The sequence below is a fragment of the Neopsephotus bourkii genome, unplaced genomic scaffold, assembly GCF_033783945.1.
Source record: "Neopsephotus bourkii isolate Nb327-2 ecotype Australia unplaced genomic scaffold, CSIRO-AGI_Nbou_v1 NB_1234, whole genome shotgun sequence".
Lineage (NCBI taxonomy): Eukaryota > Metazoa > Chordata > Aves > Psittaciformes > Psittacidae > Neopsephotus > Neopsephotus bourkii.
This window is the reverse complement of record NW_026901719.1, coordinates 5,261,558-5,366,327: the sequence shown is the minus strand read 5'-3', so window position 1 is coordinate 5,366,327 and position 104,770 is coordinate 5,261,558. Positions and strand designations below refer to the sequence as shown.

Below are 104,770 nucleotides of genomic sequence, written 5' to 3'. Positions count from 1 at the left end.
ATTATTCTACCTCGAATAAATTAGAACCACCGAGAGTGGTGGTAACAGTACTTCCTTCTCTATTAGTTTATAAATCTGTAAAGACAGAAATTGTTTCAGCTGTGAAGTTTTTAAAACTACAAATTCAACCAACAACTGTAATTTTCTCTTGTGAACAATGTATGTGTTATTCAACATAAATTTTCTATAATTATTCTTTATTACTTGCCTTACATTAACTGAATAATTCCTCAGACAGTCTTTGTTATATTCTTCAGTTATTTAACCGTTAGGTTAAGAAATTATGGGGTTGTGTTTTTTTTTTTAATTTTTCTTCATTACACTGATAATTTTGAACTGAAAGCATCTCTGATGAATACAAAATTATATGTGTAGCTATTGTTAATGATCAGGCAGTTGCTCAGAAGATAACAAGTAGCTTGATAAGAGGTTTTGGCTGCAACACTTATAGAATGACTACTGTTGGCAGCAACATTAACCTAGAATACAAGAAAATCAGAAAATTCATCAGATAGGAATTCTTACCATGCAAATGCAACTTTTTTTCTTCCCAGCATCAGCATTCTGGAAGGTTTTCTTCAAAGAGGTGAGAGGTGAAAATCTTGAGAGGCAAGATTTTCAGTATCTGAAAGGGATTTCTGATGGAAACTGCAGCTACATCGTCCTGGTAACATCTGAGCGTAGTTTTCAAAGGCAGGACTTTTGAGTACCATTTCTGTTTTGACTTTCAGGTTGAAAGTGGTGAGAGAAATGCAGACTTCCAAAAAGAATGAGAGCAAAATAATTTCTTATCAAAAACTCACAACAACATTCATTTCCTCTGTCCAGACTAAATTAGAAGAAAAAGCTCCTCCTTTGATGAAAGGGCATGGGCAATGAAGAATGCCAGTGGCCAGTTTCTTTGATAAGCAAAGGTTTGTTTGGCTGCATAAAGGAAGGCTATTCATACAGGGTTCTGTAATTTAAGGACTTAAAATATCGTATGCAATAACATGCAATTGTATTTTCTTTCTTAAAGTTTATTATTTCAGAGTGTTACTTCTGAGAAAACATTTTATTTTTTATTAAATCTTGATAGAAAGATTGCTGTTACAACCTAAAGCAAATGCTGGGTAGTATAGTTTTGTCTGGCTTCTCTGCTTTCAGTGTTTTGTTGGAACTGTCACTATGCAGGGGTTCAGTTGTAAGAAGAAAGAATGTATTGTCATACCTTCAGGGCACTAGAAATCATGGCTAGGTTTCTTCTCTGATCTAGGCAGTGATAGAGTGTCATTGAGTTTGTACTCTGATGAATTCAAGCAACGAGCTGCTCTGTTCTGAGTGCTCACTTCCTCCTTACTTCTTTTTCTGTTTTGCCCTGTTTTCACATCTATCGTAGTCTACAGTACTGTGTCGCATTGTGCCAGATGAGCTCAAGTTGGTGTCTTGCCAATGCCAAAAGGCATTGACTCAAAAAGACCTATGAGAATGCTGAAATGAAACTTCTGGATTATATTTTCTTCTTGATTCCTGTTTTAAAGTATACACTATTGTGTTTTTCTTCATCACATACTCAAACTAACACAGCCCCACGTAACAATAAACAATACTGAACTGCCAGCCTTTAAGTTTTACTGTTTGCTTAGGAAGCGTGCAAGAGCTAATGCAAAAGCATATTAATTCATTCTATTACCAATGCGTGACAAATAACAGATGTTCCAATAACAATGGTTCAGGAAGAGGCAAGATACATTTTCTGTGTGGCAGCCACTTTTGACTATGTCAAACAAAGCCATAAGATAGCTTTAGCCAATATGTCATGCAGGCTTCTTAGAAGATTATGCAGCTGCCCGACCCCATTCTTTCAGAAATCTTTTCCACAGATTTTATTACACTCTGATGTGGTTACACTATGCCACTGAGAGCCACTGACACAAGGAGCCTGGGGATGTCCTTTGTGTTATGGGGAATTATGTGCAGCCAGACTTACTGCAGAACCTTTGCTGGCTCCAGCACTGTAAGCATAGAAGCAGTGTAAAACTCTGCTTTCCCACACACTGTCCTGCATTGAAACTATTCAGCTGGATCCAAAGACCTGACCCTAAGAGATAAAAGGTTATCCTGTAATAAGCCAGACATGAGTAATGATGTTGGAGCTCCTCACGCCTGTCTGATCTGCAGAAATGTTATTTGCTGCAGTGCTTTCTAATGGTATTGAAACAAGCTCCATAGGATGACACTGGGAGGACCTGCAGTAGAGTTGCAGGAGGAAGCCAAGATGGTAGTATGAAATACAGTAAGCACCTTACTCTGTAAGTATACAGCTTCCCTGAAGATATGTCCTTGTCAGCATTCCTACTGTTGGATCCTTCCTTACAGTTATAAGATCACATGATTATGATTTTGCAGGGTAAACCTCAGGGATTCTTTTAAAAGTTTCTTAAATTTCTTAACAAGAAGAGCAAGTCAATTATTACTATGTATATAGGACTGGTTTAACTACTGACCACTTGGCAATAAGTTTGCTTTACTTCCAATGAGTTTTATTTCCCTATTGTTTTTCTTCATCATTCATGGGTAATATCAAACTAAAAATACTTCTTTTTTTCCCCATATGTTTTGTTCAAAAGAAAAGTGGCATTTTTTGATGGGAAAGAGACCATAGTTTTCTGATTGTAGGTAATATTTCTAGTCAAATTGTATGTTGTCAGTAGCATTAGCTTTAGGCATGCTTCTGTTAGTGAGCCTCACTTCTACCTTTATAATAATTCATGGAGACTAAGAGATAGTGCATGTGTTATTGGCAGACTAGCCCTATTTGTATGACATACACCATGCATGGCATATTTCATTGCCTGGGTTTTATGCTGCCTGTCTGAACGGTGACCACAAGTAATGCATTTACAGTATATTCTTTTGTAGAACACAACTGTTCAGAGCTCTATGTACAAACTGTTTAGGAGTTAAGTGTCTTGTAAATGTTCTTGTCCACTCTTGGAAGAGTTCCCACCTCCAATGTATTAGCGAAATGCACACATTTATTTGCAGATCAGTCTCTGGACTGGTTTTATCAATTCTAAAATCCAGCTGAATCAATGAAATGTTTTCAGCTGGATTTCTGTGAAGCCCACAATCACTTTCCCTGTGTGCATTGAATGTTTAATCAGTAAACACTGAGATAAAATATTTAACTACAAACAAAAATCTATCATCGCTGCTATGTCATAAACACATAGGGAAATTCCTATTTAATTTTCTGAAATTGCTTGCTTACAGCACTAAATATGTGGGATTAAATTGGCTTTAAGAAAATGCAAACTGAGAAGCAATAAGATGCTTTTGGCCCCATGCTGCTTCTGTAGGCTTTGCAAAGATACTATCATACAGCATTTCAGTCATGGCAGGAATGAACTGGAAGTTGCTTGAGAAAAGGTGGTGGGTAGGTAAAAGGTTGCTATAAAACCTTAAACCACCCCTAAGGTTATACTGCTTGAAAGCAGCTTGAAAGCTGCTTGAAATAACAAATGTTTAAATCAAGTAATGCAACTGTGGAGTAAATACAAAAGTGCTGTCTAACAAGACAAGGAGATAAAAAGACAAAAAAAAGATGAGGTACCTCTGAATGAAAGAGAAGCAGTGGCTATCTATATGGCCTTTCCTTAATCCTTACATCCCTTCTGCAGCTTCAAGCCCAAGTCATCTCTCCCATTCCCCCTCTGAACATCCCATTGTCTCAGTTCCATTCTCTTTCTTCTGTGTGATTATCATTTAACATCTTCACTGACTGGAGGCCTCCTTCTTTAATGCTCCCCCAACTATCTCCCCTCTGACAGCTTGATTTTCCATTTGCCACATGTTACTCCAGCCCTGATTCTGTCTATAGCACCTTGATTCACCTTATGGTCTTTCATTCATCTTAACATTATCTGTTATTTAGAAATCAGTGCAGCTTTCTCTCTTTCTATTCAAGCTGCACAGTCAATTGCCCAGCCTGTTCTGAGTGAAGCACTGTTTGTTCTCAGATCTTTTTCCTTTCCTCTTCTTTTTTAATCCAGACTGTTTGATACTAGTAATTTCCATCCCTTCCTGCTGTGAGTCCTTTGTATGATGCTCATTCTATCAATTTCTGATTTCTCTGCTGTTTGCAACCTCTTTCTCTTGCTCTGCCTACACTGTTGCTGACTTCTTGACTGAATTTGTTTTCAAAATGCAGACTGCTGTTTGGGTTTGAACTGTGCGACAGAGATCATGTTGAAGAGCTAGCATCTATTTTTTAGAAACCAGCCTTTCCAGTGCACACTACTTTCAAACCATCTTTGTCTCAATACCTGGGGGCCCACCCCTCCAAAATGAGTTACAGGCTCGCAACAGTGCACTCAGAAAACTGAGTTTCTACCTAGAGAATTTGATTCAAATACTGAAAATAAAAGGGAGCAGCAACACATCAACAGTGTTGCTCCTGCTTTACAGTGGCTGAGCTGAGAGTTTAATTCAGAATGTGTAAAACCTATTCCAGCTTATTAATCATGGAAATACTGTGATTCGTACTGTCATCACCCTGGTCCTCCTAGGACCAAACCAAGCCTGGGCTGATGTGGATATTTCCTCAGCTTCTGCCCTAGTTACCGGGTGCCACAATTAGGGTGCTACCAATTCTGATGGCAGTTGTATTGCAGACCTTACTGTGAAGTGCGAGCAACCAGTAGAAACTGGTTCAAGGGCACTAAACCAGGCTGCTATTATTTCAGCTGTCCAGGAAACTAGTGTGATTGTATGTAACAATATGGTCAGTGCCCTTAGTGGCAACTGTCTTCAGTTTTCCCAACTTTTTTCCATTTTTTCTTTCAGTGAGAAGTACATCACAAACATGCAGAGGTATGAACACAAATGCTAATGTGTGGTAAGCAATGCTTCTGGTATGCAAGTTGGCTCATTTTAAAAGACTTGATTTTCTGTTCTGTTGCACTGGAGAAGTAAATCCTTGAGAATGGAAATCTTAAAAATGTACCCAGACTTAGTAGTCACTTTCTAGAATCTTGGCCACATCTTTATATGATGCATGAAATGCTTATTCACTGTAAAAACCTCTTTTTTCCTAAAACAGACTAACCTTCAGCATGAATCCAGGTTTTACACTAAAATCTTTAATGACCTCAAGGGAGATAACGCATTAACAATGGATTGTATGAAAGTATATAACCTGCTATTTATAAGCTGCTAATAATCCCCAGCTTTCAAATAGATGCCACAGCTGGCAAACTGAACGTAATTAAGTAGGGAGTCATAATTCCATAAAAGGTCTTTCTCAGTCATATCACCACAGTCATTTCTGTTCATGAGATGTAATGAACAGAAAGGTTAACAAATATATTTGCTAATTAAGTCCTCAGCTAAATCAAAACACAGATGCCTTCTTCTTCCTTTCCTTCCTCCTGACTGCGAAGGAATGCCTTGATAAGAAATTGTCATATTTTTTACTTAAATAACATGTTTTTACTGACAAAACAAAGTCAGTCAGATACTAATAACTCTGCAAAGTGTTTCTGCATTTGTTAGTGAGGGTGAAGTCAAGATGAGGAGGTGGGAGAGGTGTTGGGAAAGGCAGGAGGTAGGACAAATGCAGGTTGTGAATTCAGTGTCAAACTGGTAATGAACGTGGTAATCGGCTCTGACAGGGAAAACGTATTTCTAACTGGCTTTCCAAGCTTCAGTCTTGATCTTGGCAGACAGACAGAGAAAAGGCTAGTGAACAATCCTGTAGGCAAAACCATAACTATTTACAATCTGAGAAGAGATGGGCAGTGTGGAAGGTGGAAAGAGGCCATTTGAGGCCATACCTTTAACTGAGAATCCCTGTCTTTAAGCATACATTTGGCTTATTTCTAAATCTATCCTAGCAAGGTTGATTTCTAAACTACTATGCTCACTGTCAATATTTTTAAGCACTATTTTCTACTTTTCTGACTCCTTTTATTGTAATTTTTACTTTAAAAATGAGATTGATAATGCGATACCTAGATAACATCATCACGTTTCAGTGATCTTAGTGACACATGCGTATGTAAGAAGTGCTGGTCTGTTACTAGAATAAAATATAAAATCTGGAATGACTCGGACCAATACATACAATTTTTAGAATCTGCTCTAAAACATTATTTAGAAGAATGTGGTGTGCATGAATAAAGACCTTTTCAGTAAGTTAATCATCAGCCACAAAGCAGTGTTATTCATTCAAAGCTTTTTATTCATTAACGTGCTATGGACCAAAGAAAGAGAGAAGAAATTAGGCAGCATAATACTAACAGGTTTCAAGTTACTTATATAGTTTTTGTAGTGTCTATTTTATCCTGTTACACTCTATACACTGCCTGTCCAGGTGCTGTGAACAATCCTATTTATTAATACATTCCTTCTTCAACATGGCTGCGGAGCAAGCAGGCTGTACCTAGGCTGCGTCCCTATGCTGCCTATATAGTATGTTGGGTTATATTAGGCAAGAAGCAGCCCCACAGTGTGACTGCTTCTCAGGTGGCTGTCTGTGGTGGTATCTTTTTCTGTATGGACTGTGGAGAGAGGAAGAGATGACTATCCAAATGCCTAAAGCAAGTGACTCAAGCTAGGTGGGGTTGAATTCCTGAATTCCTCCCCTCATAGCAGCACCTAGTTCAATGGATGAGCAGCCCTGAAAGCTTGTTACAGTCCAAATCAGAGAAAACTTCTAAATTCCATTTGATTGCTACATCCTGATGCTTCAAGACAAAATAACTTTTACAAGATGCACTATGTCTTACACCATACAAGTATGGAAAAATTGCAAAATGCCTTAACAAGGGAAACCTCTTGCTTCATTCTATGGATAAGAAACTGGGGCAAAGAAACTGTTTTCCTACCTTGACAGATCCAGTTCTGTCACTGTTCTTTAGGCTATGTCACTTTATTCTGCTATTACTTTAACATGTGATATGCCATGCCATATAGGGGTAGGATGTTTCCCACTGACATCAGTGTAGCCAGGTCGTGTTTGTGATGAATGAAGATGGAATAAAGGAGTCCTTTATATTTTCATACTGATAACAGCCTTATTACTCATGCATAATTTGGCTCTGTTTCCATGTGAATACCATATTCAGGGCTTACTGTACGGACTGCATTTCATTTGGACCTACGATTTTCTGGTATCGGGTCTAACTGTCTCACTTCAGTGTTAGATTTCATAGGACGGCATTCCAAAGCCTGGGATGCATCAGCAGAAATTTTTAATTTCGGATGCCCAACTGACATCTGTTGTAAGCTGTTCTTAAGACAGATGACTTTCCTTATGGCTGGAGAACAGCAAGCTTTTATCAGCAATAAGCTTGCCACAGTTTCTTGTCAACGATACATCAAGGTCAAACATTTGGAGCGGTTGGACAGGAGACAGCCCATTTCAAAGCTCCTTTGTTCATAAGCGCCCATGGCCAAAGCTGTAAGCTTCCTAGACTGCAAAGAAAATTAGATTTATGGAGTTTTAAACATGAAAAGGTATTTCAGCAAATGCTGTAGAAAAGCAGAACAGCTATGCAAATATTAAAGCACTTTTATTCTTTAAGATAATATTTATCCCCCACCCTCCCCCACCTCCCAGCTTAAAATTGACAATATCTCTTTAACATTCCTCTCCAACAATAAAACACCTCGTTCTTACATGGTTTGTATGCAGCTGTAGAGGAAGCTTCCCCACACCGTCTGCTGCATGATATTAATGGCCCTGGAAACCAAACTCCTTATGCTGCAGAACAAATACAGCAAAGATTATAAAAACCCCAACAACCAAAAGACACAATTTAGAACATTCCTGGAAATATCGTGGATCTGTCCTGGAGATTGTAAGTAGGTCCTGGTCAAGACTTGGTATTCAACCTATAGTGCTATATAAACACTCTGGTCAGTGGTTAGCTAAACAGACATTGGATTGTATCCAGGCCGTTTCCCATCTGCTGTATCCTGCTTCCACTCATGCACACAGTATTTTCAAAGACAGAACTAACCCCTGCTGTTTTTTCTGGGATGCCTAATTTAAAACTTCCACACTGGGCTCAACTGCTTGACAGCCTCTCAGGTGAGAGTAACAGCATGTGTTATTGCCATATGCCAGCCTGGACATTGTGCGTGAGCCCTTCTGCAGTGGCAGTGCTGGGCATGTGCAGAGAAAGACTCCAAGGCTGTTTTGTGTAAAAATCAGAGCTAGTTCTGGAGTCTGCCTGACCCCACCGTAAGTAAAGTCCTAATTGTGAGCTCCACTGGCCTAAGCATCTCCTTAGGGCTGTAGGTCCCTTTCTGAGACCACCTCACACAGACAAGGTCCAGCACAGCTGGCTATCCATCCCCATGGTCTCACATCCTAGGCCTATATGGAACTGCCAAACCACTTGTTTTCACTGCAAGCTCTGATTTATACATCTGACAATGCCATTTAAGTGTCCTTTGCTGCAGCTACATCCTATATATTTCACAGCTTTCTACAGCCACTAAGAATCATTATTTTTATCTAAACTGATGATAGTTCAGGTCAGCGGAAGTTAACCAAATACTTATCAAATCAGTGTGTCTACAGAAACCTATGGCAGAATAAAAGAGGCTTATTTTGCATTTCAAAGCACCCTTTTGATCTAGATGAATGCCTTCAATTAGGGGTCATTTTTTCAAGTTATTTGCTTATTTATAATTAATAATATATTTTTTAAACCCTCATGACCATTAATTTTTTTATTCTTTATGTTCTTTTACATGAGAGTATGATAAGTTTGGGTTCATTACTCCTTAATCAGCTACATTCACTATCTAGATTTTTTTTCCCCTGTCACTGTGATAAACTAAGCTCACCACCTGGACTCCTGGTTTGGCTGCAACCGTAACATCTTCAGGAGCACTGCACAGCTATAATAGCTCATGCAAATAATCTGCCTTGCACTTGCATTTGACTTAGTACTGATCATGAGAAATGGAGTATCACATTCAGTATCACATTTAATGTCACTTTGTTAAATGATGCGGTTTAATTTTTACACAATCATTCACACATGCTAAAAGTGAGCCGCTCTAACGAACCCTGTAAGTGAAAGCTGCGATGTTTTCTTTCACAACGGCTTTTGGCATTTTCATGTCAAGATAAATAATAAACGGTAAAAAAATAGTGCAGTTTCCAGTTAGGTAAAGTCAGGAGTGAACAATAGGTTTCTGCACGTTTATGAAAATATACTACTTGGTAATATGCTGAAGTTTTCACAACTATTACAGCAGTATTTTAACTTTTGGTTCAGTTACATTTAGTTGCAGTTAAAGCCGTATGCAGAGGCCAGTTAGGTTAACAACTGAAGTGCTCTCCTTAGGGAGTAACTTCCTATGGTTTGAAGATAAATGATGCAAAGATAACCAGAGCCTTCATATATGACAAAATAATAACTTATCTGCACAGGTCCTGTAAATGAAGCAGTGAATTTTGTCTAGCTGTGAAAAGCATACTAGACAAGCTGCGTTTTGCCCATTTTTCCCTTCAGTGCTGCAGCACGTTGAGCTTTGCAAGCACCTCACAGAGCATTTACAGGGAATTACTTCTATCATCTAATAAAGAGCGGTAAACAGCCACAGTGGAGGGAAAAAAAAGGAGCTTGTCGGTATAACCAGTGGTAAGTACCCAGGAATTCGTGGTTCATAACGCACGTTCATAATCTTTCTTTGTTGATTTTATAGCGATGATAGAGACACAGGTGGTTTGGCCTAGTTTCTGCTAGCTATTCAAATAGCTGCAGGAATGAAAACAAAGCCAATGGGCAAAACACTGTAAAAATGGATTGATTAATTTTTTTTAGCAATTGCATCTGTGGAATCACCTTGTGCTGAAGGGGGAATGTGGAAACAGGGGGAAAGTTCTGACTTCACATCCAGACTAACTTAAAGTAAGATCAGGCCTGATCCTTAAACAGGGAGAGGGACATGACTCCAAGGCCTGAATGCCCTGAACTGCCATCTAGAAGTACAAGCTCGTATTGCCTGTCTGATCTTACTACATTGGATGTTTCTCCCCATGATGTAACATTGTTAGTTTTATTTGCAGGTCAGCTCTATAAACGTGTCAAGATAAAAAATAGGTTTTGTAAATGAACAAACCACCTTTCTCCATCATGCTCCCTGATTTTGTCCCGTTTCTAACTGTCTTGCCATTTCTTTGCAAGGAGAAAAAGAGAACAGTTGTACACAGCTGTGGCAGTTGGCCAAGATAATTACAGTCCCCTCACCTGGTGCTTCTTCATCGCCTCCTGAACTTCTATACACTGCTGCTACCACCACTCCACATCTAGACACAGATAGCATTTTCCTTGTAAAATAAACCCTCCTTTTTCTTGCTCTAGGTAAGGCAGCAATGCTCACTTCTGCTGCTTCCAGACCTAAGGCCCAGTGCAGGAGGAGATTACATGTATTCTGCTAGACTTTTCTAAAACAGCTTGTATAACACTATTATGCTCAGACAAGGTTAGATGTATTTTTATGTCAAATAAAACTCACTCGAAAAAGCCTCATATTCCACTTTAATTCTTAAGTCAAAAAGAAAATAAATGCAAGGAAAGGAGTCAATCTGGCTTGATTTGTTGCCCATATATAAGCATCTGGTGTGATAGAAAATGCCCTCAGGTACCTTGCCTAGTATCCAGCTGCTGGTCCAGAATGTCTTTGATCTCCTATAGGGACTTATTCACATCTGCCAGCCCTATGTGCAGGTCTTAGAAACCCTAAGACCTAAACCAACATGAGTTTCAAAATGTTGTTCCAAGTCAGTTTATTAACTGAAGAACACCTTAGGATATCTCAGACCACAACAGATGCTTATCTGGGTAACTGAATCAAATTCAGTAGGCTTGGAGGAATTTACACTTTAAAAAATGATATCTGGTAATATGTTAATAGAGATCCTCACTGAGCTGTGAAAAAGATACAGAGACTTTTGTAATACAATAGCAAGTAGAAAGGATGACATTTAACAAAAAAAAAAAGGAAAAAAAATACTTTTTTGGTTGAAATATTCCTTTCAAGGGAAAGGAAAAAGGAAGTATTACCATGTGTTTTCGCAACTGTTAGAAGTGGCAGTAACATAGTGCTCAGCCACTACTATATCTGCAAAGAACTAAAAAGAGGTAGCTTTAATCAGAAATTTAGAGAATAAGATACATAATTGGTTAAAAACACCCAGTTCTATTTCCACAATACTGGAGCCTTAAACATCAAAGTTAACCCCAGACCCACATCTGTCTGAGTGACTGCTGTTTAGACATCATGAATGTTGTGGATTCTCCTAGCTTACCACTGTAAGATTAAAATCAAACCTTAAATTGTGTTTCGTTGGGTAGTTCACATCAAAAGCTCATAAAAATCTTAAATATTGAAGTGAGTTGAATGCATCCACTAAAGATGTTGAGCTTTTTTCTTTTTTTTTTTTTTTTTTCCCAGCGTCCTGATTCGAACTGGTATGGTTAGAGGAAGAATTATATTAAGCCTTCTTTATAAAGTTACCAGCAGTAAGATTCATAGATACAGTATTTCTCTTCAAATCTTACCCTGAAATTATATTAGTGATTAAGGCAGCATCACTCAAAATGCCATTAAGACATCCCTGATTTTAGTCTAGACTACAGAACATACTTAATTGGAATAAGGGATAACATTTTCAAAATTAACCGAAAAGCCTCAGGACCCTCCTAGAAGCTTTAATGCTTCATTAAAAACAGGAACCAAAACCGAACCCCAAACTGTTGGCTCTGCATTTAACATGAGTAAGAGGGGAAAAAAGGAAAAAAAGTGCCATCACATGCAAGTATTCAGAAAATTGCATCGCTGCCTCTCTCGGAAATGCTGCCAATGTGTCCGATCTGTGCTTTGTGCCTTTTTCTCATGGTAATCTTTTATCTGGGAACAAAGCCATGTTTGCTGAAACAGCTCTGCTTGTATAAAATAACAGCTTGTTCAATAAGCCACAAAGGACAATTTAGTTCTCAGCACAAATAACCTGGCTGACTCTAGATGAGCCTCCTCTAGGAACAGAGCAATAAGGCTTCATTCTCAAATGAAGCTAAACAACCTGGTTATACCATGCTAACTAACACTGTGACAGGTAGCATCTGGATACGAAAGTAAACTCATACAGAATATGTGTATATAGCCAGAATATGTGCCCAGCTCTGGGCTGGTCTGTGTATACAAATCAAAGGTTGTTATATGTAACATCACTTTAATGTCATTTGAAGATCTGCCTAAGTTCTTCACACAGGGCTGGCCTTAGCACCCACAGAGGTGGTTCAACTTATCTTGACTATGGTATCCCATGTCAAATATTCCACTACAAACCAAACTAACATAAGTCCATAGCTCTGTAAGAGAAGAATTACATAGGAACTAAGACCAGAGAAAGGCATTTGCTCCTCTAAAAAAGGCAGTCATTGTGTACCTCAGTCACATTAAAATGAACTTAGCCTAAAACAAACTTACTTCAGAATAGTGCATAGGTGTCTGTCTGGATGTACTTCTACTGTAACTCAAACTATTACTGTGATAAACTGATAAATAAGGGAACGTAAAGTGATAGTTATTATTAATTTGAGGGGGTAGTCAGATATTGAAAAGGATAATGGTACCTTGGGGTATCTTGCCAGTACCCAGAGAGAATATGAATTACACATGAAGGGTATAAGAATATTTGAGAGAATATAGTAATTGCCACAAATAAGGAATTATGTCACCCTTACCTTATTTTTAAAAACAGATTCAAGCACATTAACAATCAAACAATGAATTTATTGCAGGACACATTTATCACACATCGAAAACAATACTTATTGTTTGGTTGATTAAATAGAGAAAAGAAAACAAAACAAAACCACAATACATTATTCAAAGTGTTCTATATATTCGTTAGCTGACATTTTCAAAATGAAGCTTTCTTTTTTTTGCCTTTTTTTTTCTTTAAAAAAAATCCAAAACCCCACGATCATGAACAATGCATAGTGGGAACAAAGGGTCTAGAAATCTAACATTCCACAGCTGTGAGTCAGTGAGAAAAATAAGGCTATGTAGAGGAAAAAAAAACCCACAGTGAATTTCAAAACAATACATATTCCACTGACAGGCTTCAGATAAGATCATCTGACCATATGAAATATAAAAGCAAAGTTACGTACGGAAAAAAGGAATTTAAAATATTAACAAACAACTTGGGAAAGAAGAAACTAGATTATTTCTCTAGTGATAGCTTAGAAATACCATCCAAACTTTCAAACTAATATCAAATGAAGGTCAACTATACTATGGTGCTGTAAAAACTAACATGAACATGTAGAGGTGGGAAATATCGAAGTCCATTTTGCTAAATAAGCTACAACTACCCATACCACTTATTCAGCACATATTTATGAGTGGAATGACAAAGTGTAACAAAAACCAAAAGTTTGACCACCAGTCACTGAACGATTCAGTGAAGGGCTGGAAAACATATCTGCATGCTCTGAAATGTTAATTACAAGTTCTTTTCACACTTCATGCCGATGTAAATGGAATGAATGGAACTGCAGTGTCATATCCTGCTCTTTGTTCCCGTCCTTTCACGCTAGGTCAGCACTGTGAAGGCTTCATAAAGCTGCCATAAACAGGTTCTTCGCTGCCCTTAAGTCGCTGCCATCTGCTCTTCACATGATCGTACTGGATGAGTCCAAGGAACACCAAAGAGTCACAGAGCTGCTGTTTTCTGGCAGTCCCTAGTACAATGCTTCCCATATGCTGCATTAGTGCAAGATATGTATTGCAGGTAACTCTGCCACATTAAGTAACTAATCTATAGGTACTGTTCAGAATCAAGAGAGTATAAAATAATTGCAAATGTTGGATTATACCCGAGTTAGATTCAGCTTCCTTACTCACAAGGTCACAAGAACAAAGCTGAGGCAAGACTAGTTGTAGAAACCAGTTTGAATGCAGGTGTATAGAATATATAAATAACTATTTCTAGATTTTAATTTACATCTTTTTAAAGGAGCTGAATACAGATGATGCTACAAAAACCTTTATAACCCTTCTTCATCTGCCACAAATGATATCCAGATACAAATTAAGATCTTACAGAGAGAAGACATAGAATTTATTTAGAAAAATATTTGCTACAGGTAATCCTTTGCTGTTGTGTAAAATATATAAGAAACTATTGGGAGAACTTGAATTGTTGATATTCTAAACTGAACAAAAATATACCCTTATTTCAAGAAAGCTGAAATGCCCTGATTGCCATGGGGACATCTGTCCTGGAAACATTACTTTTCAGTATACTCTAACTAGTCTCACTCATACCAGTTATCATTCAGAACAGCACAAACAGCAGCATTCAGAGAGTGATGGATTCTAAGGTTGACCTCTTTTAGTTGCCCTGGAAAATCTGTGTTTATTATACTTGTAGCTGAGGCCTCACAGAAAGCAAGAAACATATTTTAAACACCAGCTGAACAAAACTCATGCAGCTGTGGTTACATTATGTCCATCACTTAATAAATAAGTTAGCTATGGGAGAAAAACATAGATGCCATTTTAACATCCAAAGAAAGCCATGGAATTTATAGAGAGAAGACAAAGAAAAAAAACACCCTACACTGCACATTATAGAGGACTGCTGTTAAGTTATGCCTGAAAAAAGCAGCAATCCAGACTGTGGTTGTGTAGGTATCTATTATATGCATGTGTGAATGTGTACACACACATACACATAAACACAGAATCATCATCACTGAAAAAATGACTCAATACAGTTTTCTGTTTCATTCTAGATAAAAAGGATAATAAGTTAACAGACTTTCCACCATGGCTCATAAATTTGAACTGACAAATCTGCAAGTTCACCTATACCTTTTCTAGCGAAGTCTCATTTCACTTGTACAGAGGCAAGATGGTTTTCATTTCCTAAGTTAGCAAAGAGTGTGCAACATCCCACATGCTAAGAATTTTACCATTTTCATTTCATATCATGCATTATCAAAACATGCTGCAGAAGTCTTTGCTGATATAAAAAAAAATCTCATAAAAAAACAAGTCAGAACAATGACTGCTTATAATCATGAAATTCTTCTGGCAATTTTCAAGTAAAATATACATATAATAGTTCCCAATGTTAGACATTATTTTTTCCATCTGATACAGATTTAAAGTGAATAGTATATACATAAATAGTAGTATCCATCCAATCTTTAGAGTGTTCTGTTTTATACTCAGTCAATATGCCCTATAATTATATTGATGGATTCTGTATTAAAGAATGCAGAATCTTTCTGAAGGGCTAATTACAATGAGATGTGGAAAAACTCCATTTTAATGAAAGGCTTCCTTCCATTTTTTTCAAAAACATAAATAAACATTGCAAATACTCCAAAGTAAAAATCTAACACACAAAACCCATTGTGTCCTTCCGTGTTCTCTCTTGCTAAACAAACGGGAACCCAGCAAAACTGCTCCCAGTAGCTGTATGTATGGTACGTGCTTATCAGAATGTAATACATATGCTAGGCTTCCAGGAGAATGAAATGCATCCACTGAAAAACTGTTTCTTCAGACTGGTCCAACTTAACTATTACCTTTGCCCAGAGGTAATCTAAAGTGTGCTGGGTCACCATTCATACCCAGTTTGTTTAAAGTCTTGATTCAAAGCACCTGTACATATGTAAATCAACCCTTATTTAGTAGAACTCCAGCACATGGAGAAATGGACTCAGGAATTATTGTAAAGAACTTCCAGTACTCTGTCTCACACATAAGATAACCAGGGTCATTACAGTGTATTACTGTGTTTTACTAAAACCATGACCAATGTCTTCTCTACCCATTTTGATTATGAGGTGAAAAACACAGACTTCAAGTTCTACTTAGTAGAACTGTGGCTTTCAGTGACTGTGTAAATTAAAAGAGACTGGATTTAGTTCCCTTTAATAAAACATCCTGTTTTGGTAGCACATTAAATAACCAGGAACAACCTGCCAGCCTTATTGTAGCAGATTAACTCCTATAAGTTAATTCAGAAACTTTGTTTTTAAACCCCTTGCCTGCATCTCCAGGTGGGCTTCTATGCCAAAGGATTCTCCTAGGCAGCTGTAGCCATCATAAATAAAGATATAAAGCATCAAATTTTAAATGTTTTCCGCAGAATATTTTAGAAATCACCATAGATGCATTTGTGGTTGTTTTAGATAGTAAGACAGCACTGATACATAAATAGCCGTTTTGAAAAGTAAATACCCTGTCTTACTAAATTGCATTAAAACTCCTAAGTGTGAAATAATTTTGTGCAGTGTAGACTGGACAAGACACTGAAATAGAGAAAAGTGGCACAGAACCATGGGAAAAAAAAAGAGCTCAGGTTAGTAAACAGCCATGTAGGTGAGTGAGCAGGCTTCTGGAACATAGCCTCAGAGCCAGGTGCTCCTATTCCTCCTGTCCATAGAGAGATAGCAGAGTAGCCCATCAGAACTGCTACCCTGAAACCCCTGTATGTTTCGGACTGATGATGAGTTAAACTTTCAGGGTGTCTCTGAAAGAAAGAGAAGCCTGCTGGCAGTTTCTGATAGTTTGTGTTTCCTTTCTTGCACTTTGTGTGACTTTTAACAGTCCCCAAAGGGACCAACTCATGCTGGATTGGCTGGAGAATTTACTCTAAATGGGATTTATGCTGACATGCCTGGGTTGAAATGACTGAAAATGAGAGGCATTGGCCTGCCACCTCACAGAGGTGAACTCCAAGAGGACCACCTGGCTTGTGACAGCACTGGACTGGTAAATAAAGTAACACAACAACAAACAAACTTGCTCTCTCACTACTGCTTGTATCATCTCGAGAAAAGAATACATCTTCAGTGTGAAGGCTACTGTGAAAAAATACAGTAGCACATCAGCAGGCAAATGCAAACATGGTTACGAACCCATGCTGCAGCAGCAGGAACTGGGTGCAGCCCCACATTTAGAATTATCCAAGCTTTTACCTCTGGTGGCAAGAGCATCTATATAAGCTGGTCATGAATGCTCCAGTACTCCCTGCAGGCCAGTATTCATGAGCTTAGTTTCCACTTCAGTTCCTGATGGAAAGGCCATTTCTGTAAAGAACTTTGAGCTGCAGTGGCTTCTATAAGGAGAACTGTACAAGGCAGAAGTTGCAGGGTATTTTTCAAAATGTTGCTATTTCAAATATTTAGGCACCCACACTAAGGTTCTTTTGCCTTTTTTTTTTTTTAATATTTGAATATATTGAGGCAAGCTCTGATTGTACCTGATCTATATAAACAAGAAAATATATCACAGGAGGACACAACAGTCAATATATAATTCTATTGGGTACAAAATATTTCAGACTTTAGAGCTTCAAAGTATGCCAGACACTTCAGTCAGCAAAATACTGACTGTTCTACCACTGTTCACTTAAGAAGGATATGGTCTGTATTCATTTCAAAAACAAAGCTAAACGTTTAAATAGTTCAATTCACAATCATGTTCTTCCTCTAAAAAACTGTGGCCCAAGACCAGCTTCAGCTAGACATCTTTGTTAGCTATCTTTGAACAGAATGAACCCTAACAAAGTAAAACAATCCTCTGAAAGACAGAAAACCATCAGTGAGTTACTGTACATATTACATGCATAGCATCAGGAGACAGACACCATAAAAACAACACGGTTCACTTTTAACTGTAAACAGGTCTAGTTTAATATTAACAGTATTATTTTTCTGAGTAAACAACACAAACATTTATCACTTATGAATAACTGTGGACAGAATACTTCAGCACTCAGAAACTAAATTCCAATTATTTTGTAGCTATTGCTGACAAATATTGCCTTTAAAAAGTCTTCAGCTGCATATGATATTATACAACTGAATTTGTAAGAAACACAGTCATGTGGGCTTTGTTACCCTCCCACCTGCTTTATTCTTAACAGATGCTGACACTTCTCATCTACATCCTGAGGACAACATGCTTCCAGTCATTTTGCCCAGCTGCAAAGGAAAGATACTAACCCATACGGACTTTCCTCATTACCACATGGTAAGCAACTAGTGAGCTTTTCACCATTTTGAGACCAGACTCTGGGGCTTCTCAGAGTCCAGTCTGGTTAAATATCAGATAGAAAAAACCCAAAACAAGACACTCAAGACTATGCTGACTGAGAAGCGATCAGAGCTCACACTGATTTTCTGACAATTATTCAACCTGTAAAGTAAAACCTAAGTGTTTTTTAATCCCACTTTACAAATGTTTGAGGCCAAGTAATTCCCTCACTTTGAGATCTGAATTAATTCTCAGGCTTTTTCCTGTGAATCTTTACAATGCAATCTCTCTAAGATTAGCACAGTGCTTAAAATGGTACATAAAAAGGTTCATACTTCTTTCTATTAGATTTCCCATGACCACAGGCACAAGATTGTACAGTTTTAAATTAAATCAGCAGCCACCACTCACTGTTCTTTCAGTGTCATTTTAAGGGAATTATTTCAGTCTCAGCACTGAACAAGTTTTAAAAGGCAATGGATTCATTATTTCTGTGTACTTCGAGAATTGATGGAAATGTATCCAATGTTCTATCGTGCTGTCACCATCCAAAGTCCCAGTGCAACATTGGCAGCCAAAAGTGCACTACCAGCAAGCAAAATTAAAAAGCCAATAAGCTCTCTGTTTTGTTTCTCTACAATCAGGGAGCTCAGAGTGGCTTCCAGGAATGAATTTAATATCCACTGACCATCCAAAGCAAAGCAGGGTACAGCATTGATAACTGCTAGTGCTCCAGACAATGAAATGAGGCACCTGTTTGACTTCAGTTAAGGTTCACAAATAATTTTCAATAAAATGTTAAAAAAAATAAATAATACAAAACACAGTTTATATTTCTAATATGCAGAAACATCTCAAGAGTTATATTTCTTAGCTGCCATTCTGTTTCACAGAAATTATATAATGAGTTTTACCCCATAATACACCTAGCTCAGAGAATTGCCTTTACAGATTCATTTATTTTTAAGCACTGGGTTTGGATACTTAAAACAACCTGCAGTCTTTATGACTCAGATGAAAGCAGGAGACAGCAAAGCCACATTTAACATTGCCCATCTTCCTCCCTTGTTTTGTGTGGTTTTGGAGGAAGGTTATAGCTCTGACACCACGCCTGAAGTAAGAAGGTATTCTAAACCTATGACCTAAGTATGAAATAATGATTAGAGATATTTTCCAAAACACTCCCTCGCTGGAGTAAGTAAGTACCTAGAATGTAACTGGAAATCTGGCCTCTCTCTCCTACTTACCTGTTAGCCATAAAAGTTGAGTGGATTTCTGTACGTGCATGTGCACGTGACAGTAAGGCAAGGGTAGAATATTTCCATTATTGGTAAAAGCTTGCTAACTGTAATACTCACCTCCATCCTATTACAGCCGGACAAGAAGACATAAGACACAGAAAGCAGCTGGGTCAGCATGAACCTTGGTGTGTTTCCAGAAAAGGGGAGCATCTGTAGCATCTTAACTCCAGTTTTACAGACTACATTGAACTACACTGTTCAACTGTTCTATAGCCACTCATAAACATTCCCATTTCTAAAGCTAAGGGTTCTTAGATTAGCCATATTCAAGCCTACTGATCTTTATGCATATATGTATCATCTTGTTCATTAATAAGCATGTTTTAACTGAATTATGATTCTGATTCTTTTCTGTTGAACAAACAAAACCAAAATAACCATACACTGTTATTTAGTTCAGTATAATGACTCAAAAAAATTATAAAGATCCAACATACCAAAGCTAGCAATAACATCTCATTTATCCTGCTGTAAATTCAGGCTTACTTTGACTTTCTTGTTAGAGCTGTAAAGACTCACCCTCAAGAAAAGAGTCAAAGTATGACCAAAAATATCCTACTAAGCAAAAGAAAGTGAGACATTTCATATTGAGCTTGGCACACAGACAATAATCAATGCAGAGAAGGGATAAAGATGTCCAAACTCTACAGAAATGTTTCAGACATCCTGTCTAAAATGATATCCAACTGAAATTTTGCTGGTTCACCAAATTCTAAACAGTGCTCTTCTTGCCTTAAAAGAACAAACATACTTCAAAGGATACTTGCAAAATGTCTCTATCACCACAGGCAGATCGATGCTTAGGAAGTTTTGTCGTGGTACAAAACTGCTGAGACTTACTGAAATGGAAATACAAAGATACAAAAAACATGAACAGTCATTCCAGGATTATAAATTATGAATTTTAGATTATAATTTTGCAGAAAAATCAGATCTGAAATGACATTTCTTCAAGGATGAATAACCAACCTAAGTATATTTCTTAAACATGGTCACTATCACAAAGACACTCCACAAAACACAATTAGCATGATTTCAGTGAAAGTAGATCTAAGACATGCATTTTCAGAGGCAACCAGACATCTGCAGTCATAAAGACCACATTGTGTAATTCAAGTCCTTTTCAAAGAAAAAACGTATATAGATTATAGCTACCAGACTTTTCCGAACATATGCAGTCCACATGTATACATTCATACTGTGGGTGCACACATGTACTTTCTCGGAGGGCCAGAAAATTTTCTTGCAATACCTACAAAAGACCCCTTGACGTGAGGCTGAGCTCATGGTGTAGAAGAGTGGGGGCAGATAGGGTGCAGAATTCTGCAGTCACTCTCAGAAAGTGACAGCTAGGAGATCATGTGGCTGCCCCATCCCCGGCAGTGTTCAAGGCCAGCCTGAATGGGGCTTGAAGCAACATGGTCTACTGGAAGGTGTCCCTGCCCATGGCAAGGGGCTTGGAACTAGATGATCTTTAAGGTCCCTTCCAGACCAAATCATCCTATGATGCACAGCTGCACTATACAACACCAGTTAGGCAGCACGTAAGTTGCTTCTTTTTCTGTCTTCAGATGAGTGACTGTTATAACGACCTGTTAGAGAGCAGTGTAGGGGAGAGGGACCTGGGAGTCCTAGTGGACGACAGGGTGACCATGAGCCGACACTGTGCCCTTGTGGCCAAGAAGGCCAATGGCATCCTGGGGTGTATTAGAAGGGGGGTGGTTAGTAGGTCGAGAGAGGTCCTCCTTCCCCTCTACTCTGCCCTGGTGAGACCGCATCTGGAATATTGTGTCCAGTTCTGGGCCCCTCAGTTTAAGGACAGGGACCTGCTGGAGAGAGTCCAGCGCAGGGCAACTAAGATGATTAAGGGAGTGGAGCATCTCCCTTATGAGGAAAGACTGAGGGAGCGGGGTCTCTATAGTTTGGACAAGAGGAGATTGAGGGGTGACCTTATTAGTGTATATAAATATATAAAGGGGGAGTGTCACGAGGATGGAGCCAGGCTCTTCTCAGTGGCAAACAATGATAGGACAAGGGGAAATGGGTACAAACTGGAACACAAGAGGTTCCACTTAAACTTGAGAAGAAACTCCTTCTCAGTGAGGGTGATGGAACACTGGAACAGGCTGCCCAGGGAGCTTGTGGAGTCTCCTTCTCTGGAGACATTCAAAACCTGCCTGGACACGTTCCTGTGTAACCTTGTCTAGGTGTTCCTGCTCCGGCAGGGGGATTGGACTAGATGATCTTTTGAGGTCCCTTCCAATCTCTAACATACTGTGATACTGTGATACTGTGACTGTGACTCCAAGATAGAGCTTAGTAATAACAGGCTGTGAGATAGGACTCAGCATCTTTCATATAAATACTAACTGGAAAATTGCAGCACATGACCTTTGAAACACTTCTTTAGTACTGTAACTTCTTTGAAGCTTCAGCTGACTGTATGTCAAATGTTTAAGAGAGACTCCTCAAAGAAAACTGAGGTAGCTTGAGGCCTCCTGGAGTGCACTCTCTTAGTACGGGGATGCTCCATCTGTGTTGTCTCATAAAAAGTCTTGACACAGTCTTTCAATGTAAACAGCAGACTCTGCCAGCCTCAGGGATCATTTGAAAACCTTAATTCTGTGACAGCTGTAAGAAAGACATCTTTCCTTCTAGAAGGCTCCACTCATAGTATAGCAGAGTCTTATCCCCAAAAGGAAGAGGTATCGATAAATTAAGGCAGAATTAGAAAATCACCTTGTTGATATCTTGCACGGTATCAACAATAGTCACTCTGTCCCTAAAGAAAAGCTTTGGATGCAAATTGAGGCCAGGAGCAACAGCCTGAATTTACCCTAATAGCCTGGGGACAGGTTTTAGGAAAAGAAATACCGTCTCCACAGATATATGCGAGAGTTCAAATCCCACTCAATACAAACATCCCTTGGAAAAGGAACAATTTCTCAAGGAGAAATTGTAAAACCATAGGCTAAGAGAATACTGGGAAACTCAGAGCACTAGTAACATACCAAAAGTGCTCTTAAGTATATCTTAGCTAAGAGCGAGAACCAGATTCCTTCAGGTTCAATAAACAATTCAAGGATATCAGAACAAAGATGAGGAGAAAGTAATTCCAAAGGTGCTACTGGCAGAGAACTGGTCCATTCAGTCAAATAAGCACATTTTCGTCTGATAATAAAGCCCTTTGTGGTGAGTCCAACCAGCGAGCACACCATAGGATGGAGATATTTGGAAAGCAAGAAGTCCCAAAAAAAGAATGGTTTGGTGTGGCAACAAGCAGAGAACTTTCCAACACCAAACTTGCCATAGCTATGCCGAGAAAACTTGAAAGTCATGTTCCCTCATTTACCTTAGCTAAGAAAGACCTTTGATTTAGGGGAACTGAGAGAAAATAAGTCTGTTGGCCTACTAAGTGAAGAACATAATAGACAGAAATCCTGGATACTATCCAGTTCAAAAAGTCAGAGGCATCCAAGTCAAATGACATCCAAAGAAAACAACTCATCAAGCTGAAGGCTGGTATCAGAACATCTGATCAGACCTCTTGTTCAAGAGCCAAAATAGCAAAATGGCTGAGGCAGCCACTGTATTCAAAGGCTTCAAAAGACAGTATACTGTAATGTCAAAGCTTGACTGCCTCTTGACAAATACCTAATGGCCACTTACAAGTTACCATCCTGAACCTGAATGGATTGAGATTCCTACATTGAGAATGGATCACTCATCTTCTTCCCTTTTTGTTGTCACTGACAGCTGCTAGACGTGGATCTAAACTCCAGACCTTGCTGCCGAAGCAGTACCCAAAACCCAAAAGAACTCTTCAGGAAGATACTGAACTGAGCTCTAGACATTGTAATATGAGACAATGAATGAATTTAGTGGCTGTAATGGATCAAACCTAATGACAGCAGGTAAATCTGCCCTTCAACAAATAACGCAAGGATTACAGAAATTATATTCTCCAGCCTTGTCTTCAAAAGACACTGCTGGGAAGAGGTGAACAGCAATGAGGCTGGGTGAAACAAAATAGTCATCGTTTTCCCACTCCAATTAAGCAATTCTTTGACCTGGAATTAACATTTCTTTTGTCAGCTAATACTAGATAGTGTTCACAAATATTGAGAAGAATGCACAAGGGACACAACTTTAATTAGAAGTGATTTGGAGACTAGGTTGACTGAAGAGCTTTTCAAAACTTCTTCATGGGGTAAAAGCATGGATGCTATGGAGGAGAGGGACAGTATGGCATGAGGTTATTTCTGTGTAGTCTCCAGAACATGCAATCCTTTAAATACAGGTTGAAAGCAAAGCAGGATCATCTTCAGCAATAAGGGAAAACAAGCATGGAAATACTGAGAAACCACACTGTGGCAGACAGACCCTACATCAGGGTTAAGGCTGTTAGTGACCAAAAACCTCCTCAAAGCTAGGAAGCGGGTTTTTTTTCTTTTTCTTTTTTTTTTTTTTTAGAAGATCTGGATACAACAGAAGTAGGAGACTTGTCCAGTTTGGGGATATTAACTTCTAAGTAAGTTCCATCTTCTTTTCATGAAGGAAATGTAGGTTTTGATCCTTGATGGGCAATGCAGATACAGGAACTATCAGGGATATGATCTTCCCTCAAACAGTGTAAATTCCAAATGCGAATGTCAGTCACCGTATTCTTCCTAACCGACAAGGCCCAGAGAAGGATGCCATAATTTTGCAACACCAGAAATTACATGAAGGAATAAATCCCCTCACAAAATAAAGAAGAAACACTGCAGTGTTGAATGGCAATAATGACAGGGCTGTCCATTTCAATCTTACATGTCACCTGTCCAACACAGGGAAAGCCTCTAGAGCATAACGGGCCTGCAGTAAAAGTCTAAAAGTCTTGAATTAAACCTACAGTATGAGTTTACATTTGATTACATTGGTACTTTTTTACAGAGAGAAGGCTATTAGAATGGATTAATGTGTCCGTCCTAAACAACATGTATTCCTAATCATTCCTTGTTTTAGTTTTGGCCAAATCTCCAGCAGTGTTTTTTGGGTTTTTTTGTGTGTGTTTTCTTTTGTTTGTTTTTTGTGGTTGTGTTTTGTTTTGCTTTTTTGAAATACTGCGCCTGGAAGCTAGTTTCAAATGAAAAAATATGAAATAATTACTTCTCCATATAGCAGGACTATCATGACAACAGTACAAACCTAAGTAGAAAATAATACATGCAATAATCTTAGAATGTTTTTCAAACATTACTGTAGTGACATTTCTAGAGAAAGTAAAGTCATGGTACACACTAGTCCAACTCCCATATTAGGCTGTGTGTTAAATGTAGCACCACTCTAAAATCTAATGTTTCCTGCGGGTAGAAAGATCACATTAAAGCATAAAATATTTCACTAAAACATATTCCTGTTTCAAAATTCATGCAGTAAAGGAAGAAATTACTTTCACTAAAATGCATTCACTGTTTCAAAAATCACATACACAATAGAGGAAGAAATTATTTTTGTTTCTTAACTGTAATAAAAATGGTTACCACATTCTGATCAGTCACATTTGGGGGAAAAAGAAAAAACAAAACACCAAACCTGACGGTCCAAAGCCAGTGTTGTACACTGCAAAGTTAAGTCTGAAATATTTAGAAGCTGTTTCATTGGAATACATGGGACTTTATGATAGTACAGTAGACTACCTGCTGCCTGAGCCAGGATCCTATTATTTTAGCTTTGTTTCTTTTCTAAGATGAACACAGGGCATAGGTTGCGTTCACAGCAAAGTTCGCAATGAAGTCAAGCTTCTAGCTTTGAAATTAACACATCCAATGTGCAATTCCCAGGGTATAGTAAGTCACTTCAGAATTATATTCCTGCAAATATATTGTAATTGCATTTTCACACAGTAGCTTCTTAAAGTAAAACTTTAAAAATTCAGATCAAATAACATTTTTTTCTGAGTTCTGAAAGACTTACAGGTTCAACTGTTTTGCAGAATTACTGTTCAACAGGAAACACTGACTAAAACTCCATCCCTCCAGCATATTGGAAAAGAGAACAGTATCAGTTGCTCCAGAGTACCTAAAGTTTGTATTGTTAGACCAAGGAAGGGTACTTATAATAATTATCAAACTCTATTCTTAAAATTTGTTGCTGCATTTGGAATAGATGCCACCAAATAGAATCATGGAATCATAGAATAGTTAGGGTTGGAAAGGACCTTACGATCATCTAGTTCCAACCCCCCTGCCATGGGCAGGAACACCTCACACTAAACCATGTTACCCAAGGCTCTGTCCAACCTGGCCTTGAACACCACCACGGATGGAGCATTCACAACTTCCTTGGGCAACCCATTCCAGTGCCTCACCACCCTTACAGTAAATAACTTCCTCCTTATATCCAATCTAAACTTCCCCTTTTTAAGTTTTAACCCATTACCCTTGTCCTATCACTACAGTCATAGAACAGAATAGTTAGGGTAAAGATATAATATAATATAAAAATATAGAACTGTGTGTTAATGATACACAGGTGAACAACATTTTCCTACTAAATGGCAAGAGAGCAGAAATAACAAGTGATCATATTTTGGGCTTAAAAATATGACCAGCACAGAAAGATGACTGACAGATTAACTGATCATATGTTTATGCAATAATGCTAATGGATTTACACTACCAGATTGCATTACTGTTTCAAAACCACTTTTGTACTTAAGTCAGAAAAATACCATGCCTTGTTAAGGAAGTACTTCAAGATGTCGGAAGCAAAATCTCCCCCTGCATTATAGCTGTCTGTGAGGAACAGACAGGTTCCTCACAGGAAGGGACAACAGTTTAATGCTTCATGCTTTTTTAAGCCCATCTGAAGCTAATTTTCAACACGCCACTCAAGCTACGAAGTAGGGATGTTGACATGTTTGTCCTTTCTCCCCATGCTTGCTCCAAGAGCAGAATTACTTTTTACTCTACCTGGCTCAAGAATATAAGCTTGCCTAAAGGAGAGACATAGTCTATTTCAAAGTCAGTCAGAAACTAAACTGTAACATGTTACTTAATTTAGAGTATTCAAAAAATAATCAGGAAAAAAATATGTTGCGACTGTACTTGTGGCTTGGTAGTTATGGGAATCTGTCACAGACACTTGGGATATTAGGTGTGATGTAAGCAGTCATGCTAATATTCCAGGCAAAGTGTTATGAGTAAGATGCCCTAGAGATTTTACAGTATCATTCTGAGAAGTTTATGTGTTAGGAAAATGTATGTGACTGGTTCCCATGACTAACCTGAGTGAGATCTGTTATAGAAATAGCCCTTTCATACTCTTCTGACCCCCCACCCCCCAAACAGACCAATCATCTCACATATGGTTTCTATTACCTTTGTAACTCACTGCACTGTGCACATTTCATTTTAGGCCTGAGCAGTCCATGTCTCTCCACTGGCTGACAAGAAATGGATTCTACATTAAACAAGTTAATCAACAAGCGCTCCAAAGCCTTGTACAAGCAGCCAGGCAAAGTAAACCACAATACAAATCTTTTTTTGTTGAACCGATTTTAATGAATAATACCAACCTGTATACTGAAGATGCATGGGGTGTCCTACATACAGCATATCAATATGGGGTGGATGTTTTACCCTGATTAGCCTCGTTTGGTTCTCTAAAGAAGGAGTCACACAGAAACTAGGAACAAAGTCTTTCTGGCAGTCCACGTTGGCTCGACAAACTTTGCTGGCTTCAATAACTTTTCGTGCTGGCAGACAGGCATACTGAAAAGGGCATTTAAAAAGGTTATAAAATGTAAAGGTATTTTCCAACAGATCAAAATAAAAGGTACCACATATTCCTTTTTAAAGCAAAGGAAGTGCCTCACTGATACCCTACCAGCCCATTAAGAGCTGAAATCTTTTTTTCTTTTTTTTGGTTTTGTCAAATCCTTCAGAACCTCTACCTGACACATACTCAACCTGTCATTCCATTGTTGGTGGAATGTGAAAAAGAGGTTGTGCACATGTACCAGAGTAAAAGCTGTTTTTAAAAATGTACACACATGCACTACAAAAAAATCAAGGCATCTAAACACAAGTCTGATTTTTAATGAACAGAGTCAGCATCAACGTACGAGTGACTAACTCTTCAAAAAGTTTTAGTCTTCATTGATTTAAAACCTTATTTGGCTGACAAAAACCTTATGTTCAGCAAACAAATCTACCAGCTGCAGGGCAGCTAAGAAACCATTCTCAACTGTTTCACTCGGCAGGCTGAAAGACCAAATCTTTCTTGCTCCCCACAGGCCAAAAGAGAGTACAGCAGAAAGGAACAGGAAATTGGTTTCCTCCCTCATGTCTCTTGTAAAAGCTCAGTGACAGTTTTCCTTTTGTTCTTAAACACAAGCAAGGAAAGTTCTTCATCTACTGTTTGCCTTAGGGGAAAAAAAAAAAAAAAAAGGATTTTCTTCCTTTTTAGCCCGATAGTTACACTCCCTATAGATGCACGGGTGTCAGACACTCTCCATTAACTTTAATACAAGCTCTGTCTATTCTAATGAGGGGAAGAGGGCACACTTTCAAATACTGCTGTATAGCACTGCAAAGACTGTTTAAAATAATTGTTCAAAACCCCACAGCCTGTCTTAAGGACACTTGGAAGTCATAGGCTTCTGGATGCTTTTATTTCTTTCTGTTCCTAAGAAGCCGTCATGAGCTTAAGAATGTCAAAACTCAGTGGGTTAGTGATTTATCAAATCTTGCTGAACTCCAGGATGTTACCAGCCATGGATATATTTCAAATGAACTGCTGCTCTAGGCTCAATTCTTAGTGGCTAAACACAACAAAACCACCCTGGAGTTGGAAGTTTACCAACACAGAAACTGTAAACACAGCAGATGTAGGAACTGACTTATTTCCCTTTCTTTAGGTATTTATCACAAATCTTCAGAACAATGATGAACTGGTATGTGTAGAAAAGTTTACACAGTTGATACTTATGCTTTTTCTTATAAAGAGAACTGTCAGAAAGATTCCATCACTGTCAATCTGGATCATGTACTTTAATAAACTTTTCTGCATCTTGAAGAGAGTAAGTCAAAATTCTGCTGACAAACTTTATAGGGTTCCACATGTTACAAGAAAATCAACATGGGGAAAAAGGAATCAAATAGAGGCTCTGATTTGAGAAACTGGGCAATACCTAGTATCTTCTCTTCCATGCTTTTAGTTTTATCCCAGTGACCAGACCTGCTGGCTTCAGATAACTGAACACATAATCCAGTGCTTTGCTTTGCCTGTAGTGCTTAGCACCTTTAAGACTGAAGCATCAAAATAAGCAATTTCACTTTGTTCTCAAAAGTTGTTTTACTCACTAATATTCTGCATTCAGTGGCGAAAATGAGAGAGAGGTCTTTCTGCCTAAAAGAATGAGGGGTACAAGACCTTTTCTGATTCTTCCAGAGAATTCCTGAATGGTCATGGGAAAAATAATTTCTAATATTTTGGCTTTTTAAAGCTCTAGATGGGGAGAATAACATACACATACACACACACCCTTACAAAACTACAAAACTGCAGATACTCTTAAATACGTAAGTATGCTGCATAAATGTTGGTAAATATTACTAATTTAATTAATTTCAGATTAAAACAAAATAAAAATTAGCAGTTTATGTAACTTACCAGTTGGCTGTCCAAGTTATTGCTATATGAAAAGCAAATGTCTGTGAGGCTGTTGTTACTACAACATTCAACTGTGCCATCGAGTCTTCTATAGACTAAAGAACACAAAGAGCAAATGATGAATATTCTAGTAACTTCCTGAAAATAAATCAGTCTGTATCAAGTAAAACAATCATTCTGTGGCCCTAAAGAATCACAGCAATTCACACAGCCTAGCTGTGGTTCAGTCATTAACTAAGAATAAGCTTCACCACTTACATGTATGAATGTCACCTGATTTCACCATGTCACATACTGATTTTTTCATCTTAATAAATTCCCTTGAGATACTGGGGATGTACCACTGCGGTGTTCTGAGCATGACAAGTTACAAAATACTTCAAACTGTTGCCCTCAACTTGCATTAAGGTCTCATTAAGGTAATCTGTCAGCTGCTACTGTACCGATTTCACTGGCTGGCTGTGGAAACGACCAACACTCAAAATGTCCTTATTAAAAACATTAAAGCCTTTACAAGATTCAAATTCTGAAAGCTTTCTAAGTCTTGAATGCTGCAGCAGTGAGTAACTCATGTCTTAAACCATGATTTAACTAGTACAGTACAGAATCTGTGAAGAGATTTTCTTAAGTAAATTTAACCTAACTTCATCTACAACAGCTTTTAAAGAAACACACACAAAAAGCTCACTGTAACAATCTGTGTCACAGCAACACTGCAGTACACTACTGTGAAATAGATAAGCCTGCGATACTGGTTGCTGATTTATCACTGCATAACCTGCAGGCCACTAACATGGAAATTTATGCCTGGGACTTAAGAGGTGCAAGCCCTGTACCATAGAATCCTCTTACTCAGAGAATCATAAAATCATAGAATAGTTAGGGTTGGAAAGGACCTTACGATAATCTAGTTCTAATCCCCCTGCCATGGGTAGCAACACCTCACACTAAACAGTGTCACCTAAGGCTCTGTCCAACCTGGCCTTGAACACAGCCAGGGATGGAGCGTTCATAACTTCCCTGGGCAACCCATTCCAGCGCCTCACCACCCTTACAGTAAAGAACTTCCTCCTTGTATCTAACTTAAACTCCCCTTCTGAAGTTACCCCTTGCCCTATCACTACAGTCCCTAATGAAGAGTCCATCCCAACATCCCTATATGCCCCCTCATAGGCTGTTATGAGGTCTCCAGGCAGCCTTCTCCAGGCTGAACAGCCCCAGCTTTCTCAGCCTATCTTCATACAGGAGCTGCTCCAGTCCCCTGATCATCCCTGTGGCCCTCCTATGGACTTGTTCCAACAGTTCCATGTCCTTTTTATGTTGAGGACACCAGAACTGCACACAATACTCCAAGTGAGGTCTCATGAGAGCAGAATAAAGGGGCAGGATCACCTCCTTCAACCTGCTGGTCACGCTCCTTTTGATGCAGCCCAGGATACGGTTGGCTTTCTGGGCTGCAAGCGCACACTGAAGCTGGCTCATGTTCATTTTCTCATCAACCAACACCCCCAAGTCCTTCTCCACAGGGCTGCTCTGAATCTCTTCTCTGCCCAGCCTGTAGCTGTGCCTGGGATTGCTCCGACCCAGGTGTAGGACCTTGCGCTTGTCATGGTTAAACTTCATGAGGTTGGCATCAGCCCACCTCACAAGCATGTCAAGGTCCCTCTGGATGGCATTCCTTTCCTCCAGTGTATCAACCGAACCACTCAGCTTTGGTGTCATCACCAAACTTGCTGAGGGCGCACTCAATCCCACTGTCCATGTCAGCGACAAAGATGTTGAACAAGACCGGTCCCAACAGTGATCCCTGAGGGACACCACTAGTTACTGGTCTCCAGCTGGACACTGAGCCATTGACCACAACTATTTGTGTGCGGCCATCCAGCCAGTTCTTTACCCACCATGTGGTCCACCCATCAAATTGATGTCTCCCCAATTTAGAGACAAGGATGTCGTGTGGGACAGTGTCGAACGCTTTACACAAGTCCAGGTAGATGACAGCAACTGCTCTACCCCTGTCCATCAGTTCTGTAGCCCCATCACAGAAGGCCACCAAATGGGTCAGGCAGGATTTCCCCTTAGTGAAGCCATGCTGGCTGTCACCAAGCACCTTGTTGTTTATCATGTGCCTTAGCATGCCCTCCAGGAGAATCTGCTCCAAGATTTCACTAGGCACAGAGGTGAGACTGACTGGTCTGTAGTTCCCTGAGTCATCCATTTTCCCCTTCTTGAAAATGGGGGTTATATTTCCCTTTTTCCAGTCGTTGGGAACTTCACCTGACTGCCATGATTTCTCAAATATGATGGACCGTGGCTTAGTAACCTTCAGGACCTGCGGATGGATTTCATCAGGTCCCATGGACTTGATGGGTTCTTAAGATGGTCTCAAACCAGATCCTGTCATACAGTGGGCCCAAGGTCTTCATTCTCACAGTCCCTGTGTCTGTCTTCCAAGACTTGGGTGGTGCGGTCAGAGCCTTTGCCAGTGAAGACTGAGGCAAAGAAGTCATTCAGAACCTCATCCTTCTCCAAATCCAGGGTAGCCAGTTCTGCTGATAGCTTCTGGAAAGGGCCTATGTTGTCCCTCGTCTCCTAACCTGGTCCCTAGCTTCCTGAACAACATCTCTGTATTCTTCCCAAGCCTCCTGTCCTTGCTTCCATCTTTTATGAGCTTCTTTTTTCACTCTAAGTTACCTCAGCAGCTCCTTATCCATCCAAGGAGGTCTCCTGGCCCTCCTGCTGCACTTCCTTCTAGTCAGAACACAACACTCCTGAGCTTGTAGCAGGTGATCCTTGAATATCAATCAACAGTGTGGGGCACCCCTGCCCTCTAGAGCTATATCCCATGGAACCTTACTAAGTAGGTTCCTGAAGAGGCCAAAGTCTGCTCTCTTCAAGTCCAGGGCAGTGAGCTTGCTGCACGCTTTTCTCACTGTCCTGAGGATCTTGAACTCGACCATCTCATGATTGCTGCAACCAAGGCTGCCCTGGAGCATCACATTTCCAATCAGCCCTTCCTTGTTGGTGAGCACGAGGTCAAGCATGGCACCTCTGCTTGTTGGCTCCTCTATTACTTGCAGAAGGAAGTTGTCTTCCCCATAATCGAGGAACCTCCTGGATTGTTTGTGCCGGGCCATAACATCATTCCAACAGATATCAGGGTGGTTGAAGTCCTCCCTGAGAACAAGGACCTGTGAGCATGAGGCTGTTTCTATCTGTCTGTAGAGCACTTCATCCAGATTCCTCTTGATGAGGCGGTCTGTAACAGATCCCCACAGTAATGTCCCCCATCACTGTTCTCCCTTTAACTCTGACCTCTGACCCATAAACTCCCTGTTGACTGCTCACCTGTCCCCAGACAGAGTTCCATGCTCTCCAGCCTATCCCTAACATAAATAGCAATTCCCCCTCCCTGTCTGCCAGGCCTCTCTTTTCTAAAGAGCCTGTAACCTTCCATTCCAACACTCCAGTCACAGGAGCCATCCCACCATGTTTCTAGGATACCAGTTATATTATATCCCCGTAGACATGCACACATCTCTAATTCCTCTTGTTTCTTCCCCATGCTACGGGTGTTTGTATAGAGGCATCTGAGCCGAGCTCCAAGTGAAGCCAGCTCATTGGCTGGAGCGGTTGGGAGTATCTGTACATCGCTCTGAGTATATATTATAGGTGCTGGCAACTGACTGGGACTGTTGGGATGGAATGATGTCCCCCTCCCCCAACACATCTAGCTTAAAGCTGCACTGACCAGCCTGGCAAGCTTCCTACCAAAACCGCTCAGGAGCTCCACCAGCCTCCTGTAGACCTGGCCTCCCACATAGAGTCCCTTGTTCTGAATACCCAAACTCTTGACTTCGGCACCACTGTTCTAATCATTTATTAACCTTGCCAATCCTCCTAACCTTTTTAAGGTCCTCCCCTTTATCCTGGAGAATTGATGAAAAGACTATCTGAGCTCCAGAGCACCTAACCACCTCTCCCAGGGCTCTGTAGTCCTTACTGTTCTCCAGGCTACTATCTATATCACTAGCACCCACATGGATGACTGGTAGGTTAAGTCAGTGGGACTTACTAGACCAGGCAGCCTATCTGCAACATCCCTGATCTGAGCTTCTAGTAGGCAACACACCTCCCTTGAGAAAATACGTGGTTTTGAATAGTGAATGACCATGAAACTAGTTTCCTTATGAATGACATTGAAAACACTTTTTTTTTAATTTCAAGAAGGTCCTTGGGGCAGTGTTTTCTGTCTAGCTTCATATTCAAATAGTTTACTCTCCATTTGTTTTCTGGTCAAGTAGATAGGGTCCATTTGCTAGATATATTTTTACTGATATTCAGTATTTATGTCAAGTTGTGAACTGTCAAGATTTTGACAAATGACAGCTGCTGGAGACTGAACAGAGTTCACTTAATTTAGGATGAATATTTCTCACTGCTGGAGGCTTTATGTCTCTGAAAACACAGACAGACTGGTCTGATTAGAATGCAGCAGTGGGACAATGGGCTGCTAACACAATACAGCAATCAAGCTTGCAAGCAGTATCGAGTCTCCAGTATTAAGTTTCGAGTATTTCAACCTAACAAGACTAGTTCAGTTGCAGAATATACAGTTTTATTATTCATAACTCTGAAATTGCATTTCAGAGAAATGCAGAATCAGAGCATATATACCTACAGCATCTAAGAATTGATTCTTCCTTGCCAAACCTGCCCAGCTGAAAGCATGTGTCAAAGTTGCCCTCCTCTTCAGAAGGATAATCCAAACTGCTAGCTCTCCAAAAGCAGGATCTTACCCATACTTCACTAGTTTCCTGTTTAAATATTTATTTTTATCTTGTTTAAATATTCCAGTTGTAAGATTACTTTCCTTACATACTAGAAAGAAACAGAAATTACCTTTTTGGTCTCACAATGTAACCATAATGAATCAAAAAACATGGGTAGTCAAGCTGCCTGACCCCCTATTTATTTACTTCAGTAGGATGAAACAAATGCAGTGACAATTTTAAAGCTCTGAATAGCATCATATAGATTTTGCTCAGTACAAACCAGACCTTACTATTTTCCTGAGCAATGCAAAGTTTGAAGCCAAGGCCAACCATCAGCCACTTAGGACTCCCAAAAATTTCGCCCTATTTTCTCGGTAGCTCCTCACCTCTCCATGGATGCTTTAATGAAACAAACTTTAGACAGCTTTAGGGCACGTCACAAGACATTCAGCAAATTTAACTTGACTGTTCTTTTTTGTTCTACTAAATTTTTGTTTATAGTTCTAGTTTAGTTCAGTTCAGGTTTTTTTTTGTTTCTAAGGGCTGAACTGTTACAGAAACAAGCACTCTAATGTATAAATGAAAACAGAAGGAAACAGACTGACTCGCAGAAGCAACATGTGCAATCCAGGCAAAACTAAGTTTATGGGCAAAGACACTGTGAGATTGAAGAAGCACATGAAAATTAAAACCCTCATAGTGAGACAGATCAGAGTAAGTGGCCATAATAAAGCACATCATTGGGTTAAGCCATACAATTTGTAATGTCACGCTGATCAAAGCAGTAAGGTAATATGTGGAATTTACATCTGTAAAAGATCGCTGAGTTGATCCATATACCTGAACTAAAAATAGAGGAGATAATTCTATTACTGCTAATAACCAAGCTATGCAGTATCTCGAAGAGGCAAATTTCATTATTTATGTCATAAAGGATGTTTGTATAGGGTGACGTGGAAGACTAGAGAAATTCTTCTGTCTTCTACCTACTTCTTCCTCACTTTCAGGTTTCACAAAATAGAATGGCATATTGCTAAATGCTTAAGAGAGGATAGCAGACTCAGCTTAGGAGAAATCTGTCCTCACCAACATATCCTACATTCAAAACAGTTATCAAGACATTATAAAATTACAATATAAAATAATGAAGAGAGCACCTAAAGTCATACCTCTAGCTGGAAAGCTTAATTGCTGTAGGGTGGCTGCACTTACACAGTAGCCAACCTGTGACTTCTCTGAAATGTCTCCCAGACAGGAATTCCAGTCTTCCACATTATAAACTGGGCAGTCTTGCAGATTAGTGACAAGGTCTCCCACAAAAAGACCTCTTGGTCCATTGGCAGGAGAATCCTGAGAAGAAAGTCAAGTCGGTCATATTATTACAGTTAAAACAACAAGAATTTTTTTACAGTTCTGCCAAATAGCCATGAAATCTTTAGGTTAAGATACTATGTCCAGAGAAAGAGAGTATCTCAGGCTCCACTAGAACTGATTACTTCAACTTATGATAGAGCATTTCAAAACCAATATCCTCTACAAATAGCTTTTTTAGTCCAAAGAAAAAGAAAAGGGCTAGTCTCCACGTGTTCCAGGGACTGATTCAAACTTCAGAAATTATTTTCATACAAGTTAATACACTGTGGTTTTTCCTACCATTTTAAGTTCAAGTAGCTTAAATTAATACACTGAATCTTTCAACACAGCAGGTTGAACCTATACTTTCAAGGGTATAAAGCATAATAAATACCACTCTATCCTGAGTCATAGCAGTTCATTTTGAGATCCAAGGAAGACTGAATACTTTCAGCTGTGCTGTTTTTGATTAAGTCAGAAAAAAATCAGTCCTTTCCAGAATCGCAGCAGCCTCTCTCTACTTTGCTTTCAGCTGACCAAACAAGCAAGTAAATCAGCTCAAAATAATCTTTAACATTAAAACCAGATAGTAATAATTAGAGTGATAATGTAGTTTCCAGTAGATTTACTGGTGCAATATTGAAAAGAAGTTAAAACAAACAAAACTGAAATAAGCCTGCAAACTCATGTCAAATGTCTAAACAGATTTTTAGTATGACGAATAGTCTATAATTATTCACACCATGTTCCTTCATTTATTAATACTAAACACATGTGACTGAGAAGGAAACGTCAAGCAGATAAAGAGCGCAATATATTAGACTCCGCAGAGTGCTGCACTGACCAAATCTGATTGTGATAATAAGAGACACAGGTACTCTCAGGTCACAAAGCACGCAATATGAAAACAGTAAATATTTTTTCTTACCTCTGCAACCTCAGTAACAAGTGCCCCAACACCCGTGTAATAGAAAGGGAAAAGAATGGCTGGCAGCAGAAACAGAACCATGAAACTTGCAACACCAAGAACAAAATTATGCCACACTCCTAAAAAGAAGGAAAAAAAAATTAAGTAAACAATAATAACAGAAAGGTGTCTTTGAAATGCAAGTTTCTACAGTCACCTTCTAATCAACCTTCCTGAAATGATGAAAAGTTAATTCTTGAACAGAGACATGAAAGAATATGTATGTTACTTTACAAACTTAAGTTTCTATGATGGCACTTTGTAGGGAAGTTTTAGAGAAGCCTCTGAGCCCCTGAGAATTAAACTGTCAGAAAAGAAGTTAAGTTTATTTTTAAGGTGTCATTCTACTATATTGATATTTCATCATGTCACTACTTTTCTAAGTATGTAGTAGGTAGAGTATCCAGAAGAAAAACTGGGCTTCTGAATCAGTACTTCAACTACAGTTTCGATCTACAGTTTCTATCTACAGATCTATCATAGATATTAAAACATTAGTAGAATGAAATGTATTACTTGTCACCTCCTACCACAATAAACTGTTACATTTAAGAATCTTAATAACTGGTCATACATGTGAATAAATACTGTTTGTCCTGGTCTGCAAGATGTCTGAAATTTAGCTGCAACTCAGTATTTTTCACAGTTATCTCCATTGTACCAATGAAAATAATTACATGTGTACGTGCCAAACAAGTTTAGAAAGTTATTTGAAAAAAGGCTTCTTTTACAAGAAAATCTGGACTTAAAACCACATCAAGAAACTGAGTTGTGCAATCAGCATTTCCCAACACATTATTCTGGGCAACATATTTGCAACTGCAATTTTTAAAGGACACTGCTCTCCATAGGAAGAAATGAACCAGTATCATAAGACATGCTTGGCTTCCTTCAACATCCAGTACTATACAGATTTTCTCATTTATTTTGTGTTCTTGGTCAGACATTTCTTATGACCACTGCAGGAAAAGTTTTCAGTGTCGAAGACTCCTTATTTCCTTTTTATAATGCTTCATCATGTTAAGAGGGGTTTGAGTCAGTTCTATATTTACAGTGCAGTTACAAGACAGGAATAGTAAATATAATAATAATATAAATATAAATAGAATAATATAAATGTAAATATAGTAAATATAACCTATCTTTCTTGCACTGCATATAGCACAGGAATCATAACATATGGCAGACTCTTATTTCCCCTGGTTATCTCTACCTGTCACCTGGTTGTCTTTTACATTTCTAATGCTGCAGAAACAAGAGACATTTGGAGTACTTTAACTAAGGTTTTTTTGCCATTTCCCATAGTAGATACCTCTTAATGTGATTTCCCTTTCTATAGTTTTTAATCATATCTCATTGAAAGGTGATCAGGTAGATGAAATGTTTCAGAAACCAGTTCTCTCTATCTTGCACACATGCGTATATGCGTGCACACACACAAGTGCAACAAACCCAAAAGTATTAGGTAAATGTGTTACCTTTATTGCTTTAAACTTTTTATTTTATTTTTTTTTCAGCTCAACAGCTTAGCAAAGGATAAAAATCAAAGACCAAAACAAAATTCATTTGTAACAGCGTGGCCGCTACTGGAAAAAAACCCTTAAATAATAAAAAATGAGGTGATGGAACTGCTAGAAGGTGACATGAATACTTTCAAACTGCTAGAAAACATGGGCTTTAGCACCATAATCTACACAGTTTGCTGTGTGGAATACAGGAAAAAAGTCTAAAGTAGAAAGGCTTCAAATTCATGGCAGGTGATCCACAGAAAACAAACAGGCTTAAAATGATAATAACTGTAGAGGCATACTGCTGTGTATACAAGCAATTTCATTTTGCTAAAACCGCCTCATCCATGGATACCTAATTCCTTATATTTAAAAAGGGATACTTTACCCAGCCCTTAAAACAACTTAAAATAATGACTTTATTAATTACTGATAATTTTTTAAAAATTGTTTTAAAAATCTTGTAACTTCCTGTTAAAGACAATACAAAACGCATTAAAAATTATCTCAAAAATAGTACAAATGTTTGAATTATAAGAAAGTGCAGCACAGAAGCACTTTTTATCTACTGGGCATGGAATTAGTGCTAAAAATATCACAAGTCTTACAAGAACACTCATTCACTATTCTTGAACTCACGATGCCATCTGCTGTACAACAAATATACTCTTTAATCTCCAGAGTATAGGTGGATTACAAAAGGAATATTCCGTGTCATTCTCCACTCTGTTTCTTTTACTTCGCTGCCATACAAAAGTCTGAAAGCAAGCCTCTGGAAACTCAGATCTTCAGAACAGTGAGAACACGTTCATTCAACTGCTCTGACAATTAAAAAAAAAACTGTGTCAAATTTACTGAATATCACATTTTATGATTATCAAACATCCTAGTTATGAAACATATATATCATTAGCTGTAAAAAAAAAAAAAAAAAAAAAGCAGCATATATGTGCTATACCTAACTGGTAACAAGCCACTGATGCCAAACCAGTATTGCAATATACTTGTTCCTATATTGTATGCCCCTATATCTGGCTCCACAAGAAACCTTAAAAAATTATAGGTGTTCTCTTGTCATCAAAAAATGCAAGCAATTATTTTGTTACACCTTATAATCTAATTTTTCTAGATGATTTCACAGCAATGTAGGTAAACAACCCATTTTGAAAATTGGTATGTCTTCTCTTGCAGTTCTGCTCATAGTAGCTGGAAATGGAAATTGACACAGGGCATCATGGAAATTACCCTATTTCAGTGAATGATTTTGGTTCATTGGGGTATTTGGAATATAAATATATTTACTTACCTAATTTTTATCATCATTTACTTTATTTACAAAAGCTTGAAAACATGCTTTCCTAATGGCTTTTGTATGCCCAGCCTAAACCCTTCTATGTAATGTTTTAGTTACAATATTCAAGAAACAATGTTAATGTCTAAACAGGCTGGCTGCTATCCTACTTCTCCAAGAACTAAACGAAGATGCTAATTTTTCTGTCTGTCTTTCAGTAATCCGGGAACCACATTTGTCTCTAGAAATCAGTAACACATGTGGTTCAGGTAGGATAAAAAAGTCTCAGTCTAACTTTCCACAGCAGTAGGGCTCTATTTCCCAGTAGCCAGAGACTTCAAAAACATCAAACCAAAACCACTTGGTGCTTATTTGGAGCCATAAGCTGTGATTCTCTTTGGATGCTGATGTTTTAGCCTTTATTTCCTCTTGATGGCAACACCAAAACACAGTGACCTCTATAATAACATAATTCAAATGTCACTGAAAATCACTCACAATACTACTGAAAAAAAAATCTCCTATCGCAGAAAGCAGTAGTGTATTGCTCAAAGTTGTTCACCTGTGACAGCAAGCGATGTTTTCATACCACCAGTCTCTTGGCTGAGTATTTTCCAGCTTGCATGCTCCAAGATCTTGCTACTTAGGCCGTACAACACACAACTGGAATTTCTTATGCACAGCTAATCTGAATTAGATCTAGAATATACAGTAACATTTTTTCATGACAGGAAACTGGTACTCATTTAAACTCCTAGAAACTGACATCTCTCTCCTTCACAAAACAGCACAGTATGGACAGTAATGATAAATTGATTTTCTATAGTCACAAGTTCAGAGCAGAAGGATGACCTTTAGGTAAATGTAAGCTTTTGTACTTCTTCATTTCGAAACTTCAACTGTCCATCAAGAATTCACAAATAATGCCTGTAGAGTAAGTAACAGTGCTAAGCAAAGGTTTAGTAAAAAGGCATGAACTATTACCTGCACAAAATATCCTTAGCTGCTGGACTGGAGATATCAGTTGCAAGTGAGTTGTGAAGAGCTCAACAAATGCTCCAGGATAGACAACAAAGATAAAAATCCCAAATCCATTAAATCGTACTTGTTCTCTTAAGAAAAGAAAATAACAATGAAGTGGTGCTACTGCAAACAAAAGAAAAACTGAGAGATTCTACATAGCACATATTTTTGATAATGAGAACAACTAAAATTATAACTAGAAAACTAACTTTTTTTTAAATACCAAGAACTGAAAGATAACTAAACTACAGGATGTTTTCTACAGTAGTTTCCACTTTTAAGCAGCACACATTTGTGAGCCTACTAAAAGATAAAGGATAAGTTCAACTTCTTTTCTGTCTCCTGGTAACTGCAACACATAAAATACTTAAAAAAAACCCAAACAAACAAACAACAACAATAACAAAAAAGCCCCACAAAAAAAAACAAACCCCTAAAACAAACTATTTTCACTTTAACTTTTGGGGGATTTTTAAGTAAAAAAAATTGCAGCTTGTAGGATGCAGTTTCAAACTAATCAATGAAAAATTATCTGGAAGAAGCAATTGCTTTCCTCTTAAAGGAACACTTACTGATTTCTGGTATTTATAATTTGTGTTTCTCCTGAATGAAATTCAGAGTAAATTGTAAACTATAAAAAAAATGAGGGAAATTTTCATTTGATAAAATGAAAAAAAGTCAGGAGGCTAAAAGGACAAATGCTATTTAAATATATTAGTAGCTGATGCTATCATACAGATAATATAAACATTTTTCAGAGGTTTTACAATTGCATTTAAATGGCAGTTTTTGAAATAACTATATAAAGGTTTTATGAAGCTAGAAATTTCATAAGGCACCAACAGAGGCATGACAACCATATTCCAAGACAATTACATTCCAATAATTATTCCAAGACAATCACGTTCCAAGACAAAACAAGCACAGATCAGCTAATCTTGTATCTTTACAGAGACACTACACTGGGCATAGCATTTTATTTATTCACGTTTATTTATTATGCATGCACAATAGAAGGAGACACAGAATTATACAAATTCTTCAGAATGAAGTAATACATTAATTCCCTGGAGTTAACTCATCAGACCTACCCATGCTACCAATTAATGTAGCCTAATGCCTATACATAATTTCATGACTTGGATAGGAAGTACAGAGGGAAGAAGAAAAAGGCTTTTTTGGCACAAGCCTTGACAAAGCTAAGGCTCAAATATTCTAAGCTCTTTAGTTCACAGCCAATACTATTGTGAACTGAAGTTGGCAAAACTGTATTCAATTTCAGGGAGCCAAAGTGATTTGCCAGAATAATAGTATTTGCCCACAGCACAGCTATTTAGTAAAGCCTAAACCCTGAGGATTGACCGTAACAGCAACATAGAGCCAACGTGTGGTAGGACTGAAGAAAAAAGAACAAAGAGTCAAGTACAAAACAGCAGCTGCAATGTGCATTAAACAAATGATTTTTTTTCCCCTAGAAATGGAATAATTATTTGACAAAAACTTAACCCAAATGTGAGCCTTTGCTCAGGGTCTTGAATGAAGATTATCACACCACTAAGGTATAAAAATTATTCATTCTACTTAAAAAGAGCTTTACAGTTACTCCTGGCTTATCTGAAGATAGCCAGCAGCATGTAAAGGTACTTTGAAAGAAAGGAAATGTTGTTGCTTCTTCCTGTGATGGGACGAGGAAGAGCAAGAGCTTCATCCTCTACAGAAAAATCCTTGTATCAGAGGAAAAAAAGCTGAAAGACAAATAGACATGAAAAAGCACAGAGGGTCCAAAACCACCCGTTTAATTGAAAACTTTAGGGGTTATAAAAACATAGTAATGGGTTAAAATGCCGTCATGACTCTACACTCAAGAAGATTACAGAAACAACTTAGGGCTTTGTGCTCATAATTATGTCCACGAGAAATGTGGAGAACATCTGAATATCAGTCTCATTAACCACCACATAACCTTCTAAAGTGTCATCTGGCAGCAATGACTAACCATGTCAAATAACTTTTTTGTGAAGTAATCATCATAGTGAAGTGACACTAAAAATATCATCTTTGATCAAAATTAACACATCACTGAGATTAATGGGGCAAATTACATTCAACTGCATTATTGCTTCAGCCTCTTCATATGCTACTCCAAAGCTATGTTTAAACAAATAAATTGAAAACCTATTTTAAAGTACCCTTGTGTAATAACGCATGGGTCCACTTCAAGGGCTACAGCTGCAGAAATGTAATTGCTGCGTGAAAAACAACACTTAAAAAAAGTATTCTTTTAAACCTGATGCAGTGTGGTACAACTACAAAATCCTTAGTATTGTATAACTTTCATACCTGTAGAATAGACACTGTATCAAAACTCTATCCTTACTGAACACCCAAACTTAAAATCTAAGAAAGATACGAAATACAGAATAAACAGACTCTTTAGATAAACCGAAGCAGTATTAACAACATTCACCTGCAAGTAAATGCTCTGGAATATTAGGCTTTGTTAGCACATAGCAAGAGAAAAGTTAATTTGTATTACCGAATAGCTGCCACCCCATGGCCGACTTCATGTATCACACCACTGATGAGGGTTGCAGAGAAGAAATAGGTCAGCTGGCTGACAGGCAAATTTACACCAGGCACCTGTTGATGTGGGCATGACAACAAAACAAAACACAGGAGGAAACTAAGTGGTACAAAACCAAATCATTCTGCCACTAAACCTGCTGCTCTGAGCTTCTTCAGACCCGCAACAGAACAGGAACTGTTTTCACAGAGCACTATCAGTTTGCACCTCTTCTCCCAATTTATTCAACATATTTTAAAATACATTCAATACATATTCTTTTGTTGAAGGCTGAAAAGGTCTCCAGGCACAAAAGCCTTCTCTCTGCACTACATATTCCTGACAGTCCTGACTGAATGTGTTCTATTCTATATTAAGCTCACAAAGTTTATAGAAATGTACACAGACTTCTACTCAAATGAAACAGGCTTGGCAACAGAGAGCTTTAGTTTACAGTTTTCTGTGGGCAGTCACGTAGCTATAGAGCAGATTCATCCTTCAAAAAGTAATAAAAATTGTATGTCACTTAAAACACTGTGAGCCCTAAAAGTTCAAAAAATGAGCCTACAATTGGAGCTGTCAGTTTCCCTTCAGTCTCCCTATCCAAATCACACAATCTCAAATGTATAATGTAAAAAAAGGGCAAACTTATCTACTGTTCAAGTTTTGGCAGTCTACAAATTTGGCTAAAATTTAGCAATTTACCTTTTTTTTTTTTTAAGTCCTTCAGTGCACTCACTAGTCATGAGACATCAACTGCTTCCAGACAGGCTTCAAAGCAGCCACGAGTCAAAGAATGAGGAGCCATCCCCTCTTTCCTTCTTACGGACATTCCTCGTGCACAGTTCCCATTCCCACTTAGCTGCCATGCTGCAGTGGCATGGTAAGGCCACTTCTACTTCTTGCTCTGGAACAATTACATCTGCTTCACAGCACTCCCTGCTTGTGGCAGAGCACACTCTTACTACAGTCACTAAGAGCTGTTGCGCAACACAACTTGAACTGCAGTCCAGTGGCAGAAAAGAGATGCTATGTGCAAAAATTCTACCCTGTCAATAGGAGTCTCTAAAAACTACCCTTGTGGACAGAAAAGGCTCCAGATCCTGTTTGATTCTACCTTCATTCAGTCCTGCACATTCCACAATTATATGCATTCACCTACCCAGACAGCAGAGCTCTACAATAGGTTGGTGAGACAATCTAGCTAAAAGGAATTCTTCAAAAGACTGCTTTCAATACCATTAAACACAATCATTTCACAAATTCTGTCCAGAGTGCGATCATGACCAAGATACTTAACTGGCACAACTATCATACCTCACTGTATAAAGACAGCTGCTCCTTGTTCCTTAAGCATCCACTTAAACTACAGCATCAGCCGGTGGCACAAATGCCTCAGTTAACTTGCGCTGCTGTTCTGAGTACACAGGAGGACAGACAGCAATAGCAAAAGTTGCCATTTTAATACTACCAAGACTATAGCCTGTCAGAACGCAGCACCAGGTGCCTTCAGATATGCTAACTTGCTTTCAGATATGCTAACTCCCATGAAGGTTTCTGAAATCAACAGTGGTATAAATCAGCACTGTCATCTTAGAGTTTACGGTCTTCTGAAAATTACTTGTAGTAAAAGAAGATCCCTTGCTAGTAACTGATCTATGTCTTTTCCACTTCTGTCAATAGGCAACCAACACGGAGGGGGGCAGCTGAAGAAAAAGAGCCCTGTGGGTATTTTAAGTAAAATACAAGACTGAACAAAAGAGGAAGGGTACAAAAATCTTAATCAATAAAACATAAACAGAACTGTATCCCCCTCTCTCAATAGCTAAAGGTTAAACGTATTTATGTCACAGGCAAAAGTTGAGTTAAAAAAAAAATAACACTTGTTTCAGGTTTTGTGGTGGTTTGTTTTTTTGGGGGGGAGGGATTGGTTTTGGGTATTTGGGTTTGTTCGTTCGTTTGTTTTTTGGTTACTTGGTTTTGGTTTGGGTTTTGCTTGTTTGTTTGTTTGTTTTTAATGAGGGGGAGTGTCTGTTTGGTTGTTTTTAACTAACTCACTCTCCTTCAGGAAGTCAAATACACCTAACTAATTTAAATGAGGAGAAGACCCTCCTGATTCGTTCTTCACCTATTTGCAATCACACATGATCCCTTTATCGTGTCAGTGTATGGTGGCATATCCCATTCAAAAAGAATACTAAAACACTTTAAAGGCAGAATCATACAACTGTGACCATTCAGAAATTACAGAATGAGGTAGGAAAGAAAGAGAACCACAATTCAAATTAGAAGTTACCTTATCCCTATACATGACATTAAATTGTCCCTATACATTACATCTTTCTCAGTGCCTGTTTGTACTTGGTTTGAATGCAATGATATTGCTAGTAAGCAGTCACTGAGGAATCAATTCCATACTGAAACTGTGAGCATTATCCTGTATTTTTGCTTTCATAGTTCCAGTTCACACCAGGTTAATTCCAAAGGCTTATCTTTACTTTGGTGGCCTCTAGGTTATTTTCTTCTAAGAGCAATATATTGCAACTGACCACTTTAGTGTCACAAAAGTGGATAGATCTATGATGTCAGAAAATAAAGATGTAAGGGATGATTGTAATGTAATGTAGTAGACTTACATGCTTAGGATAGACCCTGTTGGCATGTAAATTAAATATTTTCTGTCTCATGTTCAACTTGTGTTCTACTGGACACACAGACTGTCCACTCCTGTCTGCTTCTGGAGATAATGCAGAAGCAGGCTGAGGACTGGGTAACTGCAGTGGCACTACCAGCACCAGCAATTCTCTCCCAGATCTTGTTACCTGCTTTTGGCAACACACACTGTATTTGCTATATTCACCCTCCATATGTGAAAGAGACCCAAACCACCTCAAAGGTACTGAGTTTATTGCATAATGATCAGGCTTCCTGCACTCATGTAACTTTTTAAGTCTAGCTGCCCACATTAAGATTAGCGCTTATGGGAAAGTCTATCATGGCAGCACACGAAACCCAACTTTTGTTCACTAGAAAAGCTGAGTACTTAGAATAAAATGGCTGGGCATGTCTCCCTTAAGCCATGCAACAGAAGACAGAAGGCACAGCAATCTCACAGGACTGTGTTTCTGATAATGACCATACATTCTAGCCAGATAGCACTCCTGGGAAAGTGAAGGTGACTAGGATTCCTTCTAAAAGGTTAAAACTGTTGTAAGACAACGTTCTTCCTTTACAGCCTTGTGTACAGATAAAAAAGGCAGTATTTGCAGTGTCTTCCATTCTGTGAAATACTTTCCTTTCTAAAACAATACAATATATTGTCAAGCATCAGAAATCCATTAAAAAATGAAATACACTGTTATTAGGCCTTTGCCTAGATACTGCCAGCACTTCAATTTTACACTGCAAATTAGGGCATAACTCCTTGAAAAATCAAAAAATATGCCATCTCCTCACTAATAAATATTTGCTTCCACTCTCACACAAAGCTCTTTATACTTCTTTCCTTTTCCACTGATGTTTTGTATTGTAACAAAAGAAATAGAAAACCTCTCTTCTTGTGGAATAGGGCTGTGCTCTGCAAACTTTATGGCCACCAGTGCCTGAACACTGCACAACCCAGAGGAGGTAAATTCTTAGCTCTGTTTTGTATTCTTAGTACTATGATAATCTAGGGGTTTTCAACATTACTAGCCCATTCTCACTCTCAAGAATTTTTAATATAAGCTCTTAAACACATTTGCCTTCATTCGTCTTCCCGTCTTTTCCTACCTCCACTCCCCATTCTCAAGGCTGGTAACAAACCAACAAACTTCTGCGTAAATGACTATCAGGAGTTAGGTTATTCTTGTATGGGAGGATTTAAGCATCACACACCCCTTAAGAAGCTGGTTAAGATCAGTTCACAACACTCAAATGAAGACCTGAGGCAAGAACACTTACCACAACTTGCAGCATACGATCATTCTGGGCTTTCGGTGCCTCCGTGAGCATCTGTGCCAGTGTTTGCATCAGTGTCTTTCCAAGAAGAACAACAGAGCCAAACATGGCAACTATGCCAAACACCATTCCTATGCTGAACCTACAGAGACAAGCAAATAGTTTAGCAATGCACAGCCATAAGAAGATAGGGTATATTCTCTGAATATGTAACTGCTTTAGCACAGCTCAGCACACCAAACTGATAGGGTAATACTTTTCTGATGCTACTACCATTCATGTTATCAACAACCCAGTACAGAAATATTTGCTATTAACACTAACAACATATACTATTTTTCTTGTTTAACAAATGTTTTGCATCCAAACCATATCCTGATTGTCAAATATTTTTATGTTGGTTTTACGTATTCTAAATTTTTCAGTTACCCAATATATGTAACTTGCCATTAGCTATGAATATAAAAAACATAAGTAAAAATGTGTTGTTTACCAATTTGCACCACCATCACATATTTGGAGACCTTGATGAAATGATGGAGTAGCATACATATTTATTTATGTAAGCTTTTCCAATAAATTTTGCATCTTCTTCACAAACAATAAAAATGATGAAGAACAATAAATGAGACTCAATGTTTTTTAAAGAGCAACAACTGAAAGGTACAATTCCAAGACCAGATTAAAATCAACTACTTAAAACACATTTTTCTTCTCACCAATCTATTTTTCATTACAATCAGCTTGAAAACCATTTCAAGTTACAGCAGCCCACCTAGTAGTTAATTTTTATTCAGCAGTATTATTATTATTTTATGCTGTCCAATAGTTGAAAGATCTGATAACAATTATTTTCTAGCTAAAACACTTCAATTAACTACCAGTCCTTCTTCCTCTCACAATAACTGTTTTCTTATAATCCTTAATGAAGCTCACTGGGAATTAGTAGATTTATTTCAAGCAACATGTAGTTGTAATGTTAATCAAAGAGAGTGGAGGAAACATTATACTGTAATAAATTACACACATTAAAAAATTGTGATTGATATAGAACTATTTCAGCCTGAAATAGCAAAATCATTATGAGAGAAACCAGTATGAAGCAGACCTCTCTTTTTGTGCTATGTCACTTAGGGTAGCAATACAGAAAATGGAAAGAAATTCAAACTTCACTCATTTTGTATTTTCAGAGCACATATAAACTAATGCTGGAAGGCAACTGAGCAGTAGTTTTTAAAACAGTCCAGGAGAACACATACTAACCACCCTGCTTATTTACCCATACCCAGCAGTTTGTGCAATCTTAGCAGGGTTAGGTGCTGGCAGATAAAAGACAGAAGTTGAGCAATGTGCTTCTGAACAGATATATTGCTGAATGTCTGGACAATGATTGACAACAGGGACATAACTGTCTCTGAATACATAGTATGCAACTCTAGTGATCAGGGAAGAGTTTAGTGTTCAGTGACGGACAGATCTAGGATATGAGAAGCCATTCTCAGACTACTTCTGTATGCAGTATTACATGTAACAGCTGTACTCTTATGAACTATGTGTAGTTCAAACCATAGGTAAAAATAGTTTACATGTTTCTAGTTTTATAAAATCTCAAATTGCAACCCAATTTGAGAGGAGAAAGACTTATACTTCACAGTACAATTCTGGCAATGATGCTAGTTTGGTTTTACCCTTAGCATAGTGAAATACCAATGTCTATCCATTGAACATTTAAGGCTGAGAAGTACAGGCATGGTAAAGTAGCTAACACTGTATTTGACCAAAAGAAAAAAAAAAAATAATCCTGAATTTATACCATAAATACAGAAATCTGGGTTTCCATCTTCCCCAGCTGTAAAACTGGCGGTTGAAGAGAGCTGTTTGCCATCGCATGCGAAAAGGAGAGATGCTCAAGCCGTATGTCAGCAGCCAGTCTTCATAAGATGCCTTCAAAGTGCTGGATGACTGCAAAACAATGGAAAACTAGTTTGACCAAAAGCTTCTAGAATGATTTCTTTTTTTTTATGTAACTAAGCAGTCACATTTATTTATATAAAAACAGATTTATAACTTCAGGTAAATGTCCTGCACATTATTTATATTTTGACATATAGGTAGGTGTAACATGAAATATGAAAAAAAATGTATATCACAACAGTTGGAGGACTGAGAGAGAGATCAGTTATCTAGTGTTATTTGACAAACAAGGTCTTCAATCATCTTTCCTAGTGGTAAATCACTTTCAGTAGTCTTTAACTGTCTGGTTACAAAGCTAAAGACTAAACTGTTTATGGCATTTTTTTTCAATGTGCAATTATATTCCAGTAAGCATTTTTAAAACTACAGTAAATAAAACCACTTTTGGCTTCAGGTAAAAAAAAAGGCTGGTTCCAATATTGGTGAGATATGGATCAGTATTGTGGATACCCTCTAGTAAGGGTAAATAGGAGGTCTATTTTTCAAACACAAACACTATGCCTAAAGAGCCTGAAACATTTCAACATGCTAACAAAAAGCCAGAAGAAATTTAAAAATTATCAACCTGTACTACAATAGAGATTTCACCGTGGTAACTTCCCAGCACTTCAAGATACTGCTAAAATGCCTTACTACTTGTTCCAAAGATTTCTCTTTATGAGAAATATGACCTATAAACTATATGATTAATACTTATCTGCAGTATTATCTCATATTATAGACCAATAGACATACTTTCACAATTGTTACTTTGCATTATGTGGCGCTTGCATTCTCAATAGGCTTTCCTCAGCCTGCTTCATGGAAGTTAGTATCAGAAACCCAGCTGGAGGAATGCTTTCCTTGGAGGTGGAAGAGAAACTCATAGCTCAGGAAAAGCTCAAAGCTCAAGAGAGCTTTGAGCCTTCTGACTTTGGGCAGTTCCCAAGGCAGGAGTGTCTCTGACATAATCCAGACAAGTCTTTGGAGCTGTCTGAACTGGAACACTGTTCCCAAATTTCCCTGTGAGCAGCAGCACCTACTGAAGACATCAGGAATGTGTAGTTTACATCAGGCTCCCCTCTCCTCCCCCAAGAGTTACTACACAAGTTTCTGGCTGTCGTCTGTGGTTCTTAAAACAAATGTAGAACCTGCCAAGTTCCTTGCATTCCTCCTGTCCTGCCATGGTGGTGGTGAGGAGTCAGGATCTCATCCTCCACAACTATATTCATAGCTTTCCTCATTTTGTTGAATTAATTAAAATCTAAACACTAAAAAATTATTTCAAGTAACAATTTTCCTAGGACATAACACCCATTTACTAAGGTCATTGTTCATGTATCACCTATTATACCATTTAATCCCTCTGCCTATGTATTTTTGTTATCATTTCCTTCTTCACCCTACTGATTTCAGCCACATTTTTGTTCAGTCAGCTGAGGGCACCGACAGAAATTTTCGTTGTCATGTATTCTCTAGTCAACACTCCCCATGACACTAGTAACTTTAGACACTAGTAACTTTAGATCAGCATTTGCTAATCCAGCATTTGCTAACTTTAACAGAAGAGATCACAAAGATGATTACATATGTACAATTAATAATATATAAGCCAAAGAAACAAAGAAAAAGACCTCCTCACATCATCTACCAGGTTAACTATGAACAAAAATATGTATGACATTAAGTACATATGTAGGACATTAGGTATGAAAACCTGTCTTTTGCGAATTAAGGAAACACACCCTATTCATTCACACAGAGTCCAAGAAGAACCCCAAACAATCACATATTATTATAATAAAGCTAATCTCAAATATTGATCTGGCACTTTCAAAATGTCCTCCTTATCACATGCAAAACCCACTTTTTCCCATAGAAGAGCCACAAATTCATCCTTTCAAATTCATTCCAACCACATCACAGCCACACTGTGTTAGCATAAATAAATTTGAAGTTTTCCATGAGAAATATTAGACTGACCATACATTTGTCAAATGGGGGGCAGGGGGGAAAGGTATCAAAATTCATTTTCTGTTTTCCTCACAAGTTGTATACATGGTATTCATGATCAATAAATGACTGCATACATTTGCAAAGTATATTTAAAATCTCTATGCAAGCTTTTGCTCCTTCTGTCCCAAGGCCAGTAGGATCACCGCATTACCACATACACTCTCACACCATGGTATGAGGTATGTTAGTATTTCATGTTTCATTTCAAACTTCCTTCACACAGGCTTTGGTTCTGCTTCTTTAAGTTGAATTTTAAGTGTCTGTCTTATATTTATTTTACTATAAAGCTAATACCTTTTTTATTTATGCCAGCCTTCAAAATAACAAACGTCTGCTAAATACTTCAGGAGCTCCATAAATATCTGCCAGCAAGCAGGAGTCCTTAACATTCCTCTTCGCTGACAAATTCTGTTCAAGAGCTCTGAACCATTTCAGCTTCCTGACCTTAAAAGCTGAAGGCTAACCTTGACTGAATGCATCTAATGCATCCTTTGTTTTTCATAGCAGAATGAGGGACAACCTTCTACCCTTTGCTCATTCCTGATCTTTCAGGCAGAAGGAAACAGGATGATTTAGGATGCTGGAGAGCAAGAATTTAGGACTCTGCCTGACTGATTCAGTTTTATAGAATCTAAGCTTCAATGGAAACTTTCATGCCAGTGTTTCAATGAAGAGCAATAAGACGGACTTAAAATTACAAGTCCCAGCTTATTTGGCAAAATTTTAGTTTGCTAACATGAAAGGATCTTGTAATGTAACTCTAGCAATATTATGTGAGTTTGTGCAAAAATGCATTTATGGACACAGCTATGTCTTCTACATTTTACACTTTCTGAGAGTCTGACTCCCTAACAAAATGTCTGAAATCTGAACAAAATCAGTAAGGGTACAAACTATGCAAGAGACACTTCACATTGAACAAGTTTACAGAATAAACATCAACTACAAAGTCACAGCATGCATCCTTCCCTCACCAAAAAAATCAATGGGATCACACCTGGAAAAGTACTTCTGTATTATTCTTCACCCACACTCTGTACATCCTTTTAGTGTAATTAAATTGTAAGTGATGTAAGGTTTAAACAGGGACTGCCTCTTGCTATGGTTGCTAGCAGCCTCAGGATATGAATGTGGTGGAAGATTTACAGTACCAGCAATAAAACAAGTAACTCCAAGCTTCCTAATTATGTAAATCTGGTTATTTAATTCAAATTCTACTTTGACTGTGGTGCTCACAGTGAAACCTATCAAGATGCACACACATGAGATCTACCAGTTAAGTCCCCTAAGAGCCAGCAGCTCCCACGTACTTCCTGATGATTAACCTTTGTCAACTTTACTTAAAAGATCTAAAATTTTAACGCCTGGACAATCTTACTTGCTATAGCATTCCAGGCATTACCTCTGCTTTATCAACAAAAATCAGACACCAAGTTTTCTCCCCTGCTGCTGCTAAGCTCTATCAGAGGTTGTAACAAGAAAACCAGTGGCTGTTCTTACTTTAATGTCTAATGCTGAAAGAAATCTTCAGAAATCTCAGAGATACAAATGGGTTTCAGCATTGTGGCACAACAGGTCTGCTGCTGGAGTTCAGCTCTTGCTTCCCACTTCATCAGACAGAGTTACCATCAAAAGAAAACCAGCCTGCTGTCTGACCTTTGTGGTGGTTTTCTTGTGTCTCACTACAGTCAGGAGCATGTTTTTCTGGTATCCGATCAATCTTCTACTGTGTTTTGAAACATCACATTTTTTCCAAATAGCTAGTATAGGCTTGATGTAGCAAAATTTGAAAAATCTTCAGATAAATCACTGTAATTTTTATTGTCATTATCTACAGACTAATATTTGGCAATTAATAGCTCGCATTATCTACTGAGCTACATTTGCTCACTAACAATTAGCAGCAGGGGGAGCCATGTATTTTTCCAAGTTCTCTCATCACCTAAAATTTCTTGCTTCTTCCTATAATTTAAAGTGACAAAATAAAACGTTTTTTGCTTTGAAAATGCAAGGCCCTACCTGCACTTGGCAGAAACATATGCAACTTCTGGACTGTAATGTTATTATAGAAAAGAATTATAAATCAAACCTTTAATCTCACTTTATCTCTTCACATTTAACCAGCATTCACCCTATTTTGCATACATACTTTGCAATTTCAAGATAAGTTTAGAAAACTTATCTGTCAGGCTAAAACAACACAAAACAACCAATAAAAAAACCCACTCAGTAAAACGTGTGCAATGCACCTATGCATCCCTAGATATAATGAATGATGTCTTGTTGGTGTATTTTCTTTTCAAACCTTACCCTCCCCATCAATAGGAAGAAGATGAGTCACACACGATTCTCTTAAGATTAAAGTTTATTTCATAAAAAAATAATTGTATTGATCTCTGTCCCAAGTTGTTTGTTTTGGAGGGTTTTTTTTTAATAGAATTAAGGAAATTTAAAAGAAAAAAAAAGTGTCTTAGTTATGCACAGGAATTTTAGAAAAATAATAACTAATAAAACACATACTCTCGTAAATTAAGGGGTGCATACACAATAATACGTTCAATTCCGGAAAGCACGTTAAAGTGCCACAGAACTGTTTAAGCAGCAGACCAAATGCTGTCCTCCCTAGCGTTTCTCAACTGTGGTCCTTTAACACTGGCCTGAAGGCCCCGCAGCCGGCTGGGAGGCGTTTTCGACCCGAGCGATGGGCGGAAGCAAAACACTACCTCTCCGGGACGCTGCTACCAAGGCTACTCGCAGGGCTGGAGGGCCCCGTTCTTAGGGCAAGGGATGGCGTCAGGAGCCGAAGGAAGGACAGCAAGGTGTGGAGGTGTGAGCACAATCCTCTTGCCGACCGCAGCCTCCGCGGAGCTGCCCGGGGGCAAAGCCCGGCACCGGGCCGGAGATGAGCGGGGAGAGCAGGGGAGGCCGCCACCCGCCTTCCCTCCCCTCAGATTTGAACTGCAAGGAGGCCGTGCAGGGTTGAGCTGGGGAGCGGCAACTCCGCCTGGGTGTGAGGGCCATGGCCAACCCTTGTGTTTCGGAGGGTGGGCGAGGCGAGGACGCCTCTCCCCCGTGGTGACTCTAGGCCTCGCCCGCGTGAAAGCAGAGGGGAGAGAGATGGGGCTATCAGTGCCTCTTCCCGCCCCGGAGAGGGGTGAAGCGGTGCTCTTGCCCGGAGTGCCCGGGACCAAAGGCTCCCGTCCGGCCGTGGGTCCGCAGGCCTCACCTTGAGCAGCGTATCCACCAGGTAGATAGCGCACCAGCCCCCCAGCACGCACACCACCACCGGGATCGGGATCATCGTTGCAGCCTAATCGGTGGCGGCGGCCGTCGTTCATGCGGAGGAGTCCCCGGAACTAAACCTCTCCCGGAACCTTTCTCTATCAGCTACATTGCCCGGTCGGACACTTCCGGGCACAGTCTCGAGCGAGGGCAGATGGCGGGGTGACGTCACGGCGCAGGGGGAACGGAGCGCCTGCTCGGAGCCGACCTACCCTTACGCTGCTAGACCTGGGGCGGACTGCGCAGGCGTGTGTGGTTGGCTGGTGTGGGGCAGCCGTGGGGCTGGGGTCCTCCGTCTATCGCTGAATGAATGTCAGACGCTGAGGTGTGCGTACGTCGAGGTGTAATGGTGTAAACGTGTGGTGGTTTTATGCGACTTGTTGAATGATAGAGACGTTCGCAGGCGATGGAGCTCCCTGTGGAGCTGCGGGCGGAGGAACTGGAGCGCTTCGGGAGAGCTGTACTGAACGTGATGATTTACTCCCCGCGGGAATAAAGGGGGGGCTTAGGTGGTTGTGACCTAAACGGGGGAATAAAGGTTGTTTACGGTGGGAAGGTTAAAGGGGGTTGTGGGAGCGCTTGAGTGATGAGGGAGTAATAGGATTCCTTGGGACCAGCGACATTCTTCCGGAAGTTTAACATCGACTTCGTGTCAGAATAAAATGAGGTGTGTTGTAACTGGGAGTGGGACACTGATCTCCAGAGTTGATTTCTCAGGGCATTTCTTAGTTTAAAAACTTTCAGAGCTTGAAAGCTAAAAGCAAACAAATAGAAGATTTGGCAAAGGTTAAGGGAAGGTATTTGCCTAAATGAGCTATACAAATTGAACTGTCCTCTTCCCCTCCCTTCTGTTTCCCTCCACTCCCTCCTGTGAAAAATAGGCATTGTTACGTATTCAGTTTTCTCATTTCTGTAGATTCTCATGAATCAAGAAAGAAGCAGTGGGAGAGCCCTCCGAAGTCTGTGGCTTCTAGTCCACCTTTTCCAGTGTGCTCCGGAAATGTTTTCTTTGCCCTTGGCTTGTGATAAATTACTCAGAAGACCATCCCTCTCCTGCAAATGCATGTTGCATCCATCCTTCAGCTCTATTGCATTAGTTTGTAGATTCATAGACCATTCTGTGGACAAGCTAGGACTGCCATTAGGAGAAGGCTTCGTAAAAACAACAGTCTGTCTTTTCTACACAAAAAGCTTTGTAGAAATTGTGGGGGTTTGTTTGTTTTATATATACAAGTGTCTGTCATTTGAATAAAAAAAAAAAGTCCCCCTTTGCTAGAATTTAAACGATTTTAATGCTGTTTTTAAGTCACATTTTCCGATTTTTTAGCTCTTTCTTTGTTCCATACGTGTTTATTTGTTCTGTCCTTCATGAAAGGAATGCTGCGAGCTTTCCTTATGCTACCAACAGGAAAAACATCTCAGCTCTGAACTCCTTGGTTCTTTTAAGCTCCATTTCATTGATAACATGGTATTGCTGAAGGGGAATAAGGGGCTGTACCCCAGGAGATGGTCAGCAGGCAGGTAAGGGGAGACAGCCCTGGGCAATCTCATCATTGGCCATTGTGGGAGCAGAGTGGGAAGTGAGAACTGGTAATGCATACCTGCGTTCATGTGTTCACTGGTGAATGTCTTTCATGAAATCAATAGAATAGTTTGGGTAGGAAGGGACCTTAAAGATCATGTTGTTCCAACCCTCCATGACTATGTTAATAATACATTAATTAAGATACTATCAAATTCAGTTAGCAGCTTAATGCGATAGGCATCTTTTCCCAGACATAGTAAATATATCTTAAAATTAATTATGTCTAATAATTTATCTCTTCAACTTTATTATGTAAGTAAGTATGTGATTATTCAGCTGTTACCATAGAACACACATTGCAAAGTAAAAGTAAAACCAGTTTTACCGACACTTTCAAAAGCATTGGTGTTTAGAGGGGTTTGCAGGGCTTCAGTGAAATTGTACCTGATCACGGTTCATTGCAGTGTCAGACCCAAAATCAGCTAAAACGTGCATTTTGATGGATGTGAGAGGTAAATTTTGCCACTTCGAAGACAATAGAATCAGAACATTGATTCTGGTTGGCTGTTTGAGCATCAAGGACAGCAAATGTGTTTTTGCGTATGTTCTGAGTAGCATTTGTCAACAGATTGTTGGGCACAATCTGTTGGAAGGCTGGAATAAAGCATGATTCTGCAGAAAGTTATGTGCCAGCATAACCTGAAATGAAGGGGTGCTTTCATGGAGTACGCGAATGTTTGCAGAATAAATACCCAAGTGTAGCTAAAAATATAAAAGTATGGATGGTCAAGGATGCATGAAAGAAGAAATGGGTAAAGATGAAATACACGGTCCATTAAGCACTTATGCAGGTGAGGCGATTGCTTCTGGAGGGGGTATAAAGATCAGAGTAAAGAAGGAATCTGAGGCACAAGATACACTACAGAGATGGGTGTAGCATTGGTTGTAAATGTCTGAAGGAGAAATATGTTTTCATTTACTTTAATAATCACTGTGGTTTAACCCCAGCTGGCAAATAAATACCACACAGTTGCTCCACTCCTGGTGGGATGGTAGGAGAAATGGAAAAAGGTAAAACCAGGGCACTAATATTATCATGTAAAAATCACAGTATATGGCAGAAATATGGTAATACAGGTGATCTTTTAAACTGAAACCCAAATGAGAAAAATCATCCTTGCTGTGCCTAGAAAAGAGCAGAATGTTAAACAATTTTGTTCATAATTTTTTATGTTCCACTTACAGTACATACCAGTCTTGCTTTATTTAAGTAGAAATTAGGTCAAATATGTTAAGGTTAGGATTTGTTTGTAGCATTTAACCTGGTTACCAAAAATACATGCTGGAAAGGTGGTATGTTAACTCTTAAGACAAATTAAATTTGTTCTTAAGTCACTGTAAGTAATGTAAAAGCACAAGCATTCACGGAAACACTCCTTTACTAGGTTAATCTGCTACAGAGAAGAGAGTAGTTTTACATGATTTTTCACCATTTGTTAATTACTAGTACTGACCTATAACATTTTGAATGACAGGTTTTACTTACTTGCAGCAAGATTTAAAAAAAAAAATATAAAAACTGCAGCATTTACCCATCTGGCATACTTCTGTTAAGCACATCATGACTGGAATGACATCTTACAGAAGGTCCTCCAAACCTGTTGCACCCGAAGGAGAAATGAGTGTCAGACCCAAAGGAAAACAAAGGATAAGAAAAAACTTGAGGAATGTGGCTCAAATATTGTTCTAGACTACAGTTCTGTGAGAGTATGAGTTTAGGGCTTCAGCTGCTTCTTTAGCCAATAGTCTTGCTTATTTACCTGTTGGGCTTTGCATCCACTGCAGTCATTTAGAAATTATATGTGAGAAAAAGTATGGAATATCTACCACAGAGTAGTTATTCTTCACTGTTATGTTGAGAGCCCTTTACAGCTTTCGATTTTTTTCCTTGAAATTGGGTTTACCTAAACTGTAGGAAGAAAGGGACTCAGTCACTGAAGGAGGACAACACACACGGGAAGAAAATGGCAAGCTGTGACTTTTTGCTGTGAAGTCCCTATGTACATGATTCCCTATTTTACTGTAGGATGCAAACTAAATATGGAATAGTTTTAGCCTAACAGGTGTTATTTCATGCTTACTGTAACCTGAAATTAATGTACATGATAGTATTAGACCTATCAAGTTTGAAGCCCAGAACTTGTAGGGCAGCCTTGAACCCAGGGGAAAGAAGTGCAGTTAGGTTGGGTAAGTCAAAGTGAGATAATCAAGAAGATAAATTAGTTTGTAGTTCATCCTTTAACAAACAGACTGTTAAAGCCTGTAGCATTTCTATTTGCATATACATATATACGGTATTTAGCTGTTCTGAATAATAAGAATGTCTTGCACAGGCTGAGCTGATGAAGGTATTACCATTACTGTCCACCTGGACTGTACAGATGGTTGAACTAGCTCCAGAATTGCTTCATTATACAGCATAGCACTCTTTTAAACAAGCACTGATTTTGTTCTGCCTCAAGGACAATAGGGAGCTGCTTCCTGATCACATAGCTCTGCACACTGTGGAAAACTATAATCTGAACTGGTGCCCCAGAACTACACATCCCTCTGCCCCTGGTCAGCAAGAGCACATGTGAACTATCCATGACAAACCAGCAGTTTTGCCTTACATAGATCAGTTTATGTCAGGAACATGAGCTAAGAATGTTTCTGGTTTTTGCTAATAAATAATCAATTTGAAAGCTGTGAACATCTTAATGGATACTCAGCATATAAAGATTGTGGCACCTCAATGATAGTTGGTGAGCATAGGAAACACAGAGGAGCCTGCAGTTCTCAAAAGTTATTTTCAGGACAGTTGAGTTTTAAGCACCACTTTTAGCTCCAGATCTTGGGTTCTTCAGAGGGCTACCCCCTGTGTCGCACAGCCTGATGTGGCTGAAGGAAGCATCTTAATATTTATAGTTTGTTTTTTTTTAGGTTTGTTATTATCCTTGGATAGAAGATAATGCCAGTCCACAACCTTCCTTCATATGGATGTATGGTAAGATGTGAGGATTTTAGAAGTTACTTTGTATAATTTCCTAAAACAATTTATTTATATTATTTTTTTAATACTTGAGATATGATACTGTATTTGGAAGCTTCATTTCAAAATTAGCAGCTGGAGGACCTTACTGGTCTTTCTGTGCCAACTCTGATTTCTTTCAGTGATTTCTCTCTGTAGATGTATACTATTTGTATGGCAGGAGACCACAGATGATTGAAAAATGTTCCTGTAGCAGATATGATTCAATAAAAGTAAGGTTTGGTATAGATCATGTTTGACTACTTGATAGGTAGGTATGAGTAGTAGATTTATTCATATCTTCACCATGGAAAGCAGTCATTCTTAATTGTCTTATTTTTCAGAATGTTTGAAGTATGAGAAGCTAGGGATTTTTTTCAGTATGACTCATGGCAACTTAGAGAAGTGTCCTGATATTGATTCGAACTTTAAAATTCTTCACACCCACAGTTTATCAATCTTCATTTTATATTTTATGTTCAACCAAGGCAAACCAAAGATAGCAACAGATCTATCATGTATGATTCAGCAGTTTGGTGTAGTTGACTTTGAATTTGGTTATTTTTTATTTAAGGGCATTCCTTTCTTTAGAATATCCTTGATATTCTGCTTTCTCCAGTGCATTCCCTCATCTCCCTTGTTCTGGGTGCATTTTTCTACCAACCAGATTTTCCATGTCTCAACCATGTCTTTATTCCTGTTAATATGCCGTTTAGATGAGGAATCATCAGGAATTAGTCTTTTTAGTCTTTGTCAGACTTCAGATGATTGCTCTCACAGCAGGGTCATAGCTATGTGCGAGCTGATTACCTGCACAGCTGCAATTTTGTTTCATGTTTTATTGCAAGAGATAAGCACGTTGCTTTGTGTGGTTCTGAGTCCCCAAGTCCTCTGGTACATCTGTACTTAGTTCTTGTACATCTTTGGCTCAGATGGGTATAACAGCAAAATTCCTTACAAATCCATCAGCTGAGGTCTCAATCTGACCATTGAAGGCAAGAGTTAATAGTGTTCAGCAGATGTGATCAACTGACAGGGATGGCCTTCATCAAAAGAAGTCTGTTATGGGATTGAAAAAGATAATAGATGCCTATTTGAATTGTCCTGGTCTGTGACAATGATGAATAGTCTTCTGTTGAAAATTTCACCAATGATTCAGTCAGATCCTATTTTGTCAAATATCTCTGTCCAGAACAATACCTAATGGTGCAGTGTCATGCAGTTTGTTTCTTTTCCAAGTGATGCTGAATCACTATAACAGACAGGGTGCTTACAAAATCAGCACATCATTTAAAATTCATATTCCCCTCAAAACCTACCAGTACCCTTGCTCTTTCTTATAGTATCAGCTTTGCCAGGTATAGTTACTAAAATTTCCCAGGAGAAAAAGTGGAAACAAATGTGTTGCTTGTATGGCATCATCGTGGTTCAGTTACTCAATACGTTTTGGGAAGTAAGAGTTTTATAGAATACAAATCAACAGAGAATAAGGCTTTTGGGTAGTTCAGTGGTTCAAAGCTATGACGTTCTAGCATTTGCATGAGTTATATTCATAATGCAGTTTTTAGAACTTAATACAAATTCTTAGATGGTGCTTACAATGCTATTAAAAGATGCTGGAACTATGAAATATAGAACAAGGTCACTGGCAGCCTCTAATGAGACCATCTTCTTAATACAAGTCTAATTATTTCTTGATGGAACAGTCTGTGATAATAATCACCATGCTTTTATATGGAAAAGAAAGAATGCAGGAGTTGAATTAGTTAGCAGCTCAGAAATGTCACAGAAACAAAATCAGCTAATTTAGATATATTTGTTGATTTCCTGTCCACTAGACAATAGCAAGCATTTTCACGTGCTATTTTATGTCGTTCATTACTTAAACAGCCTGATGTTATTGTTTTCGGCTTAGCTGTACAAGCAGAAACTCAAGAGAAAGTGCTTGATTTTTTTCTTGATATTAAGAAACATAAAGGAGGAACCAAGAGAAACAATCAAGCTGATGATACGTCCTCAACTTTTTTTGGACAAAGAGGATGAGGTTTTAAATTCTTTCTGCAATCTAGGATTCAAAATGATTTTCAGTTGAAAGCAAGAGTAAGAATGTGCTGGTTAGCTCCATTCTATTTAATTTCTTTGTACTTCTGTCTAACCTCATGTGACTGGATACCATTACTGAAAGTCTGTCTTTCATCAAGCCTGTGTGCCAAGCCATTGTTACTTGAAGTAGATATATCTTTACTAAGGGAAAAGAGCCCAAAAATACAAATAAAACCTGTGTGAATTAGAACATAAATGGTGGTGGGTTTTTTTTCCAGGATCCTCTATGGTAGTCCTCTGATAAATCTCCCCAGTATCATGAAAAGAGTAGTTGCAGTAGTTGCACTGCAACTTTAGGTTTCATATTCTTCATCAAACAATTCAAATGAAGGTAGAGATAGGAATTAATTAACCAAATACTGAACATCTTGGGCCCACTATTCTTACCTGATAATAAACTGTAATTTATAGAGTTAAAATTAAGGCATGGAAGCAAAGTTTTGCATTGCCAAAGATCTATAACATGTTGCTACTACTTCATAATTCAAAGCAGAACTCCAGGAATGTATTTTAACATTTTACTTTAAAGAGGTCTTATTTCAAGTGAGCTGAGGTTGTGACTGCTCATTTGTCGACTTGCATTTTCAGTTGTATTACGTTATTTGCATTACACTGAAACATTTTGGACTATAATAGAAAAAAATATTTTTCTTCTGGGAGCCTCAGGGAATTCATATCTGTGCTCATGAGATTTGTCAAAAAGCAAAATATTTAAGTAAGCATGTTAAGTATTGGCAGCTTAAAGAAACACTTCTGACATTATACAGTGAAATATCTCAGTGAAGTAAGATACATAAGTGTTTCTGTTAACCATCAAATTTGCTTTCAAAACTATTAAGATGTTCCAGGAAGCATGTTAATTAGACAAACTTTTAGGAATGCAACAAAAGCATATTTTGAGTTTTATTGGGATTTTCATAGTTCAAATAAATACATTGCTACTGTTTTTTGGATCTCTGTACATGAGAGATAATTTTATTCAGTGCATGTCAATGTACCTGGCCCTAACTTGCCAAACATTGAATGCATCATCTGAAATGCACATCTGCCTCTTTATGTACTTCCTAAATAATCTGCTGCACATATTTAGCAGATGGACCTGCAAGCCATGGGGCTGTGCATCCTGGGGTTATTCGAAGGTAGTGGTGCCATGCAAAATAGTAGTGAAAGTGTCTATTTTTCCCTCTAAGATCTACATTTTCTAATATTAGTGATAAAATCTGAGTTTACTCCTTTTATCTTCACAATTTAAAACATTTTAGTTGGATATTAGGAATGTGACAGAAGTAGATTATTTTCCTGTTTACACATCACTAAGACTATTAAATTGCTTGTCACTGCTATGAAAATTTGTTGAAGGAAACAGCATTGAGCTGGTATTTCTTAGGCCTATTTGCATGATGATGGGATTATAAAATGTAAGCAGTGGACTCTCTTTGCTAAATTAATGACACATGGAAGAAAACTCTATTTCAGAGCTAGTCTGTAATATAACTATTGTTATATAAATTGAAACAAATTCATGCACAAGTCCTTGTTACAAAAATGCATTGCCTCTTTCATTTACTTCTAATACTTCTGCTGAAAATATGAACCTTCCCAAGGAGATATATAAAGTCACTTACCTGACTCCAGCTTTGCTTTAATGTGGTCTCAGCCACCTGGAAGGCAGGATCTTAGACTGTTAACAGCAGACTCCTCCATTCTAGGCAAAACCAGGTCTGTGAGCCCTGTTGTGAACTCTGCCATTTTTCAATTGCAGTAGGTTTCTCACGCCTTAGTATACTTGACAAAAGCCGTGTTCAGCCTTTTGGCAGAAAAGGCCAAGCAGCCTCGTTGGAATGAGCTGATTGTTATACATACCTCTGTCGGTCTTGACCTAACACAAATGCATGTGCTTGTTTCATGCCTAGCTGTGTCATGGCTTGTCATCATGGCTCCTTGGGAAGGGGGTGGCTATGAGTAGTCTGCAAGCTGCTTTTGGGAAAGAGTGCAGCAGAGAGTGAGTCACAGGCTAATTGAAGTGGTCTGGGTGATCAGCTTCCGCTTTGAGATACTTGAAACAAAAAGAGTGATTGGTCAAGTAAGTTAAAGTCAAGGGAAATCATCCCTGAAACCACTGTCCCAGCCGCTCGTTGTTTTAAATGTCTTTGGCACTAATTTTGAAAACTGTCGATCTTCTAAAAGTTGCAAGTAGCAACAGCAACTGGCCAGTACAGTATTGTCCATAATGATAGTGTTGTGGGTCAGGGGAGAACAGGTACGGCAGAAGAGTGATGAAAAGTTCACTTTTGTGAAGATGCAGTAGGTAGGAGGCCATGCTTCTGGGAATGGAAACATGAGGCTGTGTCCCACGCACTACTTGCTGTGGCATATCTCCTCCAGTAGCCTTCACCAAAGACAGTACTCCAGCCAGCATGAGCATTACTTACAATAGCATTTCAATTCCCTCATGAACTATAGTAACTCCCCCCATTGCCTCCTCTTCTTTTAGCTTTTCTTCATCCACATGCCCTAAGATTCATCTGCTGGCCGCTATGGCCTCTCACAGTCAAAAGCTCTCCTCGCTGTTAGCAGGGCTGTCCCGCTCAGAGGCACAATATGCCGAGACCCCGAGGCAGCTTCTCTGTGAGTCTGCTCCCAACCTAGCAGTGATATAGCGATGGTGTGGCATTCGTTTCCCCTACTTAGCTCCTCCAAGGTGAGTTCTTTGTCATTACATCTCCATAATTATTTTCTTCTCTGCTGTGTCAGTAGGGAGGTACATGCTGCCCCAAACACTGCAGGAGGAGTTGTGCATTGCCTGCTGCTGCCGTATGCCTGGTGCTTGTAAAAAACCCAGAACAGGGAGAGGGAGGACAGGAAAAAGACCCAAAGGTGTGTTCCTTCAACACCTCTTGCTTGACACTTGAGCCCTGGTTTTACGATGGTCAAGTGTCACTGGGGACCAAGTTACAGGGTGAATCAAACTCTATATTTAGGAAGAACAACTGGAAGCTATGACAGGAATTCCCTTTTACACTTCACTTCTCAGCTGAGTCCCACTCCAGGCTGGAGCAGCTCTCAGTGCCATCCCGGCTGAAAGCATCGGAGCTATTTCAGACACATTAAAAGGATCACAGTCCTCAGCTGGTAGAAGAAGGTACCTCTTTCAGCATCGAAGGGAAATCCACATATTCACTTGACGGTTTGGAGCTTTTCTTATATAACTAAATAAGTGAGCTAATCTTGAAGGGGTCAGTTAAAAACCTTGAAGACCCTTACAAAAACTCTTAAATAACTGCTGTGAGGTGACTGCAATAGTTGTGGGTTTCTGCTTATTTTCGTGTCTTGTGCAGTGTTATCAGCGTATTCAGAGCAGATTGTTACTGCTTTATAGTCTGTGGGGATCTTTAAAGATTTTAAACTGAAAGTCACTTAAATACCTAATGACTCATAAGAAGGGTAACTGCATATTAGCTCAAATACTGTAGTACATAGGCACATGCTTATTGTTTTCTATATGTTTGTTTTACCTGGTTAAATATTACATAGGGGTTTAAATGGTAAGAGAGGTGTTCTGTCACTGTAAACTTAACTGTAGTGGAGACAACTGCATTACAGAAAATGTGACCGCATTTGCCTACAGCATGTAGTAAGTTTTTGTGTAACAGGCTGGAAGCTGCAAAGTGGGGGTTTCTCTTCTTTCTTTGTACTAGCTGGTCTCACAGTAGTGTAGTTCCAGTCAAAGCCTTTTATTAAGATAATACACTGCAGTTCTGTGTCCAAAATACCCATTGTGCTTGATGCTGTGAGTGTGGCAGGGGGAAAGGACAGCTTCCAGCTGGGGCAGGGGGAGGGCTCTTTCTGTTGTCTGTGTGCTACTGTATATCTCTTGTGCGGATTACAAATGATGGCATTATGATGCCTCATCATATTTAAAGCAAATTGAATAAGTCAGCTTATTATCTTGCTGCAGCCCTGTCAGAAATTATTTTTAGCAGAGGGACAGAAGATAGGTCCTTTGTTTTACAAAGTTTCCTTTCAAAACACTGGTTTATTTCACTGTAGTAGTCCTGTATTTCACAAGTAGTCCCGTTCATGAGTACTTCACTGTGAAGCAAGGGAATTTGCAAGGCAAGTCTGGCATAAAACAGCTCCAAATTGAACTAACATTGCTGTCGCTCTCTAAATCCAGCTCAGCATGCAGCCCATACAAGGTAAAAGGTAAGGTGTGGGGAGGCCAGAACGACACTGGGGAATACAGTCTGTGTTTCTCTGGCTGCATACATGCAAAATCCTGCCGTGGAAGTCAAGGTGAAGAGTGTTTTTTTCAAGTTTGCAGAGCTGATTGGAATGCCAGAAATAACTTAATGCAATCAGTGCAGCACCCTTGACTATCTCTGGGACGCGTGGCAAAAGAATGTATAAAAATGAACTAATCACTTCAGGAATAGATGCATCTGTAATCTAAGCTTTATTTCCTGTGTTGATGGTCAGTATTGCTCTGGAGGGAAACTCAGGGAAGGGAGGGAAAGGGAGACAACCAGAGAAGATTGTCTATTTTTACTCAGTAGTGTGCTGTTGTCCTGATTTCTCTGGCGGTAATGAGGACAGCATGAACTGGAAGGAAAATCACCTCCTCCAAAAGCAGTCCTACACAATTGTATCATGCATCTGTCTTTAGGAACTGGTGTCTGATTGCAGGCATTTTGAGTGCAGGCTTCTTGTGAGCCAGAGCACCTCACTGAGAAGTGCTATCACTGTACTTGTTTTAAAGTTGAGATTCAATGTAAATCCTTGTCTGTTTAGCTGTAGATGGCCCAAGAAATGTATTGCAGTTTTTACAGTGCACAGGCAGGCAAGGTGGAAAGTACATCCTAGAATAATGAATTTCTCCATGAGAGTGGTTAGAAAGTAGATCCGTGGTGTTTAAAAATGTTTTATGATAATTTCCTGTGCTTTTGTTTACATTTTTCATCCTGATTAGAAAGAGGAGATGATAAGAAAAAATAATTAAACTTTTCTGGTTTATGAGTCCTATCTTTCCAATAAACCAAGGGACTGTTTTGAATTTTTCTTTGGAATACAACCACAGGTTCACAGCACACTTATTTCTATGTATAGCAGAGACTTTCAAAAAGGAAAGGCAGAAAGTGCAATAAATCCTTTTGGCTTTTTGAAATCTGTGCAAATTTTGTCACGAACTTCAGTGGTCAAGATTTCATCCCCCAAAGTGAATTCTGAAGTTTTTAAAACTGCCACTGATTTTAAGATTGCAAATGTAAATGTAAATATAGAACAAGAACATAAAACTCACTGGAAGCATGTGGGCTTTATGTTGCACAGTGGGATTTTTTTCTCATTAATTTAGTGGAAGCAACTTAAACCCAAAGCGACCTACGAAGTTGACATCCTCTAACTTAATGCTGTGTTGGTTTGGACAGCACTCTTCACAGATGAGAGAGTGATCAAAGGGAGACCTCTAATGGCAGGTCATTTTTACTTTTAAGTTCTGCTCAGCATTATACACAGATCTGAAGCTGATGTGAGAATATGCAAGAGCAAGTCTTCCATGCAGCTCCAGTGGTGATAGGCTGATATTTATGTTTCAAGCTGATATTCATGTTTCAAGCTGATATTCCAAGCTGAAGCCAACCTGCAACTCATTGACATTTTTCTCCGATATCCACTTGACAGTTATACTCTTTGGAGTACCAAAGCCTTTGACCCACTTTCGATTTCTCTGTATATTTGTACTGTCTCTCCTACATAATTTATTTTTTTTTTCCCCAGTGTTTTCCTTCTCATCTCAGGTTAATTATAGTAGCAAAAATATGCTGTGGTTTGGTTGTGGTCAATGAGTTCTCTGGTGAACTTCTTTCTCACTTTTTTGTATCACCATCTTATTTTGTATTATAATGATAAATAACCAGACTTTGATGAAGGTCCAGGCTAGTTAAGATCCTAATGCTCAACGAAGGAATAAAGGGATGAAACAATGTTTTAATTAATAAGATTTCTTTTACAGTCTTTAGACTTTGGTGTCTTTCCCTTTGTTATGGCATATTAATACTGTATTAGTCCATAATTCTCCACTTACATAAAACTATATGGAAAGCTCTGTTCTTTTTTATCTTGTTGCTAAAGAAAATTGATGAATCTATATGATCTAAAACTTTGAAGAGAGGCTGCTTCGTGCCCTAGCAATTGTCAAAGAGAATTTTATAGTTTGACCATCTTGATCATTTTCAGTCTATACTGAAATTAAAGGTTTGCAAGGATGTGTGTCAGAAAATGGTTATGATGTTGGTGTTTATCAATGTTTTGTACAGCAAATTAGCTTTATTTGAAAGAAGTTTTAAACTGAAAATTCTAATAATTCCCACATTCATACTGTGACAGAGATAATCATACATTGTTTATGCTCAAATGTTTCCCATAATTCTTACTCATTTTACAATGCAAGGTTGCATTTTACAAATACAAGTTTTGAGAGATTCCTTATCTCCACTCTATTGTTTTTAATGTGAAAGAGAGAGCTCCATTTGTGGCTATGAAAGATTAATTGGAGAAGCTCGGGTATTCTGTCTCCTTCTGATATTCAGAAGGAATATCTAAGCAACTCTGAAACTGAGATGGAAACAGGAGCTGGGCAGATGAAATGACTGCCTGTCAAGAGGCAGCATGGGTTAAGTTCTAGCTTATCTCCCTTAGCTATCAGAATGTCAGAGCCTGTAACACTTTCTCATTTTGCTTGCAGGGATAAGCCTCTGTCTTAAAAATGTCAAAACAGCCAGCGTCACATGTCAGAGCCATTCAGGTAAGAGAGAGTATTTATGTTTCTAACATAATCAAATAATAAATCTCAACCTCCATTGCTTGGCAACCTGCATTTTTGCTCAGACAAAACACCACAGAAGTGCTAACTGGGGATTATTCTTTTAAAGTGAAAAGCTTAGTGGGTATGAAAGCACTGAAAAAGTTTAACCTGAAGAGCATCTTATGATCTGAGCTGATAAAAACCAGGATCAGATAGATTGGTTGATCGCTTGTTTGCATGGTCTTTCCAGTGTTAGGTTATGCCTGTTGGTGGATCAGCTAAGCAAAACATGGTGATGCATCTGTATGACTGATCAGCAGCATGAGTAAAACTAATTTTTGCAACTCTCAGATTTTCCACAGAATTAATACAATGCTGGAAAAATTATAGGCTAAAAAGATCACATAAAAATTGTGAAGTCTCCCACATCTGCCTTCCTTTAGGAAAAAATCCACAACTTCCAATGTATATTTAAACAGCATTTTATTTAAAAGCCAAAGTAAAATGAGAGAAATGTTGATATTTTCATTTTAAAAATTCTTGTCTGTCGCATACCTCTTCAAATGGCATGTTCTCATATGAATGAAGTTGGTTGTTGTACACTTGTAAAAGAAACAGCTGAAGAATAATCCCAACATCTTCATGAAGTAGCATCATGAAGAATGTATTTAGCTCATACTATCACTGATTATTGTCAAAAGGCCAGAATACCTCCTGAACTGTAGAATTTTCATTATTTTGTAAAATGCAATGAAATTTTACCATGAGTTCAGGTTCCTTGAAATTATGCAAGAAACAAAATTGAATGTCTAAAGTCTTATCCGTCCTCTGTTTCCTCAAGATAATGCTGACTCAATGGATTAGAATATCAAGAAGTTTAATTACGCAGTGGCTAGACAGCATACGGAAATTGTGAGGCACTGTAAAAATGCTAGTTTTCATTATCAACATCAACTCTGCTGTAACAGGCACACAAACTACTGTACTCCAATTGGGTTGAAATTAGCAGAAGTTTGCCATTGATTTCACTCAGTTCAAATTTTCATCCCTCTTTTAGAATGATTGTGGAAGTGTTTTCTGATTAATGAAAAAATGTAATCCATAGATTAAAATTATTTGCATTTTACATCTAAACTCCATAGTCACATACAAAGATTTTTAAGGAATTAATTTGGTTTACTTTTTTCCTTAAGGTAAAAGGTAGTTATAGTCTCCTTTTTTTTTTATGATAACTTTTTGACTTCTTAATATAAAAAAAACTTCTAGTTTGTCCAGTTAAAAAAATGCATTAAGCACTAAGTTTAATATTTTAAGAACCATATTTTTTTTACAAGGGTAATTTGAATAATGAGAAAAATTACAGCACAAATTTTAAAATAAAACTATTAAACATTGTGTCAAAGGTTGCTCCAGCAGGGAGGCTTGCACTGCAATTGAGGCCCATTACATTTTGAGCACTGTAAGAATCATGACTCAAAACATAACATTACTTTTATACAATCTGATTCATATATTATGACCTTTGCTATTATGTGCTATTATAGTAGGACCAACATCCCTTGGAGAATATGCATCATGCTGAAGTGATGGAAATGTAATGACACTTAACTGACTGAAGTATTTCATGGTACTCAATGTCAGAATTTACTTCTTTCCAATCGCATGAGGTATATGCTAAAATCTTCACTTGCTAAGAGCCACTATATGCAGATGTGGGAGAGATAAAAATAGCAACTGGTTCCCAAGATCAGTTTGGGTCAATAGAGGATCAAAGTACTGTTAACTCCTGGTAACATTGTTGGCCTCCCCCTCTCAGTGTATAAAAGGCTGTGTACAGCTCTGGCTGAAAATTATTCTACCTCCAAACACCACTCTTGGCTTTCCCTAGGCATAGGGGCAGGTTGTGTCCTATTTTCATTTTTTCTGAATTAAAGTAAGTTTTCTCTCCTTTATTATTATTTTTTAAAAATTGAATATGTTTATACAGGAGTGGCTTTCCAGCTTATTTAGTCATCCTTCTGGACAGCTAGGAATGGCTGTGATGTCGTGAAGAATTTATCCTTAACAGTCCTCAACTCATGCATGGTTGCATAACTTGTATCCTAATCTGGATATCCTGTGTCTACTTCTACTAACTAGAAAGAAGAACGCAAACAGATGTCTAAATACCAGTTTAATCTAGTCAAACCAACAATAAATGTTGTGTATCGTGCTTACAGATATTTTTCCTTTTGTCTGTTCAGGAAGACATTAGTGGAGTTTATCATTACAAATACCGACTCATTATGAAAACTGCAATGACATCCAAAGTATGGTAGGCACTTTCCGAAAAGAATGACAGATGAAATGCCAATAGTTTTAATAATTAATATGATTAAAAATACTAACCACACCTAGAATGTCTGTCTAAAGCAATTATAATTTAGGATTTCAGGAGTCTGGAACAAAAAAATTTCCTGTTTCCCTTTTTAGCGGATGGGGAGCAAGCAAGGAAGATGAGCTCACTAAGGCTCGTATCTCCATCCCAGCAGATAGGTGACAAAAGCCTTGAAACATATTTTAAACACAAAATTGCAAACTTGTGCTGATCGCAGCACAGCACAGTCCTTGCAGAGCTATGCTGTCTTACAGAAGGTGATCTACCCATTACATGGCTGCTTGTCTGTGGGAAGGGACCAGCACTAGATTAGAAGATTTATAGCTCAGGTCTCTGCTACCTCTGGTCAGGAGCTGTTTGGAAATCAGTCATACTTTCATTTCATACTAGAAGTATTTTAACTTACAGTATATGTTAATCAGATCCAGACAGGGTTAAACGCTGTCTTAAAGGCTGCTTGTTTAACCAAGTTAATATTTCATGTCACATCTTGTCCAAACTCTAATGTGAATGTACTTATTGCAGATAACATAATACAAACTGCTTTTGTGTGACACAGATTACTGTGAAAATCCTGAAGCAGACCAAAGAGCAGTTTATTTAATTTAATTAGCAGTCTGGCACTTAGTGGTTTGTTTTTTTTTTATTTCCTGAAACATTTTTAGTCACAGTTGGTCTGTCAATCATAGTAGGAAATGAAGGGGCTGGGTATCAGAATTACCATGCTGTGGTATGCCCTAGGTGGCCATGGGAGGCAGGCTTCTGCTTTGATTGACTCCAAGGGGAAGGAATGCCTGAGTTCAAGACGCACGCCGAGAGCAAACTCTTAATGTTTCACCTCTGTGAGCTTGTATGTCTACACTAGCTGTAAAGTGCAGAGACGTTTCATTTCCAGAAACAAAACCTACCTGGAGTTCACAGAGCCTGGTGGGGGAGATGCTTAAAATTAAAAATCGCAAAGCTATTTTCGTAAATGAAATAATGGGTTAAGTACTGTGAGGCAGAAAATGCCCCATCTCCGAGGAACTTAGGAGGTGTAGGTGAAAGGTTTCACAATATCTAAACTAAAGCTCAATGAAAAAGTCTTATGAAATGAATGCCTAATTGTCTATAAACTACATGGCCCTACAGACATTTGCCAGCCCCACTGAAATGGCAGCATCACCTTGCATAAATAAAATAATGGTAAACAGCTGAGTAGAATACAGGGGAAGGTGTTTATTTCTTGCAAATTGATTCTTAATTTCCTTGATATTTGATTGCAACTGTGTGAACAGTTGTTACTAAAAACAGTGGGCTGTTTTCCTGGGGCTGCTCAACCTGGAGCACAATCTGCAGGACCACTATTTGAGCAGAAGGATGGGTTTATTCGTCTTCATTTAATGCAAATCATTCAGGTGGTAAACTACAGTCAAACAGCTTGCTGTTCGAAGATTCTCTGCTTCTGCTCCATAATGTTACTGATTCAACCCCTGGTTTTACCAGTGGGAGTCATGATATTTTGATGACATTTCCTAGGACAAGCTTCTCTTCTGAGATCACAAGATAAGAATTTAGGTATAAATTTTGCACTTAGTTAATCACACCTTTTGACTTTTAAAACAAGCCAGTCTGGGTCACATTGGGAAATAGATACAGTTTAGCGGCTTTTTCCTAGGCGATGTTTTCTGCCGTTCTTTTCCCCAGCATCTTTACTTGTAAGGTATCTATTACCAGCCCCATTTATGTTATGGCTACTGACTTTCTGCTACAGATAAAAAATCAGATTGAGGCAATCATGTGGGTATTATTCTGGGGCGAGTTTGCTAAAGCCAGGGCTAGTGGTCTCTCCAGTGCTGGAGCTGGCTCAGCTTGCTCTGACCTATAAAGCCCTGCTGCAGGCCAGGCTGGAGTGGCTCAGTGAAACCCAGCAGAGGCTCGAGGGTCGAAAAGCCTTTCTGCCTTTTCTAGCAGAACCTCTTCACTACCAACAGGCATAGTTGTAGGACTAAGGCATTATATTTGCAGCACCTGTGGGTAAATTTTGTCGGTAAAAATAACATTTTAAACAGGGTGGCTTCAGTTGGCCCAGGGCAGGCTTTCCTTCCTAATGAGCTGGGATTAAATGAGGTAAGAACTGGTGTTGCTGGGGGAGGGAAAGTGGTCCAGTGGTTGGGGCTTTATTGTAGGATTTGTGTCATGTACACTTAGATGCTGATTATGGCATTCACTTTCTGTTTGACCTTGATCAAACTGAAGCAGACCTAGACCTAGACACTTTGGTGCTCCGCATTAATTTGTTTCAAGTCCAGTGAAATCAGGGAGCTTTAGAATAAAATGCAGAACTTCAAGAGCTTACTAGATAACTTTGTTTTTTCACTTTCCACCTTTAAAATGGAGATAAAAGCCCTTCCCTTTCCCATGGGAGTGGTGTGATGCATGCATGCAATGAAGGCGTAAGTGCTTGGAAACTGATAATGTCCATACACTTGTCCCACCCCTTTGGAATTTTGCCTTTTACCAGCTGTATGTTTATTTATCAGTCACTATGCATCATAATTTCCTTCTCACAGGCTAATATTAACATCCCAATGGGAGCATTTCGACCTGGTGCAGGCCACCCTCATAAAAGAAAAGAACTTACACCTGAAGAAGTGGAAGAGGTAAGAAAAAAGGGGGGGTTTGGTTTTTTTCCCCTCAGGAGAATCCCTGCCATTGATGGAAGACAGCCTTTTAATCAGTCTTACAGCACTGCATACCAATCTTAGGTACCACAGCTGAACATGCACTGGTCATTCATGGAAATAAATGGCCACCTACTAAACACTTCATCCATACATAGTTCTGGTTTTGATGCCAAGGCATCTACAGGAATTTAAACTGTTTCCAAGGCACGTAGCTCTGCTTCAACAGCATGATATCTGCTGTCAGGAAAGAGAGCCAGGATTTCACTAGCACTATTTATCTAGATGGGAGTTGATGGATACAGCAGGAAAAGTAATAGCAAGGCTTTGGAAGAATATGCTACTACCTGTCGCTCAATAGTGTGATTTATTGTTACAGCTTAACAATATTGAAACAGGTCTTAAAACCTGACACTTTTAAGAATATTTATCAGTGAGGACAAATTGAATGTGAAGACACTTGCAAATTAAAAACAGAAATTGTGAACCCATTCATCTGCATACAGGTGGAAATACTCAATTTTATATTGAATTCTGTATTTTCATGCTTACATTTTACAGGAGTATCTAACACTGAGTTTTGAATAAAAAATCCAATTTATACCTTAACATTGATCACAAAGGTTATGATTAATCAGAAATATCATATTTCTGGATGATATTAAGCCATCTTATTTACAAAGAACTTTTATAATAAATAAGAAATAAAACCAATGGTGGAGGAAAAAGTAGTGGTAGATACTCCAAACAAAATAAAACCAACAAGTGAAGTAAAGACGGGTGTTCATGGCTTCCTGGCCAGTTGGCTTAGTTTGAATATAAAATCACCAGCCAAGAACAGGTACTGCTGGGCTGATGCTCTTCAGAGCCAAGGGGAGGGAAGGCTTGAAGCAACCTGATACAGGTGGGCTGCCTCTGGCAGGACTCAGCCAGATGGACTTGCTGACCTATAGGCGCACCAAATCTGTCGTGGCTGGAGGGGGTCTTGCCCTCATGCAGAGAAGAGCCGTGATGATCAGAAGGGAGTGGATAGCCACTTTTCTCCAGGCATGCAATGGAGCTGAAGGTGATTCAGTCCCAAACAAGAAGCAGCCAGATTAGTCTTGTACAAATCGACAGCTCCTTCTGACCTGGTATAGGCACTTAAAACAGTCAGGCTCAGTTGTGTAAGAGCTAATTCTTTTCTTTTCTGTCCAAATCAGACAGACTTTTGTCTGAATTTCAATATAGTGCTCTGTTTACAGAGAACTTCCCCAAAGAACTCAAACCCAGGTTGACGTGAATCTTCTTAAGAAGATAATAAACATACTCAAAACTCAAACATACAAAGCAACCTTGAACACATATTGTGGCTTTCTCCCCTGGAAAGAAATCAAAGCATATTCTCTCTGCAGTAATTAAACTGGTGAAGGCATGCATGTTATTAAGCAGAAACTAATATAGCATGTGTGAATTCTAGTAGAGTTTGAGAAATAAATGAACAGTGCTGATAATTAGATTTGGTTGGGTAATGAATATTGCTTTGCTTCTCAGTTATGTGGATACTATGTATGAGACAGACATTATAGAATGAATGTTCTTGGCCCCAGTTTTATAGCCAGTGTGCAACCAAACCAATGGCACTAAAGACCACAGAAACAGATCTTGTAAGAGGAATAGAATAAAAATGCTACCAGTTGTCTTGTCTTTTCTATTTTCCCATCTTGTTAACTTTTGCAATACAGCTTGTGATTCCTTAGAGCAGTTTTATACAAATACAACTTTTGCTAACAGTGCTTAGTATTTTTTACTCCATTTTAAAACCTTGGCAAAGGATATGAGGGAAATACAGGTCTTAAGTGGATGGTGGAGTCAAACGGGAATGTATATTTTTAAAGGTCAAGGGAGTGGACATGGTAAGGACATGAAAAGAAATGGGAGAGTGGGAATTTCAGAAAACAACTCTTCTTCAGTCAGAGCATTTCCATGAATGTATTCGTTAACTTTTGTCATATATCTCTTCAGACTTTCTTAAATAAAACTGAAAGTCAAGGTCTGATATCAGCTGAGCATTGCTCATGGAGTGGGTGGTACAGGGAGGGGTGCAGTCATAAATAGCACACGCATGAGGTTAGAAGGGAAAGCTAACATCATTTTATGGAGTGCAGGATCTATAAAACTTTGCCAAAGTTTGCACTGTTTGCACTATGAGAGGAATGGTATTGAAGATGAATTGTATTTTTAATAGTAGCTGATAAGAACTAAGGGGCTAGGGGCATGGTAGTTTTTCCTGATTATTCAGATTAGCTAGTTGTGTGAGAAAGCTATCAGAGAAAACAATACAAGCCCATGGCATATTTGACTACTGATACAATTTTGTGCATCCCTCCGAACACCTTCTGTATCACTTTATCATCCTGCTGTGCTTTGCTACTGTTTCAGGATGTTAGATCATTAAGACGGCTATTAGACAGTATGTATAGTAGCTGGGGCTGGAGCACTGGCTATTTTAAATGATCAAAAAGAAATAATAGTATAATGACATTAATGAGTAGCAGTATTATGGATGTCATAAAAAGCGACCATGACAAGCTTGAGAGGTGCGCCTGTGCAAACCTCATGAAGTTCAACAAAGCCAAATGCAAGGTCCTGCACATGGGTTGGGGCAATCCAAGAATAAATACAGGCTGGGTGGAGAATGAACTGAAAGCAGCCCCAAGGAGAAAAACTTGTGGGTTTTGGTGATGAGAAGCTCAACAGGAGCCGGCAGTGTGCACTTGCAGCCCAGAAAGCCTGGTCTGCTTCTTGATGAGCATGTAGTCATCAGAAAAAAGAGGGGTTTACTGGCCAAAAGTATTTGACAGATAACTTTGGAATTTAAAAAATGAAGTAAAATATTAATAATTGATTGTTCACGGTCAATACATGTTAGCAAAAAAGGTGGCTAATGTATCTTAATACTGAATTAGATCCCAAAAGTCCATTTCAAGAGAACACAGCAGAGTAATCAGAAAAGAAAAAATAATTTTGTTAAATTATTCGCAGTACAATATTAATTGATCTCCAAACCTACATGGTTCCCCCTGTATGCCAGCTTTATAAAATACAGAACAGGCTGGAACAACCTTAAACTCAATACTGGAAAACTAGTTCAAAACATTGCTCAGACTAGAATAGAAATTGTCTAAAATACATGTTCTATCACACATAAGAGAAATAGTAAAACTAAGGCAGTACCAAGAGCTGAAACACTGTGGTCTCTTGGCAATTGCCTGAGATGTCTGTTACGTGTAAGAGCTGCTATTTAGCTTGTAATTTTACAGTGTCAGCAAAACAGCTATCAGGTACTACCCTAATTCAAACATAAAATAACAATAACCCTTCCAGTCTTGCAGCTGAGGTTAAGAAAAATTAAGCATCAATTCAAGCTGAGTTTGGGTGAAGCTTTTGATGCTCATAACCTATTATCATAGCTCCTGTCCAGAGCTGCGGAAGTGTGTGATGGTTTTCCTCCCCAGCTGTCTGGCTGCTATGAGACTCTGAAAGAAACTAGATTATAAAAATGGTTCTTCTGCTTTTTATCCCTAAAATATGGAGGACCTGAAAGTTGCCTTTAATGCTCCACCTAGTTAATGTTCTGGTAATGGTCTCACACTGTAAATTCTTACTCTTTTACCAAAAGATCCACATTCCTCTGCGCTGAGCAATTCTTATTTTTTTTTTTTTTTAGAATGCTTTTAGACATTTTAGACAACAACCCACAAAATAACCTATCTTTTCCCTCCTTACTCCTCTCCACCCCCCCCCCCAATTTCTACTGGGGTAGCATTTAGTATAAAAACAACCTTTCCTGTTTACCACATAACTGACCTGTGCTCATGCTCAAGAGATTGCTATAGCAGCAGTCAGGTCACTGGTATCCTTTTGTGCAGAGTGTTCCTGCTTCGACAGAGGAGGAGAAAGAAAAGAAACATCTCCCTGGAGCAAAGAAACTTCCAGGTCCTGCTGTCAACTTGTCAGAGATTCAGAACATAAAGAGCGAGCTGAAATTTGTCCCCAAAGCTGAACAGTAGCTGGAAGAAGCAGGTGAGTAAAAGAGAAGCCCTTTGCATGGCTCTAGGAGAAGCAGGCTGATCCAGAAACCTCTTGGGTTCAAAAAATGTCTTTCCAGTCACTGCAGAGGACTGAGAATCACGCCCCATATCTCAAAGACAACATATAAGAAGGAAACGTTGTAATCCTTGGAATTCTCTGTTACGTCAAACATGGAGCATACAGGAGACTATATGTGATGACACATGTCAACCATCAACCAGCCTAACAAAAAGTGCATTTAGCTATTAGGAATACTGAACCAGCTTAAAAAATACTAGCTTCTTACTTCACAAGCACAAGTTTCAGTTTTACAGAATATAGGACTTGTATTTGTATACTTTAACTACAAATAAATATTTTACAATGCAAATAAATTTATTGCACTGATGGACAGCTAGGTCAGTATTTTTAAAAAGCTCCTTTTTAGCAGATACTTGGTACTATTTTATTTCTGTAATTCAAAACTGACATTCCAATGGCTCCTCCGTGTATTTGATCATGCATATATACCCGATGCCACCTGTGCCACCCAAGGATTCGCTACATATGTATGTGGGGCTCAGATATATGATACAGGACCCTGGGGAGATCTCTGCTCCTCTAAGGCAGCAGTCAGAGAGCAGACAGGAACACTCAGGCACTGCTGACAGCAACACACATCTATGGGTTGAGCCACTCATCTATGACTAGCACCACAGCTCATAGTTTATCTTATTTTGCTCAATGTCCAGCTGGAGATCAGTGGCGAGTGGTGTCACTGAGGGGTCTGTACTGGGACCAGTACTGTTTAATATCTTCATCAAAGACACAGACAGTGGGATTGAGTGCACCCTCAGCAAGTTTGCAGATGTATCAAGGGTAATGTCACCACTTGTGTGATTGACAAAACCACTGATGCAATTGATACACCTAAGGGAAGGGATGCCATTCAGAGCGACCTGGACAAGCTCAAGAAGCGGGTCCATATGAACCTCATGAGATTCAACAAAGCCAAGTGTAAGATCCTGCACATGGGGTGGGGCAACGCTCTGGTATCAATACAGGTGGGGGGATAAAGGGATTGAAAGTAACCCTGTGGAGAAGGACCTGGGATGCTAGTGGATGGAAAGCTGGGCACGAGCTGGCAGTGTGTGCTTACAGCCCAGAAAGCTAACTGTATGCTGGGCTGCATCAAAAAGAGCATGGCCACCAGCTCAAGAGAGGTGAGTCTCCCACCTCTACTCTGGTGAGACCCCACCTGCAGTACTGCGTTCAGTTCTGGGGCCCCCAACATAAGAGGGATGTGGACCTGTTGGAGTAATTCCAAAGAAGGGCCATGAAGATGATCAGAGGGCTGGAGCACCTCTCCCATGAAGACAGGCTGAGAGAGCTGGGCTTGTTCAGCCTGGAGAAGTGAAGGCTCCTGGGACACCTTATAGCAGCTTCCAGTACCTAAAGGGGGTGTATAAAAAAGACGGGTACAGACCTTTTAGTAGATCCTGCAGCAATAGGACAAGGAATAATGGTTTTAAATTAAATTAGAGTAGATTTAGACTAGGTATAATGACAAAACTTTTAGAGTGAAAGGCATGAAGCACTGGTGCATATTGCCCAGAAGTATGGGTGCCCCATCCCTGGAAACATTCAAGGTCAGGCTGGGGTCTCTGAGCAGTCTGATCTAGTTGAAGAAGTCTCTGCTCATTGCAGAGAGGGAGGACTGGATGACCTTTAAACGTCTCTTCCAACCAAACCACTCTCTGATTCTATGATAATTTTATTTAACAGGAAATATTCAGCACTTCAATGGAGATTTCAGAATAATTTCCATCTGATTTCAAACAAGGACCATAAAAATATGTTGCTCTGTGTTCTGAGCCTTAAGGAAATTAGTGATCATTTCTGTCCATGGATTTAACCTCTGATTTTCTTTGAAAAGCATGAGTCAGTAAAGTTGCATCAGGCAGCTACAATGAAAATTCAGATGTACAGAGAAGTTTCAATAAAGAAAAATACCTGGCTACTATTAGAAGGTAGTTGTGTCATATACTAGTCACATCAATTGCCAATTCTGCCTATTGACACAAGTACTTTTTACTGTGAAAAGAGGCAGAGGAGCCAGGCTGAGCAGAACATCACCTGGAATTTGCTGCACAGAAACATAAATGAAGAACAAAATAAAACAGAAAGCAGTGCAAAAAAGTTCTTGGAACGCAGAAGTGCTACGGACCAGCAGTCCTGAAAGAAATAGCATGTAATCTGAGCCAATTACCCCAATACACACTGCAACATTTACTTATTTCTTATGTACAGCATAAATATGCCATTTAGAAGGAGAAAGTGCTTCATTTTTCTTGCTTTTATCCTTCTGTGTCAGTGTTCCTGTTATTTTAAAGAAACAGTGCAGTCTTTCTTTCCAGAAAACTCAGGATATGGAAAATTAACATTTTTAAAATACAATGCTGTAATCATTGGCCTAAAGTGGTGCCTAAAGAAATACGAATTTTTAATAATGGGCTTTAAAGAGGTTTCTCTCTGTAAGAGAAATTTAGACATATATTTAGCACCATATTTGTTCTCTGATGATTTCTATTTTAAAGTTTAAATCAGGTTTTTAATAATTACCTTACTGAGAGCCTGACAGAAACATGTAGGCTCACTCTAAAGGAACGATTTCTACAGAATGATCAGCAAAGTAAAGGGCATCTTAAAAGCTGCGAGGTCATTACGTCTCCCTCTTTCTTTTAATGTTGTATTGGTCATCAGGTCCTGACAGTGACACAGTCTCTAGATTTTTAATAGTATAGTCACAGATCATACCCAAACACTTAGTTTGTGAAGATTTATGGGCACAGTACTCACTGGAGACTAGGAGTTTGGCTTTGGCTGCAGTGTAAGCTCTAAGCAAAAAAATTAGATGTAAATCAATCACTTGCCACATCCACAGCTTTGAATAGTACTAAATCTGAAGATTTTCCCCTATAGAGGACATTCATCAGTTCAGTTGTTCTAGGCATGACCTGCAGCCTTGTAGGAAATCTGATTTAGTCAGTGAATTGTTTTATGACTGACCATGCCACGCCAGTGAAGATTATTTTTATTTACAAGAAATCCATGCTCACATCTGCCTGATACTTTGTGTCGCCTCCAAGATGGGATTACTAATCACCGTTTGGATGTGATGCTGTTTGAAGAATGGTTAACTGACTGGTCAATGTAATATGCCTGTGCAGAGAGCATGCTGATAAATGAGAGTGTTGTTTAGTTTTCACAGTTTGGAAATTGATTCTCTCTCACATTAGTACAATAAACTTATCAGATATTAACTGTTGAGGGATTTCCCTTTGATAGTATTTTTATATTTCTGGTGGTATCCTGTAGGATATACCCAGTATTGACATTTTTCATTGGATATTATCAGTAAAGTGCAAGTCAAAATGGTGAATTTTGATTTAATTTTGATCCATTTTATCTTGCTTGGCATTACAGAGTGCAAACTGATTATCAAAAATAAGGAGCCTACAAAACAGTAGATTAGGTCATTATTTGCAAACCCATTCCCACATACACGTTTACACTTTAGAGTAACTTCTGTTAAATATCTTTGATCTTGCTCTTTCACTGAATTTGGGCACATGAATAGAATTGCTAAGATTGTAGTTGTGAGTCTAACGGTTTTTGGGAGGGATATAATTAGTAAAATGTCATGAAGCTGGATTCACTGGAGGTCATCAAGTGCTTATCAGTTAAGGTATTACTGTAGTCATATCCTGCTCCTGGTCTATCATCTATAATTAACTAATTAGTATACTCTTCTTTGTCATAAAGATATTTCTTTTCTTCCATAGACCTGTAGTTGATGTGTTTGATGCAGCTAGTTTTAATATGCAGTGTGAGTTGTGATTAATTTTACTTTTCTCCATCTACATTTTTTGTGCTGCTCCTTTTGCATATGCACATGAGCAAAACATAGCAAAATAAAATAGTAACAAAACAGCATACACTAATCAGCTAAATATAAGTTCTATTGGATAGGTAATGGTAGGAAGCATTTAATTTGTGAAAAATGGAGCTTGCTATGGCTACTTACTGCTGATTGTTGTGATATCTTATGTGATATCTAGTATGGTGATTGTACCCGAAAATGGGCCAAATCACAAACTGGCATTTCACCTGAGAATATGTATAATTGTAGCCAGTTATTGCTGCAGCTCATGTTTGCTCTTCATTCTGTACCCCTGTCATTTTGTGCCCTGAAATGTGGGGGTTGTGCAACAAGACATGTTGTGAGCTCTTGAAACAGCCCCACTGTTTTAAGAAAATTTGTTCATTTTCTTAAGCCCAAGTACCCAGCCCTTGTGTGAGAGAAGGGAATCCTGCATGAAGAGGATACCAAGGGAGATTATGAGCTCGGATCTCCTTAGCTGGAGTGGGAACAGTGGGGTGAAGAAGGAGGATGTGCTGCAAGAATTTCTGCAGAACCCTGTGCCAAAGTCAAGAGGAAGCTTGGGGCGATCTCATCAATGTATATAAGTACCTGAAGGGAGGGCGCAAAAAGGGCAGTTCCAGGCTTTCCTCAGTGGTGCCCAGTGACAGGCCATCCCCAGCTCCACTCACTGTTTGGCCTGTGTTAATTTCAAAGTACTTGTGTTTTTCTGACCTTGGTTTCCTACCATCCTGCTACCTTTAGTTCAGAATTCCCAGATCAACAGCACTTGGGGATTTCATGGCCAACCATCAATCTTGCTGGTCACTTCTGTTTCTGTCCTAAGAAACTTGATAGTTGAGAGGTTTAGGATTTTTTAACAGTGTGTTTAAAGTTCTTTTGGTTTACCTTTCAGGTTTGTTGAGTCTACTTATGTCATTCTTTCAGACTTTAAAACAGAAGAGCTAGAAATTTCTTTTCAAAGAGAAAATTGGAATCTCCAGGACACAATTTAATTATCAGAGGAATCTTTGGAATATTATCTCCTCTGGCAAAAAAAAAAGAAGAAAAGTTATTCATGTTTTGTTTCCCACACTTTATATGTCCAGAAGTAAAAATTGTTCACTGTCTCTAACGTGGCCTGCAACTGTCCATCATGAACTAAGAGCCTCTTCCCTGCCACTGATGCAATGCTGTGGTAAGCCCCAACCATGTCATTCTTTTGCAAGTGAAGGAGAGGTTTCCTTCTCATGTTGAATGGCACAAGTGAGGAGGAAAGCAGACTGGAGAGACTTTGCTTTCTAGATGCCTAAGAAAGCTTGAAAGTATGTGTTGATTTTACTGAGTAAAGACCACAGCATATTTTTATGAACAACAAATGCTTCTACATAAGCTAGTTAGGAAAAGATTGTGTTTTATGGTTTTGAAAACAGACTAATAACTTCACAACAAGAACTGAAAAATCAGAAAACATTTTGCTCCAAAGCAAACTACAAGGATTGACACTTGTATTTTTTCCAAAAAATGGAATATGCAGAGAAGTCTCTTATTTTCAAACTGTGTCTTCAAGCGAAACGTTTTTATTGCTGGAAGAGACAAGCATAAAGTAATAACTTAAAGAACTCTCTACTGATTTTTAGAACATGAGTGTGTTATTTACTTCTCTACCTTCCCTGTACTTATTGTCTGCAGACATGTAGAGATGGACAGGCCTCTACACACAGACAGAAGAAATTTCTTTATTGAGCTTCTTGCTTTGAAATGTTAACACCATTAAAGTAACAAAATACTGCCACCCTATTTTGGTTTCCCCACATACTCCTCCCCACAAATTCTCAAGTAACTCCATTCTTGAGTAGCAGTCATCAGTTTCTGGGAGAAAGTTGCAGGTATTTTGTTTGAAAGCTGAAAATTCTCCTTTTTTTTTTTTTTTTTTTGGAAAAAATTGCTAACTGCTGTTTCATAACTGCTTTCCTGTGGTCACTCTATCAGTTACTTGGTCCTGAACTTCAGTTGTCAGACTCTTACACAGAAACCCCTATGTTTCCATCAGTGCTGTCCATAATAGATTTTTCTAAGAACTAAACTTTTCAGTCAGTTCCTTGAATTAGATGAAATTTCTGGTCTGACATCCCTCGAAGCTCAGAAAGGCATGAGGCCTCCTGATAACACCGGGCATGAAGGGATCAGTGAAGCATGAAGATGGAATATAGTCAGCAGGCTTTTTCTTGCTTATCTCTTCTATGTGTGTTAAGAGGTAGTATTAATGATTTTTTTAATATATATATATAAATGTAACATTAAACAATAAGTATCACTGGAATGCATTCCCCTTGGAAATCTCAGAACAAGATATCAGGAATCCCTAAAATTCCAGCTATTTGCTATGTGAACAGATCCTACTATTTAGAGAAGTTTCTTCAACTTAAATGGTGCTTATCCTGAGGCACATGCATACAAACTCATGCAGAACTAATTGTAATCAGGGAATCATGGGCATTAGAAACTGTTTGGAGAGCGGGAAAGTGATCATACAAACTAGATTAAAGGGTTATGGGTGAGATGAGAGCAATGCTGTTTCTCTGTACCTGGGAACTGTCCCGCCAGCATTAGGTACGCCTGGAGCACTCAGGCACTGTAGTGACAGGCATCATCAGAAACCCAAAATAAAAAGCAGTTCCAGTCTCTCTAACATTACACACTTCAAAATTTATTCAGCACAAAGGTTTTCAAGTGCCAACATCAGAGTAAAAAGGCTAACTGCTTTTGAATACATGAAGTGCAACTCCCTACGTTATTAACAGCTCACATAGTTTTATCAAATCTACATAAATTGTAGACAATTAAGATGACAGTATGATCTGAAATATCACAGCTCTGATGTGCTAATCAAATCAATTTTCTTCTAAATTTAGTGCCTCTTCATTTTGTTTTATAGCTTTTATTCGTTTTATTTGTTAAAAGACTACCCAATTATGTTTTCACAGCCTTGTGATCAAGAACCACATAAATTACTGTGTAACTACTTTGTCATCTCTTGCAGGGGTGGCTTAATATTCTACAAGCTTTGTGACCCCTGTCTGGGACCAGGCTCTCTACAAGTGTTATTAACCCTACTCTGGACATACATAGGATTATGCTTGATTCAGCCACCAAATTGCTTCTCGTGTGCCTTGTTTTGAAAAGTGATGCTGTTTTTAGTGCCAAGGCTATCTCTATTTCACACTTGTTTACAAATTCCTTCTGAGATAAATACCATGATATGATCCAGGGGGGTTGTGGAGTCTCCCACATTGGAGATATTCAAGGCCCGCCTGGACGAGTTCCTGTGTGATGTACTCTAGGTTACCCTGCTCTTGCAGGGGGGTTGGACCAGATGATCTCTTGAGGTCCCTTCCAACCCTTGGGATTCTGGGATTCTGGGATTCTATACTAGATCTCACCTTAGATAGGTAGACCATTGTGTGTAGGCAGAGCTCACCATTACAGTGATGCCAACATCTGTTGCCCAACTGGCAACACTACAGGGAAAATCTTATGCTGTAGGTGCACTAAGAGAACAAAATACACAGCATAAATAAGCATCTCTTACAGGAATATGTATTGGTTTTCCTCTCAGTGTTGGTCATACTTTATTCTTGATGTTTGATTTGCTGCAGGTTACAGCTAGTTGAAAGGAATCTCAGCTGGACTAACCTTTCCTTGAACTTGGGAACAAGTATAAAGTGTTTTTCTTCCCTCCGTTTAGTGGTTATATTAGCATGGCTGCATTTGTTTCTGACCACAAATGGCTGACCTCCATGTACAGACATGGATTCAATAAAAGCAGAATAAACCCTTCAGACTTGGTGTTCAGAACTTACTCCCCAGTCTGGTAAAGTTGCCATAATATTGCCTTTAATTTAATAATTCATTTATTCAACTGATAATAAATCGAGTCCTTCAGCTTTTAGCTTTTCTGGGTCTTTGCTCCTGTTTGTTGCCTTGGAGCAAACCTCATCTTGAAATTGCTGTTACTCCTGCACAGCGTTACAGAGCCTTTCATGGTACAGAAATGTAATCAGAGAGCAAACAATAGCTGGAGCTGGGAATGCACTTAGGGAAGAAGAGGGTGAAGGCTGTACTTGCCCTGCTTCCTAACAAATGAACCACAGGAGAAGCAGGCTAACTGGCCCATGTCCACTGCCGTGTTAGTGCATTTTAACAGCGGTAGCAACAATACTGGTGCACACAAGGAGAGAGCAGGACTGGCAAAATTGCTTTTACTGAGGAAACATCAAAGAACAAAAACTTCCCCCAAAGCCAAAATGCTCCTATTCCGAGGGAAGAACGATGACACTAACTAGATGGTGTTATTTCAAGGATTTGAAACGTGCTGCCTTTATATGCAAGATGTGTATACAAAGTGTGTACTGAAATGGAAGAAAATCTGAAGACTTGAAACCAAATATTCAAGCAGAAATAGGCAGAATACAGGGAAAAGCAAAGCTCCAGTTGTTTCTATGTTTGCAGATCTTGATGTTCTTGAATGCAGTAGTCCTCCCAAGGACTGTCAAAGACTGGGATAGAGTATGTCCTCTACTGTAACTAATTAATTGTCTCAGACATTAATTAAGCCTTTAACTAAGGATTTCAGACCTTTTACGTTTGGATTTCTCAATTTCTTTGGGTTTGTGTTTTTTTTGCCTGAAAATAGTTGAATTGATCGGTCTCTTCAGGGTTTGAATGGAAGCATTTGTTTTGGAAAAAAATATAATTTTTTTTTCTTTTAGTTCTCAAGTCAAGAAGAGCTCTCTGTGAAGGCAAGACACATACTTTCAGTTTTTCAGTCCATTTTGGTGAAAGTGAATTCAGTTGGGTATATCTCGCATGTACCTTTTTTTTTTTTTGTAGTTTAAACCCTTCATATTGCAGTCTTTTCCACTCTATATGCTTTTCTTATTTTTATTCTTAAGTTTAGAATGGAATAGACTTGAGATTGTAAGTTTGAACAATTACTTCTGGGGCAAACCAGTTCTATTTATTTAAGGAGTAGCTAAGTGTTGTCTGTCAAGTTACTGCAGTTTATCACATTAGTAGACATCACCTGAGTCTCTGTTGACTCATGCTTCGAAGTCTTTGTCATTTGGTAGAAACCTCTGTGAAGATGTTCATGTTCTGTTTCACATATGTAGAGATTAAGAGGTGGAACCTGGCCAAGCACCCACAGCTCTGCTGGGAAGCATGCTGGGTCACGGGGCAACTTGGCCCATGTCCATCCCTGAACTTATTTGTGCTTTGGTTGCAATCCACTTCCTGACAGCAGGATGAGAAATAGAGCAGTTAGCTCCAATTTCTTCAATGCCTTACTTCAACAGACACCATAGAGGTGACTGGAACTGGCTCCCAGAGAGGCTTGTATTGACCTGAGGCTAAAGGCCTCATTTTTTACCTGAAGATTGACCATTCTCAGCAAAGTAAAAGCCTTGGAATGCCACCTGCAGTGAGTCTTGACATCTAAACATTTCCACCGAGGCAAGCCCATGGTATGAAAGTCATGTGTAATGGCATTACAGTGCCTTGAGCCAGTGTAGTGTTCCTTTACATCCCCCACCAGTGTCTGGGATTTTGTTAACAGCACAGGGATCAGATACATCTTGGGCAGAATGATGAAGACAGCTGTTTCTGGTAGCTGTGGAAGATGGCAGAACACCACATGTCACTGCTGTATATTCATTTGCCTCAGAGAGGCACTACAAGTTCTGTCTCTCCCAAAATCTCTCTACCACGGAGGCAATCTTGCATGATCTACTTGTGGATACAACTGCCTGGACTTTACTACCTACTGGCTGGCTGGCCACACCATTAAAGAGGGGAGCTGAAGTGCCCCAGACCCTGGAGCAGGCAGAGGGGAGTAGAGAATATATAGTCCAGCGTGTATGACACCACCTTCTACCTTGACTGCTGTGTTCTGAAGGGCTGGATAAAGGCCAGCATTGTCTTCCCCTGCCAGGGTGAACTAGCATTGTTCAGGGATGAGTCCTTGTTCCTCCCAAGAGGAAACTGACTGTAAGGAGATGCACAAGGTTACAGAAAGAAGTAAGGGAGGTGGAGATTCCAGTCTCACCCACAGTTTTCAGTGTCTCTGTCCACTCAGAAACCTTCTGCCTTGCAACAACCTGCTCTTCTGCTACCTCAAAGAGATGGCCCTGCATATACTGTTAAGAAACCTTGAACCACTTCTGCAAGCAGCATCGTGAAGCTTGAGGGGAGTCCTGTTGAGGTACAGCTAATAGGAAAAACTAAAAACAATCAGATTGTCTCCTCTGGGGCTTCAGCAATGTCCCGAGTAGAGCCATGAATCATTTTCCCTCACACTGGGTTTGCAGTGTGAGCCATCTCTTCCAGATTCGCACCTGAGTACTTTTTGTATGAACAAGAAGAATAATTTGAAGGGAAGGAAGGAACGTGCTTGTGCCACCCCCGTTCTGCCTTGGCTCAGCGATTATCACACATACCCAGCCAGGATGCATGAATAAAGCAGGTCAATTTCTTCTTCTCCTCAAAAGGATTAAACCTGACATTTCTTGCCTCCCTGGAGACTGCAGAGTAGCTTGGCAGGGGGGACCCTTTCTAGACTTTGAGCTAAAGCTAGGCTGCTGTGCAGAAATGAATTAAAATTAATCTGTAGACAAGTGAGCCTTGCGGCAGCTTAGCAATGTAGAGCTCAGCTGGCAGCAAGGAAACCTGCTTGCATGTGCCTTAGCCTGTAGATTGCTGTGTACCTTGTCTAAAAGCTAATCTGTGTAGCAACAGTTTCCTCAAGCTGTGCTTTAGAAGAAACCAGGGTAGATGCTGCTGTGTTTTTGTACTAAGCCTGATGCAATTAGGTAGGTGCTGAGGAGGAAGGTGTCTGTGGAAACCCACCAAGTTTCTGGCTTATGCTCAGGATTTCATGTCTCCTTGGTACTCAGCTGAGCAGGCTTATTAAAACTTGTATTTGTAGATGGATAAGAGCAGAGTTTGAGGTTATGGTGTAGTTGGACCATGTTTTTGAGGATAGTAGTTTTGGAGTTAAGCACCTAAGTACCTTAGGCATCTACATCCTTGGGACTCTGTCCCCTGGTACTGTGGAGCATGATCTCATTGACACTCAGCGGGAACTATGCTCCTAAATTGCTTAAGTGCTTCTCGAAATCCCACTCCAAATTTGAATATGCAAACAGCACATTGTTCATTGTTTAGAGTGAATGGGCCTCTGTATCTTTCTGCGGTCAGATCTAAGACTTCTACCAATACAGCTGTGTGAGTGCTCCAACTGCTACATGTGCATTCTGAGAAGAGCCTTTCTGCAGAGCTGAACAAACAAAGTATTTTCCACAGAACCTGTAGATCATGACAGTGCAAATTCAAACCCAAACAATAATTGGCCTTGGATGCATCTTTTGCTGTTGCAATTTTTTTAATTTTCAGTTTGTTTAGTCAAAAAAATGTTTTGTGTTGTGAAGAAGGATGTCATGGGAAAATTTGGTTCTCCCATTTGTCTTCCACTCAATCCTAATACCTCATTTCTAAATGCTTGCCTGTCACAGACTGCAAATTCATGTATTAACAGCACAGTCTCGTACAAACAACATGGTGTAATGCCTCCATTTACATTTTGAAGAAATCTATTTAATTCATGGAAAACAATGGTCTTATATTTAAAGCTGTAAGAAATGACAAAAACCTATAAACACTATATATACATATATACACACATACACTCTGGTTACTGATGTGAAAGGACTTAATATGTACTGTAGCTGTATGCATTGAAACCTAAATGACTCTACAGTCAACTTTCCAAAGAAGAGACAATTACTATGCTACCTGCAGTAGCTTTAAAAAGCAAGATAATGTGAGGAATTAAGCAAGTCCTGCATGAACTAGATGTCAGAATATACAGATTTCTAATGCAGTCAGATACATGTCAAATTAAATTAGCAGCCTGGGTATGATATCTTGCCTTCATGCTTACCCACCTCTGAAGAGGATCCTCTGGTTTATGTACAAGATGGCTATCAACTTTCCCGAGCTGGTTAAGACCTCCTGCTTTTTCATGGCAAGGAGGCCACATAATCCAGGAAAAGAGTGTAAAATACTCAGAAGAGGCTGCAGAGAATGTGGGTAAGGGGAAGACTATGCTGGGTTTTGACAGTTAGCAATCACTTTCTTACCATGCTTCCTTTTCCTCCCATTTGCAGTATTTTTTCACTGTATTTTGACTTGTGAAGTGCTAAACATTTCATAAAAAGTATTTGCAAAGTGCACAGAGATCTCTCTGTCTTGATTTGAATATTTTGAAAAGAAAACTGGAACCAACTTCAATTTCTTCTTAAGTACCTTTGCAGAGATGTGACTGTTGTCTCAGGCCCTCGCTTGTTGTTGCACATGCCAGATTTATATTGAAAGAAAACAGGTGGATGAATAGTAGTACCATGATTAATCACAGTTCAATCGTGCTATGATATTATCTGTAGGCATATCAGATGTACACTATATTTATACAGAACAACACTCACTCATATATTATGAATTCTGTGGAGAAGAAACCATATGACCAGGAGAAAGTAGCATTTTTAGAAACTGTAACTAGCATAGAGAGTCAAATGTGGGTTACTTGCAATACAGCTTGGGTAAGGTGGCGGAAGAGGAAGAATTCATGATGAATAAATTGAATATCACTGCCCAAATAGAGACAGCTGAGATTTCTATTTTCTTGGTTGGAAAGGAGCCCCTTCTCAGTGTCTCCAAGATCACAGAGCTTGCTGCTACGGCATTAAAAGCAAAAAATTCAAACTGAGGGAGCTTAGGGATGAGTATTGCTTCAGGAGAGCCAGCATGGCTTCCCCCAGCCCCGTGACCCCCCCACTCCCCATCCTTGTTCCTGCAGCGCAGCTGTACTAAAGTGATGAACCACGTAGCTCCACAGCAGCCTCTCAGCTGAGGAGAAATAACCCAGATGCCACTAAACACCGCCTTGGCTGACTGGGATCTCTGGGCACATCTTCTCTTGTGGTTGAAGAACAGCATGGAACAGTGCTGCTTGCCTTGCCAAGCTTCACACTGCCTCAGTGCCAGTGAAACCACCCCAAATTCTGAAAGAGCTGAAATTACAGCAGAGCCACGTCCCTTTTCTGAGACTTCCACACAAACCTGAGATGCTGGCAAAGGCCTCACTGAAATTTAGCTCTAGGCGGCTTGTGAAGCAAAGCAGGATGACTCTGTAACTTTAATTGCAGTTTAATCTTGAAGAGTGTGCGCAGCAGGCGGCAGTGGAGGAGTGTTTGTGGGACGAGCAAGGATTTCTTAGGTTAGTGCCGAGAAGCTTTTTGTCTTTACCAGCAAAGAAATCAGGGTATCACCTCCCCCTATACAGAGAGGATCTGTGTAAGTTAAACCACTCTATTTTTTCCCTTTTTCTGGAATAGCAGAAGCAGGTAGTTTATGGTGCCACCCTTCTGGGTTTCCCTGGCTACCAAAGAAATGTGCTTTTTCACTTCCCCCACCCTCTTCTCAAGAGTGATGTAAAGGAACAGTGCACTCTGCAGCTTCCTCAGCCATGTGAAGTGTTAACATGCAAAAGACATTTTTCTAACAGTCATTTCTCTTCTTATGCTCACTGAGTTTGTAATTCGTTCAGGTTGTTTTTTTTTTCAAAAGCATTATTTTTCAAATGAAACTGTGCTTTGACTCAATCTTGTTACATCATGATTCTATTACAGAATATTCCCCAAAGGGTTAACGCTGAAACTAGTTTCGTTTTACTGGGGGTTGTTGGTAGGGTTTTGGGAGGCATAGGTTTAGGAATTTATTTAGTGAAAAAAAAAGGAAAATAATTGTTACAGTGAGGTAAATCACAGTCAAAACATTTACGTAAATGCTGCATTGGGACAGTAACTCTTAAGGGAAACTAGAGGGCAGGCTTCTAAAATACTTCAGGCTCTGTAAAGCTGGACATAGGTACTTTATGGCTTCCCCAAAACATGTTAAGTGCCTAACTCCTAGGGGGGTTGCATGTTTAACCAGCTAAATGCTTTCAAAATACTGTCTGGAGGTGGCTCAGGAAGTCTGTTGCATAAAAATAATGGTCATTGCTGTGTGTTAGCAGCCAAGCAGCTCCTATTGTAAGTCTGTGAATTATTACACCCAATATAACTGAATTGCCATTTCCTTATCCCTCTCTTTGTCTCAAAGTTGTTGTGTCATGAATTGTATATTATTGTGTACTAGAGATCACTTTGGACTGGATAGGGTTTTTCTAGTATTATTACATGTGTGAGTGCTGCTTAGCACCTGCATGGGGCTTGGCTTCTGACCCATTCATTGTGGCATGTTCACAGAGACCTTGTAGTGGCAGAGAAAAATGGAGAGAAGTGAACCCTCATCAAATTGCCAAGAAGGAAATGAAATTACTAGAAAATATATTTGGGTTTATTTATTTATTTATTTATTAACTTATTAACTTGAAGGTCCAGCCTTCAAGTATGGGGGAGATCAGGCATACAATATAAGTTTTAGGGCTTGGAGTTATCAAAATGAATCTGGAAGGGCAGTATTAAAGTGTTTGGCACCGCGCACCTGAATGAAGGTGCAGATAAGTGCATCAGGATACTGAGATGAAGTGGAGGCTAAGGAGCCAGTTTGGACATGCCAGTTTCATGTTATACTGCAGAGCTGGGCCCTGCCCTCAGCTGGACAACAGTGGTGCAGGAATAGCTGGGGTTAAACCATACTGTCTGGAGTTTAAAAAATAGAATATTTCTGCACCAATTTGAGAAACTGACTGTCTGAGGCAACTTGTGGACATTAGGAATGTTGAGCAGGATTTAGGGTTTCCAAGTCTGGCAGACCTGAAGTTGTCGGCCCTTCAAAGCCCCTGTCGAAAAGCTGCGCCAGCCCCTTGGCAGGCTGCCGGGGAGCCAGCGTGGGAGCTGATAAGAAACTGGCCAGATGAGTCATATTCAGTGTTCCATGTTGCATCAGGAGAATTGCTGAAAGCAAAATGTTTCCACTTTCAAAGCATAAACCTTTCCAAGTGGAGCAATGTTCCATCAGAAAATGTTGGACCAGTCTGACTCTTGGCATTCTCTAAGGTACAAAAGCTCACTGCATTTTAAATAAACTTCAGCAGCTTCAGCCTGTGCCAACTCTCAAACAACAAATCAAGCAAATTCATCTTTTTCTCTCATAATTATTCAACCCAATAATTCTCTTGTCATTTTCCCCTTTCGCTTCACTGAAGGAAGAAAGATTGTGTTTGCAGTACACTAAGATGCTGTTTGTTTCTAGTTTCATTGCCCTGGAATTTAAAATTCATAAACAGTCATGATATAAATATATATAGCTTTAATCCCTAGTTAGGTATGTACAAATGGCACCAAAATTCAATTACCTTCAGGACACATGTGATTGGACTTTGTTTTATAAAACATTTTTTGACATATTCCTTTCTAAAATCAGCACGAAATATACATTTTCTTCAGGGACAAATGAAAGATGAAGTGTGCCTTGCCAAGGTTTGAACACATGGCCTTTGAAAGTCTAGACAGTTAACACCTAATGCTTAGACTTTTCCCCCCAAACATTAAAGTTTCATAAGAGAAGGAGAGTATTTGCAAAGAAAAATGAATGGCAGAGCTATCATCCTGGAGGATATGTGAATTGTGAACAATAATGAAATTAAAATATTCAGACAGTGTTAAAGTCTGGAGGGAACTGAAAAATCAGGCAGTATGGGAGCTAAAGTTGAGTGTTTATGCATTTGGCAATGCAGGTGAATTAACATACTGTACAGCCTGCCTTAGATTGTGTTAGCTGAAAACTATGATATACAAAGGGTAATGGCTTTAAACTGAAAGAGGTTAGATTTGGATTAGATATTAGGAATAAATTCTTTATTGTGGGGGTGGTGAGACACTGGCACAGGTTACCCATGAAAGCTGTAGATGCCCCATCCCTGGCAATGTTCAAGGCCAGGTTGGATGGGGCTTTGAGCAGTCTGGTCTAGTGGAAAGTGTCCCTGCCCTTGGCAGGGTGGTTGGAGCTAGGTGACCTTTAAGGTTCCTTCTAACCCAAACCATTCTATGATTGTATGTCTCTGAAGTAACCTGTCTCACTTTACGTATAGGGAAAATAAAATTTTATACATAATTTAGAGTGAATGTATCTTAAGTTTTGAAGATTAATAGCCACTATTAGCTTATGCATTCAGTCTTAACTAACTGATGCTTATGTGACATTTATCAACTGAGTGTTGTTTAAATATGTGCCTTTTATCATTCAGTTTCTCAACTTTTTTTGAAAAGCAAAAAGCCATTGACTCCACAAATGTCAGTAGGTGACAAAAACCAATGGCACTTTAGAAATGTCATTAGTGAGGGCACCTACTTGTGGCCTGCATAGGAATCAGCAGTGTGCCAGGTATTTCACTTCCCACAGCCTTTGCCCCTGCAGCTCTGACATCTCCTGCAAAACAAAAATTCAGAATCTCTTGATTACAATTTTTGGTTTGAAAAATAGAAATATCTTTTTAACCCTTCTCTGTATGTGAAAACCATGCAGATACCAAGCAGTTTTGTTTACCACTGGGCATGCGTCTCAGGAGAAAATACCAGCTTATCAGGAGTACTAAGTGTCAGCCAGCATGCCAATAACAAAAGACACGAGGATTCAGGTGTGAAATCAGAGAACCTTTCCAGCAGCAACATTTTGCTGTATGGCATGTTGCATTCAGATTTGTGAGAAAGGTTTTACATAATTTAGAGTAAAGCTTTAATATTTTATTGTAGGGGTAGCACCAAATGAAGTGCCAGTGTAAAAGAAATCTGAGGCAAGTGACTTCCTCCAGAATCCCTTTTGTGCAGTAAAACAACTTACTTGAAAATCATTGTTCACCATGTAATTATGTAGCACAGTTATGTGTTCATATGGCATGAGGCAGCCTGATCTTGAGGGTGATAGCCCACACCTACAAAGGCTTTTATAGCCCTGTTTGAGGGACTACAAGAAGTCTGCTGGAAAGATTCAACTGAGAAAGTCTTTACCCTACCATTAAAATGTCAGCAAAAATAAAGTCACCTTTCTTCAAATTTCAGCCTGCCAAGTTCAACTATTTTTCTAGAAAAAACAAAACCTGTGTGACCTGAATTTTCACAGAAAGTCACAGAACACTTGGGGATTTCCAATTTTATGAGAAAGAATCAGAATTTTTAAACTAAATCAGGCACTTTTTGTGAGAAGCTTTGTTTTGCTAGATTTCCAGCTTCCTTTCCACCCCAAGAAACAAATAACATTTCTAAGTTGAAATAGTGCCCAGGAGCAGGTTGCCCAGAGAAGCTGTGACTGCCCCATCCCTGGCAGTGTTCAAGGCCAGGTTGCATGGGGCTTTGAGCAACCTGGTTTAGTGGAAGGTAACTCTCCCCATGGCAGGGGGATTGGAACTAGATGGTCTTTTAGGTCCTTCCAACCCAAACCATTCTATGATGCTGAGTCTAACCAGCAGCTGTTGTTCGGTGGCTTTAAACCCTTGATGCTATGGGTCTGGTGCAGACAGAGTCCATTTAGATTGGCACAGAATTTTATAGTCCAAGCTACTGGCTGGGGATTTACAAGGCTGTGAGATACCACACTTGTGAGATCCTCCTTGGCTGCTGGGCACTGTTCCTAGTGGTGTTTGGCCCTTGCAGCTGCCTGTAGGTAGCTCTGAGCTGAGTGCCTGGACAAGGCACACATAAGGCTGGTGGGATGAACCTTCCAGGGAGGGAATGGGACTACCACAGAAGCAGGCATCAAGGATTTAAGAAGTGCAAAATGCCTTTGGTCCCTCTGCTTGTGTTGCCTGCCTTATGTGGGACAGGAGAGGGTTTGGCTTTTCAGAGCTGTAGTGCTTGTGGTTAGCTTGTGATCCAACCGAAGGATGTGGCCCCCACACTCATAAATCACTTCTGAAATAATCCAGGAATTCTAGTTTTTTATCTTTACAATCATTTGATTGTGTTTAACCCATGTTACACAGTGCAATACCAGTCATTGTGTTCTTGCCTCTTGTACTTTTGCTGCAGACACCTGTGAAGCGTTCCTCCCCCAAGTTACCTCTGTGGTGGGCTACCGAGCACTGACTGTAGGGAACCTCTGCAGGAAGAACACTCACCACCATATGCATTTTCTGCTAGCTGGAAATGTTGCTTTCAGAGACACATCCTGGTTGAGAAGCCCTAGCCATGCAATTAACTCTCAGGAGGTGCATTTCATATTGCATCAATGAGTGCCTCCTTACAGAGCATTCATCACTCTCAGCGCAACAAAGATGTCCCATGGTTTTAAATGTCACAGCTCTTTTGGACTTCATCTTTTAGTAGCTCATGTTTATTGCTGCCTTTTTCTGTACTGAATATTCTAGCAATCATTTTATTTCTAATAGAGCTTACCCTAGCCACTTCTGTACATATCTTTGTCCTGTACACATCACAATTACCAGTCCATAAGAGGACTTATCAACACCTTTTTCATTTTCACAGCACACCACCCCCCAGGTGCATTTCTACTGGCAGTTTTTTGCCCTGTGCCTTCAAGCTGCTAAGTGGCTTCAGTTCTTATAGGAGAAATCAATAGGATTTGTAACACCTTGAAGGAGGTAATACGCACTTTGCAGGATCAGCTTTTAGGCCTTGGCTTCTTTACTGATGAATTTGCCGTGACAATAATTCCTGAAGTTTCACTGTCTCTGTTAGCCTTTGTCTTGAGAATCTGAGCTGCTATTATGGAGAATAAAAATGAAATAAAACTAAAATGTCCCATAAATCCCTTTCTAATCTCAGTGCCTTAAAATTTTTACTACTTAAACTCTTAAGTCATCTGGCTTCATTCACAGATTATTTGGGTATACTTGCTAATATGATCAGGTTGACACTTTAAAAGGGGGACCAAGCCCTTGAGTGATGCCTGCACTGGGAATCAATTGCTTTTTAAAGCAGACGTGGTATAGGTGAATGAGAATAGCTTAACACGAATCCCGAGAGTAATTTTTCCCCTGTATTGAATAATAATTGAAAATAATAGTAATTTTAGGCACACACCTGCAAGAGCTTAGCAGGGCTTAGTCAAGTACTACAGAGGAAAACCTTTTTTTCACCCTTCAGAAGATAGTAATTTAGGAGGTAGTAAGTACCACATAATAGTTCACATTAACAGAAGTAGAACCACTGCATCAACAACTTTAATTTGGTGTGTACTGCTCAATCTTTGCTACCCATTGCAAATCACAAATGGCCTCATACACTCCCCAAGCAACTGAAGACGGGTCTGCAAAACCATTTCATAAGGGTGACACTTTAGGTTATAAGAAATTGGAGGGAAAATATTGATGAAAAGCAGAAAATTGAAATGAAAACTTGAATTTAATGTGAGGTAAACGTGTTACAATCACTCTTCTTTAAGACATGTAAACTATGGAGCGAAACCTTTAAGGGTAGCTCCAGAAAAAGTCACAGCAGCAATAGTAATAGTGATAACAGAAAGCCTATCAGTTTGCATAGGATTTTTGTAATTACATTTTCCTCACTTTGGACATGGAGCCTGGGACCTCTAAGGGCTCCAGCTCCACCTAAGATTTGCAGAGCTGCCTGACCCCTTACTGCAAATCCACAGCTGGAAGCTTGGAGATAACAGAACCCAGGGTCAGTACAGAATTTCTAGGGGTTTCAGAGCTTCTCCTTAGAAGTCAGAGCTCTGAAGTCCCTAGATGGAAGTAGGACTTCCACAGGTTTCCAAGTGTAGGACCCTGCAATATATGGCTAGAGTCCTCTGAGAACTGCCACCACTGCTTGGCTCTTTGGTCCATGACAGGAGAGGAGTTTTGAGGAAAGAAAACCAACCTAACCTGAGAAGAACTTCAAGACTTACCTTGAGTGAGCCAGCTGCACTGTTGTCTTCTCAAGATGAGAAGATGCCTGCAGCTGGATAAGTGAAAAACGAGTCTCTTGCCTGAAAAATTTTGAATGGAATTTTTATTTTTGGATTAACAGTTGTCCTAGAGACCAGCTGAACCATCTGAATCATCAGATTTTACTGTTGTTATGTGGTCAGTCCAATGACAACTAATGTGAAATATTGGGCCTTCAGGTAACTGATTGAATTCTGTGTTTACACAATACTTAGTCATTGCTTTAGAAAGTTAAAAAATATCTGATGTATAGAATGCAAAGAAGCCAAGCTGATTCTTCAGCTGGCTTCAACCATGAGTCCATGCACAAGCCTCACCATAAACAATATTCATGTGATGATTTGTTCGTGTGTTCTCTTGTTCATGCTTATTGACTCTCTGGGAACAACTTGCATAAATCAGCTGCTGTGCTCAAGTAGTTGCAATCTCCAAATGACTAAGAGAAAAACCTAGCAACCATGCACAGTTTAATCCTGCTGCACTGAGCCAGATATCCTCCACAGAGTTTCAGGCACATACTGATATCTAATCTTGTTTTTTTTACCACTTTAACTGTTATGGCAGCTATTAGGTCAGTGCAACACCGTTCTTCTTAATTGTGTTATTTTGGCTAAGTATCCAATTTATACCTTTCAAAAATGCCACAGATTTGTTCTTTGTTTGGCAGGACATAAATTTGCAGCCATAACATATTGATCTGAAAGACCTCCACTCGATAGCTGTCACTTAAGAGCCACTGGGCTAAATTGTCTCTCTTTTGCAAGTTCCTTTGCTGACAAAGCTTTGTGTCAGTGTAGCTAACAAGAAATTTTCACGACAGTGTAACATGAGAAATGTTTTCACTCCACTGTTTTTTTGTCTTAAATAGAAAGGTCTTTTGCACTCGACTAGACATCCTGTTACACAGTACTCAACTGTAGCTGCCTTGTGTGCATGCTGCTGAACCACAAATAGTGCAAAGGGTCAAAAATTGTCCCTATGTCATACTGTCTGAAGACAAATGTAGATTAATTTGAGGAATAACATATGTATGGCAAAGTGAGCATATGGCTTTCAGTAATTTCTTCATGGTGGAGACAAGCAAAGTTCATTATCATGATTATTTTTTTGTATTTCAGTGGAAAAGACATTCTTTTTTCTTGTCTAACAATCTTTGTCAGACAAATATAATGAAGAAAAGTTCTGACCTTGTTTGCTCAAAAATTGTTTGTACATGTATGCACAACGTGAACCTGTTTTTGCTGCTTCCCTACATATTTCAATTGACTATGGGAAAAGTGAAAAAAAACAAACAAAAAAACCAAAAAAACCCCAAAAGATAAATCTTTCCAGTATTTCATGTAATCACAGACTGGTTGAGGTTAGAAGGAACCTCTGATGCTCGTGCAGTCCAACCCTTCTGCTCCAGTAGGACAGCCTACAGCAGGCTGCCTAAGACAATGCCCAGAAAATATAGATGAAAGTGAATATATGTTAAAAAATATATGAGAGATGCCTAGATATACGAGAGTTGCTATTATTATCCTGACAGAAACATAGCAAATGTGTTGAAATAATTTACAGAAAAGCATGCAAGAAAGCATAGTTTAATTTAAAGTAGGCTTTTTCAGTTGGTCAAACAGCTAGCACTGAGAGAGTCAAAGGATGAACTCCCCTTCACAACCTAACACCTCTCTCTGCCATCCCATCATGGTATTAATATGTTAACCTAGAGCACATTTGACTTCCTACTATTTCTTCTGCCATCTGTGGGGATAGCGATTCCAATACGATATAAATATTAAAGTAGTTGCACAGAAAATGTGATGCCCACTGAAGGGAAGTGAGGGCAGACAAATTAAAGCAGATCCCTTGGCACTTCAGGTTACTGTCTCAGAAAGGACAAGGCTTTTACCAGATGTGTAGAATTAGGGAGTCAAAAGATAAAAGCAATCAAAGACGGCATGTCCTTGGATTTACCTTTTTCCTACGTTTTTACTTCCAAAGATCACTGTGTTTGTAATTCTAGGGTCATTCTGCTCCAGACTAACAAAAGTTCATGACCTCTGTCCCCTTCTTTCCTTACTGAAACTGATACCCTTTTCAGTCCCAGGGTGCTATTTGCTAGGAATGAACAGATGTAATTTAAAAGTTGTGGGAACAAAAACTTTCGCTTGGGTCTCCTAACTCCTTAGGAAGTCATTACCTTCGTTTCCCACTTGCACTTTTGAAGAGATATTTTTTGACCCTTTTTATCGATCTTTTGCAATCAGTGCAAAATTTTCTCCAAGCAAATTTCCTCTTTTGTCCATGTGTACTGCCCACAGTATATAAGGAATGCTTTCAGCTGATTATAATCTTCAGAGTTTGCATGACTTAAATCATGCTTTGCAGCTTGGTTAGATAGTATTGTAAAGAAAAGACCCAGTTGTCTAACTGTAACCCCCCTGTCCACTCCCAAATACAGTTCTTCTTGCTGCCTTTTCTTAAATGTTGCAGTATAACTGTGATACTGGTGAGTAAGAGATCTATAAATGGGTTCTGGTGAGGAGTAAACATCATGTGGTCGTTCCCTTTGGAAGCTTGTTGAGTGGGAGGCATTTACAGAACCTCAGTGCACTTGCTATAATCACTGATTTTCTATGAAGTGCTAATAGGATATGTCTGTTCTCTCCTTTGTAAAGTTACTTCTTATAAAACAGGCTGCCTTAACAGAATCTTAGGGTTAAATATGTAACGCTGGAAACTGGTCAAATAAAGACAAATTTTATTTAGCCCTCATGCTAGGTGGTTCATGCATGGTCCTTAATTATATAATATTAGCACTTAATGTGGTAATTTTATTACATATATGGAGATGCAGCCAAAATCTGGATTCATTTCAGATTTCATCTTCTTTCAGCTAACATGCTGTATAAGAACAGAAAATACTGACAGTTGGAATTACTGGTGCTTTTTATAGGGTAAATCTTCTATCTGCTTCCTGCTAACAGGTTTGGGCATATTTTCAAGGGGAATAAAAGGGAGATGCAACAATAAAAACTGTCATTTTGAAGAAGAAAAAAGGTGAGATTTTGCAATTCATTATTTAGGTTTATTTTTGGAGTTGCATCTATGTTGAAGAGCACATAAATTAAATAATTTTTTACATTAAAATAGCCACTGCTTTTCACTGTATTTAGAAAATGCAGGGACCCAATTTTTCTTGTCCCATAAGAAATGCCAACACTGGCATCAGACCAACTTCAATCACAGCCTTGTGGATTCTCAGACAGAGAAGGAAGAAAGTCCTGAGGGCTGAGAAACTCTCTAATTCTGTGATACAAAAAATCTCCTAAGCATGTACTGCTGTCCATCCTTAACCAGGACAACACTGGAGCATTTGCTGTCAAGTACATCTTCTTCTGTTTTCTTTAAAACAGCAGAGTGTTCAGTATAGTAAGGCTGATTGGAGTGGCAGGGGAGGCTCTGGCAGATAAGCTGCAGCAGCTGAAAGAATAACCAGGGAACATAACTGTGAGGATTATTAATGTACCATAAGCAACCTATTTTTGAGTTTACTGACTCCCATTGATCTCTGGAGGAGTTTGAGCTCTAAAAATAATGTGCCTTTAGGAGCTGAGAGAGAGAGAATTGGAGCTGGCCAGGGGGAGGTCTGAGTGGACTGGAGCATCAAGGGTAGATAATAGAGGGTCTGCTGATTGCCGAGGAAGTTCAGGTAGCAATTATAAGCAACCAGAGAGCAGAGACTAGACCTGAGATAAAGATAGTATCATTAGAAGGTGTTAAAACAGCACTGCTTGCAAACAGTGTGCTTTATACAAAATTGGAGAAGAGGAGGCTTGATTTTCCTCTACATCTGAGCACTGAGGCAAGGTTTATCATAATGGCAATTTGTTTGCTCCTGTGTTTGGATGGCAAATGGCAGGGTTCTTGGGCACTTTACTATATTTTTTGCTCATCCTTCCAATTAACTAGTCTTGTAGGTGCATAGCCTTCTGAAAGACTGGCTTTCCTTTGAGTAAAGCTGCCATGTTTCAGTTGTGAGACAGCACAGTTCTCTCCAGACTGGGAAAACTGGAGACACCACACCCTTTGGTGGGTCAGCTGTCTAGTGAGAGTCCTGTGCCATGGTAGGAGGAAGAAAAGAGTTGCTTGCTCAGGTAGATGGGATGTGATGCCAGTTGCGACCTTTCAGCCCTGAGGTGGTAAAGGTGTTAAGTGATGTTAATATTGATTTCAGGGGGAGCTGGATGTTGAAGGTCTGGGATCTATGAGGAAACGAAAAGAAGACAAAGGGCTGCTTGAGGAAAGGGAGCATGTGGCTCAAAGTAATCCCAGCAGCCAAATTACTGGGATTATTAGCCACACAGTAACACAGTATATAACACATTGTTGCTTTAGTTTGTAAACCTATTGACAGTCCCACAGCAAAGCAGGGGCAGGCAGGGACCTTGCACCTGGACCGCGAATCCACCCTGGCCTTCATAGGTGCAGGGCAGCTTTCCTGGGACAGTCTCTTCCCAGACTCACAGACTAGATGAAGCTTGAGAGCACCTCTGGAGACTGCCCAATCCGAAACACTGCTCAGGACAGGGTCACTGCTCAGGGCCATGTCCAGCTAGATTTTGATTATCTCCAAGGATGGAGACTCCACAGTCTCTCTGGGCAACCTGTGCCAGGGTTTTGTCACCCTGACAGTAAAAAAAAAAAATTGTTTTTTTTTTTGTTTAAATTCTGTGTATTGCAATTCCTGCCTGTTGTCTCTTTCCTGTCACTGGGCACCAGTGAGGAAAGTCTGGCTCTGTCTTCTTTCTACCCTTATCAGCAAGATCCTTGGGAGCTTGTTGTGCGTAGCACAGGAAGGCTGGTATTGGAGCTCAGCAAATAAGGAAAGGTTAAACTAGTTAGAGAAGATAAGCATGGAGCTACCAAGCAGGGCAGATGCCTCCTCCAGGATGACAACAGCAGAAAACACAGCCTTACTGTCTAAGACACTGAACCTGCTAGAAAGACGTAAAAAATATCACGTAGTCCTAAACCCCAGAATGCTAAATTACAGCTGTCCTTCACACCACAAACCTGCTTATGATGCATTTGGAGGCAGAACATCATGTTGGCCTCTTTCAGCAGACAGATCAGAAAACACTCGTGACACCGAGGACCACATTAAGCTGAGATGTGCTTGCTGCGCTCTGCACTTTCTCTCTCTTGATCCCAGGCTTAGGTGCTCAAGTTTAATCACAGCCAGCAATGTTTCATCCACCCACCAACAGAAAACAGTCACCTTGTGATATTCAGGAACAGGAACAGAACAGTCTGAACGCAAAAGGAGAATACTTGACTGGAACACACAGGGAGCGTGTGTAGGCAGGCAGTAATTATATACAACAGGATTACACATGCATGAGTATCCTGGGGACCTATCACATACTGCCTTAAAGTTGGATTTTGGTTTTGAGATCAGAAAGGTAAGTACCTAAACTTACCTGACTGGGAGGAAGTTTCAGCTGAAACAGAACAGTACATCGTCTTACTGAATCAGGCTATGAGACAATTGTGGTTTTTGATTGTTAATGGTCACAGCGCGTGTTAGTAGGTCTGTGTGTGGTTTATGATCTCTTCCATGTGGACAATGACACCCCCTCACTTTATTTTGGGTCAAGTTAATTAAATTTTGATTTCTTTATTCGAAACACCAACACTTCCAAGCAGTTAGTGTAAGCCATGCAAGCTTTCTCTTAATAGCACTTCTTTTCACCAGGGAAGTGAATGCTAAGCAATTCCAGCCTTTTGAATGTCCCTCCACTATTTGTTCCAATGCATACAGCCTACACATTCATAAACAAAGCGAAAACTCACTTTATGTAGCATATAGTGACATATAGGTTGCCATTTTTTTCTCTGTTCTGTGCTTTTTCTCGACTTCTTAAACATTTGTTAAAGGTTCGTGAGTTCAATAAAATTTACCAAAAATAGAGCTGTTTCTCCACCTCAAATACTTACATCTTAGCTGGTGAAATGTATATACTGAGAAAGTTAGTGTCTTGAGCTTTTGAAAGTTAATTGCAAAACCTGTTTTCCTCGGTATTGAGCTGTCTGGAACCACCGATACCAACAGCAACTACCAATACCTCCTAATGTCAAAGAGAAGAGGAATAGACCCTATGCTGGGCTTCAAATTAACTGTGACTATGCAGGAAAGAGTCTCTGTAGGCAGGTCAATCAAAACTGGTTATCATTCCTCAGAAAGCAGCTAATTGCCACTTCCTCCCCCCTTACTTTATGTAAGTAAATAAGTTAACTCCAGTGGGATTTATACAAACAACACAGAAAATATTATGCTACAGTGTCTAGAATACTGTCTTCAGTGCTAGTGAGTCCTGAAAATTAAAGCAGAAATATGGGAGGAATGGACAAAATGGTTACAGGAACAGACATGCTACCAAAAGAAGAGAGGCTGAAAATCCCTGGGACTGTTAAGTTTGGACAGGAAACAAAGAAGGAGACTCACTAAAGGCAGAACAGAGAAAGTAAAAGAAGATGATATTCAAAGCAGCTGGAAAAAAAAAAACAAAAACAAAAAACCCCAAACCAATAATAAATGTATGCATATATTTATTGTGTATGAATATACCAGTAAATAGTATTTACTGGTAAAGTAAAATACTATTTTTATACAACTGATGCATCCCTACTACCCGCAGCATGGACATGCTGCTGTGTGATGTGTCAGAATTTCCTGTTTGTGCCTGCTGAAGCAGTGCCAGGGCTTTTCTGGGTAAGAGTCCCAGGGTCTGTGTAGGGCTGGACCCTGCTCACCAAAGTTCAGGTGCAGTCTAGGAGCCCCCTAAGTGCAGCCCTCCAACCCCATCACAGCTACCTGGTACTGAAGGCAAATCTCCAGGCTTTAGAGGCCTGAGCTCTTATCAGTCATGAAGTTTCATCAGTCACAGATTTGAAGTGTAGGTGGAAAAAGCTATTAGATCAAAAAGATTTGTTTCACACCCACTCTGTATTGCAAACAAGTACACTCACTGAAAGCAGAAAATTGCAGGTGTGGGGAATATACTCTCCCCTTCCCAAATTTACAGGTACTTTTCCGCATGCTCTGAAAATACCTGCGAGTGCACTGATAAATGATTAATTTCTGGTCTTGTATTTGTCACACAGGTCTGACAAGAGAAACGGAATGGATTCAGTGAATGGAGAGAATTTGAAATATTTTCTATATTTGTATAAAGACTATGAACTTCCTAACTCTGAAGTACCCCATAGGAAGCATCTTCTTTGTACATGTGTATCCACACATTCTTGTCCATTTTGTTTAACTTAGGAAAGTTGTGCTGAAATAAAACAGAACACAGCAACTAGCAATGAATATGTGTATAATTCAGGAATGATTTTGACTTGAGAATGTGGAATAGTGTGATTTGAAGTTTGAGCAAAAGTAGAATAACTGTTTAAAAAATTATAAAGTCTTTATTTGCAATTAATCAGGTTTCTTTTCTTCATTAAAAAAAATCAGTATGGACAAAAGAGTTTTAAAATTGTTTGACAAAATGCAGAATAAACGAGGAATGTAACATCTAATTTCCTGCTGTGTACTCCTGGTTATAGGACAGGAATCATGCATCTGGTAATAAAGGAAATGAAAATATTAAAAGGGATGGTCTTTCTGCTGAGTTTAGCTGAATTCTTCTTTTGTTGTAGAGACAAAGTATTTCTTTTTCTTAAACATCTACAATGCAGTGGTGTTTTGACATTTATGCATCACCTTTACTTTTACAATGAAAATACAATATGTGAGCTAGTTGACAGAAAACCTGCAACCTTTACTCAAATAAACAGGTCATCCAGCCCTGATGGAACATGTTCCTGAATATAGGTTTAAGGTTGACTATCTTCAAAATCCCGTATAAAAAGGGGACATTGAAATACTGAAGCTGGGCAGAAAATCATGTATGATCACAGCAACTCATACATACAGTGATTAATCTCTGACACTTGTTTTATATGCACTGTACATAAATGAAGACTGTTCATTGCATATTCTATTTTTGGAAATGATATCTTACTGTTAGAGAAATTTAATACTCTGTGTCTCCTTGGTCTCTCTTGTGTTATTTACTGTGAAGGGATAAGAAGAATTGTTTTGTAATAATACTCTACTGCTGATTGAAACTATTCTACATGCTCTGAAACTCTCTGCCTGGTTCTTGTTTATTCAATTAAAATAAAGATAATTATTCTGCTTAGAAAACAGTTTTCAAGTTGAAAATTATTAACAATGACATCTGTTTAATTCTTGTTTGCTTCATCAGACAAGACAAAAGCTTGCTGACTATTTTTGTATTTTAAATTATTACATATATTTGCATTGCTTTGTACAGGAAATTAGAAAAGAGCTCTAGTCACTGCAGCTCAATTAAAAATACATTCTTATATTTTGTACTTTCAATATGCAATACCAACATTGCTTAATATCCTGCTTCATCCTTACATGCTCATGGCTGATTTCCCTTATGGCATTCCTTGAAGGCAAACATCCCCAAAAGACAGACAGGTTGAAATGGAAGTGTCAAGAGAGAGAAAGCATCAGGACCACC

General features: G+C 39.1%; 2 protein-coding genes and 1 long non-coding RNA gene across 14 annotated transcripts; 1 reads left to right on the top strand and 2 right to left on the bottom strand.

The window, feature by feature from the left end:
* Positions 1 to 6,224: 6,224 nt before the first annotated feature.
* On the bottom strand, positions 6,225 to 53,894 carry MBTPS2 (membrane bound transcription factor peptidase, site 2). 5 transcript variants are annotated; one of them, XM_061364606.1, is made up of 12 exons: positions 53,648 to 53,894; positions 48,266 to 48,414; positions 46,456 to 46,594; positions 42,487 to 42,590; positions 39,912 to 40,039; positions 36,090 to 36,208; positions 34,978 to 35,158; positions 29,034 to 29,128; positions 26,935 to 27,130; positions 20,137 to 20,212; positions 18,761 to 18,825; positions 12,781 to 13,779 (listed from the first exon to the last, which is right to left on the bottom strand). In XM_061364606.1, the coding sequence occupies exons 1-12, from the start codon at positions 53,720 to 53,722 to the stop codon at positions 13,730 to 13,732; spliced, it is 1,377 nt and encodes a 458-aa protein (XP_061220590.1). In that variant the 5' UTR covers positions 53,723 to 53,894; the 3' UTR covers positions 12,781 to 13,729. The 5 variants fall into 5 exon arrangements, with proteins under 5 accessions (XP_061220593.1, XP_061220590.1, XP_061220589.1 ...); XM_061364605.1 differs by having other exon boundaries at positions 12,781 to 18,825; positions 53,648 to 53,893; XM_061364609.1 differs by lacking the exons at positions 12,781 to 13,779; positions 18,761 to 18,825; positions 20,137 to 20,212 and adding an exon at positions 6,225 to 7,458 and having other exon boundaries at positions 53,648 to 53,893.
* A 636-nt stretch (positions 53,895 to 54,530) lies between these two features.
* Positions 54,531 to 62,380, bottom strand: LOC133218283 (uncharacterized). The gene is made up of 3 exons (XR_009727090.1): positions 62,265 to 62,380; positions 57,049 to 57,197; positions 54,531 to 54,821 (listed from the first exon to the last, which is right to left on the bottom strand). It is a non-coding gene; the product is annotated as an uncharacterized LOC133218283 (long non-coding RNA).
* A 756-nt stretch (positions 62,381 to 63,136) lies between these two features.
* On the top strand, positions 63,137 to 104,426 carry SMPX (small muscle protein X-linked). Of its 8 annotated transcripts, none has more exons than XM_061364603.1 (5): positions 63,137 to 63,278; positions 67,144 to 67,203; positions 72,133 to 72,222; positions 76,155 to 76,308; positions 103,335 to 104,426. In XM_061364603.1, exons 2-4 carry the CDS (start codon positions 67,165 to 67,167, stop codon positions 76,293 to 76,295), a joined length of 270 nt encoding a protein of 89 aa, XP_061220587.1. In that variant the 5' UTR covers positions 63,137 to 63,278; positions 67,144 to 67,164; the 3' UTR covers positions 76,296 to 76,308; positions 103,335 to 104,426. The 8 variants fall into 8 exon arrangements, with proteins under 8 accessions (XP_061220587.1, XP_061220585.1, XP_061220582.1 ...); XM_061364601.1 differs by lacking the exon at positions 63,137 to 63,278 and adding an exon at positions 63,393 to 63,543; XM_061364598.1 differs by lacking the exons at positions 63,137 to 63,278; positions 103,335 to 104,426 and adding exons at positions 63,409 to 63,588; positions 81,135 to 81,235.
* The last annotated feature ends 344 nt before the right edge of the window (positions 104,427 to 104,770 follow it).

What these genes read in the sequence shown, in the direction of transcription:
- SMPX (XM_061364603.1), top strand. Translation starts at nt 67,165, where the DNA reads ATGTCAAAACAGCCAGCGTCACATGTCAGAGCCATTCAG. An exon ending in CACATGTCAGAGCCATTCAG is followed by an intron (nt 67,204 to 72,132) that starts GTAAGAGAGAGT and finishes TCCTTCTCACAG; the next exon opens with GCTAATATTAACATCCCAAT. An exon ending in CACCTGAAGAAGTGGAAGAG is followed by an intron (nt 72,223 to 76,154) that starts GTAAGAAAAAAG and finishes CCTTTTGTGCAG; the next exon opens with AGTGTTCCTGCTTCGACAGA.
- MBTPS2 (XM_061364605.1), bottom strand. Translation starts at nt 53,722, where the DNA reads ATGATCCCGATCCCGGTGGTGGTGTGCGTGCTGGGGGGCTGGTGCGCT. An exon ending in CATGCATCTTCAGTATACAG is followed by an intron (nt 20,213 to 26,934) that starts GTTGGTATTATT and finishes TTTCCATTTCAG; the next exon opens with TAAGTCTCAGCAGTTTTGTA. An exon ending in GTGATAGAGACATTTTGCAA is followed by an intron (nt 18,826 to 20,136) that starts GTATCCTTTGAA and finishes GAAGTCAAACAG; the next exon opens with GTGCCTCATTTCATTGTCTG.